The sequence below is a fragment of the Arvicola amphibius genome, chromosome 1 (genome assembly GCF_903992535.2).
Source record: "Arvicola amphibius chromosome 1, mArvAmp1.2, whole genome shotgun sequence".
NCBI lineage: Eukaryota > Metazoa > Chordata > Mammalia > Rodentia > Cricetidae > Arvicola > Arvicola amphibius.
Window position 1 is genome coordinate 115,301,672 of NC_052047.1, and position 144,179 is coordinate 115,445,850.

The 144,179-nt window shown below is 40.2% G+C and overlaps 1 protein-coding gene across 2 annotated transcripts; it reads right to left on the reverse strand.

Moving 5' to 3' along the window:
* Positions 1–47,592: 47,592 nt before the first annotated feature.
* On the reverse strand, positions 47,593–97,542 carry Far1 (fatty acyl-CoA reductase 1). Of its 2 annotated transcripts, XM_038310479.1 has the most exons (13): positions 97,439–97,542; positions 83,947–83,997; positions 75,166–75,359; positions 74,373–74,548; positions 69,262–69,441; positions 66,898–67,075; positions 65,931–65,975; positions 65,692–65,810; positions 65,024–65,091; positions 63,274–63,445; positions 55,009–55,138; positions 52,247–52,374; positions 47,593–50,368 (listed from the first exon to the last, which is right to left on the reverse strand). In XM_038310479.1, exons 3-13 carry the CDS (start codon positions 75,352–75,354, stop codon positions 50,206–50,208), a joined length of 1,548 nt encoding a protein of 515 aa, XP_038166407.1. In that variant the 5' UTR covers positions 75,355–75,359; positions 83,947–83,997; positions 97,439–97,542; the 3' UTR covers positions 47,593–50,205. The 2 variants fall into 2 exon arrangements, with proteins under 2 accessions (XP_038166407.1, XP_038166416.1); XM_038310488.1 differs by lacking the exon at positions 83,947–83,997 and having other exon boundaries at positions 97,439–97,541.
* Between the last annotated feature and the right edge of the window lie 46,637 nt (positions 97,543–144,179).

Genomic DNA, 144,179 nt, shown 5'->3' on the forward strand with positions numbered 1-144,179 from the left:
CACCTGATCCTCATGCCTCAGCCTCCCAAGTACTAAGATGCTAAGCAATGCCAGCAAGCTCACACATTTTGTTGTTTCTAAGATATGTAATCATTTTTATAAAAACATAAAAGTGCTTTTATTTTTTCAAGAAGGAAACACAGCCTTTTAAAGAAGAATGGAAAATGAAAATCAGGGAACTGTCCATGTGGAACATGTGGAACATGTCAGGGAATGCAGTGGAACATACAAGAGCAAATCTTTATATGTTGCTTTATTTATGTTGCTTTATTCCGATCGGGATTCACTCTTTGTGGCAGAGAGCAACTCAGATGCCACTTTATTAGAATCATTCACAAAACAAGTTACATACTAGTCATCTGAAGAACCAAGTTCACATCTACAAGTTTTTAGAATAATACTGATAAATACTGAAAATGTTATTTGCTATGGTGGAACCCATGGATTCACGTAAAAAATTTCAAACCATTAAAAAGTAGTTTACAGCTGAGCGGCTATGGTACATGCTTTAATCCCAACAATTGGAGGTAGAGACAGGCAGAATTCTGTGAATTTGAGGGCAGCCTGGACTACAGAATGAGTTCCAGGACAGCCAAGACTGTAACACAGAGAAACCCTGTCTTGAAAAAACAAAACCAACAAAACAAAATGTAGTTTATGCTTACTACTGTATAATTTTACATTTTACATAAGCCAAACCTCTAAGAGTCAAGTTTCTCTCTTGGCCACTTGGCAAAAAGTTGGTCATTTCTATGACCTACTCCTAGTAGAAACTTCGGTGTGATTCCTGGCTAGCAACAACCACTGGGCTGTTCCTAACGTGCTTTACAATCTCTATGAAAGCACATTGATATTGTCATAAAAATGTCACCTTTCACCCTTCATGTGTTTGTGTCAGTGATTCAAAATGGCTGCTAGTTTTAGGTCAAGGACAGAACTTAAGTCCAAGACTCCATACATCAACCTACAAATGCCTCTCACATTAACTTCTAAGCTATGGAATTTACAAGTTAACTAACCAGTGAAATTTAAAACAGGGAGCGAGTGGAGACTTAAAGATTATCTTTTCAGGGATACACAGTGTTATGGTTTTGGTCCCTGGTCCCTTTAAGAGACAAGCCACACCCACTCCCTCCCCCTTCCGCTGAGGCAGGCTGATCTTCAGCTTCCTGCCTGAGCTTGCTCTCTTTTCCATCTTCCTCTCAGAGAGGCAGCTTCGCTTCTCCCTCTCTCCCCACTTCTCTTCTCCGCTCCCCCGTCCCTCTCCTCCTCTCTCTCTGTCTCTCTCTGTCTCTGTCTCTGTTTCTGTCTCCCCCATCCCCCGCGCGCCTTCACCCTTCCCCCTTTATAACCCCCTGAATAAATATTCAGCCTCACTCTGTAAGTCATGTCTATCCATGTCTCTGTCTCCTGCCCGCCCGCCATGTGTCTCTCTGCCTGGGACCAGCCACCTCTCTGGGACCAGCAGCTGTCTCTTCCTTGGGATTCGATGCTCGCAGAGTCCACCGCCTGCCTACAGCTGCCGCCTGGAACTCCATAGCATGTTTTTAGAACAACACACAGTACTATCTGGAATGGTTTGAAGAGTTCTGATCATATATTTAAGCTCTTTGTATTTGCCATAAGCCCTCTTACATAGTCTTTAAATTATCTGAGATGAAAGAAGGTAATCAAATATATAAGAAATTGGAACCGGTGGGCATAAAGAATAATGAGTAATATTTTGTTTCTCGGAACCAAGTACTATGTAGATTTCTTTGGGCAAATCCATATCAAATTCTGTTTAATTGCCTTCATTTTCTGCTAATCTCAACTCTAAGACATGAGTATCTCGGACCAAAAAAAAACCATTATAGGTTTCTTCTGTTTTAACCTTCTGATGTATATATAGCTAAAGACTTAATTTCCCACTATTTAAAAACTATTTTACATTTACTTGTGTGTGTGTGTGTGTGTGTGTGTGTGTGCGTGCGTGTGCGTGCGTGCGTGCACAGTTTTACCACAGTGTAAGTGTGGCTGTCAGAGGAGAACCTGCAGAAGTTGGTTCTCTCATGTTACCATGGGAGTGGTAAGGATTTAACTCAGGGTTGTTACTCACTGAGCCTTTTCATTGGCTAAGTTATACACTGTTAATTTTAAGGGTCATATGTAATATCAATATTACAGAAGCTTTATTAGATTTGCTGTAAGAGCATAGTTGGATTTAAAGACAGCTCCTCTGAGCAACAGTGAGCCATTTGAGATGAAGAACGGCTTGTTGTGCTAAGTCTCCTTGATCCGAACTGTCACTGGAAGCCATGTGGATGTTTGCGAGCCGTGCTGTCGTCAGCTGCTCCCGACAGAGAAGCTTCTTTGGCAGTGTTAGCCATGACTTTGAAGACTCATAACTGAGAATGAGAGATATTAAAAACTGCCAGCCTTCCGTCCCCCAAGAAGAAACAGTCCAGACATGAAGCTTTTGAAGAGAGTCCTGAAAATTTATGATAACGCTGCTTTAGTGTGGCTCTTCACAGTTGATAGCTTCTGGCAGGGGGTGGGGGTGGGGAAGGACTCAGTGTTCTTTAAGAAGCTGGGAATTTGACTGTACTCCAATGAGTACGCAGGCAACATAGATTAGACATAGACATATGTCTTCCTTCCTTCCTTCCTTCCTTCCTTCCTTCCTTCCTTCCTTCCTTCCTTCCTTCCTTTCCTTTTTAGAGGGGTATGGAAACTGGGAGGGTGGACTTGGGAGAAATGAGAAGCGAACGTGATCAGGGTGCATTGTATGAAATCCCTAAATAATTAATAAAAATATGCTGGGGAATAAAAGGGAAATACACTTTTTGAAAGTTTGATGACTGAAATCTGGGAGGAAATTCTAAAATCCCAAGAATAAGATAAAATTGAAAGCATGACTTATCAGAACTTTTGCTATAGTGTAGGACGCAACCATGATAAGGTTAATAGGAACAGACCATCCAAAGGAAGTTCTTAATGTTCCAGCCATTATCACCTGCCAGTGTAGGACCCAGCCATGATAAGCTTATAACAGAGGCCTGAGTCTTAGTAGTTTACCCTGAGGCAATACCTGGTTTCAGGAAGGACCATAAACTGAGATTACCCAGGCACCACCCAGGAACAGACCATCCAAAGGAAATATTGACCATTCCAACCATTGTAACCTGCCAGCGCACATTCACCAGGACACCTCTAGACAAATGTCAGCCAATCAGGAGTCCAGATCCTTAGAAATCCCTCACCCCCACCTTTACTACTATAAAAACCCAACTCTAACTGAGCTTGGGCTCTCTGATCACTACAATACGTTGGACATACGGAAAGACCGAGTTTGCAAACTTGTGTAGAATAAAGGATCTTTGCTTTTACATATGGGACTCAGTCTCCTTGTTGGTTTTGGGGGGACTTTGCAGATCTGGGCATTGAAAGACCCTCAAATTTAAGGGCAATGAGATCCCCCAAACTCAATAATCCAGGTCAACAGATGCAGTCAGCAAGAGGTGTCTTTATTGATCACACAGGTGCCTGCGGGTACACCTGCAGCTTTTCGCCAGCTGAGCACCCCGAACAAACTCTTCACTCAGATTTTATAGGTTTTCCTTTTTACAGGTTACATGGGGGGCATAGTAACAGTAATTCTATTGGTGGGGGCTTAGGTCATCTTGGGGACAGTCCCGTTTGTCTGTTCCCAGGTTTCTCACAAAGCATACTTCATCAATTTGACAGTTTTGACAGTTGTGATAAGGTACCCTAGGGGCCTCAGTATGGTCAGCTGGCCTCTTGACCAGATGTAACCCATAAAATATCCTGCTGTGGTGCCAGTTGTCCATAACGGAGACAGTGTCTGACCCAAAGGTCACATATTTCTGTCTCCTAAAGGTTAGCTCAGTTCACATCTGTCGTTTGTCAGGACTGGCCAGGACACCTTTCTCAATTTGTAGGGGGAAGCTCTGGTCTTGTAAATAAAACAGCCAGTTGTAAAATGGCCTAAGCTTCCCAAACATCTGAGAAAACAGTTCTCTGTGAATAAATGATCCTTGATCTGCTGGGAAAGCTGCTGATGGTCTGTTCTCATTCTCCTAGACTATATATATATATATATATATATATATATATATATATATATATATATATATATATATTCATTTTTGGAATCTACATATTTATTTTATTATTCCTGGAATATGAAGCACAACAGGGCTGGTTTAAAGGATGGTTTCACAGATCTCCTTGGTTAACCATTTTAATCTCCACAATTATGGGACCCCTTGTAATTTTGCTTTTGATCCTGACCTTTGGACCTTCTATTCTTAATAGGCTAGTTCAGTTCATGAAAGACAGACTATCTGTGATACAGACCATGGTTCTGTCCCAGCATTACCAGATGCTTAATCAAGCAGATTCCAAGACCAACCCAGCCAGGGGGCAAGAACAGTGGATATAAAGATTTAATCCATATTAAAACAAAAAAGGGAGGAATGAAGGGTCCAAGAATAAGAAAATAAATATGTAGATTCCCAAGATAATGTTGAGCACCAAAGACACTCCACTTGGAGCTTGTTTTCTTCTTGGCAAAACTGGCCTTTGGGCAAAGAAATGCACATGCCTCATCCTCTGACAAGATACATAGTATCCAGAAATGGATGAGCAGGACTGTGAAATCTTGCCAAGACAGGGGAAGACGGTTTTGAAATTTTTCTTGCTATTGAAAATGGTCTGTCAGTTATTCTAGGCCTTAGCCAAAGTTGGTTGCTTCAACGTTGCAAATGACACTTTGGGTGGTTGCCCAGGTATCCAGTTGTCTCTGTCATTTGTTGCACATTTTGGAAGTTGCTTGATTGCACTGCTCCCTAACCCTAACCCTAACCCTAACCCTAACCCTAACCCTAACCCGCTTACTCAAGTAATATTATTTCCCTTCTTGGATCTTTGATGGGATTGAAGACTAGATAGTTGTATTTACTTTCCTCTTATGACTTGGCTAAGTTATTTATTGCACAAGACTTTAGTTAGGATAGGATACTTGTTCTTATTGTATATAATTTTGTTTTAGGCTTAGAACTCTCTTTTTTAAACAAAATGGGGAGGTTCTGTAGGAAGGCTTGCAGCTTGTGGTTCCCCGTCTACCAGGGTGTGGCCTCCTATACTATATATGCGGATGCAGAGCCTGCGTCTGCTCCTTCTTCCTCCTTTTTCCCAGGCTGCTCATTTGGATTGTTGGATTGCTGGATTCAATCTCTGTCCACCATTTAAGCAGAGAATTCTGATTTGTGAGTTTACCCCTAAATAACTATCTAATTCTCAATTCTGAGCTAGTGTGGGATTTCTTTTAAGTGTCCAGTCATCAGGCTGAGACTTCTCTGTCAGGGTTGCCATGGCACAGACCATGACTTTAACTCTAGCAACAGTATCAACTGGACTTCAGTCTCTTGAAGGTTTGGTTTACGCTGAAAGATTCATTTCTGAAGTTGTTCTCTAATACCTGAGAACTGCATGCTGGCTTTTGGTGGGAGGTCTTATGAGAGCCAAAGCTACATTTTAAGTTTTAATGACTATGCCTTAGAGATCCATGAAACAAAAATGCTTCTGATCTGCAAGGCCCTTGCTGAAGGACATGCTGGAGGCCATTGTTTGTGTGAAATAACAAGCCACGTGTCTTCACTTCTCCAAACAAGTTTGTTTGCTTTATCACATGTAGATGGGAGGTACGTGGCTGGGTGAAAATTGGGTGTGGTGGGGAGGCAGAGGGTATGCAGGCAGGAAGTACATCAGGATATATATCAGGATAAATGCTTGTTCCTGATTGTACCCGATGGGAAATACAGCGCTCCTGTTGGGTTGGTTGCCATCTTTTTTTTTTCCCTCGAGACAGGGTTTAGCTGCAGGAGTTGCCTTTCTAAATCTCTGTAATATTTGACTCGTGGCCATTTTCTGAGAACCCTGGGATGGACCTGGCCAGTATTTAATTAAAACTTGCTTCAAGTTTGGCTTAAAATTGTGGTAGTAATCTTACTCTCATCCCATGGGGTTAACACTCTGCTGTCTGGCTATGGTAACACTATAATGGATTAAGTAAAGCGCGGCAGATCCCCAAGTGGCTGCAGCGGGCAGCAGGTACCGAGAGCAGCCAGTCCCAGGCAGGAATGACACAGTTCCCTGAGTGACTGCAGGGGTCCATGAATCCCAGGCAAGCCACATGGTGGGTGAGAGGCCTTGATGGGGCAGCCAGTCCTATGAGAGAGGATGGATGAGATGGGCATGCCATGAGACCACGCCACAGGTCTCTAAGGCATCTGGTCCCAGGCAGGGAGCCACATGGCTGGTGAGAGACAGACGGAGAGGTACACCATGCAGCGTGAGTCTGGATATTTATTTAGTAGGTTATGGAGGGGAAAGGAGAGAAGGGGAAAAGAGGAGAGAGAGGGGGGGAGGGGAGAGAAGGGGGAAAGGGGAGAGTCAGGAGAAGGGAGAGACAGAAGCTGCCTCTTTGAGAGAGAGAGAGATGGAAAAGAAGGGACTCAGGCTGGAAGCTGAAGAACAGCTTGCCTCAGCAGACTGGGGAGGAAGCAGTCATGGCTTGTCTCTTAAAGGGACAGAGCAGACCATTACAGGCACATGTCCACACTACTCTAAATACTGAGTAGTTTATCTAAGTATACCTCAGTATAAATTAAGCCCATGGGTTTGAGACCAGCTTTGGGAAACATGACAAGAGTCTATCTCAAAAATCAACTAACAAAATCTTAACAAAAGTTGCATTGTAAAAGTGTAATGTTAGGAGTCTGGAGAGATGGATCAGTGGTTAAGAGCACTGAGTACTCTTCCAAAACACCTGGTTCAGTTCCCCACACCCACATGACAGCTTACAACTATCTGTAACTCTAGTTCCAAGATCCAACATCCTCACACAGATATACATGCAGGGAAAAGACCAATGCACATATAACATAAAATGGGGGAAAAAAACCAGGTGGTAGTGGTGCACATCTGTAATCCCAGTACTAGAGAGGCAGAGGTAGGTGGATCTCTGTGAGTTCAAGGCCAGTCTGGTCTACAAAGCAAGCTCCAGGACAGCAGAGCTGTTACACAGAGAAACCCTCCCCCACCCACCCCCCAAAAATATAATGTTAGAATCCAGCCTCCCACACAATATCAGCAGTGGCCTCCTTCACAGACACGCTCAGGCATCCACTGAGACGCTACCTGTGAAACCCCTAGCTAGCAGACATCTGGCCACAAGTTCTCATCTGGGAAGTGAGTCAGTATCCAAGTGACTGGTGCTGTCACTCGTCCCGTTCCACCCACATCCCTGCCTCCATCCTGAGAACCGAGAGCCTGGCGACACCCTCACTGTGAAGCCTTCAGTACCCTCTGGAAGCTGTAAGAGAAACTCCCCTACTTCTGCCACGTGAACTTTCCTTTCTGCAGAGACCCTGCCATGCTGTCCTCAGATGCCAGCGTGTGAACTCTGCTCAGTGTCCCATCTCATTGTCCCCTCGGATCCTATTCTCCAAAACCTAACACCCACTCCGTTAGCTGTCGCTGTCTGTTTCCCCCTTCCTGTTCTCTGAGACATAGTCTACCACTAATCTATTTCTTATATCTGTGGTTTTCCTGTTGTGGACAAATGGGATTACACAATTTATAGTCATTTTCAATTATCTCTTCCATTTAGCACATTTTCAAAATTAGAGGAACTATTAGTACCTCATATTGTTTTATTGCAAAATAATATTTCATTATATGAATATACTACATTTTATCCATTATCCATGCACTGAACGTGGAGTTGTTTCCAGTTTCACTGTTAATTAAATGCAAGAATGTGTACAAACACCTAGATTTGGGGTGAGAGGTAGGGAGGCAGGAAGAGCAGCAGCCTTCAAGGGAAGAGTAAGAATGTTCAGAATGTCAAGTATCCGAAGAAGTCATAAAAAGGGGAAAAGAAAAAGTTAATTTTTTTTTTTTGAGTTAGAACTAAAAAAAGCAGGCCGGTTGCACAATCTGCACACAATTGAAGGAGGGACTTCTGAGAATATAAGTCCGTTATCTCATTAGGGGCTGGTTATTTTTTTCACATCTTTGTGTGTTTCCAGATAAGTCTGCTTTTCCTGAGTGTGGTCTTCTGGCTAGGTGATTGACAGGCCCAGTTGGATTAACTCTTAAAGAAGGAGACAGAAGCCTGGATTGTCTGAGGCAGCTTAGATGTCACATCTCCTCACAGGGACCTGAGGAAAAACTCAGGATTTTTTGAGTTTTTGATCAGGAAGAAGTAACTTTCTCTGAGTGGGCCTCACCAACACCCTGGAAGCTCTGCCTTTCCGTGTGGTATTTTAGACTTTAAGGAGGGACCAAGCTGATTCTTCTCTCTTTAACTTTACCAGGGAAACAGGAAGTAGAGTCCAAAACTGATTATGAAGAAGGGGTTTGGTTACATTTTGAGTCATTAATCTCATTTCTAGAATTTAAAGTATTTTTATTTAGTGTGTGTGTGTGTCTCTGCATGTGTCTGTGTGTGTGTGCCCATTGAATGGTACACATGTGGAGGTCAGAGAACAATTTGAGAGAGCCGGTTTTCTTCTTCTACCATGTAGGTCTTGGGAAGTAAACTCAGATCACGAGGTTTGGCAGTAAAAGCCCTTACTAAGCCATCTCACAGGCCCCATAAAATTTTTTTCAAAGGATTGGCAAAGAACAAACTGGCTTATGTATATCATAGCATATCATCATCATCATCATCATCATCATCATCATTATTTGGTTTTTCGAGACAGGGTTTCTCTGTGTATCTTTGACGGTCCTGGAACTCACTTTGTAGATCAGGCTGGCCTCAAACTCACAGAGATAAGCCTGCCTCTGCCTCCCAAGCACTGGGATTAAAGGCATGTACCACCACCTGGAATATTATTATTAATATGCAGTATTATTTATAACAACATCGAAATTTATATTAATAGAACATTGGGTAATTAATAATAAGATACTAGGGACCATTAAGAGCAAACAAGGAGGATTCTTTACCTACCAATATCAAGGGAAGCCTACATACACTGTTAAATGATAAAATAAGGCACAGAACATGCTATAAATTTCGTGCGTGGAGACAGGCTAACTAAGAATGTACATGAATAGTTTCTTAAATGCTCTAAAAGATACAAGGATAAGTCAGGATTTCAAAAAAGAAAAAAAAAACCCTAAAGGTTAGTTACTAAGGATAGGGAAGAAGGGGGTGGAAACAATAAGAACAGAATCCAAAATTCTCTAAATATATATGTTCTTACAATGGCAGCATGGTTATGTAAGACAATTCCTGTATTTTTAAGAGTTGCACAATAAAGTACACAGGCATAAATTGCCAAGAGGTCTAAATTTATTTTTAATCATTAGGGATAGCCTGAAGTACACAGGATAAGTTGATGTAAGCATGACAGAATCTTGATAATTATTATATATATGCAAGACATGTGTTGGGTTTAGTATACTATTCTCTCTACTTTTTACATATGTTGAATGTGTTTAATACTACATTGAAAATAAGCCATCTGTGAGATGGCTTTTTAAATGCTAATTTAAAGCCTTTTGACAAGCTATATCCTTATGAAGTTCAAGTTCTATATTCAAACTGAAGGAAACATTTTAGCAAAAAGTCAAGATGGTGGTGAACACGAGGAGTAGTGATAAGTCTGTAAAAGAGCCAGCTCAGATGTGCAAAAGGAAGGGAAGGAAGGGCAGCTTCAGCTGGAGCAGTTGACAACCCTGAGCGGGGATGTGTAGAAACGGAAAACAAGCTCCAAACCTAGAAAAATCTGGAGAAATTTTCAATAAGGAATGCCAAGACCGCCTTGATGCTCTCAGAGAGAAGAGACAAGTAGCCCGTTATCAAGATTGTGGCACGAGGATATAAGTAGCTCCATCTTAATATTTTTTTTAAATGAGAAGAAAGCTGGATTAGGGATACATAGCTATAGTCTAGCACTTGGGAGGTCAGAGCAGGGAGACTGAGTTGAAGACCCGCCTAGACTACCTACAAAGCCCCTGTTTCAAACACACATACACAAAGAAGCTCAAATGACTCAGTTTACCCAAACCCTGTCTTATAGCCTGGCTATTCCAGCTTCTGTTAGCATGCCTTATGTATCAGCTTTGTGAGGCTGCCATAATAAGTTCCGGAAACTGGGTAACATAAAGTCTTAGCACAGCCTGATGGCTGAAAGTAAGAGATCCAGGTGTCTGGAAGGCCACAGTCCTTTGGAAGGCCAGTGGGAAGGATACCTCCTTTATGTTCCTAAAGTTATTGACATCACACCCATCTCTGCCTCTAGTGTCTGTCTTTTTCTCTTCCTTCTCTCTCCCTCTCTTCCCTCCCCCATCTTGTGTTTTGTGACAGAGTCCTTCTATATAGCCCTGGTTATTCTGGAACTCACTATGTTGACCAGGCTGGGCCTCCCACCCACAGACATCCATCAGCCTCTGCCTCTGAGTCCTGGGGTTAAAGGTGTGTACCAAGCCCTTTTGCCTCTTCTCAAAGTTACCAGTCTTATTAACTTGACTTCATTTTTATGACTTTCTTTCTTTCTTTCTTTCTTTCTTTCTTTCTTTCTTTCTTTCTTTCTTTCTTTCTTTAATAATGTTCACAGTTCCTTAGATTAGAGATTCTTCAGGTCTTCCGGAGAAAAGTTTGACGCATTGTACTTTCTAATAAGACTTGTTGATTCGAAGGGTGCAGTAAAGATGTGACTGAAATGGCTGTCCCATGGGGGGAAGGTTTTTACTGTGAATACGGCCGTCCTACTGGGGGATGGACTTTTATTGTGAATAAAGGAGAGGAAATATCCAGAGGCATCTGAAAGAGAGAAGAAGCAGCAGACTGGTCAGGGCTAGGGAAGTGGGGATAGCAGAGAATAGTGGGAGGTGTGGGGAGGAAACCCCTGATCTGGAACAGGCCTGGGAGGGTCCAGGATGGTGTATGATGGGACTGAAGGAGCCTGGAGGCTAATGTGGACTTTGATATGCTGGTAGGTACCACAAATATAGGTCAATTGAAGAACTATATGTCCCTTTTTATTTAAAGATGTATTTATTTATTATGGATAATACACTGTTCTGTCTGCATGTAAGCCTGCAGGCCAGTAGAGGGCACCAGATCTCACTACAGATGGCTGGGTATTGAACTCAGGACCTCTGGAAGAACAGCCGGTGCTCTCAACCACTAAGCCATCTCTCCAGCTCTATGTCCCTTCTTCCAGAGGCAAGGGAAATGGTTCCTTTTGAAGGACATAAACCTTTTTCACAAGTTCCTGTCAACCTTTTTTTTCTAAACACCCCAAATCCTTCTCTAGTCCGGCTTGAACTGAGCCCAAACTGCCATTTCTGTCCGGAAGGGTCTGTCTGACATCTAACGCTTCCCACCCCTGACCCTTGAAGCCCTCATCACTCAGTCTTTTCAGCTATTCTAATATTTTTGCTGAATCTGATTTGGTTTTGGGATAGGGTCTTACAATGTAACCCACGTCAATTTAGCCTAATTTTCTCTTTAATTTCCTGTCCCTTTCTGGAGCCCCAGATAAAGCTTACATCCTCATATTTTTGGCATTTTTCAAATTTACAGATTTCACAGAGAAAAGGGGGCACTCTAGCATCTCCAGAAGAATAAACCAGAAAGCTGTTTAAATCCAATCAAACCGTAGTTCTCCCTACATAAACATAAATTCTACAAAAGAGTACGGTCAAAGCACATATCAAGTTTATGGACCTGAGCAAAAGACAATGAGCTGTGTCATGAAAAATCTTTGCTTTCAGGATGAGTATTTCAGAAAACAGAGAAAATATGTGGCAAACCCCTTCTAGTAGTTCTGCCACAATCAAGTAAGTTCTTCAAGCAAGAAAAGGACAAGCTAGCTTTTATTTCTAAAACTATTTTACTTTTTGGTGTTTGTCTTCTATGCTAGGAGTCATACTCAGGGTCTTACATAGGCTAGATAATTATTTGTCTCTGAGCTGTATCAGAGATCGGCTTAAAACATGAAAATCATACATATTTTACTTCTATCCATAAAAGTTAATAAAAACATCTCTGAGATTAAAGTATTATTGAGTAAATAAATGAGTATATAAATACTAACTTGATGCTTATTGAATATTACATGCAAACCACTGAACCAATTAATGAGGATATGTCTGATTAATAAAATGATATATATGTCTGATTAATAGAATGATATATATGTCTGATCAATAGAATGATATAAATGCCCTTTGCCTTCTTAGAATAGAAGCCTACCAATGAAGGTAGGTGATCAATACATGAATGCTAGCGAAATGGAGATGTAGTTCAATTGGTAGAGGGCCTAACATATATGAGGCCCTGGGTTTGACCCCCAGCCCTACACAGAAGAATGGCAGTGTAATCCCGGCACATGGGAAATAAAGGCAGAAAGATCGGGAGATTCAAAACCAGATGGCTGGAGAAGTGACTCAGTAGTTAGGAGCCCTTGGCTGCTTTTCCAGAAGACAAAGGTTCAACTCCAAGCACCCACATAGAGGCTCAAAGGGTCTGTAACACCAGTCCCAGGGGGATCTGACATTGTCTTCAGGCTTCACTGGACACCAAGCATGCAAGTGGTACACAGCCATACATGCAAACACAATACCTATACACATAAAATGAACACTTTTTAAAAAAGAGGTTCAAAATTATTCTTGGTTACCTAGTGAGATTGAAGCTAACCAGGGTTACTTGAAATTATGTCTCAAAAATAAACAACACTTTTTTTGGTACCTCCTGGGCAGTTGGCTCTGCCGAGATGATGCTGTATATTTCCTTCTCAGGCCCTGGCTGTCAGAAACTCATTGAAGTGAATGGGGAATGTGAGCTTTGTACTTTCTATGAGGAGTACACGGCCACAGAAGTAGCTGACGCTTCTCTGTGCTAGAGTGGAAAGGCTATGTGGTTCACATCAGTGGTGGGAATGACTAACAGGGTTTTCCCATGAAACAAACCATCCTGACCCACTGCACAGAGCACCTAATGTTGAGTAAGGGGAATTCTTATACACCAAGGAAAACTAGAGAGAAGAAGCACAAGTCTCTTCAGATGTCAACCTGAGTGATCGCAACAAAAGAAGAAGAAGAAGAAGAAGAAGAAGAAGAAGAAGAAGAAGAAGAAGAAGAAGAAGAAGAAGAAGAAGAAGAAGAAGGAAAGAAGAAAGGCTATTCCTGGGCTGATGGACACTGCTGTGCCTTGGCAGTTGGAGCCCCAAAGAACTAGAAGAATCCAAAACCTTTAGTCTCCCTAAAGAAGATGATGGCTGCCATTCAAAAGCCCTGAAACAAGGAACGTAAGAAGCCAAAGACCAGAGTGCCCAAGATTCTATGTGTCCTGCAAAAGCAACACTGACATACTGGTCTGAAGAAACGGTGCACTGGGAAAAATGAGGAGGTTGCAGAATATGCTAAACTTTTAGCCAAGGGAGTGAAGGAAGCCAAAGAAAAGCACCAGGAACAGATTGCAAGAGATGTAGGCTGTCCTCGCTGAGAGCTTCTACTTCTGAGTCCAGCCAAAAATAAGTCTTTAAGAGCAACAAATAAAGGATCTTGAAAAAATATACTTCATTATAAATTGTGCTGTATACCCTAAAGGAATTAGATTTGGAGTTACGACAGGAACAAAGGCTGAGAAAACAATGGCGCTGTGCTCTCTACATAAGGCATCAAGGAGATTCCTCCTGACGACGCGCCATTTAAGCCAACAGTGAGCACTGGAGTGGAATCAGAAGAGTAAGCAGGTGTGAATGCCCCCCCCCCTTCAGTGTGTAGAAAGCAGAAGGAAGACCAACAGGGATGAAGTTTAATGAGAGGAAAAGTTGGCCTAACCCATGTTTGCCACTGTGAAGGTTTCAAACTTTTTTTGTTTAGATTTTGTCCCCTATCCTACCCTATTTCAGTCATGTGCCTTTTCCTGAAGGAATCAATAAATCATGGTCACTAGATTCTCTGTCCATGGCTGTGTTTCTAGGGAACACATAGAAGAGTGATGGATGCTAGTAGCATTCTTCACAGCCTGTTACCATGTCTTACTTTGAGCATCCTAGGTGAATTAGTTTGTTTTAGCTGCTTGGATTTGAGCTTCTGTGGTTGCATCTTAAGAGTCTAGATATCCATGTAAATGTTTGTTGAATGAATGTATTGCACAGAGAGTAAAATGGAAATGTGGGTGAGGATGGAACGAATTCTAGCTACTGTTGAGAAGAAATGAAAATTTATAGACATTTGCACCTATAATGTAAATAATAAATAGGAAGGTGAGTAGCAGGGATGGATGTCTTAGACCAAAGACCTTTTGGAGGACCAACACGCAAAAGCACATGGTACTTGAGAAAGCTTGAGTTGTCTTAAAAATGGCAGTGAGGGACTGAAAAACAATGCTGATATTGTTGAAGCAGCAAGTCTAAGCAACGATGTGGGAGAGAATCCGAAGCAAGCATGGTGTGCGCTGCTGAGGTTTTGGGGTTAATGCTGACAGGGAGCTTCTTTAGGAAGGTCAAGAGGTACAGATGGTTTGAATATGTTTGGGATTCAGTGGCACAGAAATTGCAGTCGGTGTAACTAAGCCACGGCTATCAGATGTGGTCAGATGATCTGAGTAAAGATCTGCTGAGACGCGGGGTTCTGAGGAATGTTCTTCTCCCACATGGAGCTCAGTGGACACAGGTCAGCATCCTTTGTACCATTTTATCCTGATCAGCTTTTCCTCAATTATGCAGGATCTGGCCTGTGCAGGAGAAACCAAGTTTGTTCCAAACTATCAGCAAAGCAGTATTACCTAGTACCATTCATTTGATCACTCATAACATTCCGCAAATGTGTAGTACAAAACAACATTTGTACAATCAGACATGTTTGCATGACTTATTACATGCAGTGTTTATAACCGTCTGACAAGGTTAAACTGATCAACGTCACTGACCTTTAACCCATGTCTTTTTCTTTTTTTTCTTTAAGTTCATGTCTTTTTATTTAGAATATGTTTTTATTATTTTTAATTGTGTGTGTGCATGCTTGTATGGTGTGTGTGTAGGCATGTGGTGTGTGTGTATATGTGTGCATGTGTATATTGGTGTGTGTGTGAGTATATTGCATGTGTGTTTGTGTGTGTGTATGTTGTGTGTGTGTACATGCGGTATATATGTGTGCATGTGTGTTCATGTACCTGTATGTTTGTGTGTCTATGCATGTGTGGTGTGTATGTGTGTGTGTGTGGTGTGTGAGTATGTGTGCATGTGTGTGTATATGTGTACATGTTTGCTGTACTGCAGAAGTCAGAGTCTGATCCCCTGGAGCCACTGTTAGAAATGGCTGTCAGCTGCCTGTTGGAAATCAAATTTAGGTCTTCTGCAAGGGTAGTATGCATCCTTAACCACTGGGCCAACTTTCTGCCCCCTAATGTATGGGGATAGCCTTATGCGACCCTTGTGGACAGTTAGTAAAGATTTGCTGTGATGAGCTTGGATGGCAGCATTTGTTCTTGGCTCCTCAGATTTACAACCTGATGTTTCCTCCCCCACCACCTAGGCAGCCAGGTTTCCCTCGACAATAAACTCTCTTCTTCAACTGTGTTTCTTGCTGAGGAATCTGCCTCCTGTCTTAGTGATGCTGCCATTTGGATGTCCAAACTTAAGGTGTCTAATTACCATTCTCAAGCGTTTCTTTAGCCCACACATTCTCTAGCCCTCTCCCATTCTTCCTCTTCCACCAAATGGAGCCAACAGTCAGTGAGTTATTCAAGCCAGAGACTTGAATGTTAACCTGTTAATTTCACTTCCAAAAAATACATGCACTGTTTGCTTGTCTGCTTATGTTCACTGATGTCTGCCCAGACTGCTACATCCTTCTTTGATTTGGGGGTAATAGTTCCTAACTGAACTTCCTGCTTCTACTTCACCTATTCTACATACACCAGCCTGAGTGAGCTGTATGAACTATAAACCAAGCCACTACACTCTTTAGTTTAACATCCTTTGATGGCTGCTCATTGTACTTCGGCTAAATCTCTACAAATTCTGGGGGCTAGCTCTTGCTTATCTGTCTCTTCTCTCAGGACGCTCAGGTCATATCAACTTTCTGTCAGATCTAAGGGTAGATATGCCCAGTCTTTTCTGCTTCAGGCACTTTGATTTTGTGCTTAGAATGCTCTTGATGGGGATTAGTTTTCATTCTTCATATCTTGATTAAATTTTACCGTTTCAAAAAAGCCATTTAAAATAGCTGTTGCTGGACTGGAGAGGTGGCTCAGCCCTTAGAGGCTAGGCTCACAACTAAAGTAAAGTAACTGTTGCTGATCACTTAATAATGGGGTGTTTTTCTTCTCTTTTAATAAATTATTTACTGAGGGGGGTGTCTATCCTTTTGACATTTCAACATGACATTGCCATCCACAAGTGTGTTGGACATGCATTCATAATTATCTTGGGATGTATGTGGCCCATGGACTGCAGGTTCATCTTGCCTACTTGCAATTGCGTGTGTATGTCTGTGTGCATGTGAAATTCTATGCCTGTTGTACAAGAAAGTGAACTTTATGAAGCAATACATTGTTTAGTCTTGATTATGTCAAAACTATAGGTGCACATTAAGCACACTCTTTATAAACAATTGTTAAACAATAACTGATTGATGGTTAAAAATATGACTCAGTGGTTAATAAAATGTACTGCTCTTGCAAAGGTCCTGATTCCCAGCACCCATGTCAGGTGGCTTACAACCTTCTGTAACCCTAGCTCTAGGAAATCGATCGCCTCTCCCTCCACAGTCATCTTTACACACCTGCGCGCGCACGCGCACTCACTCACACACACCCACACACACACACACACAATTTAAAAAATAAATCTATACAGTTTTTAAAAAATAAATAATTGAATAATCTACCATCTAACTAAGGTTGTAGAACCCAGTTTTCATCCTTCTTCTCATTACCTGGGAACACTGCCCCTCCCCAAGGTCAAACAGAACACGTAGCAGCAGTATGAGAGCTGTACCTCAAGAATCAGCCTGTCAGTCTCCCGAAGAAATGTATCTCATTCCTCTTTAGTGTTCGAGAGCGTCGTCTAACCTGTTTGAGCCTCATTTTCCACATCCGAGGAAACAAGAACCACGTTGCTTCCCCGATACCTGGAACATATAAATGCCAAAACGCATGATTATTTAATTAATAAAATCACAGCAACACCTCGAGCTTTTTGAAATGTCAAAACAATGCACACATATGTATATTTTTCATATAGCATGTGCTTGCTAAGGTTCACCTGGTACAACTTGAAGCTGGTCAAAAGAAGTGTGTTTATTCAGAGCCACAGTGAAGAAGGACAGAGTGGAGGACTCTTGGTTTCAATACTTGCTCCGGTGCTGTTAATAGTCAAGACAAATACAATGCTGGCGTAAAACAGACTTTCAATCAGCAGAAGATGACTGAGAAGCACACCCCACCATGCATGGTCTTTGGAAGACACCAAGGCAGTTCAGTGGAGAATGGATGTTATTTCTAGTCGATGATGTTGGAACAGCTGGATACCCACATTCAAAAGATAAAGTGGAGGAGATGCATGGTGGTGCACATGCATGATCAGGCACTATCAGCTGACTTGGGTCTTTGGAACCCTGAGTAGAGGTTGTGAGGGAATGGAGAAAGGAGACACGTGTCCAGAAAAGCTGGGGTCTTGTGGGAGTGTGCACTCTGTTGAGCCACACCTATGATGACCACCAGCAACCCAGAACCTCAGCACGCATAGCTGTAGCATAGGGGGAAGAGTTAGCTAGTTTTCATAGGCGGTCTCTGTAGCTGAACAGACTCAGCCTGTGAACACCTGGGAGAGGAAGACGCTGCAGTTACTAATCTTCGCATACACTGGTCACTCACATTGGCATTTGGACTGGCATTCTTGTGTCTGTCTGGATAAGGCCTTGCCACTCCTGTAGAACAACACACGTTCACTCCAGCCTTCACTCACTCAGGGCTTCCTCTGCTTCCAGCAGGCATGAGAACTTCAAGTTTGAGGCCCACCTGAGCTACACAGCAAGACTTTGTTTGAAAAAACTAAAACATGCGGTTTGGGGCAATTACGTTGTTGGCTGCAGAAAGGTGGGAGTCTGCTTGGTACTTTGCTGTTTCTCGTGTTTTGGAAAGCTGCCCGGGTTGACGTTTGCCATCGCACCAACAAATGATTGGTGATGGTGCACCCTTTTTGATGATTGCCATGGGGTGGGACTCACAGACGGTGGAGAGGTGGCTGGGCGCCACAGTGTGTCAACGAAGATATCAACTGTGTAGACCTGTGGCTGCCTTTATGGCTGAAGTTCAAGACATGTGAGTTGTTCTACACTGTGCTTGAACACACGATACACAATGCTCCTTGCCTGTGATGGGTCAAGGTGCCTAAGGGACCATGGCCTTCACCAGTCACAAATAATGTCATTGGCAAGTGCCCTTTCTGGTTGGCATTGAAGCTTTGCTCAAATTCAGCAGTCTCTCTCTCTCTCTCTCTCTCTCTCTCTCTCTCTCTCTCTCTCTCTCACACACACACACACACACACACACAATTTTATGTGCATTGATATCAGATCCCCTGGAACTGGAGTTACAGACAGTTGTGAGATGCCACGTGGGTGCTGAGAATTGAATCCAGGCCTTCTGACTGAAACAAAAGAATATGCTCATGGCAGAAAAATAAAAATGAAATGGAATTCGTCCTGTGGAAACCAATCCAGGTAATGCAAAGTATCAAATGTGAAAGGTTGGAAGTCGAAATCTAGAACAGAACACAGATGAAAACCTTCATTATCCCAAAGTAAAACAAAATTGCAGAAGAGAAAACAACCTGCTAAAAGCTGGCAAAAGCTGGGTGGTGGTGGCGCACGCCTGTAATCCCAGTACTCGGGAGGCAGAGGCAGGTGGATCTCTGTGAGTTCGAAGCTAGCCTGGTCTACAGAGCAAGTTCCAGGACAGGCTCCAAAGCTACAGAGAAACCCTGTCTCGAAAAACAAAAACAAAAGCTGACAAAAATATTTAGACAAATATTTTTGCGATGAGAACATGGAGCAAGAGATGCAGCTCAGCGGGAGAGTTAGGGATCCTACTCAGGCCATCAGGTTTGCAAGGACAGCACTTTACCTGCTGACCCGTCTCACTGGCATTATTCTTTTTGTTTGTTTGTTTGTTTGTTTTTCGAGACAGGGTTTCCCTGTAGTTTCTAGAGCCTGTCCTGGAACTAGCTCTTGTAGACCAGGCTGGCCTCGAACTCAGAGATCCGCCTGCCTGTGTCTCCTGAGTGCTGGGATTAAAGGCGTGCACCGCCCGGCTTGGCATTATTCTTTTTAAGAATTTTTTATATTGATATAAGCCTGTTCTCTGTTTTCATGAGTCTGAGGGAGTGACTTAATTCAGGTTGTCAGCTTTGGCTGCAGGTGCTTTCTGCGCTGAGCCACTTCATTGACCCCTTATGCTAGTTTTTGACTTGGCTATTCATAATGGACCTTTGTCAAACTGTGTAAATGGATGTTTTGTGCCACTTCTGTAGTGAACTTAGAAAAAAACTAATTTATAAACATTCAGATAAAAGAATTTATTTAATATAATAGAGCTGGGTTTTGCACTCAGTAAGTGCTCAGTAAAACCAGCTGTTGTGCTAGGTGTGATGGGACATACCTAGTGCTGGAAGACTGAGTACAAGGCCAGCTTGAACTACATCGGAAAGCCTGCTTCAAATGAATAAGCCCCATTAGCAGCAAAATCACTAACTAAAAAGCCGAATTTCTACTTTAAACAACATACAAATTCAACTCAAGGAGGGGAGATATAGCTCAGTGGTAGATGTAAGGCTGGCACACACAAGGCTTTGTTCTTTCCCCCCAGGGATGCCAAGAATAATGCAAAAAGGATTTTAAAACCTAAACAGATATGTAGAAGCTCCTAGAAGAAACAGTGATGACATACTCTCTACTGTACAATGTTAGTAGTTAAAGGACTGTATACATTTTTAGAACTTTCAGAACAAGTTACAGTTCATAGGCGTTAAGAACATCTCTTTAAGGCTGGCTTTTATGAGCATCACCCAAAATCTCATGTGGGGTGAAGGAGTTGAGGTGTATATGTGGGTGATCCTACGAACAGAAGAGTTTGGGAGTTCACCAGTATTGGATCCTATATCTTCAGTCCCCTGCACTGTAATTTGTAGCTGATTATCTCAGAAATGAAAGCACCAAATGCACTCTCATTTACTTAGATTTTTTTTCTCATTTCTGGTGTTTTTAGGATCTTCCTAGGAACAAGGTAATTACATTTTTACTTTCTCAAGTTTATTCTCTGCTTAGCTTATCCACTTTATCATTGATAGTAAACTATGAATCTTCAGGTGCCTGACAGGGTGTTATTTAGCTTTTAAATCTCTAGTATGAGAGTGTTACTAAATTGCCTTCTGTTTTTTGTTTGTTTTGCTTTCTTTAACAGTCTAAAGAATTAGTTTCAGACAGTGCGTAGATACAAGTGAAAAATGCTTTCAGACTTGTGACTCGCATCATCTCTTTTGCTTTGTGTCATAAGAGAATGAAGGCTTGAGCTCAGAAATGTTCTGGTTGGTGTGGTGAAGGACACCTTGCCCATGTCCTTTGGAAAAGACAAGGGAGCTTCCTGGTGTGGCTTGTTAGTGATTCAGGCAATGCTGCCATCAAGTGGACCAAAGAGAATGCTCTGGAAGAGGCGACAAATAAAAGGTCCATTCAAATGTCCCTGACCTTTTGTGTTTAACACAGTGACTTGATTGCGTTAATAAAGAATATGTTCGGGTTGGATGCAGTTCAGCAAGTGCTCTCAAGGGTCTGTCATTTTCTAAAGGCTACAACAATACTTAAGAACAGGTATTTGAGGCCTGGAGAGATGGCTCAGATGTTAAGAGCATTGCCTGCTCTTCCAAAGGTCCTGAGTTCAATTCCCAGCAACCACATAGTGGCTCACAACCATCTGTAATGAGGTCTGGTGCCCTCTTCTGGCCTGCAGTCATACACACAGACAGAATATTGTATAAATAATAAATAAATAAATATATTTTTAAAAAAGAGCAGGTATTTGAGAACAGGTCTCTCTAGAATAAAAATGGAAATGCTAGATAAATGTGAGATTTGCAGAGGCTTTTATGCAAAGTATTTAGCTTGATTTTTAGGTAGGTATTTTTTATAATCTTTAAGATAAGGAAGCACAGACCCAGAAATGTACAAATTTTCCCAAGCTGCTTTGTGAAAAGTGTGTTTAATCAAATCTTAAAGGCAGAAACAAAGTTGAGAATCATACTGTTCACTATAAATGCATGAAGTAATTATAATACAAAAGGAAGTCAAGTGGCTGGGCAGTGGTGGTTAGTGCATGCCTTTAATCCCAGCTCTTGGGAGGCAGAGGCAAGGGAATCTCTCTGAGTTTGAGGCCAGTCTGGTCTACAGAATGAGTTCTAGAACAGTCAGGTCTACACAGAGAAACCTAGTCAAAAAAAAAAAAAAACAAAAACAAAAACAAAAAAAGAAAAAACCAAGCCAAAAACAAACGAGAAAACCAAACCAAACCAAAAAACCACTATTCATCATCATCACCAAAAAATTCAGGAGAGCAATGGAGCACACCCAACTATGATAGGAAGTATGAGAAGACTCTCCCAGGTATAGTGAGTTGACTCTTAAAAGGGCTAGGTTGCTCTGTCACTGTAGGACAGTAAGGACACTGAAGACATCTTCTTATGTGACACCAAAGATAACTGGTAGACCCAGTTTCCTACGTCAGACACCCTGTGGCTTTGCTTTTCCATTAATTACCTGTAGTCAGAGCACTCGTTCTCTCTCCTCTTTGGGAGCAATAAAGAAATATCAGTGATTTTTTTATTATTTCTGTGGGACAATTATTTTGTCATATATGTAATGATCTGTCCTATCTCTTTAAGAGACAAGTCACGCCCACTCCCTCTCCCTGCCCCATCCTCTGAGGCAGGCAGATCTTCCTTCCTGCTTGCAGCCTGAGTCTCTTCCTTTTCTATCTCTCTCTCGAAGAGGCAGCTTCTGCCTCTCCCCACTTCTCCCCCCCCCCCCCCACCTCTCTGCTCTTTTTCCCTTCTCCCTTTACCCTCCATAACCCACTAAATAAATATCCAACCTCACTCTGCATGGCGTGCTTATCCATATTTCTGTCTCTGCTGTGTGGCTCCCTGCTTGGGACCAGCTGCCTTCAGGGAGACCTGTAGTGTGATCTCATGGTCTGTCTCTCCTCGTGAGACTGGCTGCCTCATCGATGTCTCTTACCCGCCACATGGCTCCCTGCTTGGGACTTGTGGCCCACTGCAGCTACTTGGTAACCTGCAGCATTAAACCTGCAGTGGCATGATCTCGTGCACCATCCCTGCCTGGGACCTGCTGCCCCTTGTGGCCCGCTGCCCGCTGCTGCCCTTCAGGGACCTGTGCCATTTTATTTTTACCACTATAATTACACAGGATTTGTGGACCATCCAACATAGGTACTAGGAAACAAACTTGGTCTTCTGCAAGAACAATAGGTGCTCTTGACCAGTGTCTTAGTCGTTGTTCTATTGCTGTGAAGAAACACCATGACCGAAGCATCTCTTATGAAAGAAAGCATTTAGCTGGGGACTTGCTTACAGTTTCAGAGCTTTAGTCCATTATCTTATGGTGGGAGCATGGCAGGAACTCACGGTGCTGGAATAGTAACTGAGAATTTGCCTTTCTGATTTGCAGTCAAAGAGAATAACGGTGGGCCTAGTGTGGGCTTTTGAAACCTCAAAGCATTAAAATGTTTGGGCCCATGGGGTAGAATTCTTATTCAAGCCATCATAACCACTAAGCTGCCTTTCCAGTCCCACAATCCAAGACATTCTTGATCCTGAATGGTTTATCATTCAGCCCCTGTTGTAATATAAAATGTTACATTTCTTTTTCCACTTCAAAATCTTATTTGAAAAAGGAAAATCATTTTCATATTAAAATTTTAACTTTTTTTCTTCTGTTTGATGTTAGAGACTACAGTATCACTAGAAACATATTCAGAACTTGTTTTATAACGTACCTTTTTGTGCATATAGTAATATAATATCTAATATCAAACACACCAAATCAGTGTGTTCCTTTACAAATATATTTCAGTCCTAGATGAAATGTAGGAGGGTTTTGTTTTATTTATTTATTTATTTATTTTCGTTTACTGCAGCAAACAACATGTACATATTATTTCTTTGAAATTTTCTTTTTGTCATTTTTTGTTTTTTCGAGTCAGGATCTTGCTGTGTAGCCTGATTGCCCTGGCACTCATTGCCTAGACCAGAAGACTGGCCTCAAACTTGTGTGCAACCCTCCTACCTCAGCCTCTCCAGTAATGGGATTTCATATGTTACCATAGCTGGCCTATGTGTTGTTTCTGTAGATTATTTTCAGAAGTAAGTTTTGATATCATGGTAAGTGTGAGTACTTTGTCTTATCTATAAGTTATAAATAATTGTTTATTTCTAACCAACTCACTCAAACAAATTAAACCAACTTTGGATCAGTAGTGTCAACTAGTTTCTATAATTCTTTTTATCTTGTAACAGTTAATTTATATAAGGACAAATTAATACAGTGAAAATTTTATAATAATACTTAAGATGGACAAAGATCATTCAGATCATTCATGCTGTTTATTTTGTAGAAAGGATAACTAGATTTTTCTTTGGAACTTCCTGTAAATTCTTTGGTGGTCATTGAATTAATTAAAAAAAATCTTTCTTTCTTCCTTCCTTCCTTCCTTCCTTCCTTCCTTCCTTCCTTTCTTTCTTTCTTTCTGAGACAGGATTTCTCTGTAGCTTTGGAGCCGGTCCTGGAACTAGCTCTTGTAGACCATGCTGACCTCAAATTCTCAGAGATCCGCCTGCCTCTGCCTCCCGAGTGCTGGGATTAAAGCTGTGTACCACCACTGCCTGGCTTAATAAAACACTTTTACCACTAAACAAGTATTATTCTTATATCATAATGAAACTAGCAACTCAAGTACATGGCATAAAGTGCGTATACAAGACATCTTATTTTGTGACTTTACCCCTTCTTGCTGTAACAGTGGCATTGGATATCATGCATTTCTAATCATAGTATTTATTAGGCAATGTATATAACTACAAAAGAAACCAATCTGCAAAATGTCATAAGCAACTGTAAATTCAGTTGTAGGCACTATGGATTTTGTTGAAATCTTTAAACTAACAGATGCTGTGAATTTATTTTTACATTGTTAGATTTATGTGTATGGTTCTTGGGTATTGAACCCAGGACTGGTGTATACTAGACACATACTCTACCATGGAGGTATACATCTATGCTTGTTGAATATGCTTTTTAAAATATTGTTTTGAGACAAGGCCTCAGGTAGCCCAGGCTGGCCTCAAACCCACTAGATATTCAAGAATGATCAGATCTTCCTGATATTTGGTCAAAAGTGAGATCTCAGCCCTCTAACACTCCTATATCCAAGGACTCTGGGATGATTGATTGAAAATGTCACCCTAGCCCCTTGACACCCTTATATCCAAGAACTCTGGGTGCTTGGGTTGGAAGCATCACCCCAGCCCCTGGCAGTCATCCTTGGGTCGCCAATGGAGCACCAGTGGAGCAGAATGCTCCATTTCAAGCCCCCTCCTCCTGGGAGTTTCCTTGGTCCAGACTCTACCTCTGGGAAGTCCACCAAGCGCTGACCCCTCCCCAGGGAGAGTCAGGACTACTCCCACAGGCTATTTAGGCTTGTGCTGGAAAAAGGAACACATGGTCGTGGGTTTTGCATGGTCTCTCCCTCTCTGTCTTCCCCCTGCCATACTCCCGACCACCTGGGAGTGCTGCATTTATTAAACATGGGCATCTTTGACTCAGTCTAATCTGGTCTAATTGAAATTATTTACATTGGCAGAGAGGCTCCTCTTAAGGATTATTTCTAACCTGCCTCTACCTCCCAGGTCATGGGCCTAATGCCACCAGACTAGGCTTGTTTATGTGTGTGAGAGAGGCGGGCATGGTGTGCATGTGGAAGTCATAGGAAACCTTTTGGGGGGTCAATTCTCTCCTTCTACTGTGGCATCTGGGGATCAAAGCCAAGTTCTCAGGCTCGAGCACTCTTACCCACTGAGCCACCTCACAGGCCTTGCTAAATATTTTTAAAGAGGTTTTTGTTTCATTGCTTGTGTCTTTATAGGGGGTGGTAGCTGAAAAGATGTTTAGTTATGAATTTGTATAAAATTTACCTGGTTACAAAGCCAAAACAAAACAACAAGAAACAACGCAGTTTACAGAAGACAGAAAAAGATCTCCAGGGTCAGGAGATCAAGAAGTAAGGCAATGTAACAGGAGTCAAAATTAAAGTATAGAAAGAAGAGAATACTGTAGCCCAGGCAACACTAAGTTTGATTGTGGAATTTATTATAAGAGGAGAATTGGAGGACGGCTCAGTGGCTCACTAGATGACGTGGAAGCATTTAGGTTGAGAAGCATGAGTGGTAGGTCTTTAGATGTCTGGGAGAATTCAACAACGAATCCATCTGGGCCTGAATTCCTTTTAATAGGGAGTTTTTTTTTTTAATTACAGCGTCAATCTCATTGTTTGTTAAAGATATGCTTAATTATCTTGTATGCACATAGAAAGTCATCCATTTCTTTTAGATTTCCCAGTTTATTAGAACACTAATCTTTGTGCCCCAAAGATTTTGTGAATTCCTTGGTATTCACTACCATGTCTCCTTTTCAGCTCCAGTTCCACTCATTTGGGGTCTCTCTTTTTCTTAATTTGACCAAGCCTCTGCCATTCTTGCTAATCTTTTCAAAGAACCAACTCTTTGTTTCTTTGATTCTATGCATTGTTTGTGGGTTTTAATTTCCATTTTGTTAACTTCTGCCCTGTCCTCAATAATTCCTTTCCATCAACTGGTTTTGGATTTGACTTGTTTTTCTAAGGCCCCATCTTAACATCAGTAAGTTAGCTAATCAAGAGCACCCTGACTTTTTAAACACAGGCACCTTTGGCTCTATACTTTCCTCGTAGGACGGTTTTCCTGGTGCCCCATAGGTTTTAGAATGTTGCACTTTCATTTTCATTTAATTCTATGGGTGTTTTTTTTTTTATCCTTGCTGACTTCTGTAAAGTTTTTTTCTGTCCCAATAAGCCTCTCCACCAACACAATCCAAATCAAACCAAATTAGAAAAATCCCAGGTTTAATGGATGCCAGTGCTCCCAGGTGACCCTAGGGGTGGGGGTGGAGGGTAAACGGGACACACAGAGTCTGTGGGAGGGAGGAAGAACTGGAAAGACCATGGACAGGGGAAAGGAAGACCAGAAGACCACATGTTCATTCTCTGGTGGTGGTGGGGTTTAAATAGCCCGTGGGAGTGGTCTTGACCCTCCTTGGGGAGGGGTCACCGTTTGGTGAGCTTTTTCAGAGGTGGAGTCTGGACTTCAGCCACTCCCAGGGAGGGGTTAGGAATGGAATGGAAAGTTCCACTTAAACATTTTAGAATGGATGCCAGGGCCTGGGGTGAAGCCTCCAACCAAACAACTTCTTCAGTGATCCGTTCATCATTCAGTGGTATGTTATTCAATTCTGTGGCTTATCTGCTGTTGATTTCTACAATTGGCTTTGGCTGTTAAAGGAGGAAGGGATGGGAGCAGAGTTTGTCTAGCATCTCACCTAGTTGCTGATATCAGTCCCAGCTCTCTTTGTTTTTACTTCCCAGGCTTCCAGTTGCCTGTCACAATCCTGGGTGACCTTTTGTAAGGTCACAGGTGCTGAAGCAGTCAAGGGACAGTCTTTCAAGAGTTGGTCTTGAATTCTGGTCCCACCTCAACTTTGTGAGGTTGGTGCCGTGATATATTGTTTATGTTTTCTACAAATAAAGCTTGCCTGAAGATCAGAGTGCAGAGTTAAGTCACTAGAGCCCAGGGAGTGGTGGCATACACCTTTAATCCCAGCACTGGGGGGAGGGGGATGAGGCAGAGGGATCTCTGTGAGTTCAAGGCCACACTGGGTTACTGAAGATTGAATCTGTCTAAATGAGAAACAGAGCCAGATCAGGCAACAGCCCTCCAGCCCTGGCTCAAACAAATTATTGTTAATAGCCCTTTGAATAAGCCAATCCTAATAGTTGAAGAACAACCCCCGAGTTCCCCCTTGTTTCTATGGCTTTTTACTTTAAAAGTAGCCTGTACCAGCTATTCAGGGTCTTTTGGCTTCTTGAATGCTGAAGGACCCTGTCGTGATAGAATTAATTAAATCCTCTTGCTTTTACATCAGCTGTGATGTGAGAGTGGTCTCTTGGGGGCAACTCCTCCTGGTAGTTCAGGGTCCAACATGGGTTTTTATTGTTAATACCAATTAGAATTTGTGCTATAGGTTGGATCTCAAATACTGATCCTATTTTCATGAGTCAGTTTGCCAAAGTTGGCCTCAACTTTCCTGTTGCCCTGTGAACCACTTAGACTGTGAGTCTATTTTCCCCTAGGGCCTGGCTCTGAGCAGCCTTTGCCTTATTGAAGACTGTGCAGTTCCAAGTCAAAGTTTCTCCCCATAGCCTAGAGGCATTCTCCTGGCCAAGGTCCAGTGTATAGTCTAATGGCACTCTCGTGAGTGTGACTCATGGGAGTCTGTGTTCACTCACTCAGCAGGGATCTTTTAAAAACTTCATCTTGCTTCTCCTCCAGTCTCATCGACCAGTGTGCCTTTTTGAGCCACTTCCAGGAAACTCATTCTTTGCTAGAGCGTGCTAGAATAAGCTCTCAGGCTCTCCAGAGTGTTTGAGAGGGTACAGTCTATTATGGAAGACAAGGTATGTTGGAGTTCATGGAGGTGGGAGTGAGCAACTGGGTCTCCTCACAATCACCTTTCATTCTGTCTCTTTGTTCCATTCTTGCTGAGTCTGATTGAACAATATCACAAGTGATTTCACCTATATCACTGCGGCCTCTTCATTGGCTCTTGCATTACCTTCTTAAAATACTGCTCTTTTGCAAGCAATGAAATAGATACATTAAAAAGTCAAATTCCCTACATGGCACAGAGGTCCTCTGCAACCCAATTCTACCTCTGTGTCCCAGGTTCAACCTTGATGACTTCCATCATGTACCTGGTGCATTGTCATTGTGATTTCCCCTTTCTCTCATCATTTTGATCTTATGTGCTTTATGTGTTTGTATCAGCTGCGGTAAGTAGTGAAGTGGCAGGAACAAGAGACCCTTCCTCAAAAACAAAAAATGTAGAAGGCTGGTGTGAAGCTTATCTTTGACATGATCTAAAATCACCTGGTGTGTTAGGTACTTTTTTGTTGCTGTGATGAAATATTACATGCAGAACTGATGGAGGAGGGTCATCTGTCTATGTGTTACTTTCATTGGTTAATAAAGAAACTGCCTTGGCCCTTTGATAGGACAGAAAATTAGGTAGGCGGAGTAAACAGAACAGGATGCTGGGTAGAAGACAGTGAGGCAGTCGCAATGACTCTCCTCTCCAAGACAGACGCAGGTTAAGATCTTTCCTGGTAAGCCACCACCTCGTGGTGCTACACACATTAATAGAAATGGGTTAAGCAAGATGTGAGAGTTAGCCAGTAAGAGGCTGGAACTAATGGGCCAAGCAGTGTTTAAAAGAATACAATTTGTGTGTTGTTATTTTGGGGCATAAGCTAGTCAGGCAGCTGGGAGCCAGGCGGGACGAAAAGCAGGCCCGCCCGCAGCTCCTTCAACACAGAACTGACTATAGAAGAATAAGTTTATTTTGGCTCATGGTTGTTATGGTAAAAACAGTGCTTTCTTCCGCATTCCTCAAGGGACCTGTGGGCCATGAGGGGCAGCAAGTCCCAGGCAGGGAGCTGTGTGGTGGGTGAGAGACAGAGACAGATAGGCACAAGATATGCAGACTGAGGGAGGGAGTGAAGGGGGAGGGGAGAAGGGGGAAGAAGGGAGAGGAGAGGCAGAAGTTGCCTCTTCGGGAGTGAGACAGAAAAGGAAGAACTGGCAGGCTGGAAGTGAAGAAGAAGAAGCAGAAGGAAGATCCGCTTGCCTCAGCAGACGGGGTGGGGGGAGTGGGCAGGGCTTGTCTCTTAAAGGGACGGGACAGAACATTACAATGGTTCCAGAGGGATAACCCATAACGGCAGAGAAGTTATGACAGCAGGTGGCTGGGACAGGAAACTGTCTGATCACATCAACACCACACACACAGGAAGCTGAGAACAATCAGGAAATGAGGCATGGCTATAAATCCTTAAAGCCTGCCCCCAGTTATATACATCCTCCAGTAAGTTTCTACCTCCTAAATAGTCTATAACCTTGCAAACATCACTACATACTGGGGACCAATTTCAAACACATGCGCCTATCAGTGACATTTCTCATTCAAATGAGTTTGTGAAAGAGTCTCAGCGAGTGTTTAGATCAGGTTGACCTATGGGTACGTTGTCTTGATTGCCTTACTGATGTGAAAGCAGGCAACATCACTCCTTATTGGGAGGACCTGGGCTATATAAGGGTAGAGAATTCTGGCTGAGTAGCTGAGTACTGAGTATGCACACATCATTTATCTCTGCTCTTGAATGTGGTGGGACTAGATGCTTCACGTTCCTGCCTTGACTTTCCTATAATGATGGACTGTAACCTGAAATTGTGAGCTAACAAAATAAACCTTACATTTACTTTTTGTCTGGGTATTCTATCACAGCAACAGAAACGAAACTAGGATGCCTGGCCAGATCCGTGGATAAACGCACCTTTATTGGATAAGCCCAATGCCCTGAGTTCAGTTCTTAGAACTCCCATAAGGTAGAAGGAAAGAACCAGCTCCACAAAGTTGTCCTCTGACCTCTGCACATGTGCCATGGCCCATGTGTGCCCACTCAGTATCCATGAACACACATATAACACACACAAAAATAACAAATAAGCATTCAATATATATAAAAGAAACAAAGAATATGGAAAGCAAGAACTGACTCCTCTAAGTTGTCCTCTGACCTTCACAACTCTCTGAGGCATGTGCGCACCACATGCAAAGTATATTAAAAATTTAATAAACTTGGTGCTTGATTTTGGCTGAGCTCATCCTTTTGAAATAGTGTCTTGTGAACTAGTGTTACAGTTTCTCAATTCAAGGGGATCCTGAGAGATGTCCCTGGCAAAAAACACTTGTGGAGCATTAGTATACAGTATGTAACACTCATTTATGCTGTGGAGTAATTGTTAAATGATATGAAGATGTGTTGCATTCTTTCATGTTCTATTTGTTTAGCTCTGTAAAGCTGTGTTGCTTTGCCTGCATAAAATACAAGATTGGTCTAATAAAGAGTTGAATGGTCAAGAGCTAAGCAGAAGAGAGTAACACACAGGGCTGGCACAAAAAAAGAATAAGTAAAATAAATATAGAAAAAAGAGGAGATAAGAACATCAGGGGCCAGCCACCCAGCCACACAGCCAGCCATGGGAAAGAAAGAAAGAAAGAAAGAAAGAAAGAAAGAAAGAAAGAGAGAGAGAGAGAGAGAGAGAGAGATAGAGAGAGAGAGAGAGAGATAGAGAGAAAGAAAGAGAAAGAAGGGTAGAATAAAGGAAGGAAGGAAGGAAAGAAGGAAGAAAGGAAGGGAGGAAGGAAGAAAGGAAAGAAGGAAGGCAGGCAGGCAGGCAAAAAGCCCAGAGGCAAAATGTAGTTAAAGAGACACGGAATAATTAAGTTAGAAAAACTGGCTAGAAACAATCCAAGCTAAGGCCAGGTATTCATAAGTAAAAATAAAGTCTCCATTTGGGAGCTGGGTGATGGGCCCCCAAAGAGCAAAAACAAAGAAACTAAAACTCCAAAAACCAAAAAACCAACTAAAGTTGATCTCATTGTTTTCCTTTTAAAAAAAATATGGTTACCAGGAAAAGTATATAAACTTTTCCTAAACAGCACTGTTATCAATTATATGGGCCCATGGCTTTAGGGCTTACCTGAGCTAAAACCCCAAGGTAGGACAAGTCCAGTTCAAGGGTCTGCTCCATGGTATGTGTGGATCCCACAGTCCTCTGCCTGGCACCTTCTAAACACGAGATAGTGTAGGAAGAAGGAAGGAGTGGGAGAATAAGAGGAGATTTGCTGTAGTAGTGGTTGTAGTAGGTGATGCTGTGGATTTTCTCAGCTCTCTTAAGCCCCGTGTGAATTAAAGCCGTTGCTCTTCCGTTGACCTCACAGGTTGGAATGTGGTTTGAGTGAAGCAAAATCTCCTTAAACTGCAAAATTACCACATAAATAGTGGTTGTCACGGTACTATACTCATGACGACAGCTCTCATATTTTGGCATGCAATGCTGTAACTGGTTAGCATAGCTGGCCTGGGCCCCACAGCCATTTTTATTGCATCAAAACTTAACACTGGGTCTGACACTAGGTGGCAGTAAAAGCCACACTCCTTTCTGCCTTGGTCCCAGCTGTACAGCTGGCCCTGAACTGGAAAATGTGCAGTGTCCCTGAGGGATGCACCCCTTCACTCCCTTGGGATAAGAGCCTTTTCCATCTCAGGTTTGCTGCTAGGCACTATGAAGAACACAGAAAGCTTCTAAGACACAGAACAGCTCTTCAGGAGCATTAGTGTGTTAAGAGACAATTATGGAGGCCACTGCTTGGAACTGAACTCTTGCACCAGGCCCCAATGGAACAGTGTAGCGCCTGCACTACCGGAAACAGGGCTGGAGACTTAAAACACACACACACACACACACAGAGAGAGAGAGAGAGGAGAGGAAGAGAGAGAGAGAGAGGAGAGAGAGAGAGAGAGAGAGAGAGAGAGAGAGAGAGAGAGAGAGAGAGAGAGAGAGACGAGGACACAGGTCATCCTTGATATAAGAATGCCAAGAATGCCCACTTTATTGTGCTGGGGGCAGCTTATTAGAGATCCTTACCTGATAGCCACGCCCCAGCTCTTGAGATCTTTCAACTGCAGGCCTCATCAGAACCCACTTCCCTGCCATCAAGGTCTTGTGCTCAGAGCAGCTGAGCACAGAGGTTTTGCTCAGTTCACTCCAGCAGGCAAAGGGTCTGAGGCAGGCAAAGAAAGTCAAGGGGCCAGGGGTCTGCAGCCCCCAACAGACCATTAAGGAGGCCACTGCTTGGAACTGAACTCTTGCACCAGGCCCCAACCAAACCAAATGATGTCATTGGAGCTAAATACCACATAAACAGAAAATGTAAGTAAATCAACCCTAAAACAGACTAGCTTCCTGGAAACAGACTCCAGTCTCCCTAAGCTAATAAAAGGAAGTCCATTCTGCTCTAACCCTTCCCCCAAATGATGTAACATCATATTAGCCCACCAGTTTATTTTCCCCTTCTCTTTCCCTGTCTCCATCTTGCAAAGCCCACTTTGCAAAACCTTGTCCAGCGACAGCTTTTGTTTCATTTTGTAGAACTGAGGCAGCCCTGATTCACCATCCTTGAAGAAAAGCCATGCAAATTTATGATAAAATTTGTTGTAATTTTGTCTTTTGATGAGTCTAAGAAAGGAGACTGACACTCAAAAAAATCTGTGTTGGAGAGAGGGGTGGAAGCTGTGGGTGTCCTGAGAGGCCTACAGGGGAAACGGGAAGAGCTTCCTGTGGCGTTTGACATGTGACATCTGAGCTGGGTTCTCATGAATGATGTCTTCTCTTGGTGGAGAAAGCAGGGGACGTTCCAGAAGAGGATGAGCGAGTGCAAAGAACACCTGGGTCACCAGTGAAAAGGGGGGGGGGGGGGCGTTTGGGGAGTGAAGACGAGGGGTGGGCGTGGTAAGACAGGGCTACATGGTGAAGATGCGTCCTGCCTGGGACAGCGGCATCTCAGCTGAGCAGCTAATTGTACAGAGAGGGAAGCGTGGATAACAGTGGGAAGGTGCCATAGCCAATCCTGGTAGTCAGCTCCAAACACAAGCCACCTGACTTGTGAGGGACTTACCTTGGTAAGTGTGGGCAGCGCCGTCTAGTGGTCACAGTGACAGGAAACTTTGCTTCTGTCTGGCCTGCCTTCACTCCTCGGGCAAGTTCACCTATCCTATGGGTGCAGCATTGTTTTGCTGATATTAGAAACTGCTTTGGGTGTCAGACATAAAATTAAACCAGCCCTCTTGGTGAATCCTCTAGGGTTTCAGCACCAGACTGGGATCCTTGGGACATCCAGCCTCATAGACCAAATGAATACAGGATTCCCAGCCTCCCCAGTGTGAGATGGCCATTGTTGGATTACCAGGACTATATCATGTAATCCGATCTAATACATTCCCCTTTAATACATGTTTATTCCACCCATTGTCCTCCTTTAGAGAGCCCTGACAGATGCAGGAGAGCTAAGACAAGCTGGGAAGAAAGCCATGAGACTGTGGAATTTGGGCGCTCATGCAGGTTACTCAGGCCTCTGGATTCCTTCTCATCTGCTGAGAAACCCCAAGGCAATTTCTGGAGCGTTCTGGAAAGAAGTTGTGGATATACTTGTACAGTGCCCAGCTCTACTTTCTGGGCTCTCGCAGACAGGTTCCTAGATTCTCCATATCCCTGAGCCTGGCCCTAGAACAATGTCACTCTCCCTTTTAAGCCTCCAAACCAAAGTGGATGCAGATAGAAAATTAAATATGGACTCAGTTGGATTTACTACAAAACTCACATCATCATTTCAGAGAGCAGACTCTTGTTCTGTAGGCAGAGCCTGTTCCTGGTCGCTCAGACCTGAAATAATCACCAAAACTATATTATTTGTAATACTGTTTGGCCAATAGCTTAAGCATCTTTTTAGCTATCTCTTAAATCTTAAATTAACCCATTTTTATTAATCTGTGTATTGCCATGTGGCTGTGGCTTACCAAGCTAAGTTCCAGCATCTGTCTCCTCTATGGCTACATGGCTTCTCACTGACTCAGCCTACTCTCTCTCTACATCTCTGTTTAGATTTCCCACCTGACTTTTCTCTGTTAAGCCATTGGCCAAAAGCAGCTTTACTCATTAACCAATAAAAGCAGCACATATACAGATTTTCCACACCATTTCCCCTTTTCTGTTTAAATAAAAAGGAAAGTTTTAACTTTAACATAGTAAAATTACATATAACAGGTATCAAGAAAGAATTACAGGTACAATATATATGTATATATATTTTTATTTTTATTATAACTAAGGAAAACTATAATTATAATATCTATTTTTTAACTCCATCAAAGACCCTAGAAGGATATAATATTACCTAAGTTAACAGGAAGTGCATTGCAAGCAACTTCCAAAACTCTAGAATTGACAGAGAAATCTCGCTACCTGGACAGTCACCCAAAGTTTGTTTTGTAACACTGGGGTACCCATTTTTAGCCTACAGGCCCACAGTATCCAGCAGACTTATCCATGGAGCAGGAAATTTTAAAGACAGTTCTACCTATATTGGCAGTTTGCCAATAACTTTCTTCTATGTTCTAAAGAAAGTCTGGCAGACTCTTTCATGAAGCAGGAACCCTGAAAGACTGTCTCAACTTTAGGCAAGTTCAGTGTGTGTGTGCGTGTGTGTGTGTGTGTGTGTGTGTGTGCACGCGCGCGCGCATGTGTGTGTGAGGGTCCTGTATGTCCAGTTCATACAGCATAACATTAAGCAGTCCAAGCAAGAACAGTTTCTTGCCCAAAAGGCTAACAAACTCCATAAGGAACCTCTTTGATACCCATCATTTTCTTGAAGTAGATTAGTGCTGCCAGGAGTAGATGTGTCTCATTGTCATGAAAAGTCGTAAGTTTTTAAAACATTTTAAGTGCCATATTTTGAAGGTCTCTGAAAGATTTGAAGAATACCTATCTAACTGAAATATATCTTTATATCTAGAAAGCCTAACTAACATGACTCAAGCTTGACTATTATAACTAATTTATCTATTAACCTGTATTTTTAAATTATGCATTATATTTTTAAATGAGCTGCACAAACATACCTTTATCAAGAGCAGAAATATATATATATATAAAACAAAATTGACCTAAAATTTGTATCAACAGACCAAGATCCATACCAACGCAAAGTATTTACATCTATAGCCAATCACCCTTTAAATGTAAATAAACTCGTCTCTTAACACTCAGTAAAGAGGGCGCTGCTGAATTGTCTAAATACCTACTCTGAACCTATGCCAGGATCTTTATTCCAGTGGGGACCTAAGAGCCTTCTGTCCCAGGCTTACCTGTTAATTATTATGAAAGCTGGCATTTATTAACTTTGAGTCAGACAGTGCCCTGGGTCTTTACATACATGACCATATTCTATCCTCAAGACAATTTGTCTTCATAGGGAAGATGGGTTCTGAGAAGTGAGTTGCCTAAGGAACCTAAGCGGTGAAGCCGGGCCTTGACCGCAGAGTCGTCTGATTGTAAAGACCTTTATTCTTTCTTAGCCTGTCTTTGGCAGGGTGTGCTATGGTTTTGACTAAGAGTGCCTCTAGCCCCGACTGTTGAAAGGGCTCATCTGTCAGCCTCTGGTGCTGCCAGAAGACAGGAGACTTTTAAGAAGCAGAGCCTAATTAGGACCTTAGTGATGTGTCCTTGAAGGAGATATTGGGACCGTACCCATTTTCCTTCTCTGCCACTGTGAGGTGAGGAGTTTCCTCTGTCACACGTTCTCTATACTATACTGTGCTGCACTGGCCCCAAGTCAACAGAACCAACCCACCTCAGACTGAATTCTCTACGAGCCAAAGAAACATTCCTTCTTGTGATTTACCTCCAGCATTTGTTCTGACTGGCACGTGGGGAAATCTTGGTCTTCTGAAGATAAGGAAAAACTCAAGCCCAGGTAACCACTAGACAATAGAGAAAGGCATTCTAATCCACTGGGGCTGCAGCCTACTGTTCTCCCAGCCCTCCATTCAGAATGAATGGAAGTAGATAGAGAACAGAGAGTTAATAGAATGTTACCTTCCAGGAAAAAAAAACAAATTGGCCTCTGCTACTTCACTGTTCTAGGCTGACATCTCGGCTACAGAGAAGTGAACAGGTACGGAGGCCTTTTCAAGGGAGGAATGGCTCTGCCCATGGAGGCAGCACCTAGGCACTGTGCTCCCTTGGCAGCTCCTCTCCCATTACGTACTGCAAAGGTGCAGCTCACAGCCACCTAGGCACAAGGCAAATTCACCAGTGCTTGTTTTTCTTAGCAGTTTCCTGGATGAGATCCGGGTCGCACAGTATCTGAGGGCTATCATCCTGCGTGAAGAACTGAGAGAGACCAAAAGCTGTGGGACTGTTCCACACAGGGAACATGCTGTGCTCACCCCCTCCATCACCTGGATTCCAGGCAAGGCATCTTTTCATCCATGATCCCTTTATCTACAGTATGAAGATATTGTCACAGCCATGCGGCCAAGCTAATGAAGAATCCCAGTCTCCAGACCTTGGGAGTAGGTTGTGAACAGTCAAAATGAAACCCAGTTTCCCCGGGATTCATCAGCTTGTTGCGCTCATGCAGTCCCATTCATGAAATCCCTCAGTGCCTTTTAATTCCCTGTACGGTGTCCCTCAAATACATAGTTACCAGGGAACGTGTAATCATAATTATGAACAACCCCGCAATTTTAACCCACACTTGGCCCTCACTCTCCGTGCCACTTTGGTTTTGCCTGGTCAATGTCCTCTGTTCTCTCAGCTGCACGGCGACCCACACATATCCAAAAATGACAAGTGAGACTATTAACAGGCTCTAGAGTGCTCCAGACAAAACCATTCTGCTTTGGTGAGTGCAAGTCCTATTTCCAACTTCCTTTCTAGTGCCAATGTGCAGGTAAGAATCGGAAACTGTATATTCCATGAGACTGCTGGGTTCTGGGGACACTTCCCAGGCCTCTAGTCCTCAGGCTGTTGCAGGGAGACTGTGTTCCATGCTGAGAAAAATAGTGGTCTATCCTCTCATCTGCTCTGGACTCAGTCACCTGCAGACCCCAAAGCAAAGTATCTCAAGCCCAGTTTCACAACACCTGAGATTTGCTTGTCCAGGATGAACACCTATAATGTTGTATTCTCCTATCTTCTTTTTCTCACACTCCCAAACTCACACGACTTCCCACAGAAACACCTAGATGCGTATCAGCTCCTGTAATGAAACCTAAGAGGGTACCCAGTCCACCATTGGATGCAGTCTGGCCTCAGCTAGACACTCCCAAGAGTTTGCATAAGAACTACAACGCAGTGATGACCAAAGCCATCACAGCTGCACATGAATCTGATGATATGTTTGGAGAGAGAGAGCTGAAGTGAGCATAAGCAACGAAAAGGGAAGGGAAGACACAAGGAGAACATTCCAGTGTGAAGGAGCAGGATGACCACAGGTGCAGAGACATCAGCTCAGCGTGGCTGGAGTAGAAATGCAGAGTGGGAGAGGGACTGCAGAGGTCAGGGATGAAGGTGGTTTTATAGAGTGTTATGAAGTCAGATAATAAACTATGCTAAGCCAATTAGCAGTGGGGAAGGAGGATGTTGTTAATGATGGTGCCTAAACTGGAAAGACGATCAGCTGGGTGCTTTAGAAAGGTCTCCAGTCAGAATGAATTTGGGACTTGCCAAAGAGGAGGAAGTAGAGTTACTAGGGATGTGGTTTCAGCGGCTGGGTGAAAGGGCATAAGGACCACAGCTAAGTATGGTGGTGAAGTGGGAGGAGGAAAGGCAGGAAGATGGAGACAATTTTGTGAGTGGAAGCTGTGGGGATGCCTTCCAGGGATGCCTCCACACTTTTACTTCTGGCTTGAGTAAGTGTAGTGAGGCCAATATACCAACTATATCAGAAGGGAGAATAGAAAAGTGATAAACCCTTCTTTGAAAGTGTTTAAGGTTCATGTTTGTAGGGTGACAGGCAAGCCTACAGAAGCATGGAGCCCAGGCTCAGGGGGAGGTGTCCCACCCAAGGATACAGACTCTGGATCATGAGAAAGGAGTGGGGGCTTGTGTGTGAGGTGTTGCCAGAATCCATGAAATCAGTGTGGAGAGGAGAACTCTGCATTCACCAACTCGAAAAGAGCGGTCAAATGTCAAATCTAACTAAAGAAACGGGGACAAATCATTATTTACCTGTGTTAGGAGATACTAATGGAGGGGAGGAACAAAGGACGGTGTGCGGAGAGCAAGGGCTGCTTAGGAGATTTAAGTATAGCAGCTAAAATAATCAGACTTGTGATTCAGAAACCTTACTCCAGCAGCTGGGTAGTGTATATTGTGATGGAACCAAAAGACTAGAGGCATGGAGACCAGCTAGGAAGAACTTATAATCTGGGCAAAAGAAGTATGGGCCTTCTCTAGCAGAGGTGAATATGGATGTTTACTTGGTGTGGGAGGTCCTTCTGTATATGTGGCTTTTATTGGTTAATGAATAAAGAACTTGCCTTGGCCTGTTGATAGGACAGAGTAGAACAAGGCGGAGAAAACTATACTGAATGCTGGGAGAAAGAAGGCGGAATCAAGAGAAGCCATGTAGCCCTGCAGGAGACAGATGCTGGAACTTTATCTGGTAAGCCATAGTCTCATGGAGGTACACAGATTAATGGAGATGAGTTAATTTAATATATGAGTTAGCCAGAAATATGCTAGAGTCATTGGCCAAGCCGTGTTTTAAATAGTATAGTTTCTGTGTGATTATTTCGGATCTGAGCTGCAGGGCAGCCAGGAAACAAACAAGCAGGCTACTACAACACTTACCTATTCCCAGTGTTAGGTAAACCTAGTAGCCAATATGTAGTCACAGATGTAAAATTTAGCATAAGGAAATGGGTCCTTCAAGGCTGATTCTCATTTCTAGCTTACCTGGATGGTCTTTATGGATGGGACTCAGCAGAATTCTGGGGGAAGGGATGTGTAGTTGTCAGAAAGAACACCCACTTTGGGTAGCTTTGATCAGTCTATTCCAGAGTTGAAATGCTCCTACAGGATCAATGAAGGACTTTTTTATAAATGAAAGCCTAGGTCTTTTAGACTTGATAGGAAGAGAACAAAGAGTTTATCAGCCAGTAATTCACTTTCTGAGTGATGGTGTCTGATCAACCAATGTACTCCTAAAACCTCTCTCTGGTGATATATTTGAAAGAGTAGGATCAAGTCCCATGTAACCATGGGGCCCAATGCTGGCTGCTAACAAGTATTAGCAAACTGGAAAGAGATGAAATCCTTTTGAGGACTAGTAAGCTTTATCCCACATCTGGGGCTTGACTCCTTACCAGTGGAAGGTACCAGCACCATTTATCTAAGTTGGTGAACTTATATAAATACACACACACACACACACACACACACACACACACACACACACACGCACGCACGCACGCAAGCACGCGCACACACACGAGGACTTAGGCTAGCCAGCTGTCTACAAGAGTGTAAACTGCATTATGACAGTCAACAAGAAATGGTGAAACACTGTTGGCTGACAAGTGGAAGACCCGCAGGCCAAGGACTGGAAGCTGTTATTAGAACCCGAAGAAATACACCACAGAGTTGGCAGAGTGGTCCAACAGCCCGGGCATTCTGCAGTCAGCCAGCCAGGTAGCCAGTCAAGTCAGAACCCAGAAAAAGGACTCTCTCCTCTGGTTTTCTACTCTACATACTCTACATGGTGCTCACTGGCTGAATCCAACTGAAGCTAAAGGCAGAATCCAAATGGATCTTACAAAGGTCAGTTCACTGTGGCAAGTTCAGCTTGAAAGAGGAGGGTGCAGAGAGAGAAGGAAGGGAGATGGGTGGGGAACTGCTAAGGGACTACAGAATCCCTGTTAGAAACTACTGAAATTAGAAAGTTCTGGCTAAGAAAAAATAAATTCGGGCTGTGGATGGAAATGGCTCAGTCAGTGAAGTGCTTTCATTGCAAATCCTAAGTATGACCCTGGACATGGAAACAGGAAGATACCTAACTTATTTGGTCGGTGAGAGAAAACTAAGGCAGACAACACTTGAGAAATAACAGCTGATGGTTTCCTCTTGCACTTGTGATCACATATTTGCACACACACGCATGCACACATGCATGCACATATGCACACAGATATCTAGATTTATTATTATATATTATTCTTACCTCTGATTGAACTTGAATTTTATACTATTCTTACCTCTGATCAAGACACTTATACACTGTTTACATTTTGAGGTCATTGTCAATGACCTCAAAATAATATATAATTCAAGCTCAATCAGAGATTCAAGGTCATTGAGATCAGAGTTCAGGGTATGGGGCACACACCTTTAATCCCAACATTTGGGAGGCAGAAGCAGATGAATCTCTGTGAGTTCAAGGTGTGGAGGGACACACCTTTAGTCCAAGAACTTGGTAGGCAGACGAATGAATCTCTGTGAGTTCAAGGACAGCTTGGCCTACAGAGTGAGTTCCAGGACAAAGATACACAGAGAAACCCTGTCTCCAAAAAGCCAAAAATTAAAAGAAATAGAGTTTAAAATAAAGCCATGTAAAGATAAAAAATATACAGAGAATTTAGATACTGTATGTTATTGTGTTGCCTTTAAGTTGTTTGATGACTGAGGAAGGAGCAAAAGCTGCTAAAAGACATTTGCTAAAATGCTGCTGGATTAATCTAATATATATATATATATATATATATATATTGAAAATGCTTTGACTTTAAAATTTAAGTCAAAAGATGTTACTCTGGAGATGTTTTGCTTTTGTTTCCACAGGAAATGAGGGACTGTGGATTCATTCTGCTTTAAGAAAAATCAGGTTTGACCAAGGAAGACCCCTTGAGAAATCTCCCAAAGGAGGAATGGGCCAGATGTCTGAGTTCTCCATTCAGAACAGTTCAAAGATGGCTGCCTGAGATGATCAAGCCTCACAGATACTCCAGTCAGGACTTGATCATAAGACTAAATTTTCTTTAGGTCCCCATAAGATTACCAGCGCCCCCAACCAGCAGTAAGTAGCCTGGAAAACTATGCCCACATTCCCAGAAAAATGGATTTTGGATGTTTGCCTTTGTTTAGAATGTTGGTTACAAGTTGTTATGGATAATGGTCAGTAGAAAAGCTAAACAAAACAGAGTTGGTTTAGAGTTCTCATTTTGAAAAAAAGGGGGTAAGTGCCGTGTCCAATGGTCTGTACTCTGTCACTTGTATTTTAAATAAATGCTGATTGGCCAGTAGCTAGGCAGGAAGTAGAGGTGGGACAATGAGCAGGAGAATTTGGGGAGAGGAAAGTTCAGTCTATAGACATCATCCAGACAGAGAGGAAGCCAGACACAGAGCAAGCAAGATATGACTGCTTCACTGAAAAAGGTACCAAGCCACGTGGCTAACACAGAAAGAATTATGGGCTAATATAAAGAGTTAATAAGAAGACTGAAATACTAGGCCAATCAGTTTATAATTAATGTAGACCTCTGTGTGTTTCTTTGGGATTGAATGGCTGCAGAACTGAGTGGGATAGAAACCTTGGTCAACAATTGTTAATTATTGGCTTAAACTGAAATGGAAAAAGTAATTTAGCCTTAAAAAAACCTGGTAGGGTTGGAGTGATGGCTCAGCCAGCAGTCAGGAACAAAGGCTGCTCTTCCAGAGGTCTTGGATTTAATCCCCAGCATCTACATAGTAGTTCAAAATAATCTGTAACTTCAGTTTCAGGGGAACCCATACCTTCTTCTGGCCTCCTCAAGGCACCAGGCAAGCACTGTGGTGCATACACACACACGCAGGCAAAAATACACCTAAAATAGTATTTAAAAAATGCAACTTACTATGGAAAACTGTCCATTCATTAAGTGAAAATGCTGTGTGTGGGGAGAGCAAAGAGTAGCCAGACCCAAATGCAGAGCAAGAATGTGATCTAACAGCTTTGAAATGTGTACCCTACAATTTGCAGGTATAAACGAGCATTTCTGATTCTGAGGAAGAAATCTAGTTCAAACTAGAAAGGTTTTTCTCTTCGCCCTCTTTCAAAATGCAACATTTTCTATCTTAAATTTGTCTTGGTGAGGTGACTTCCCCTCCTTTTCGGCTTGTTTGGAGTTAGCTTCTGGAGTTTGATGTTCTTGCTAATTACATGGCATAGGTTGCCTGAGCCTTCAGCATAGACAATCAGGCTGATGCCGTGTGAAGTTGTTACAAGAGTCAAGTTTTGTACAATTAGCAAAAAATTTCCACATTTTAAGCGTCTGTCTTTCAAATGCAGGCAAGAAAGGGGAAACACTCCTGAAACACAAATGAAGCCCAGATCACCAGCTAAAATCTCTCAGGCCCTTAGGAAAGGGAAGACCAACTTGTTTGCCAAACAATTGACTGGCTACACATCACTGAAACAGGAACACAGGGTGTGCTGTCTCAAGGAGTGGCTAATAGAATCCACGGGGACAGCTGGTTCTGAAATGGGTGAGGCCAATGGAAATGCTGTGTTGGGTGGGGTTGTTCTGAAGGAACTCTCCCAGGCAAGGGCTGTTAGTTGCAGAAAAGTCAGCAAGCAAGGGTGCTCAATGAACTGCTATGAACACTAGGAGGAGAAAAGAAAACTGAATTTTAATAGTTTTACTGAAAATGTATATTCCTTAGAGGTAAGGAATGTGCAAGAAAACACTAGAAATGGGAAAAGTCACAGTGTACAGTAGAAAATGCAAATTAGGATACACAAATTCAGTAAATTTTGTGTGATTCTGAGGGAAGTTACTGAACTTTATATTCTAAACAGACGTCTGACACAAGAAACTCACTTTTCTTAAGGGGTTGTTGTGAGACCTTTATGAGGCTGTATTAACACATTTCAATGTTAAGCAGGATTTCTGGATACAAGTAGTGGTGTTTCCTTATGAAACTAACTTATTTGTTCTATGAGGACCTAGAATGTGGTGGTCTGTAGACTAATGAGAACATGGATTTAAACAAGGAACTTGTAGAGAGGGTCTCTGAAATTCAAGGTAAGAGGAAATTGCTAACATAGTATGAGTTCAAATAATCCTACAACTATGAGAAGAGAAAACCGAGGAGCAACGTTGAGTGGACAGTTTTACTGTACAGTGGTGATGGAGGACTCTCATTGGTTAATAAAGAAACTGCCTTGGCTTTTTGATAGGGCAGGATTTAGATAGGTGGAGTAGACAGAACAGAATGCTGGCAAAGAGGGAAGTTAGTCAGATGCCTCAAGCAATCGCCATGCCTCTCCTCTCTGAGATGGACGCAGGTTAAGATTTCTCCTGGTAAGCCACTCCTTGTAGTGCTACACACATTACTAAATATGGGTTAAAGCAAGATGTGAGAATTAGATAGTAAGAGGCTGAAACAAATGGGCCAGGCAGTGTTTAAATGAATACAGTTTGTGTGTTGTTATTTCGGGTGTAAAGCTAGCCATGTGGGATCCAGGCGGGATGAAAAGCAGGCCTGCTCGCCCATCACTACACAGTGGCCCAGGCCCAGTGATGCATTCATCATATGCGAGGGCAGGTCAGTGCAAGCACAGACCACTCTACTGTGCTGTCAGATGCTGTGTACCTTCCCAATTACCTTGGCGTTATTGAGCTAAAAATCAAAGGAGTCCTTAATCTATTATACTACTAAATTTCTTTGGCTCATCAATGACAAATAAAAAGACAAAACAAAAAGCCCACTTAATACTGTTATAATCTAAGAATTTAAAAATAGTTTTTAAATTAGTGAATAACAAATAGCCTATCAATGTTTACTGGATGAAGCTTGTCAACTGTTGTTGTTTGTCACTTGACACAACCTGAAATCAGCTAAGTGGAAACACCTGGATCAAGGAATTAATCGCCTAGACAAATTGGCCTGTAGGGAAATGTCCCGACTGTTCATTGATGTAGGAGAGCCCAGTCCACTGAGGGAAGCACCATTCCCTGGACAGGTGGTCTTGGGCTATATAAGAAAGCTAACTATGAATAGGCTTATGAGTCAACCAACAAGCAGTGCTCCTTCATGGTTTCTGCTTCAAAATCCTGCCATGACTTGCCTCAGTGATGGCTTAATACCTGAAAATATAAGCCAAATAAATCTTTCCTCCCCCTAACTCACTTTTCATCAAGAGTGTTTTATCACAGCAAAACAGCTGCAGGGTTTCTAACTCAGGCCATTTGTGTCATTAACATGTCTCGATTAAAAACAAAGGTTATTGGTGTGAACTTGTAATATCCTCTCAGACTTCTTTGCAAAGTCTCGTACATAAGACACTTAGACTGGCCGGGCGGTGGTGGCGCACGCCTTTAATCCCAGCACTCGGGAGGCAGAGGCAGGCGGATCTCTGTGAGTTCGAGGCCAGCCTGGTCTACAAGAGCTAGTTCCAGGACAGGCTCTACAAAAAAAAAAAAAAAAAAAAAAAAAAAAAAAAAAAAGACACTTAGACTGCTAAAAGGACATCTTACTTAATTATTCACTGGTTAAAAGGCAAGTCTGCCTGCTGAGAGAACTTACAGGTGGAGCAGAGGAAACACGAACAGCTATTTTCCATATAATGGGGCATGTTAAAAATTTTTTTCCTGTTTTTCTTAGAGGGCAAGACAAAAAGAATCCTTATTTCAGATTTCCTCAGCTAAGATTAGAATTATCAATACTTTCAACTGGCTGTGTCCTGCTATGGTGGTGAGACGCTACCATGGCACGGGGCTCTAGAGCACAGCTTTAAAGACCAGAAATTCCTTCTTAACTCTCATTTTAACCTTGACTGATTTTTTTCTTCATGCTTTGCCTTCAACTGTAATTTAAAACAGAAACTTTGTTTTGGTTTAAAAACGACTCATGCTCATGGCAGAACAAAGAAAATATGAAAGAGGAACAAAAGCTACGCTACCCATCTCCCCACATAGCAGTAGCATCTAGTATTTGGGCCTCCTCATTCAGTTCAGGCCATTTTAGACCTTTATGTATGTTCATTTCTTATCATCTTGATTTTTCTTGACCTCTTGAAATCCCAGTGGGTTAACCTAGAACGCTGTACCTCAACAGGACTGACTAGAACAATTCTATCCAGCTTTTGCAGACATCAGCATTACACGGGGGCGGGGGTGCTTCTTAAAAAGAGATTGCTGAACTCCAGGGCTCCTGACTCAAAATGTACTTCTGTGTTCCAGTAAGATGTCCATGCTACCTGGAGACTACATTGTGAGAAACCAGAGAAAACTGAGATCAAGGTTTGCTTCAACAGGTGTGGTTTATACTCTCAAAAAAACCAGCGACACCACATCGATTCTTTCTCTCTTGAATACTTTCATTTATTTAAATCTATATTTTTGGATATGTGTGATCCAGGAAAACCTTGTGGTGTTTAGAGTTTCTGATAGGCATTTCACAACAGTGAGTTCTGAGCATGCAAAGGCCCTCCATTTCCCCTCCCTCCCCAGCTTTAACTTTCCCTGACTACCTTGCCATTTTTTAGCACCAAAAAAAAAAGTAAAATAAAATAAATATCCTTGTGGTTCACATTACTTTTCCACACACAACTCCTTCCAAAGGCCTGGAAACCTCTCTCCACCACTCTCCTTCTTCTGGGTGTTCAAATCATAACCCAAACACCTTATGATGAGATTTTTCTTAAAGCAGTGAGTGCTCCCTCCTCTCAGCTGTATTTTGTCCTTATCTGCGGTACACATTAACCTGCTTTTATCAAATCAAAAAACTCTTAAGGAATGATAGTGTGTCACATTCAGGACTGGATTACTTTGAAGCTTATCATTGGTGATAAAGACATATAAAACAGTACCTAAGCATACTAGGCATTCAGTATTTGTTGAATAACAGTTTTAGGAAGGAAAAATGAACATGAGTACAACCCGACAAGGAACTTTCTCTGAACAGTGAATTAATTTAAAATACAAAATCTCCAGATATGCACGAGTCCTTTATACAAGGTGTACAATGTTTGCATATTGGCCTGTACACATAAAAGTACTTCTAGATTACTTATACTTAATAGGATCCAAAAGTTATGTAAACAGTCATGCAGCACAGAACACCTCAAACGGTAGGCCACATGTTTAAGAGTATATATTATATGCCCTAAGTATAGAATAGATTAATCATCTAGATTTAAAAACATATAGGTTTACATAACAAATCACCTGAGAAACACACTCAAGCAATTAAGGGCACAAGACCAAAGCTATACCATATCGTTTATGGAAGAGATGTTTGTAAATAATTTAAAATTATTTTCAAGCTATGGTGGGTTGAATACAGAGACATGGTTATGGAGGGCCAGCTATAGTTATACTGAACAAAACTGTGGGCTTCAGAGCTAGAATGAGTTCAAGTCCTGACTCTGACACTGATAGTATTATATGTCATATGCCTCAGTTACCCAAATAAAACAGGGACAACGGAGACGTCTTTAACAGAGGGCTTGTTATAAGGCATAAATAGAGCATCATATGGAAATGCTTAGCGTATGCCTAACAAACACTAAGTACTCAAAAAATGTCAGCTAGAGTCTTTACAATGTCCAGCATGAAGGCTGGATTTGCTCTCATGAAACCAAGGACCAAGTTGAAATACAGGAAGCTGAGAAAGATATAACATAAAGCAAATTGAGTATTAAGTATCAAACTAAACACTGACAAATTAAAATACATGATCTCCCTGGATGACTATATCAAATAAAACTGTCCTCATTTATCTGCTTACATGCATGTTTCCTTTTTTAAAAGGTTTATTCATATAAAATTATATTACTATGTCAAATCCATTAGCATATTTATCTTATGATAAATATATTGATTATATTGATAATATTTCAATAGAATGCTTATATAATGATTTTGGAGAAATCTTCACAGATGTTAAAATACATGGTTAAAATACATGGTTTTCAGCCCAGCGCAAGCACACACAGAATGAGAGCTTTCTTCCTTGGAGCTCAAGCCAACAGGAAAAATATTAAACTTGTATACCACTTGGAGCTTTTCTAAGTAAATGAATTTTGAACTTATCAACTTGTAAAAGGAGCACATCAAACAATGTTGCTCAAATTTTCTTTATTAAGAAAATATTTCATATACATTTAAACAGACTGTGAAACCCATTTCCATGGTAAGTTACACAGCATATACCCTTTTCTCTAAGCTTCTCATGCAAAGGTAGAATTTTTTTTTCAAAGCAGAACAAGTCAGTGCAAATGGTTTCAAGACAGAGCTGGAAGCTGGCCTAGAAAGCCATGCTTACAAAACCATTTACACTCAACCCTACCCTGATGCATTCTCATCCTCCCCCATGGGGTTCACTCAATCTCTGTGAAAATGAGTAATCCTTTTAATAAAGTAGATCAATTACTGGTGAAGAATCTATAAACATGATGTGATTTGCCCTAGAAATGTGCTGGTGGTCTCTTGGTTCTGTTTATATTAAAAACAAAAAAATCTGTTTCATTATTAACTGCTGTATAAAAATATTTTTAACTAAGTGTTTATCATGCCTATATGCTTCCTCTAAAGTATTGTGTGAATAACTCAGACATAAATAAAAAGATGCTGAGAATCAATGAGGACACCTAAGGATGAAATGGTCAGAACTATTTAGTCACGGCAACTCATAGATGATTTCCATAGTGTAAAAATACAATAGATGCTAGAATAGAAATATAGGGTTCATTTATTACTTTTTGGTTTACAAACAAAGGCACCCAATGCTTCTATTTACTTCTTATAAAAGATTATCAGTTTACACTTAAAACAACAAACAAAACACAAAACAAAAATTTTCAATCAGTTCCTATAGACAAACACAAAGGAGAGAGGGGAGAGTCCCCTCCCGCTTCCAAGCTTCATCAGGCAGACTGGAGGAACGCTTATTCTATGTCACCCTTAAGTCCAACAACATACCACCTGCTCATGCTTATCTGCACTAAGCTTTAAGATACATTAGCGTTGCCAAGGCAATTAAGTGGTTACAATGACATTACAGTGTACAAATATGTATGCCAGAGTTCAGAGAAGGAAAATAACGAAAACCCCCAAATGGTTTAGAATACGGTTTTGTCAAATGAGTTGAATGAAATAAATTTATTTTACAGGTTTTCCTATTGAATAATCTCTATGGAAAATAAAATCAACTAAAAATACTGTCTAGCAAATTATAAACAAACAAAATACATTTACAAATCCTTTAAATATGACTTGACTCCAAAGCATACTTGGTGAGGACTGACAATCTTTCCATACTAATTTCAAAATTGTAAATTCCAGAATGAGTGTCATTTATTCATTACCTTTCTTTTGAGAACAGGATTCTAAATACACAAAATTAATTTGTAACATCAGCATAGCCCTAGTCAGCACTGCTTTAAATTAGATGACAAGAGCAATAAACAGAAGACACATGTTGATTCACTTTACAGACCTGCTCACATTGCACCTGATTCTTTTCTGAGACCCGAAGACAATTCACCAGATTCTAGGTATATTTGGCAGATGTACAAAAATCATACAAAGGTTAGTGTGTTGTCATTACATCATGGAAATGTGTTTGGAGACATGGAGTATCCAATGTATATTATGTGGGCCACCTTATAGGCATCATTTATTCCATTTTCACACACTATCCTGGTCTCTCATACCTTACACAAGGCATGGTCCTAGACCAGAGACTTCAGTATCATTCCAAAGAATACATATTTACATACTTCTTTTAAAATTATGTTTATAAGTTTTACTACACAAAGTCTGGCTTCAACACAGAAGCATTTTTTTCCTTTTCAAGACTATACACCTGCATGGAAAAAGTTGGTTTCCTTACATTTTGCTTTTCCACAATAGCAAAATAAACTTCTTCTACACTGCATTTCAACTGACAAAAAATTAAAATGTAAAGTTACATTTCATTTCTTGTACTGTGAACTGACCCCTTTAAGCACTTTCAAGATATACTGCTGATGATTTAAATGTAGTATAACTTAATCAGCTTAATTATAACAGTGTTGTGCTGAACAAGTCATTAAAGAAAATATGATAAAATAGTAACAAACTAGTAAGTTTTAAAGGGAATTGTAATGCATCAATAAATATACATCAATTTTCTTGCTATTACTTGTTTCTATAACGCATGTCTTTCTAAAGCTAAAACAACATGCAAAGAAATGATGACTTGATACTCATTCAAAAGTTTGCTACTTTACATGGTAAAATCCTTTATTTAATTTTATACACATACTTATGCATTATTTATTTTTAAGGAATTCAGCTTTCAAGGTCAAAATTAGTATGTGTTGGTAAACACATGAGGACATTTTCTTAATGTTAAAAGCTGCAACTACATTCCTTCAGAACAATGCACGTTCAAGACGGGGTGAATTCTGCGAGAAAATTTGTAAGGAGGAGAGAACACATGTGACAAATCCTTCCCCAATCCCATCTCCAATCAAGTCTCAAGAAATCCTCTTCAAAATGAGAACATATCTCACTAGAGTTACATTTGATCAAAAAGTAGACTAGAAAAAAGTTTTCCCATTCTTTTGATACTAACACGGGTTACTGTGCATGGTTGCTTCAAATGCACAGAGCATGTATTGATCTGGATTCTCAAATTCACTTAGATCCATTAGTGTCTTTAGAATAATATTTGGCCTTCTGATCCTAAGAGCAACTGATTACTTGCAGGAAAATGATATGCAACACACATTTAATCAGAAAGAAAGTTAGAACGAGTCTTTATATATGCTACCACCTATAATTTATAGGAAGCAAAAATACATGGCTGTGGTCTTAACAAAACTAAAACCCACCTCTCATCTAATTAAAAAAAGAATCTAACATTGAAGAATCAAATCAAATACTTAACTAATTTAGCTAGGCCTCCTCTCAGCACACTTCCCATTGCACTTAATATTAGGACTGCATGTTAAGGCATGTTTTAATTAGTATGTTCCAGAACTGCACAGTTATACTGGTCAATGTTCCCATAGTCCCACTTCTTTCCTCTTCCTACCCTCTGCATTCCAAAGACCAAAACGTTAAGTCATAGTTTGAATGGGTATTGCAGATCTGAGCTGGCATACCACAGTGTGTTCACTAGATTTTCAGCATAAACATTAAAATGTTACATAAAATGGACCATAATTTACTCCACGCTCAAACTTAAGATGGTTTAATGTCTTAACAAAAGGTGAGATGACTTAGGTACATTTTACATTTTGTGCATTTAGATCACCATATGCATAGATGTTCTAATGCTAAATTCTTGGTCTTCAGTATCTCATAGTGCTGGATGCTCGGAAGTATGACAGAAATTTGTAACACAGACTAACCACAAAGTACCAGATGTTTCTTGCCATTTGCGATCTTGCAATAAAAATGCGCCAGATAAGAATCACAAGGATAGTATTGAAACCATAACGGATATTCCGCAACCTGAAAAGCAAATCAAAAGACACACTAAATATTTTCTAGAGTAAATTATTTTTGGATAGCAGCTAATTAATAGTTATAATTTTAATCAAAGTTCTAAGCAATCTTTGAACTTTCAACATTTGAAAGCTAAACTAAAAGTTAGCACAATTCAAACATGCCTTCCTGCCCGAATAGCGCAACCTAACAGCATACTAATGCCTTACTCTAGCAACAGGGAGTACAGCAAAGTCTTTTCATGTCAGTGTACCTGGACTAAAGACTTAGTAAACAACAATTAAACTGAGCAATGGCTTTGTACCCATTCCTGTGATAGGCTCAACAAACTGCAGGTTAAGTCAAGCATGGTGGCATCATAACTGGGTATCCTAGCACTTGCGAGGCTGAATCTGAGCAGGATGATCCTAAGTTTGAGATCAGACTGGGCTACAGAATGAGGTCCTGTCAGAAATAAAGAAAGGGGTGGGAGAAACCTGGATGGGGAGAGGGAGAGAGGGAGGGAGGGACGGAGTGAGGGAGGGAGGGAAGGAGGGAGGAGGGGGGAGGAAAGGAAGCCAAGACAGCAAACAAAACTGGAAGTAAAACAGATACATGTCTGAGTTTCTAGAGTTTCTAGCTAACAGTTCCAAAACTCAAAAGCCAACTGTTAAGTCCTCATCTAAGAATAAGATAGCATTAGGTCCATAGAGAACCTTTCTACTCTCAAAGATCAGCAAGCATGTTCCTTTGTTCATGTTTCTCAACATTTTTGATGTTGAGAAACATGGTTGCATGAAGAAATTTAACCCTTCAGGCAGGTACTATAATAAATTCCAATAACTTAATCATGCAGCCCAAGACATGACTGTAGTACAGCAATGAGGTGTAGAAGTAGTGACAGCAGCTTTAAATAAGTAGTCAAAACATCTACATTCTAATTTCCTTACAGTTAGTAAAATATGATCTTGCAAACCTGTTTCCTCATCAATAAAATCAGCATTTTGCAAAATTCATAGTGCTATGACCTTGGCATGTGAACAGTAGGAGTCTTAGAAATCTCTCTCTCTCTCTCTCTCTCTCTCTCTCTCTCTCTCTGTCTCTCTCTCTCTGTCTCTCTGTCTCTCTCTGTCTCTGTCTCTGTCTCTCTCTCTCTCTCTCTCTCTCTCTCTCACACACACACACACACACAAAATACACACACATAATAATGAGATGACCCTTAGTAATACTTAAATCTCTGAATGATGGGACTATAGCTGATTTTGACTCCTGTTTTCTGAATTTATTATGTTTTAAAACAGCATGCACTACCTCTACTAAAAGAGTAAGAACACCATTACTCTGTGCTGTAACTTTAAAAAATAAAAAACTATATATAAGTTAACTTTTGGTTCAAACAATATTCTTATTTTCTGCTAGTACTTTTACTTTTTCAATAGAAATTTAAGGAAAGTAAATAGTGATTTTCAAAATTAAAATTTATTCAAAGTTCATACTCAGGAATACACACAAATAAAGATAGTAAGTTTTATAATCTTTATGTATTTATATGTATGGATACTTTGCCTGCATGTATGTCTGAGTACCACATGTATGCCTAGTGCCTATGGAAGCCAGAAGGTGGTGTGGGTAGGATCCTCCGGAACTGGAGTAATAGTTGTGATCCACCATGCAAGCTGGGAATCAAACGCTGGGACCCTGGAAAAGCAGCTGGTGCTCTTAACCACTAACCCACCTCTCCAGACCTTTAATAATCTTAAATACCACATAGTTACAAACCCAAAGTTAAGCACTATTTTTAAATATAATACATCATTTTTATTCAGAATACTCTTACACCAAAGCAAACTGGAATATTTTATAAGAAAAAGAAAATGTGCAACAAGCCCATGACAAACTTACTTGTTGAGATGCTTTCTAGCTGCAGGGAGGCCAGACATCTCTTCGTTCAACACATACTTTTTAGTCCCCATGCAGTAGTTCTCTATGTACTCTGCCCAGTGCAGCTGCCTCACGTCGATATTAAAGGTCTACAGAAGGAAGAGTTACTGCTGTGAGAGTCTTTGTGATTTGTCAAGAATTCACTTATCTGAAACACAACCTCAAATGAGACGACTATAAACACTTCACTATAGTGTGACCTTTTCTACCGTCAACATACTTCTGTGCTCTTCACTACTTCACAAAGAAATTCACATATATTCAAGTTCCTTTTCATCTTAACCTCTTCTGTATATTTTCTACAGCAAAGAGATTAATTTTTCTAGAGAACATTTCTGACATCAAGAATAACCAAGCAGAGCATGACAGCACACACTACTATGCCAGCACACAGTAGGCAAGTGGGTCACCAGTTTGAAACCAGTCTTTGTGGGTGGGATTTGAATGAAAATGGCCCCCATAGGCTCATATATTTCAATGCTTAATCACCAAGAAATGGAATTCTTTGAAAGGATCAGGAAGTGTGGCCTTGTTGAATGAAGAGTGTCACTGGGGGAGCCTTTGAGGTTTCAAAAGCCCATACCAAACCTAGCCCCTGTGCCCAAGAATCAGGAGGTATTCATCAGAGCCTGTCTGCATGCCACTATGCTCCCAGCATGATGACAATGGAAGCCCTCTGAGACTAAGCAAGATCCCAATTAAATGCTTTCTTTTGTAAGAGTTGCCCTGGTCATGGTGTCAAGCAGTACTTCTTCACAGCAACGGAACAGTGACTAAGACACTGTGCTTACACAGTGAGACCCTGTCTCAAACAACTACCACCACACACAATAAAGAAACAATAAAAAGTAAAAGCTAGCCATCAATGTTGGCTTAGGATTTTAGTAACAGTTACTTTGTTATCTGATGAAAAGCGTTGATAAACCTAGAAAAGAAGACTTTATAGAAATGCTACTCTGTGGCAAAATAAGAGGGCTATTAACTGTTCAGTACTCTAGAGCAAACAGGCAGTCAAGTATTTTTGTGAAATATCAAGATTATTCACCATAAACCATCACCCCAAAACAACAAGTTCTAGAAGGGAAAATATTACAAATAAATTACTACAATAAAAAGATAGCACCAAAACACTAACAAAGAAGGAGATTTGACTTCATCTAGGAGCTGTTATGAGGCATGGTGTGTGTGTGTAGAAAAGGCAAATTTCAGCAGACATCTCGAGGAATGTGAATTACAGGAAAACAACAGCATGGAAGTGAGGTAGCCTGAGTCAGACTGGGCTCCATCAGCAGAACCACATATTGTCTGTCATTTAAATGTGAGCTTGTAGAGAAAGGGTTTAGAGCAATTATGAAGAAATGTCTAAGATTAAGTTGAATTTTGTAAAAATAAAAGTATAAAAACTCAACTGGAATAATTTCAACACTCCTGACTGGCTGTTGGAGAATTTAAATAAATAATTTACATTTTAGTTAAAATAACAAATGGATTAGAAACCTAAGGGCACCATGGTCTACCACAAAACCATTTTGTGAGAGGATAAGACCAGAGAGAAATAGTAGCATTGGAAGAAACAGTGCTTAAGGATTTTCCCAAATTGCAGAAAGACATCCATCTACAGATATAAAAAGCCCAAACAAAGTTTTAGAAAACCAAACATGTGAAAAATCTGGAAAAGAGCAAGGAGAAACAAATAATTGACATTTCAACTGTAACAAAATAGAATATAAAATAATCTTTAATGTGCTGAAATAGTGTTTTAAAAAAAAGCTACTTAGGGTGAATAAAGACTGACAATCAAAATCTGAAAGTTTCACTACGATCAGTCTCCTAATTACGCCATACTCTGGTATCCTAGACAACACACCAGACAGAAAGATGATAATAAAGAGAAGCTCTAAAAATGAATACAGATGCAACAACTGTCTCCTAACTGTGGGGCTTGAACTGGAGAAGTAGAGTAATATGTAAGCACACGGCTGGTGAGCTGGAGATATAGTCAGGGCCGTCTGTGCTAAGGTTCTCACCACCAAAAGGACGGGACTGAGAATAAGGCCCTAGGTTTAACCCCTAGCACTGGTGTACTTCTAACAGGAGGTAATGGGATGTGTTAAGACAGATATATACACTAAAATATATGAATCGATGGGCAGTAGTGGTCCAGGCCTTTAATCTAGCACTCAGGAGGCAGAGGCAGGAGGATCTCTGTGAGTTTGTGGCCAGCCTGGTCTACATAGTAAGTTCCAGGCCAGCCAGAGGTACATGAGACAAATCAAACAAAATCTGAGGTAACTTCAGAAGGAATACAGTTCAATTTTCAAATAAGCAGAGTAGAATGACAAAGAGCATACAATACAAAAAAGCAGTTAGAGCCCCCACCACCATCACCACCAAAACAAAAAAAAAAAAAAAACAAAAAACAAAAAAAAAAAGATCAGAGAAAACAAGATACCCTGAACGTAAGACCCATAAAGATGTTAAAGTTCTCTCTGAACTCAACCTGTGGGAAGAAAGGATTAACAACTCAATTGTACTTTAGAAAGCCTTTGATATTCCTAAATACTTTATCAATTCTAAGACAAAGCAAATTGTATCTCTCTATAAATAATTAAAATACTGAAAAAATATAATTAGATTGACTTATGTACTGGTTGTGCGAAATGCCTAGATTTCAGGCTGTTTTTTGGTTACATATTTTTTAACCTAAAACAGAAAATACTTGCCTTTTTATCTTCAGGGTTTAATTGGTTCATTAACATATTGACATTATCAGTATTCCAAACCCAAGAGTTACTTGTGAAATACTCAAGAAACACCATGGCTTTGTGAAGACGGGTGATTGTTTTCATCATCCTGTATTTCAAGAAAAACCAAGAGGTTCATATATAGACTGGGTAAAAAAAATCCCATTATCACCACAGTCCCAACCACTTACTCCCAACTATAATTCAGTAAGTGTACCAAAATAGCAGAGAATCAGAATATTTCTGCATCTTGGGAGCCTAAATTATAAATCCAAAATGAAAAAAACAAATTGGAAGTAGCAGCAAAGGAAATTTAATATCACCGGTACAAAATTCTGCTGACACAGAATTAATTCTCAAAGTATATGCAATACTAAAGTTTAAATTCAAATTTTCTATGTATCACATAAGGCAAAAAGATTCAGTTTAGACTCCCTCTGCATTTTTAGCTACACCTGTCCTTAATAAGAATCCTTAACACAGTTTCTACAACTATGTTATAATCCCAGCACTTCAGCATCACTGAAGCAGATAAACAGAAATATTCCTCTGCCATTTAGTCTCCTCTATTAGAAAAATACAAGAACTTTCTCTTCAACAGTGATTGGCACCACTCCTGATTATCTGGATGTGCTGTGAAATCAATGACGAATGCCAAGGACTTTCTGAAATACTCAATTGCGCAGGCCTCACCCATGTCTTTCCTCAGAGAAACAAAACAGTATAATAATTCTTTGTTTCCTTTTAAAGGGCAAGGAACCTTAATCTTATCAGACAATATATTTATTATCACTTGTATAAGTCATTGATATCAAAGTACTAATCCAAGCAGTAATTAAGAAAGAGCTTTCTGAATCAATTACACACACACATACACACACACACACACACAAAAAAAAACCCAGGAAAATGGTTCATCTAGAAATAAAAAAATTCCATTTACATTCCCACAAAAAGGATTAGCTAAAAGTATATGAAATTTAGAAAGACCTCAAATTAAGAGCTTTACAAATGGAGGACATGGCAGAAAAATCAGACTATAAGAAATGATAAAGAAAAACAGTACCATTAGCCAAGAAACTATGATAACATTTAATACATTTAGAAAGAAACCTTGAATAAAATACTTGAAGGAAATAAAGCAATATGAATAATGTAAAGAAAAAGTACTTCATTTACTAAGGAATTCTAAAATAAATTCTTCATTAAACATGTAAAGAATTATCAAACATCCAAAGCTATATCTAGATAAAGATTTTAAAACATATAGCTAAAACTTAGGGAACTTTCCTTTAATGAACAAGATTTTTTTAAAAGAATTTTTTCTTTAAAGATATAACAAATCTAGAACAATCAACACAGTATCACAGGCAGTATAATATACATTAATTTCATCCCAAACATGCATAGTTCACACCATTTTCCAATGAGTATTTTACTAAAACATTTTCTTCCTGACTCCTTAACTGTCCATTCTTGCCTAATCTCATGTGTGGATTCACTCAAGTGACAATAGCTGCCCTAAAATCAACCCTTGATTCAGTCATCCAAAGAACATTTCTTCTTTAAAAGTAAACAAACAAACAAAAAACCGAGAGGGGCCAGGCATGGTAGCTCAAGCATGCTTGTAATCCCACAGTTGGGAGGGTGAGGCCGGAAAATTGCCATGAATGTGGTGCTACACTAGTTTATAACTCAACCCTGTCTCAAAACAAAACAAAAACAAACAAAAAACCCACGAAACAGAGGGAAGATGTTAGAAGAGTTGAAAATTCATACACATGAGAAATTTGCAGACTATTATCATCAAGATATTGGTAACTATACCATCGCTCTGGTTCAACATGTCATAGTGAATGCTGGGACTATACTGTCTGGTACCTGTTGAGGATGTACTTATTCTTTACTATGACAACTTCTAAAACAGAATTAATAAATATAATTAATCACAATTTACAGTACGGCCAAATCTTAATTATCATCTAATCTAGGATTTCTCAACCTTAGCTATCTATCACAAATCAAAGTATTTATGTACTAAGATACTTGGCAGTACCCATGGCCTCAGCATACTGGGGCTGAGGTAAAGCACACCATTCCCCACTGTGATGACCAACTCCAAATATTGTCAAATGTCTCCTGGTGAGAATCACGTAGATGAAAAATGTCAGGTTCAGGTAAGTTAAACAGAACAACAAACATGAAGTAACTTAAAAATATGCTATTTGCAACAATGACATAATGCTAAATGTAGAATAACTAATGATGATTCTATATGTACCCTGGTTTCCCCTTTAACCAAGAATCCACATATTAAGAAATGGAACATAATTATCTCAAAATATACAATGAGTCAGATTTTATCTAGCTGACACTCAAAATCATGTAAATGAGTAAACTGGATTCCATGAACTGAACATTAGTTTAATGTAGAATGAGGTTATATTAGGGTCTATAGAAGGTGTAACATAGTGTTCAATTATTCTTGACTAGGCAAATATCTAAAGAACAAACTATGAGACTTAAGTTAATATGTACATCACCTAAGTAAACTTTTATATCCCTTGTTGCTTTATTTACTTATTTACTTAATTGTTTTTCTGAGACAGGGTTTCAATCATTCTATGCTGGCCTATGTAACTATGTAGCCCAGGCTGACCTCAAACTAGTGAAAATCCTCCTATTTCACAGCTTCCTGAGTACTCAAATTATAGTCTGCAGCACCATACCCCACTCCTTGCTGCTTTTATATTATACACTTACAGAGGTCTCAGATTATTCCTGCTTTGATAGATCCTACAAAGTAAATTACACTGTTACCTACACTAACTTCTTATCACAAGGGGAAGACATCAAAATGAGGTGTTGACTTCAGAAGTAAGAATGGTGCTAAGAATAGTCTGTCTTGCTCTTTGCATACTCACCCTTAAAGACTTCAGTCACCTTAAATCCTGTCTAATGACCCCTGAGGCTGTCATGCTACAAGGAATCTCAAACCAGACCATGTGCAGACAACACATGAAGAGTCTAATTCTAAAGGAAGAGGGAAAGCTGCCTAGCTACTCTGCACCCTTCCTCTCCCTCAATGACTCACTCTAGTGTATATGTCCTGGTTCCTGTCTGATCACAGCTTAAAGACTTACTGGTGTGGGACAATTCTGTATTCTGTCAATTACGTTTTAAATAAATGCTGATTGGCCAAAAGCCAGGCAGGAAGTATAGGTGGGAAAACCAGACAGGAAGTAGAGGTGGGGCAATGAGAACAGGAGTATTCTGGGAAGAAGGAAGCTCTTCCCCAGTCCTGCCGAGATCACAGAAAAAGCAGAATGTGACCTACCCTGCTGAAAAAAGTACCAAGCCATGTGGCTAACATAGATAAGAATAATGGGCTAATATAAGTTACCAGAGTTAATAAGAAGCCTGAGCTAATGGGCCAATCAGTTTATATCTAATGCACACTCTCTGTGTTATTCCTTTGGGTTATGTTGGCTGTGGGAACTGGGCAGGACAAAGATACACAGAAACCCCAACAAGCCTGGCTCTCATGTTACAGACTTACTTCAACCACAGCCACTCATCCAAACCTCTCCAGAATTCCTTATTCACAGAAGTCGTGACACTAAACAAAATAACTTGCTTTGAGATACTTTGGTTACATGATGATTTGTCATGCAATAGAGTAAGACATCTCAGTACTGGGAAGGACTGACAATAATACAAAGCTGAGGTTTGTGGCATTTTAGAATTAGGTGGTAGACTCTGTTGTGACCTTTGAGATCATTTACTGAAATCTGAAAGGACCATGGAAAGAAAATTAGAGGTTGAAGCTCAGTAACATGAAGATAACAAAAACCAAACCTATCTTCCTAAAATTTAATCTAGTCAAGATTTCTGGAATGAAGACAAGCTGATCTTAGAAAGTAAAGTGTCTGAATAAAATATGGAGAAAATGTAAAAGGCTAGTCAGGAATGCATTAAAAAACAATTTTCTTATGGCACTGCATGCCTGTCATTCATGCTCGCAAGTGCTAGCATGCAAGTCCTGAGCCATAGGCTCATAATGGCAGAACAGTGCCAGGTAGAGGAAGCACAGCTGAGCTGCAATTTCCTCCAGAAAGTATTTGGCATAGTTTACTGCACAGAAAAACTGCTGCATACAGCAAGCTGGGAGAAGCACATGGGAAAGCTGAGAATTTTCAAGATTCTTGCACTGAAAGCTGAGTGGGCCACTCCACTGATGCTAGCTACCCTTGCAATCACCAGCTAACCAGTTTACTAAGAATGTATTAAAAGGAAGACAGTAGGCAATCCATTAGGAGGGTAAGAAGCAGCAACAGACTAGACAGGACAGTGGGAGACAGATGCTAACCTATTGTTAGGCTATTACTAAGTCTGTGAATAGTAACGAATCAAATGTTCAGAAAGTGGTATTTTTAAATCTAGAATTCAGAAATTCTAGGTTGTATCACATCAATTATTTAAAAACAAAAGGGAAAAAGATTGTTTCTGAATATAAATCAAATCCAGGGTAGAGATATAACATTCTTTAAGATTTTAGAGTGCCCTTACGCAAACATAGAATTTTTTAAACAGAAAGACCAAACAAAAATCTCTCCAGATTGTAAAGACAGATACCACATTCTCTACTATTTGGATGGCAGGTTGTAAGAAGCAAAGATTTATTATCTATAGGTAATGTTCCACAGCAACCTAATGAGACCTAAGAAGGGCTTGTCTCAAAGAGATTTGTGATAGATTCTGATCTATCTGATTAGAAAAGACACAATGGAAACTCCTAATTTTTAGCTACATGAATATATATATGTACACACACACATATATGGATAATATACCAACGAAAATGTTTCTGTAACAAAAGTAAGTAAGCAAGAGCCCACACACCAAATCCATTCTATTACTGAACAATCATGTTCATTATTTATAAACATGTCTATGACTTTCCTTTCTTTTAACAGCAGAGCAGACTGGTAGTAACAGAAACAATTGCTTACACGGCCTAAATGTATACAAGATGACCCTTTAAAGAAAAGTTTCCTGATCCCTGACCTGGATTCTAACTTTTTATGGGCAGGAAGCAGAAAGAGTAGGCTGTTCAAACTTGCATGGGTCATTTTTTTATGGGAAAAAATGGAGAATTTTCAGAATGTAGAAATGAGTCTAGCTGTCAACATATACCTGGACTGCAACTGGAAACTTATGGGACAGTGTTTGCTGCATGCCTCCCATTTCCTCTTTTTGACAACACTGTCTGAAGCCATTATCTTATGTTTCTCTCAACATACAGAGTACACGGCAGCTGCTAATTTGCTTTGTCATAGGTTTTCATAAGACATGGAATCTGCAATGTCATTTCTAAACTATCTTATCTGTAACTGGATCAGATTTAAATGGCAAAACATCCAGCTGATATCATAGGGATTTGTGGAGGAAAGAATTAGCTGCACTGTTCAAGGTAGAAGAATGTGAATTCTCTTAGCCAAAAGGTTAACTGTTACAGGCTGTACTTTCCAAAAATAGCTGAAAGCCATTCTGCTCACTTGCTCATTTCCGGGGTCTGACTGCTCTCCAGAGCACCCCTTTTCCTTACATCTAGGAGGGTTTGTGACTTGCTTGTGAATAAAAGCAAATCAGGCATGGTGGCATTTGCCTATGGTCCTGGCTTTCAATCTGAGGCTGGCCTGGGCTACATGAAATCCTATTTCAAAGAACAAACAAGGCTGAAGTGATAATGGAGGATTTCTAGCTTCCACTTGACTTAAAGTCTAACACTTTAGCTACCATGCAAAAAGGTTAATTCTTAGAGGCAACCATTAGGCCTTGAAAAGATCCTACAAAGTATAATGCTGATGAGACAGAGGCAGTAATACCCGGCTCCTGGCTAACCCAGCTCCACAACCCCTGACCAGACTGCAGTTCTTTCAGCCCCATCTGATCACATGACAAGTCTTAAACTAAAACCACAGAAACCGATTTCTCTGCAAATTCCTGATCCCACGAGAAAAACACAAGATAATGAAATAATGACTATTTTAACCACTAAATCTGAGATGACTTGCTATAACGCAGAATCTTCTTTGTATTGCTTAGTAACTATGGATTTTTCCTTTTATTATAATTATTTTTAAGTTTATTGAGCTCCCAGCTATGATTGCCTTCACCAGACCTATACAAGATAAAGCCAGTCAACATTCTAACAGGGACAGGGTAGAATCTCATATGTTCCCACCCCTAGCTGAGAAGCTGCTGATAGCTGACAGCAGTCAGTGGAGGGGCAGTCAGTTTTCTTCACACATGCGACCCTCGGTAGGTCCAACATGCTTCAGTGTATCATCCCATACCCATGTAATATGTAGGTAGCATAAATTGGACTCAGTGGGTCATTTTAAAAAGAATATAGCTGGGTGGTGGTGGCACAAGCCTTTAATCCCAGCACTCGGGAGGTAGAGGCAGGCGGATCTCTGTGAGTTTGAGGCCAGCCTGGTCTACAAGAGCTAGTTCCAGGATAGGCAGGCTCCAAAAGCTACAGAGAAACCCTGTCTCAAAAAAAAGAGAAAGAAATAAATAATAATAAAGTCAGGAGGAGTAGGGTGGGTACAGAAAGTTGGGGTTGAATATGGTCAAAATATATTGACTTGTATGAAATTCTCAAAGAATTAATAAAAATTCTTTTAATTAATGGGAATTAGCCCATTCTCTTTGTAAGGCAAAATGTTGTATTAAATCTCTTTTACTTTTTGGAACTAGTTTTGTCTTTTCTGCCCTAATTTATAGCAACTTTAGTAATATAAGTATACATTACCATCAATCATTCATTTCACCTGATTTTTAGCCATGAAAAATGCCAACATAAGCAAAACTATTTGCAAATCATTCTAGGAAAGTTGAAATGTTTGTTCAGCAAGTCGATCTATTCAACACTGACCCTTAGTTCAATGGTGAATATATAAACATTCTGAACTATTCAATCTACCAAAATTCCCTATAGGCAACTCAGATCCTGAGATACTATAACTGGCAAATACCTCACTTTTATTTTTTTCAGCAGCTAATAGAAGTCCTGGAATCATCATCTTCTTTGTACATAAATACTTAAATCCTGAATTTGCTAATTAAAGGTGCCAATGTAGTTAAAAAATATACATTTTGTAGTATATTTCACTATGTGGTAAAGACAGTAAGTAGGAGAACTTTAATTGTGGGGTTTCAATGAAAAAAGGAAAGGAGAAAGAAAAGATATTACAACTATAAGAAAAGAGCAAGTTTACTGTTTGTCAACTTTTTAAAACTAGAACATTAGTCAAAAACTGTAATTACCATATTATAAGCTGAATAGGTAGCTAAGACATTTCAAGTAATTTTCTAGAATCATCCTATATTTTTCATATGAAACTAAACCATCAACTTTAAAGCAAAATATCTGACCCTGAATCCCTTGTAGAAAATTCAGCACTAGGTTCTTAAGGGAGAGTGAGGGACTCAATTTCAGCTTATAATAACAATGACAATCCTGACGTAGGACATTTCCTGCTATAATGGGATTTTGGAGAATCAGTGACCCCATAAGATGAGATCCATTCTTGGTATCCGAACATCTCCAATTTCTAGGAAATGTCCTGGCATCTTGATTGTGATTGTGTTTAATCAGGTTAGTAATTCTAAAGGTAAGCTCATGCTAGCGACATGATGTCTCTCCAGCAAGCTTCCACCACCTTACCAATACATAGTGTATTACTGCTATTCTTCTTACCACGGTTTCTGACCTGTCAACCTGAGTGCAAGATCGAGCAATAATGCAGGCACTGTATGTCTGACACCCTTCCAATAATGGAGTATTAGGTTGTTGGTATAGAACTTAATATTAGGGTGCCTGAGTACTTGGTTTAAAGGATTCATCCTGAAGAAATGATTTATATAATCTCCTGTAGGAAAAATAAGCGTTAAAGCATTTTGAATATTATTTTTTATTCAGAAAGAACCTAAAGTTAGACCTAGACTTCAACATATGACAGTAATTTATCACCCAAAATTTAGAACAAATAGAGTGACTTACAGCACTACCTTTGCTTTTCTGACAGTGTCTTACATTCAAGAGTCTTCTCATTCACAGAAGGCCATTAAGCCTTATCATAAGCATGAACAGATAAAGAATTAATAGCATTTCAGTGTTAAGCACGGTTGTTTAACAGTCAGAGGAACAGATAAGACAGAGCTAGTCACCATTACCTTGGGCTTCTTCCAGTCATCCTGAGGTAGATATCGTACAGGAATGCTGGGGCCTTATGGCTCACAGCAATCCAGTACTGATATAAAAGGTGATTGGAGGTTAGATTTACATTGGGCCGTCTGAAGGCCTGTTCGAGAGGATTCCTCTTGAAAGTGGAAATTACATGGTATTCTGAGGAAGAAAAGTTGTGTAACAGCTTTGATAACAACCATGTAATGAAGTTTTGAAAAAAAAAATCATGTTTTCACAATGCAAAATATTTTACCAAAGATTCAGAGTTCATTCATTTAAAAAACAAGCTTTTCTATTCTCCATAGCTAAGAGAAATGGGCATTAGACTGCTGATTCCAAGGGGTTTAAAAACGGCCAGTATTTTAATTAAAAGAATAAATTTTTACTAAAATTCACCCTGAAAATCCTGTTAATGTTTTACCTAGGCCAATTTATAATGTCACTCTCTATATTTCACCTCTCACGATAGCTTCTTTCTTTCTGTTCCTCTTTCCAGATTCTTATTACTGTACTTACTTAAAAAAGAAAAGGAAAATCATCATCCTTTGCTTATGAATGATTTACTCAAATTAACACACATCATACAAGCTTAAAACAACCCCAAAATAACCTCTGCTGTAGTTTACTTAGGTTATTCAACATCAACACAATCAAACTTGGTATCTTCTATGTTAATATTTTAATGGAAATGTATAATATGGAATTTGAGTTTTCACAAAACTGTACAACACAACAAAGTGTATAAAAACCTCACTTACTTAAGATGCTTCAATATCCCTGAAGGACCATGACTTAAAATATTGTGAAATCACTAGAGTTTTTTCTTACATACTCCAAACAGTCAATCCTTAAATTTAAATACAAATGACACAGAAAAACCCTAGTACAAATATCAAGTAAGATTGCTCTAAGGTAGCTAGGTGTGGTGGTGCATGACTGCAATGTCAGCTCCTGTGAGGTTGAGGGAGGACGACAGAAAGCTGGATGCCAGCCAGAACTATATTGCAAATTCCGGGACAGTTTGAGCTACATAGTGAGATTTTTATCTCAAAAAACGAAACAAAACAAAACAAAACAAAACAAAACAAAAAAAAAACAAAGCAAAGCAGAAATAAGGGCTAGGAATGAAGTGGTAGACTGCTTGACTTTGTGGATGGGTGAGGAAAGGGGTAGACTGATCCCCAGAACCAATTTACTTTAAAAACAAAATTATTTAGAATAGCAAAAATTCAATTGGAAATAAAAGATTTTAAAAAGAAAGTCATAAATATTTATATCTGACTTAATTTAAATGTTCTACTTGTTACAGATCTTTTACTTTGGTAGAATGTAGTCTGGCAAAAAGTATCCTACTTCCTAACTCCTTCACTTAAAACTCTGGGGACCAACTAATACACCTACTCTTATAGGTGTAAATATTACCTACAGACTGACAACATAAGACCTGAGTGTACTCATTTGTTAGAAAAAAGAACTACCCCCAAGCCACAGGTAGTCTATGAGAGTGTTGCAGATGACAAGAGAACAGCCAGGGTCTCACTAGGTGAATGGAGACATATGCCAGGCTATTCTTATATTGTGAAACATTAAAGGTATCCGCAAGGCAGGATTGGTAGTTATTCTCAAACAGTAACTAACATAAGAATAACTTTGTAACTCAGTGGCCCCAATGCCTCATTTAAAAAAGTCAGTGAATGCTTTATGTTCTAACATTCAGAAACACAGATAAAATCATACCAACTTCCCCCCAGTGGAAAGGATTAGTGCTGCCTGTTGTGCAATTATACACCATGATGTTTCTTGGTCTGCAAAGACAAAGATAAAAGCAAAGAAACATAAGAGAAGTCAAAAGTATCTTAAGTCTTATGTACTATCAAAACAGGAAGACATGATGATGCTGGGTACCTATTCTATATTATACAAAAAGCACTCTAAGGGATTATTTCTTAAATGTTTAGGCTTTAGTTACAAATACTATTATTACCATAAAAGGATGCTCAGAGATTATTACAGCTGCTCTAGTGTGCCATGGTTGACATACAAAAAACATCTCTTGTTTATACTATTTTAGTTTGGCTTAATCATCATTCAGGACCCCCCCATCTACCCACCCATCCATCACATACACACACACACACACACACGCACACACACGCACACACACACACACACACACACACACACACACACACACTTTTTTTAGTTCCTAACAAACCTGTAAAATCTGTGAATTCATTAATTCACACGTTACTGCTTCCACTGCTCAGCAACTAGAACAGACAGTGGTATTTCCTATATCCTAATAGGACACTTTACTAACATGGCACAATCAGGACTAAGGGATTAAGCTCCTTTTCCCTCTCAGTTACCACACAGTTAATAAGCAATATCGTTGCCTCATATACCTATTAACTCCAGAATACCAGGCTGCAGCAAGGCTTGTGTTGACCACTACATCTACAGGAACAAGATCTGCAAGGGCATTGTTGGAGGCACGCATTGTTCGAAGAATTCCTTTCCCTGCCTTTTTTGAAGTTAAAAACAACACATTCAGATACATAGCCAAAACACATATACATAGACATAAGTATAAAGATATAGGAAATTTTTTTTATCAAAGAAGTAAGTCAAAAAGTTTATTTACCGCAATGAAGAGACCACTTGGTCCATTAAAGTTATCAATCCATCCCTAATGTCAAAAATTGAAGGAAAAAAAAGAGGTTAAAACTACTATCAAAGTAGATTTATTATTTGAAAGTGCTAACTCCAAACACACTTTGCCGTTTTCTCCCAAAGCCTAAGAAAGATCTACATTCCATGAAGAATAGTGGTCTTAGTACCCAAAAATGTCCCAAGAGTTTCCTCTAGTGTAATAAATGACTAAATCAAAGTATTTTTAAATTATTACCTACCTCTGCTAAATCTCTGCAAAGGGGAAAAAATACTGTACTTTTCATAGCTTTTCCTAAATTAAGCCTGTACACCTTTGATTTTATACTATTTATTAACACAGTATCTTAAGAGAAAATAATACATGTTCCTTAAACTTAGTAAGTAAATCAGAAGAAAACAGAATAATTATCAAAACAACAAAAGATAGGCTATCACTTACTGCTATTTATACAGACCTTGGGCTTTTTTTTTTCCCCCCGAATCAGCTTACTTTCTGGCGTTTGTTTCTGCCTTCTCTTATTCTAAGGATTTAAAAGTATCCTAACACCCTTTTTTTCCTGCTTAGTAGTAGCAAGCTACCAAAGAAATCTCTTATGCTTTTCTTAGCTTTGTAATCTACACATAGAAAGATATACTTCACATACTTCCTTTTGGCAATGAAAACAGATGAAATTGTGGTCTCCTTTACTGAAGACACAATGTCAGAACTTTTGATTTGATTTTCGGCTAGAAATTAAAACTGTTACTCTACATTCCATACACTCAGAAGCACCTTAGAGATAAAGGCGTGAGTAATATATCTCTTTCTATGCTCATCAGCTCTGTACAGTAGAGCACATTCAGCATATAACACAACTCTTAAATCATATGCCCACTCTTTATACAGTTAGAACTTAAAACTCTAAATCCCAATTACTTAACAACTTTAAAGAGCTTACTGGAAAAGGTTCTTTCCAACTGGCACCAACAATCGATGGCCTTACAATGGCAACATTTAGCTTTGCTCCTTCTTGTTGTACAACATATTCTGCCAATGCCTTGGTGTAGATGTATGTATTAGGTCTGTCGCCTATCAATTTTGGTGTGATATCATTTACTAGGCCATCATCCATCCATCTGGCAAGCAAAGAAATTAAAAATTCAAATATTTTATCATAGATTAAAAACCTACTTAATTGAACTTTGCACAAACCTATCTTTTGCCCTGATTTAAATAGTTGCACAATAACCCTTTTCTTTTCTTGTTTTTTTTTTTTTCTTTTTTTTAAAAATAGGGTTTTTCTGTGTAGTCCTGTATGTCCTGAAACTTGCTCCGTAGACCAGGCTCACCTTGAACTCAGAAATTCGCCTGCTTCTGCCTTCCAAGTGCTGGGATTAAAGGCATGTACCACACAATAACTTTTACTAACAGGGGAAAAAAGGTAGTGTCTTTAAATATGAAACATAGGTCTACTATCTCCAACTCCTATATCAAATAAGAAACAATACATCTTTCATAAATCATATTTAGATAGCAAACTTAACTGACCTGAACCAATTAAGGGTTTTAGAAATTATCATGCAGTTTAAACATTCAATATTTTGTGTGTCTTTGATCAGGGATGCTATCAAAAATGAAAATGAAGTAATTAAGTACTATTATATAGTACTTAAATCAGAGTTTCTTTACAAAGTCCAAATAAATTCCAAAATAGATCAGGTGTCTCAAAGTTTCATTAGAAAGTACATATATATGTATTACCATCAAATAGAGTAACAGGTTAAATATACACATTTGCTATTTACATATATTCACATTTAATATAAAATGTCTAATAATCTAAATATTTAAGATGAATCACTGGGATTATATATCCTCAAGAGAGATTAATAAATACTATGATTAATAATAAAAATATTAAAGCCTGTTATGAAAATTCAATTAACAACCTACAATTCAGTCATCTCTTAACTGACCTTAACATCTCTGAAGATCACCTGTAAAAAGGACCATGACCAAACAGGTGACGTCAATGATCTTTCCTTATTTTTCTCTAAGGTGCTATGTCCTTTATGTCTACTAAGCACTCAAGTAGATTATGTATATTGTTACAATCTGATGATAAAAATAACTTTTGAAAACTGTGTAGGATAGGTAGTTGACAGATGGGAAAATAAGCTCCCTGCACCACCTAAAAACATACAAACAAACAAATAAAAAAGCCAAAGAAAGACTCGGGATACTAAACATTACTTGTACTGAGTTTACACAGCAAGTTCACAAATCATTTACTAGACTAGACAGATTCCTTTGAAAGCCAGGAAAGGAGAAAAAAGATTTAGGTTACAAGCTCTTCTCATTTCTTGGCATGTATAAGCCAAGACTAAAAAGCCAAAAAGTGCTAAGCTTCATGAGCATCACTTCTCTCCAGAAGCACAACACTTTACTGATCTATGATGAGATGAGGGAGATATTAGGAACATCTATGAAACTGAGTCTCACAAGAAATGTCTCCGTCATCTATGGTACTGATTTTCTTACAATCCATTTCCATGAAAACCCTTTCTTAAAAGGTCACGAGTGCTTATTTCAGGGATGGTGGGAATCAAAAGTAAATGGAATTATCTGTGAGGAAAGATGGGACCAAGAAAAAACAAAAATTGTAAGAAAAAAGCCCATAGAGATACTGTTTGCAAACAAATATGTAAAGATGCAATGGCTGTTGGAATGCTTCCATAATTGTAGTCCAAAAAAAACTTCTTCATATGGTAAGAAAGTCAGACCGAAAAGCAACTGAAGGCTAGGTTGTGTTATATACATTTCACATAATCCTTTACATTTATCAAATACAAATATTGTTCATGTAAGAATTGCTGCTAGGAATCCCTGTCTTTAGAAAGATGGTAACACTAGGAGTATGAATTAAAGGACTAGAATTCCTCTGATTCTCTTAAAAAGGAAAATCTCTTTTTATGTATTGTACACTGCAGGAGAGGGAGTTCTTTAGAACCTTGGGGTTAGCAGCCATTGGTCTCTGGTCTCTATAGGAGCTAGAAATGACTACCTAAAAAACAAAGCTTCTAACACAGAGACAAATTATTCAGAGACCTTCCTCCAATCATTACCTGACCCAAAGGGAAAACTCTACAATGACCTCACCAACAGACAGAACCCTGTACTGGACAGAAAATAAGCAGTTGTTGAATACAGGAAGAGATAAATACATGCATGCACATGTGTGTAGATAGCACAGAGAGAGGGAAAAAAGATAAACTTGAACAAATCTTAAGACTAAAAGCAATGTGTATAAATTCAAACATACTCTAAAGAATCAATCAGCTTCTTGGGATCTACAGGGGGAGGATAAACTACTTCATCGATATGCTTTCGATTGCAGTAGGCGTATGCTGTTGACACATGCATGAACACTTCCAGATTCTTCATTTGCTGTGCGAGGAGAATAAGCTGTCGTGTAGCAATCACATTTAACTGAACAGCATCTCTGCAAAAGAAAGAGACAGTGAGAACTTAGAAATCTATGTGTTTTTTTTTTTCCTTTAATGTATTTAAAACCAAATCTGAATTTCAGTAGGTAAGTACAGACAAAGAAACATGTTTTTTGGTATTGCAATTTCTCTGTTAGCTCTGAGTCAGTATGTTTTATTTTAGTATGAAGAACATTTATTTTAATAACTATGCATAAATCCTCCAATAATAAAATAAACTCCAATATAGGATTTGAAAAAAAAAGTATACACTGTGATGTAAAACAGGATTATGAACAAAGCTATAGAATCAGGCTGGGCTCAGACCCGGGTATGGCCTCCTTGTCAGCTAAAATGCTAAGTTACACAAGCACTCAACCCTCAGCTTCCTCACCTATAAATGAAACAGTAATAAAATCTCCCACCAGAACTAGGAATGACTAAATGAAAAAAATAACTTGCAAGCATTATAAACATTTAGTATCTGCTATTCTTAACACCATCTCAAAACTGCCTGTGAGTATTAAGATAAGCAAATGGTGGAAAGTTTTTTTCTCTATACAACTTGATTTGTAGCATTTTTTTAATGGTCCATCACAAAGTCTATTGTACAACATAGTAACTGAACTAAAAAACAACATACCAGAATAATGAAAATCATACATTTTTAAAGCATTCTTAATACAAGAAGAGTTATGTGAGGTCATAAACATAATACTTTAGTCATTCCACATGCATTGTGCATGATAAACAAACGGAGTGAGTCCCAAACTAGTGACACATCCAATCTCAAACAAACAAACAAGTAAATGAATGAATGAATGAATAAATAAAAAGTAAAAATAGTGAAGAGCATCCAAGGAATCCTATCCTTAATTTGTCCTCTGGCTTCCACACACGTGTACACATACCTGCACATACACCAATAAACAGACTATAAAAGTAGGGGGATAGGGACAGGTTGAAATACTCAACACTACTGAGTGGTAAAACTGGCATAGAGTATTACAGTCTTATTACAACTACAAATTCATACAACTGACCTAAAAGAAACTAGGACAAAGTACCAGTAATTACAGAAAGTATGCATTTATTAATCTAGTAACCTAAATTTCAGAGCAAAAAGTCACCCAAAGCCTAATTTTTCAAACAAGAAATACAATTTTTATGGCAAGTGAAAATTACACATATTGTTATGTATCAATATTACAGAATCACGTAGTGACTAAAAGTATAACCATGAAAAACATTAGAAACATGTAAGTTATTTCTATGCTGAATTTATTAAATTAATATTAATAACTATGTAAAAAATGCATGCTTAAACATAGATCCAATGAGCATTGAGGGAGGCCTTTTTAAGGTAGGGTCATGTAGCCCAGGGCTGGTCTGCAACTCCAACTCCCTATGTTGTCTAGGATGAACCTGTTTTATGATCCGTCTACCTCCATCTCTTGAATGTTGGGATTACAAACATGTATCATTACATCAGGTGTGAAATGTTTTTTATAAAAATGAAAATGGCACTGAGCACTCTGCAAAATGCTCATATTGTCAGTGTTTAAGAAAAAATACGTCACAGATAGAATTCAGTCTATCTGACTGTACAGTGATACTTCGATAACTATCTGTTTAAAAAGAATGAGGACAAGGAGGATATTGTTTAAGAAGAGGTATACTGAGAATATTTTATTACAAGCTCCTGAGGACAGGACAAGAAGTTCTGGGTCACCAGAAACAAGGAGTAACTCATAAAAGGGAAAAGCTAAATAAATAAAGATCTCTTAAGACTTTATTTCTTTTAATTACATCTGAGATCCTATGGAGGAAAAAAATGTTTTTAATGAAACTAAGGTAGGGGTCTTATGATCTTCCCAAATCTCAACTAAGGAGAAAAAAACATCTGTTCAAATGGAAATCTAGCAAAAGACCTTTCACAGAGAGGATACTATCCACTAGAGCATTGAGAATGCATTATTTTCTTTCACATTTACAAGACAATGGGGATAGGGAGAGAGATGTTTTGAAAAAAGGACACAAAGGGTATTCTGTTGCACTGTCCTGAGGATAGTGACAGTTTCTAGGTCACTGAAGTGAGGAATAACTCAGGAGGCACACTTCTGTGCCTTGAGTCTCTCTACTCTATTTGTACCTGAGAGCCCAAACCTGAAGACACACTAGAACAACATAAGTTAATTTAGTATCTGCCAGGCTAGTTTTAACCTCAATAGAAACACTAGTTTTATTTTGCTGAACTTCAGCTTGAGTCCCTTACATTCTAGACCAGAAAGTAAGAAAAATGAAGTAAAGTTCTCATGTTTTGCTTTATGAAATAGTAAATCTTAAGACAGGCAGGATCAAGTACAATCAAGAAATCTACATTTTAAAATATGTTTCCAGTTATTATAGTTTTATTTTCTCTTTTTTTCTTTTCTTTGGAGGTGGAAAGAGGCAGATAATATTTTTATTAAAGGCAGCTTTCCGTACAGGAGCACGTATGAAAAGTTCACAGCAGAGACAGGGCCAGAGACAGAACTAGAAAAAAAGTTATCACCACAAAGTGCCCACACAAGCAACCAGGATTCACCACTAGCCCTTCCTTAAAGTCTAAGGACTGTACCATTCCTTTATCTTAACTTGTGCTTCCACTCCTTTTGGAAAACCAACTCCATACTTATCCCCTAGGGCCTCATCATCTAGAACTGCTCCATTTCTGAAATCCCATGCGTTTTCCCCAAACAATCTGTTTATTCCCTCTTTTCTGACTGTTTTTGACCTCATGATAGCCTCTGGCCTCTTGATATTCCTCTCTACACAACTGACACTGTCCCGCCTAGTGAATACAAGACCCTGTGACCAACTACTTATACAACTACTCCTCCTCTTCTCCTTTCTCACCTCTTTATTCCTGTCAATTTCTCCCCAGTTCAATATGTGAAAATCATGTCTGAAAACTAATGAACTTTGCCTCCTCAGCACTCAACAGATGTGTTCAGTACTATCTGCATTTAGGCCTGTATCAACATAAAACCTCAGGGCTTTATGAAAGGGTGCTATGAATTTGAGAGGCAGAAGGGATAATAGAGGAGGGTCTGGTGGGAGAACAAGAGGGAAATGATGTAAATACAGTACACATATATGAAATTTAAAAAAATTAATTATAAAAAGAAATTTTCTTGCTGAAGGTACAAATTTCTTTAAGATGGAACATATTGCTTTACATATATTTTCAATATTATTTGTCTTTATTTGAAGAATAATATATGTTCATGGTGGGAATAATAATATGCACATAAAATTTAAAACAATTACCATCAATATAGAAAAACATATATGCCTAACATACATAATGTATATCTATCTAATAAAGTGAGATTATACTACACTGATTATGATATTATTTTGTTACGTCTGGATTCTAAACACATGATAGTCACTGAGTGTCTTACCTGCTGGCTCACAAAAGAATTAAAAGAGAATGATAAAGAAATGGCTTACAGACGGATACTCTGTGGTTGAGAGGTAAAATAATCCATCAGAAAAAGTCTTCTGAGAAGTGCCAATTTAAAGATAAGCAAACTCAAATTCAAGAAGGTTAATAATTGTCCAAACTCTTCAGTTAATAAACAATGAGGTCAAGACTAGAACTAAAGTGTGTTACTCCAAATTTTTTTCCGTTTTCTCTATAGTGTTGCCTCAGCTGCCTCAGGAATAAAATGGATTTGCCTAGGACAAGCTGGGTAAAGTTATGACAGGAGGAACAAACGAGCACGTTTTGAAGTCGGTAAAGCACAACCCGGAACTCTGGAGACAGTGACGGCGTCTTCACAGCCAACACCGCCGTCACGCTCTCACACAACGCACTCATTCAATAGTCAACACTTCTGTGTTCGAAAAATATGAGGGTTATCGCCAGAGCTGAACTTTTTGAACATTTTAAAGAGAAGGGTTTCACAGAGAGTTCTGAAACCCAAAAACAAATGCTTTACCATTTAAACTAGTGTAAGACTATATAATAAAATTAACATAAAATTGTACTTTTAGACACACCATCAAAAATAATGGTGTTATGAATTAAATTCTATTATTTGAAATGTATATTCACTTATTTTTTTGAAAAGATTTATTTATTTTTAGTTCATGTGTATGGTTGTTTTGCCTGCATATACGTCTGTGTACCACATATGTGTCCAGTAGGAATGGACACCAGATGAGGACAGCCAATCCCTGTAATGAGCTACAGACGGCCGTAAGACATCATGTGGGTGTTGGAAATCAACCCAGGTCCTCTGGTAGAGCAGTCGATACTCTTAACCATTGAACCATCTTTCAAGCTCTTCAATTTTATTTTTAAAATACTGATCACTTAGAATGTTGGTTTTGTTTTGTTTTGTTTTTTACTAGAAGCAGGATGTATCCTGAAGTTCAAATTTGGTTTCAAATTAAAACTTAATTTCTGATGTTACCTAGTGTCTTAACAATGGCACCAAAGCAGAGTTTTTGAAATATAAACAAAGTGTCAAAAGTCACTTCTATCTTAGCATGCAAAACCTAAACTTAATTTTGATTATGATCTAGAATACATGTGAGGAGTGGAAGCAAACAGCTGCTGTGGTAGAGGAGCCCGACAACAATTCACAAGAAAGGTAACCAACACAGTTGAGTAACTCTTCCTGCTTCTTACCAAGTACACTCTGCTCTCTTCTAGTCCGTTACCTCTGTCCTATTTTATAAAGTCATGGCAAGGTTTTATAGTCAGCATATACTAGCTGTCTTTTATTTTCAAAATGATTATAAAAGAATTTTACTAACTTCAATAAAACACCGACAGTCACTATTAACATATGACACTTTCACAACAATTTTCAAAACAAGCTCATGAAAAAGTCGAATTAAAATTACATCTGTAACATATGTAATTCAAATGTTAATAAGTATCTGTACTTACCTTAAATTTTCATTGAATCTTACAGTAGCTGCACAGTGGAATATGATATTGGTGGATTCTATAATGACCTCCTTATCTTCTTCACTGAGAGCGAGTTTAGGTTGGGTGAGTTCACTGTTGATTGGTATAATTTTCTCTCTAAAATCTGGATTTTCATCTCTCAACCTGTCAAAAAGCTATCAAATAGAAATATATTTATTCTAGGATAGTGTTTTCCACTTCCCAAAATCTATTTTAAAGACTGTTTAATTTTATGTGTATGCATCTATACACCCGAGTGCAGTACCCACAGAGGCCAGAAGAGGATGTGGTATCCCTGGAGTTAGGAGTTACAGAAAGTTCTTGGAGGAAATGACACTGAATCAGAGACCTGAAGGATCAACAGAACATGTAGGCACACAGGGGAGTGATGGGGACAAAGTGAGAGAGAGAAGACCCTGAAATTTCAATGCAAAAGCGTGTTCTTGCACAGGATGAAAAAACATACATTTTAGAAAGAAACATCCACTGGATTTGGCTAGTGTGTGGTTTTGTTTGGTTGTTGCATACTTGAAATATCAATCATAACAGTAGTTGAGGCCTTATTAGAAAATTTGGTCTAGCATAAAAGAAAGCTGTTTTCTTCTCCTCACTCTAGTTCATTGCCATACTGCAGGAACTTAGCAATTTTTCCGCAGTTTTCTTTTTGGGGGTGGGGATACTGAAACAATATATATATATACACTATGCATCTAATTGAATGCTTCACGAATTTCATACACAAGCATATACCTTTGTCCCCTTCCACATTTACCTTGCCACTAAGGATTTCTTCCACACGCTCTTGCGGTGTCTGTCCAGCTTTCTGTCTCACCAAAACATAGACTGAATTCACCTTAGGACAAGATCTCAGCAACTTTTCCAGAAGCACCTTCCCTAAGAAACCAGTAGCTCCTGTGAGGAGGATATTCTTGCCTTCATAGTATTCTGGGATTGAAACCATTTTGTCTATGAGAGAAACATGACAACACAAACAGTTTAATGAATGTATGCTCAATCTTATTTTAAAACCTCTTAATTTCCACATTAGTATTTTAAAAGACTGGCAAAAATCAAAATTAAATATTGACAATTATAATACAGAGGAAGCAAGAATGGACTGCAGCTTCTCAAGACCTTGTTCTTTCCTGGATCACCTCAGAAAAATCACTCACCTTTTCAGGCCCCAGGTTTCTTTAGTATAGTTGTATTTAAAAGATCTCTAAAACATTACATTAAGAACGCAAATATTCATTAAACCTCTGTTAAACCTTAATACAACTGAATAATGGTTCTCTCTTCCCAAAGATTTAAATTCTGAATGGAGGTCAGCAGACTCAAAAACTTGAATAACACTGCCAGGTGTCACAGTCACCTGTCATCAGCCACCTAAATGGGAAGAGAAAACATCAAATCCTTTCTTCTACACACTCATGACAATAAGCAAAAAAGGGGGGGGGGATAAAGAAAAGAAAAGGAAAGAGAGAAAAAAGAGAAAGGGTGAAAAAATATACAAGAAAACTGGCAAGGGATGAATGATGTGAGTACAGGAAGATCTATGAAATATGTTACTACACGAGACTACACTATATTGAAATCTAAGCTCGATGCTACTTAGAAATCCATACACATAGCATGAAATATTAACACATGCCTGAAGACATGCAATGCAATCAGAGAAGAAAAAAGCTTCAATACTACTTAAGTCATTTAACTGGAAAGTCTAATAAATGTATGTGTTTATGTTCAAGGTTCTCATAATTTATAAGTGTTCTATAAAAATCTGAAGATGTAAGCCACCTTTCCTAGACAAGTATGACAACTAATCCTCAAAAGAGCTTTTCTTTACAGAAAATGGAGAACATCGCAGAAAACAACTGTACCCAATGCAGAGATCAAATTATAGGGAGCCCAGCCTACGAGGCACATTTACATCACAGCTCCTGCATGCATGGCTCAAGGAACATCACTGAAAGGGAATGAAAAGATTTTAAAAACCAGAATACCAGTAAGTAAGCCATGAAATAATCTCTTCTATAAATGGCTACAAAACAAGACCAAAATAATAAAAGTATCAATGGACAAGATAATATTAAAAGGAGAAAATTTAGAGATCTCACCCCTAGACAAAGAACTACAGGCAACTTCTTATTGATGGAAGAAGAATTAGCCTCTCTCCCTTATTGGTTGCCCAAAGCAGATTGCTCAGCCTTGAAGCCATATACACAAAAACAACAATGGACTCAACAGTTTACATTTATTTCTGCATACACATACATACATATATGAATGTATGTAACAAATACAATCAAAGAAAAAGAGGCTATCAAATTGTGAGTTGTGTGGCATGGGAGACACTTGAGAGGGGGTAGCTGGGAGAGGCTGGAGGGAAGAAATGGAGGGGAAAGCGGTGTCATTTCTATTTCAATTAAAGATATTTTTTTAAAAATCTAGTAACATGAATAAGCAAAAATGGGGGAGAGGAATAAAGCAGAATAATTTCTTAGAACAGATGAGAATGAACTGATAGAGAGACCATGACAGAAGAAGAAAAGTACTCTAAGGTCAGAGCTGTATTTAACATCTCACCACTGAAACCCAGGAGAAAACACCAAACTTGAGATCAAGAAGCTGGATTAGAATATGAGGTCATCGAGGTAATCAAAAACATGCACACAGAACAGCAGAATTACTCCTGACAGAATCATTTCCTGAATAAATATTGGCTCCAGCCTTAAAATTTATATATACTTGAAGCGAGCATCACAGCTGAGTGCTTAGGACACAACTAAAATAGGCTAAGTTTTAGGGTGCACCAAACATCCTTAAGAAGGTGGGGAAGCCGGGTGGTGGTGGTGCATGCCTTTAATCCCAGCACTCGGGAGGCAGAGGCAGGCGGATCTCTGAGTTCGAGGCCAGCCTGGTCTACAAGAGCTAGTTCCAGGACAGGCTCTAGAAACTACAGGGAAACCCTGTCTCGAAAAACAAAACAAAAAAAGAAGGTGGGGAAATCAGGGGATCTTCAGGAAGGGAACAAAAACAAAAACCCTTGAAGTATATTCCAGGAACCTCTCAACCAGTAATCCCATTTCAGGAAAAATTCTTGGGAAAAAGATATCTTCAAAATCAAAGTCAAAAGCAGCTACCAAAACAAACTGCCTAGTTCTTCACAATCCAACTACAAAGATAATGAAAACATCAAGAAAACATTGAGGTCTTATAAATACCCTTTAAGCCATTTATAAATATTCTTCAAACCATTTATAAGAATATTCAATCTACATAATCATGATCCTGAAAGTCAAAGGTAACTTAACAAAAATACCAACAAGATATTGGTCAAGGAGGCCTCCCAAACAATACAGGCTCTTTGCCACTCTTGTTGGTTACCCATCAGAACTACTTAATAAGATCCTATTGCTGAAGACAACATACATTGGTTGCAAGGTGTAAAGAATCAAGCTGGAACAGGTTGGAAGTTTCTCCCCTTCTAGGAAGCTTTCATTGTGCCTGAAGGTACTATGAAGTCTGCTGGAGGAGTAAAGGCATCAACAGTCTTACTTAGCCATGAACCCTACAATCTACAATCCCAACCTGCCAAGCAAGATATGCTTACCTATGCAATGGTGCACGGCTGTTATGGGAGTAACCAACTGTTCTCTTACTGTATCTGAGGCCTAATCCACAACAGAGAATTCATACCTGGTACTGTAACTTGATCTAAAACTCCATGGCCATAAAGGTCTTAGGCCCTAAAGGGGACACTTACTATTGTTATTTAGGTAATTTATATACTACAGCACCAAGCTATTCTCTAAATATCCTACATTTATATCCAGATAAATGCTATTCTAAGACTCAGAAAAACTCTTTGCAATGTACAGTAGTGTATGCAGAGACCAATGACTGCTCAAGGTACTAAGAGTAAGTGACAGCTAAGTGCTTAGGACATTTATACCACTCCTTCCAAGACCCAGGAAATTTGAAGGAAAAGGGACAATTAGAATTTAAGAAGTTGAAGACAGGCAGGATTGCTGAAATGTCTTCTAGGCATGCCACAGCCAATGTAGTCATCATGTCAAACAACTATGACTATCTGCAATAGGTCTTAAGAAGATGGGGCCTATCAACAGTCAATCATAGATCAAGGAGTCCATGAGACCCTATTCCTCCCTGCTGAATTACTAGCTATGAATGGATTCCAGAGGAAGGGGCAGTTTTGACTTCAGTTGTGTACCCCACTAAGAAACTCATCAAGTGCTGATGGATAGGGTCATAGTCACAGACAGACCCTGTTAAACTCTATAGATCTTTAAAAAAATGAAAGGGAATAGGGGTAGAAAGGAGATAAGGAATTACAGCAATCACACTGCCCTTTCTATACACACTGCCCTTTCTACATATGTGAAGCTATGAAAGAACAAATTCAGAAAAGGTTTAAAAATACTGCATCTACAAAATAATTACTACAAAAAAAAAAAACAAAGATCTTTGAAAATCAGTAATTCACATAAAGGTAGAAAACCAAGAAATAACCAACAAAGAATTAATTAGTGAAGGAGTTTAACAAGCTGTGAACAAACAGCTACCACACTGCACTCCTGAGAACGTCACAGGACTATCATTCCTTCCTGGAAAGAGTGAAGACTCCTAGCAACTACAAGTTTCTCCAAGTAACATTGTATTCTCTGACTCAAAAGTTTTGGGGAAAAAAAACAAATTAAAAGTCTAACAAAGTGCTGAGTATCAAGTACTACCACTGCTTTCAAGGAATTCACTGAGGTTTACTTGACAAAAGTGTTTCTTAATAGCTGTTTTTTTAAAAAAATATTTTCATTTAAAATTGTATTAAGATAAACTCACCACAAAGCTACTTAAGACATATTCTTAACTAATAAATCAAATCCAGACTCTGCCACTTAAGCTAAAGCTACTACTAATCTGAACCTGTTTTTATTTGTAGAAGAACATGCAGGTCTTATGGGCAAACAGAGCCTAAAGCGACCACAAATGAAGAATAGAGGATGCCAAAGATATCAACTTACATACAAAGTAAACTTCTTTTAACTATATTCACTAAACAGATATCCTAGTATTAATGGAAAGGTAATATGTTAATAGTTTTGGAAACTTGGTTAAGTGATTAAAATTAAGGTACCTCATTTTTAACTTTTTAAACTCTTAGGGTTTTCCAATAAGTAAGTACAAAAGCACAAAAATATACCACTTAAAAAACAAGCTGATTTTTTTATTGTCAAGAAAACAAATCCCCTTGCCCTGTGATAAATCTTTGAAAAAAAACTAAATTAAAAATTTAAATATGTTATGATGGCTAATTTCAACTTTCAAATTGATTGGATTGAAAAAAACAAAGGCATTAAGAAAGCACTCATCCAACTGAGACTGCAGGACATTTCCAGAGTTTTAAGCAAAGAAAAGAAGAATCACCTTGACTATGGATAGCACAATTCCATGGGCTAGGGTCAGGGATTGAGTAATACCTTCTGATATTATTTCCCATAAGTTTCCATCAAGGTTTGTTTCTTTCCTTTCTTCTTTGCTAAATTCACTAAGAACACATGTATGAACAGAATCAAATTTGAGCCAGTGTCTTTTAACTCAACTCCACAGTTACAGAAAGCATAAAAATTTTCTACGTGCCTTTCAGAGAGATAAACATATCAATCATGGAAATAACTGAGCACATAACACCAGAAGTTCGGAGGAAATGGAAACTCTGGAGTGGGTTATTTTAAAGTTCCTATTCAGTTCTTAAGTGAACTACTCAACTACAGCAGGAAAAACATATCCTTCATGTCAGGCCATCCTGCCATATACTGAGCACGTCGAACAGACAAGAACCTGCTTTATAAAGAGATGGATGTGAAATAAAGTTAATTCTGTATGAGTAATCCTTTAAAACTTCAAATTGTTCCACATACAAAGCTGACAGGCCAAAATGCAGCCGTGTAAAAACTGCTAATTGGTTCAGGTAATTTCACTTTACCAAGATCTCCCTGAGCACCAATTTCAAAGACAGCCAACCACAGAAAATACAAAGAAATTCACTGTCAAACTTAGAGCTGGAGTTGGAAAATCACCAATCAATTTTAATGAAAATACATCATACTTGGCCAAGAAGTAAGCATATACCTAACATCAGAATATTTATTTTCCTGTCCCACCAAACATGACTTACTTAAAGACTTTACGTAGTCAAACTCAGTCCCTGGAATACTAGTAACAAAAACCCCAGGACAGTGGAGGAAAACAGATCAAGGTACAAGAAGCTCTGAGATCTTGCTCAAGTGTAATAAGTTCAAACACATTTTTACATGTAATCAAGTAAACCCCTTGTGGATCAATAAATTTTGAAAATGAGTTGACTTAAATGCCTTTGAAAAACAGCAAGTTATGACTATGAATAAACTGCACAGCCACAGCTTCTTGGCTGTACCCTGTCCCAAGTTTCTCCATTTAGGTACCAATGTAAATGTGAATAACCCAGTATATTATTAATACAAATAAAAAACTACCACCATATTATCGGGAGAAGCAGGCACATTAAACTTACCAAGACATACTAGAGCAAGAAAAACAATTTCTCTGTGCAAAGTAAATAATCAGCAAATGTTGGAGAGAAATGAATGAAGCAAAAACAAGAGACACAGACTGCAGCATGGCACACCAAGTCATCACTTTCTCAAGGTCTAAGCATGCTGCCCTCCAGCCTCTGCCCAGATCACCGGGCAACAAACTCCTGACTGTCCTTGTACTCAGCTCAGCACACTCCTCTGGTCATTAACAATGCCCCAATTGACACTATTCACCTTTGTATCAATTGGTTCCTGGGTCGAATACTGGCCTCCTGAATTTAATCTACACTTGTTTGGCTCCTTTATATTCTTCAACCTTTTACAACAGTCTGTAAACTGAATATTATTTGAATTGTAATGTGCAATTTTAATATTGTACTAGTAATCAACATCAAACTATAACAAATAGTTTAACAACTCCAAGAGTTGAAATTTCAAATGAAACCAGGAATACTGGTGAAGTTAAGCTGATAAAATTTACATGACTTGCAAACTTCACATTCAACACACTTCTTACTGTGAAAAGACAACAAGCCACTGTTTGTGTTACTGCCATAGCTCATTCACCAGCAACTAGCATGGTCAGCAGGACTCTGTTCGTCAAAGACTGAATCCAGTGAATACAAATTACTGGCAAAATAAATGAAAATATTTGAAAAATTTCAAGCAAATTAAGTCACTGGGTGATACAGGCAAAACTAGTACTCACTACATACTTTTGAACTAATAAGCAAGTTTTTAAGTAAGCATTAAATTTATAGTGTAATCGTTAAGCCTCAGAAAAGATATCACTAAAGACTATTTATTGGTAGAATAATGCAATCTGTGCATGTATATATGCTCACTTCTTTGTCTGGGGAAAGAAATTAATGATTTTTAGCAGAACCAGACCTTTATCAAGTATCTGAAAGTTCGAAGAAACAAACCACTTACTGGCTGACAATAATTCACAAGCCCTCAAATATTCTTAAGAGCTCTGGTCCTACTCTCAGCTACTCTAATAGATAGAATGCATACATGTAGGTCCTTCAACCCACACTATTCTGAAACTTTTAAACACAGAAAGGGAGATAAACCATAATAGTACTTGTATAGTAAAACTGGGTGTGACTTTGGAAAGCTTCCTGGCAGTGTTAAGGAACACATAAACATATGCTGGCACGAAGACTTGAACAATAAATATTATATTTATGAAATTATTCAGTCTCAGGCATTTCATTATAGCAATGTAACATGGACTAAGCAGCTATAGAGAATAAACAAAATGGCAGGACTACGTTGTAATAAAACTTTTTAAAAATCCTTAAAACTGGCTCCTCTGTGCATTCAATATACAAACACATTAGTCAAAGCTCACTAGTAGAGACAGTTGAGTAAACAAATGGACAAAGAAGAAAATATTTCTATTCTCATTGGTATTTTCTCACTCTCTCATTCCGTCCCTCCCTCCCTCTCTGGAGAGAAACCAGAAAGTCACCACTTACAGGCCATGGTTTGCCAAGCTCTGTCCTAAACAATAATTTCTAGTATTTCACAAGCATTAAGAAAAATGAAGCATGAGTGAGAAAGGCACCAGAGTTCAAAACTGCAGTCCAGGAATGCTCTACTAACACAGGAAGAACACCGTTAACAAGGTCAGTGACTAGAGTTGCACAGCATTAAGCCAGGCACGGCTCTGCCCACACTTATTTCACACTTCCAGTCTCTAGAACCTTGACAAATTTCCAACGAAATAAAGAGCAAACTCTGTGAAAACTTGGTAACCATCACCGTAAGAAACTGATAAAAGGTCAAACATCATAGTGACTACAACTAAGGCCCCGAGCAAAAGGCCTTCCAAAGATGATGCTTAAGCTTCATGTCATGATAAATATGCACTCTTCCCAATACACAGGAAGACAGCTACAGTTACAAAACAATACTTTAAATACTTACAGTTGGAGTAGCTTTTCAAATGAGCACAGTAAAGAACAGCAGAAAAAAAGTTTTACATAGCAAAGTTGAAAGATCAAAAGAAAGTAAATGTTAGAAACATGGAATATATTATTGAGGAATATATTATTGGCATCTGTATGTCACCTAATCTCAGTACACAGCCGCAGATTCAGAAAAAGTTAAGTTCTGGTTTTATATCACTATTTAACAAAGTAATTTATAACAACCACTAATTCTCTCACAATTTTTTCAGCTCAGGAATTTAGAAAAGGTTCCTCAAAGCAACTGCAGGTAAACAGCCCAGGTTCTTGAACATAAGAGTATCATCACTGCCTTTCCCAAAAAGGTAGCGCGGTTCATTTACAGCACAGTAACCTCAGGTTAGATTGCTCTCAAAGCTGTTGATCTCCTCACAACCAGGATTATACTATCTAGGCAGAAGCTCTCTCACTCTTTCTGACAGTCTTGAAGTCACCAGAGTATAACTCTCTATTGACAAGTGACTTGAAGACAGTCCAAATTCAAAACATAAGCACTACCTCAGGATGTAGTCTAATGGTTTTTGAATGCTGGAATTGTGCTTCCAAGTTGTCACTGTGGCTTGGGATCCCCTCATCCAACTTGGCTAAGGTTTTTTTTTTTTTGTAGTTCAATGTATAAGAAAAGAGATGAAGAGCAAGTGTCACACTCCCTGTAGTACCACCTTCACCACACACTACCTTTAATACTACAGCTTAGGAGATGCAGGTATAGCTAGGTTAGCAGGTGAGTGAGTACTTGCGTAGAATGCACAGTCTACATTGAGTACAGCATAGCCACAAACTCGTCTTTCCCAGGGACATGACAGCCACTATAAACTAAGTCAAGCACTCACAAAGCAAACTAAGTGTGGTACCCACAAACCAAAATAATCCTAGGCTCAATGCAAAAAGAACAGAATCTGTCCAAGAGGAGTTTATCTGGAAATTCTTGTGGCCTCTGTTAGAAAGATAGGGGCTCCCACCTCTCAATCGGGCCAATAATACCTTGCCTTCGTTGTTCAAGGAGTCTCTGGGTCCCTTCCTCAGCCACCAAATCTGTCAAAGGACAAAATTAGAACAATCTGTTTTTGCTTTTCAGTGATGGAGATTAGCCCCAGTGCCTTGCAACATACAGTTTAACAGACCATAATTGACTTTATTTTCTATTCTATAATCAAATAGCATTTCATTCCATAAGACAAACAAGAATTCCAAGGAATTTGGAACTTACTAGATTTTGTTGTTTATTCTTTTCTCCCTCTCTCCCTCTCCCCTTATCACTGAAAAGCCCTGCTATGTAAACCAGGCAGGCTTTGCATTCAAGATTCTCCTGCCTCCATCTCCTAAATGCTAAGATTATAGTGTACACCATCATGTCTGGCTTAAAAGGTTGGTTTTATATGCCAAAACAAATAGATAAAAAGGCCAAAGAAAGAAAAAACAAAACAAAAGGTAGGCCACATTACAGTCAACCTAAAGTCACTTTCCTTGTGAAGTATCAGGTTTAGAACACAAAAATAACTGGTTAATATCAGATTTTTGAAGGTTATCTTTTTTAGATTAAGAAAGAGGGAACTTTATTATCATACCAAATGAAACTAACCTGTATGGGAGGTTTCACTGTTGTTGCTATAATCCTAATATCCCAGGAAGTCAAAAATCAACTGAGAGTTTCAGCTTGGTGATACACAACTTTTACACGAATGACTCCATCTTTATTTATTCAGGGTATATTAGGGACTAGCATAGGAACCTTACTACAGTGACTTCCTGTAGTTTTATTTACCAAATAATTGGTGTATTGTAGCGGCCAGAGTTCAACCTCAGGTGTCATTCCTAAGGAACCATCCACTTTGCTTTATGAGACAGCATCACATTAGCCTGGAACTCAATGAGTAGGCTAGGCTGTGTACTCAATGAGTCCCAAGGATAAGCCCATCTCCACCTCCCTAGTGCTGGGATAAAAAGTGCATGAAACTTGGCTTTTTATGGGTTCTGGAAATCAAACTCAGGTTCTCCTAATTAAGTGGTAAGTACTTCACCAACTGAGCCATCTCCCTCCCTGGGTCCCTGCAGTGATATTTTGTTTGTAATCTAACAAGTAAAATTGCCTAAGAGTGCAGAGCTATGCCACTAGTTAGCAATAGAGGCCTGGCAGTGGTGGCACACACCTTTAATCCCAGCATTCGGGAGACAGAGACAAAGGGATCTCTTTGAGTTCAAGGCCATGAATCTGTCTAAAACAGAAACAGAGCCCATGCAAAGGTGATCCCAGCATTTGGGATCACACGTCTTTAATCCCAGCACAAGAGAGGTGGAGACACCAGTGATATGGCTGGGTGGAAAGAGAATATAAGGTGGGAGGAGACGGGAGCTCAGATGCAGTCTGGGGATGCAGTCTGAGGATTCAGTCTGAGATGTAGTCTGAGGTTTCATAGAGACAGCATTCAGTCTGAAGACTCATAGAGACAGAATCTCACCCTTTCAGTCCAAGCATTGGTAGAGGTCAGAACTCTCCAGTAGCTGGCTGTTTTACTTCTCTGATCCTTCAGCTTTCACCCCTAATAACTGACTCCAAGTATTTATTATTAAGACCAATTAGAATTTGTGCTACAGGTCCCCTTTACCATATATTATTTTGCTAGCAAAACTTTTTAAAGTGTGGTCCCATGGGCCTCATATTTTCAAACTTCTATAGTCACACACACACACACCCCCCAAGTAATCCAACTTATTGAATAATGGCATTTCCCATTTCAATTAACAGGGAACTTTAACTAGATTGCCATATTTGGAGTTGATAACCTTTTAGCCAAAACAAGACAATTCACTTCAATGAGACTATAAAGGAGCCTTTACATACGACTTTCAGAGTCTCATTTGAAGGCACATTGAAAGACAAAGGTCTAGCTAGTAACTACAAAAAAGTAACAAACTTACTAATGACAAAATTGTATATTTATTATATACAACATGTTTTGAAACACATGTACACTGTGAATGTAATTTATACATAGTCTTTTCACTAACAAAGTATAAATTCCTGTGAAAGGAAGCTATACACAACAAACAATCAAAAAGCAAACTCAAATGTACAAACTATGTTCACACAGCAAAGAACAGTGAGTTCTTTTCTCAAAAATTAAAGCTTATCAGGCAGTTTTCCACAGACAAAAGAACAGCTCTAGCATCTTGGATAACATTTTTTTCAATAAAAGATGCTAGTGTCCAACTCTGTTGTAAGCATCCATTGAAGTAGATATAATAGCCACTCTGTTTGCCTACACAGCACTGATATAGCAATATCTGTATTCTACACCCCTAATATCTAAGGTACTTGGTAGTAAGGAATCTCAATGGTCCATTAGATTAGTTCTTGGGCTACTACATGACCATTTTGTACACCAATGTCCTTCTATAAGCACAGCACTTTCACAAGAACTAAAATGCTTCTAGGATCTTACTATCCGGAAAATTTTTAGATGCTGAGACCCTGTATCAATAATAAAAGAATTAATTTATACTACACCAGAGAGTAAGTATCAATTTTATGGCACTAAAATAATATGCTTACAAAAATTGCAAATTTTTCAATATTATCCATTTTCTTTTGCTCCTATTTGTAAATTTAAGGCCTACACTGGTAATTGTTACAAAACCTACAGAAAAAGGCTGTGTTCCTGGCTATACAGTATGGTTAAAAAAAAATAGGAAGTAAGTAAGTAGAAAGAAATCTCCAAATATAAAATGCAAACAAGTCCTAATAATGAGTTTAGTCACCGAATGAGTGGGAAAGTGGGGATCATTTTTACCACTTGGAAAAACATACTCAATTCCATTTCAGGGAGAGAATCCTTCGAAGAAACTTGCCCATTAAGTCAGTCACATGTAATTTTATTTTAGATAAACTATTTTATAGACAAATGACTGGGCTGTATTTATTCCTTACCTTAATAAAAATGTTTCCATATTAAGAATTTTTTATCTTAATATTTTTAGTCTACGAGAAATAAAAGCGTTTGATACACAAGGTATACTAATAAAGGTATACTAATACTTTGTGTTACCAAAGATGAAGCTTTCCAACCTTGCCAAGTCTACAAAAAAATAAAATATTCTCTTTTGCTTAAAAAGTCATGAAGATTGTATACTGTCCACAACTTATTTCATGATTAATATTTTTAAAATACTGAGCTTAAATTGATTTTTAAAAAAATGTACACTTTAACCCTAAACATTACATGCAGACTACATGACCCCAAACTGAGTCAAATTAATAATCATGTATCTTGTACAATCTAACTAAAGTATACCAAATTCTATTCACAAAGTTAAAATTTCAAAACATGGTGACAAAATTGTATTCTGCAAATACATTCATAACTGCAAACAGCTATGACTCATTATGATTATCACATCGAAAGACTTGTATGTAACCTTAAAGCAGGAAACTGCTCTCACTCCCTGCCTCAGAGGTATACTATACTTTTCTTACATTACTTTCTTCAGAAGGCTTCTGAATCTGTGGTTAAGGTTAAACCTAAAAACAAGGAAGTTTTGTTGGGAAATGGGTTTCAGAAACTGCAAACCGTATCCAATCAGATTAGTGAAAGCACATTAGCATTACAAAGGCTATGAGACGTCCAGAAGTAAAGATACTAAGTGAACTTCAAACCAGGCCCTTTACAAATTTCCCAGTCCACCCAGGGAAACAATGCTCACTAAAAGCTTGTGATCACCAGATCAGCCATCTAAGTAATACTTCTCTCTTTAAAAATGGGACAAGTCTCTGCATACAAATCACTTAAGAAAGAAAACACAATTGTCCTTTGATCCATAAGGCTACATATGAATAAATGCTAAACGAACATTATCAAAATATATGACAGACTTATATCTGTATTCAAGAACTAAGTCTGGTTACTGCAACTAGCAATGTTACCACATTTGATTCTCAGAGGTTATTATAACAGTAATTTTCAAGAAATACTATTGCTAGTTAAATCATGCCGTCTTTACCTACTCATGGGTTTTGATTGTCAAGCTTGTTTTTTTAATTGAAAAGAAAATCACCAATAGTTTAGGTTCGCTACCAATTTAGTTGTAGGTATTTTTAAACTCCTACAATTTCATCGTTGATTTCTAACTAATCAAGACTTCCATTTTTATAATTCAATTAGGAGCTACCCATATTCCTAATGAAAATCTCCCCCAAAATACACTTGTATCCTGGTAATGGCTATTATTCCACTAGAAAGTTCACATTTAAAAGCTTCAGAGGCACTGTTATGAATTCTTTCAGATTACAGGAAAGTGAATCCTCACATGGTCAGGGATTTCTCTGGCCACAGCAAGCAAAAGTGGTAAAGAATTCAGAATCAGGGCCAGCTGTGTAACATCTGCACTCAGATGCCAATGATCCTTCTGATCTTTAGTTCTGAGTGAGAAGGAATACTTTCATGGATGTCTTTAAAGGACTAAATCCTGTAATCTCTTCTCAAAAGTCAGTATCTTTTAAGACATATCATGCAACTAAAAGCTATCAGGCTTTGGGTATATACCCAAAGGATGCTCAATCGTACCACAAGGATATATGCTCAACTATGTTCATAGCAGCATTATTTGTAACAGCCAGAACCTGGAAACAACCTAAAAGCCCCTCGACCAAAGAATGGATAAGGAAAATGTGGTACATTTACACAACAGAGCACTACACAGCGGTAAAATTAATGACATCTTGAAATCTGCAGGCAAATGGATGGAGCTAGAAAACATCATATTGAGTGAGGTAACACAGACCCAAAAAGACAAATATATGTACTCACTCATAAGTGGTTTTTAGACATAAAGCAAAGAAAACCAGCCTGAAAATCACAACCCCAGAGAACCCAGACTACACTGAGGACCCTAAGAGAGGCATACATGGATCTAATCTACATGGGAAGTAGAAAAGGACAAGATCTCTGAGTAAACTGGGAGTATGGGGACCATAGAAGAGGGTTGAAGGAGAGGGGAGAGAAAGAGAGGGGAGTAGAGAAAAATTTATAGTTCAATAAAATCAATAATTTAAAAAAAGCTATCAGGCAAGGACTGGCCAAGAACTGTGAAAAAGTCACAAGGGTAATAATGTCTAGTGACTTTCTGAATTTCCAGTATGTTTTCAGCTGTCAAACTGAATTCAGGTACCTGGCAGCCTACTTTAAATAAGCCTTGGAACCGTTACAATACTAAAAATGCAGCAGAAAAAAATTGAGAATACAAAAACGCAGAGATTTTTGTGGTCAAATTATTAGTCATAGAGCTAAAACATACTGTTCTATATATACTGAGACCCATAATGAAAAGACAGTCAAAATTTTTAGAACTGTGTGTGTATGAATGTGGGTGCACGCATGTCGTGGCCCATGTGTTGTGGTCAGGGGATAACCTTCTAGAGTCACTTCCCTCACAAAGCTACTGTTCCTGAAAGACCTGCCTGTGTCTGCCGCTGACTGCATTAGAAGTTCTGATATTACAGATGTGCATTATCCCATGAGTTCCAGGGATCAAACTCCGGTCACATCCTGCACAACAAACATTTTTACTAAGCCATCTTCCTGGCGTTAGTCAAAATTTTAAAAAGCACAAAAGATTTAACAAGAATCAGAGTAATCAATTGCTACACTACAGGGACTACAACAACCGTGCTTGGGCAAGTTAATTAACATCTCTGGTTTCTTGTTCAATTCACTGAAAATCCAGATTGCTTATCATCATCTAGCTCACAAAGTCTATTTCTAACTACTATTCATTAGAATACACTGTTTCCTAGTCTTATATTTGCTATTTAGGGAATTATTAACTTTAAAAGGTCACCAAGGTTATCACTTTAAACTCATTCACCTACTATTTACCATCTTCAGTCTATCAAATGCCCCACTATCAGCTAATTTACCTGCTTCCTCTCTGAGAATTGTGCTTATGCTAATAACCAAATATTATTATGACCTATATTTTAAATGCAATCCACAGTTTTATAAAAACTGTTTGCATGTTTCTAAGAAACCTATAAAAAAAACCACTCTTCAAACTAAGGGGATGATGAGCGATTATGGGCCTCAGGGTTTCACTGACAATCAATCCATCGGCCGCAAAGCCCATATTACTTGTAGGGCTATGTCAACCCACATGTGAGTTTCAAAATAACAGGTTTTCCTTTTCCTCTTCAGACCTTATTATTTAAGTCAAGGTAATCTAAAGAACTTTCTGGTGCTGCAAGAAAAATAAAAGGTATTTATGCATTCTACTGTGTCCACCTTCTGTTCATTCAAGCAGATGCAGCCCTACATGATGCACATAAAACACTAAAGTACAGTCTACATAAAACCAATCTCAAAAAAACCCAACTAAACAAAAACCTGGCTATGAGCGGGGTGGTGGTGGTGCACACCTTTAATCCAAGCACTCAGTAGGTAGCAGCAGGAGGATCTCTGAATGTTTGAGGTAGTCTGGTCTATAGAGCAAGTTCCAGGACAGCCAGGGCTATACAGAGAAACCTGCCTTGAAAACAAACAAACAAACAAAAAGCCCACCTGGCTATAGTTTAATTTCTCCCCCAAGAATTCAGTGGGTCGACTTTTTAAGCAAGTATTTTCATGATAAACTTTATAATTTTGTAATCCCTATTAAATCACTTACTTGTAAAGGTAAACACGACATAAAATAGAACAGAGTTGAGTTTTCACAGTATCTTTCTGCCTACACATTAAAGAATGAATTATTAGCTAGAACTACAGTTCAGGGGTAAAACACCAAGTATGAACAAAGCTCTGGATTCAATCTCTAACACTGCACAAAGGGGCAGTCGATATTAAGCCAGGATCCACAGACCTCAAAGGGTTTTGTTACTAAGCTCTGAGAGCCATGCTGGGGTCCACTGAGCTACAGCTACAGCCTAGCCTCTGAAAGTTTTAAGAAAGCACTAAAGTTATACAAAAAGCTAAATGAAGGTTTTCTTCTAAGGAGACAAGACAAATCTTTATGAAGATGTTCAGGTTTATAAAACTTAAGAACTTCTGCATTCTAGGAAATAATATTTTTAGAATAGTTCACAAGATGACATGATATAAATTTCCCCAGTTCAAAGATATCTCATGATTCTCTAAGTCCACATTTCTAAGAATTCCATGAACTACAGAAATGGCACACACCCACACTTTAGCCAAAGTACATCGATTATTACATGTTGGCATACAATATTTATAAGATACCGGCACTTTTTAATGGGAATGTGCCAAATAATCCACCAGGGACAAATATACATTCATAAAACATTGTGCCTTAATTTCTAGTACAACAAATGGCTTTTTCCAAGAACTGATGCAAGATCCTCATTATGCCCATGATACCTTGTATGGGTCTAAAAGATAAAGACATACTGATTAAGATACAATTGAAACCAACGTTAGATTTTTCTATCTATATGCATAAATTTGTGCAAGTTCCTTCACCATACCACCTACTAGTTCTTCTCTTTCCACATATCTAAATTCTACTTCATTTCAAAAGAGTTCAACTCACTACCTGTTTAAAGTACACAGCCCACCACTGCTACATTGTTTCCAGTGCACATATTCAGTCTCCCTCCTAACAGTCTACCTGCCCCATGGCACCTTACTGTGTCTGATTTCTATTGCACAATACCATAGAAAACAGAAGTTTCAAAAAATACTTCAGATGAAAAACATTTCTATTCCACTTTGATTAACATTAGGCTGTGTGGCAGTTTAGTTCTTTAATTTGCTTTGAAGTTGTGGGGAAGTATATGGAGGTACAAGCTAGGAAGCAATATGGCCCAGAAGTACATAACTTTTAAAGCTGGTGGATAAGTAAGAGAAGGCTTCTTAAAGACAGGCCCATGAGATTTTCTTTTGTACATTTGTTAAGAACAGAGCAGATCTAGTTTGGCTAAACACTTAATGGTTAGGCAAAAGTAACTTCAGCCTTATTTTTCAAGACAGGGTCACACTGTATAGCTCTGGCTGTCCTGGAACTCACGATGTAGAACAGGCTGGCCTCAAATCACAGAGATCTGCCTAGGCGCCTTTGCCTCCCAAGTTCTGGGATCCAGCTAACTTCAACATTTTTATTGTTGTTATTTATGGTCTGGGAACTGAACTCTGGGCATTGCAGGCAATGCTAAGTACTTTTTCTGCCACTAAGCTACAATGCTGGCAGGTTTTCAACAGCTTTAACATACATGCATACATATTACTAATATGTTTTTATTAGCTCAGATAAGAGGCAACATCCATCCATTGCTTTATGAACAATTTAATGAGTATATGCTCTGTAAGAGAGCCTATCTCAGTAAATGTAAGATAGCAAAAAGAATATAATTAAGAACACAACCATATCCTTAGGAATCCATGACAAAATGACAGAAGGGAAGAAAGGGAGATCAAAAAGGGAAAACGAGGTAAAAAGCAACCGTAGTTTTTAAGGTTCTACTCCCTGTCACCAGAAACAGATGAGGAAACTAAACTCAGAGACGGGAAGTGACTTGTCTACAGTTAAACATGAAATCGCTAACAATGACAAAATTAAAACTCAAACCTGCTAATTTCAATTTTCTGCATTATGACACATTCTGAATCATATTAACTAAATAAAATGAGCAATAATTTAAAGGAAAGTAAATAAATGATAAATAAGGAAAGGCTAGGAAGAAAATGCAAATTCTAAAACCATTACACATTAAAAACTACATGCATCTAATTCATCCACCATACTTCCTCAATTCTCAGGGATATTTGGCTTTAAGATACAGTATCCACTCCTAACATTTTAGAGATATACTATCAAATATATTGTCTTTTCAAAAATACTGAAATACTGAAACATGCATCTCTAAAACAGGAAAATGTAATCTAACAGACCCTGTAAGAAACAAACTCACTACTATTTATTTAGAGGTAGGTTCACAGGGCACAAACATCTACAGCAGGAATTTAGTATGGTGGCATTTATCTTTAGTCTCAGCACTCAGGAAGCAAGACTATCACTGTGCGTCAAGACCAATCTGGTCTAGCTAGAGAATTCCAAGACAACCAGGTCTTGGAATTAGATCCTATCTCAAAGAAAGTGGAGGAGGGGACTGAGACCTATTTTCTAATGTATCAAGTAGCTATTAAATATTGGAGGCTATATGACACTTTTTTCAATTAGAGATATTAATATATAAATAAGTCCTTATCTGTCTGAATTTCAGAAACAAATCATAGGTTTGGGGATTTTTTTTTGTTTGTTTTTCTCAGATAAGATCATGCTATGCAATCCAGGCTGGCCTCAAATTCAAGAATCCTCCTGCCTCTGCCTCCCAAGTGCTGCAATTACAGACACATGACAGTATGCCCCACCAAAGTAAGGACTATGTCCTAATTCTGTCACTTAGCTGTCTAACTTAAGTTCTCTGAGACTCAGTCTCCTTATTTATAAAATGCAGCACATACATAAAAAAAGTAGTCGTGATCATTTAATTAAGGAACATAATACAGTGTCTAGGTGAAAGAGAAATCACATTACACTTAGTCCACAATTTCTACAGTCCGAATGGAAGTTAATGCTCCCTCTTCATTTATGAGATTGGACTCAATCTGCACTGACCCTTGGGGAAATCCTCCTAGTTTGTTTGGGAATAACTACTTGATAAACAAAGAGCTATTTTCTTAATATGTTTTCTTTGAATTGGGAATACAAGAGTGAAGTGTGTGTGTGCGTGTGTGTGCATGTGAGTGTTATACATGTGTGTGCTTCTGCATATGGAAGCCAGAGGTTGACATGAGATATTTTCCTCAATTGCTTCTCGTATATTTTTGAGACAAGTCTCTGATTTGACTAGATTAGTAAACCAGCACTGTCTCCCCTCCCCAGTGCTAAGATTACAGGCATGTTATGTCAGTTCTTCTGTGGGTGCTGGAAATCCAAACTAAGATCTTCATGCTTACACAGCAAACACTTTACCGAGTGAGCCATCTCCCAAGTGCCAACAGTGAATTTTTAACTGCTTAAGAAGATGAATTAAATATAAATGTAGCATTTTTACACTGTTTACTGAAGTGAAACTTTTAAGTCTGTATCAAACCCACCAAAGAGAGGGACAAGGGAACTATGTGTGGGAAGGAAGGATTTAAGAAACAGTTAACACGACCCTTCTATGAGTGGTTCATTGTTTTGTTTTTAGAAAGAGCTTAGGTGAGTTTATTGAGAGAAGGGAAAGGGTTAGAAGAAAGGAGGGGCGGGGCAGAGACCTGCTTGCCTCTTCCAGAAGTGGAAGAAGTTCTTTTCTTAAACTCTAAGAAAATAAATGTTCAGGAAAGTCAGGACCCTATCTCTACCACTCAAGGTGCTTTAATAACCTAGTCCTATGGCTTTAGTAAATGCCATCTTTTAGGACATTCCATTTCAATTCACAACAAATCAGTCATTTTCTGTAGAACGAATAATAAAACCCAGAGACGATATTGGGGTTCGACCTGAAGATCAGGAAAGCAAAGTAGCCAAGCCACTAGAGAGCTCTTACCTCTATGAAATTTTCAGACTGAAAAAGAGCGAGTTCCTGTCTCATCCCACCTTATATTCCTCTCTAGTGCTGGGATTAAAGGCATGCATCTCCACTGCCCAGCATCTATGGCTAACTAGTGTGGCTGTTGGGATTAAAGGTGTGTGCCACCGCTGCCTGGCCTGTATGGCTGACTAGTGTGACTGCTTTGCCCTGATCTTCAGGCAAGCTTTATTTATTAAAACACAAATAATATACCACTATAATTTCCAACATGAGAACAGGTCTTCCAAAATAGCTCACATGGAACAGATATCAAATAAGATCATCTCTGCTTTCACTCCAAGCTTAGACCTACATATTCCCTATTGCCCTGTTTCTATTAAATGGTTGTTATCCCTTAATGATAAATATAATACTCATTTTTATTTGGAAAAAGTACAAGCATTTTTAAGACACTCAGTACATTTAAGTCAAAGAATAAAGCATTATAAGGGGTTCTGCTATAATTTTTCCCCAGAAAGTGATGACAGCTGTAACTACACTAAATATTTAAATTAAGTACCCGCCACTAAGCATGACTGTTGGCCCAAATCACAATTCAATTCAGCAATCTTGAGATCACATTCACATTTCTTTTTTCCTTATTTTCTTTGGTTTCTTTTTAGTCATTGTTCTTCTGAGTCTTCTTTCTAAAAAGTCAACTCTAGGCGTCTCTAAACAGCTAAACAGCATAGTCCTCAGTATCTACAAAATCTCTCCGAGCAATCTTTTTCCTTCTTTATTGACTTCTTTTATAACAAGTTTCTTCTATAAGAGGCTCAGATCTGACCTTTGGCTGATAAGTTAAGAATCTCCAGCATTTACCAGTGCCTGGCATCAAGCAAATGCTCAACAATGTTTACTAACTGATTCTGTCAATCCTGACTTGCCATGTAATAGCTGGTGTGACTTGTGATAGGCAAGATAAATCTGTCTGAACCTCCCCCTCACCTACAATCCAAAGATGATACTTGGAAAGCTCAACAGTTTCTGGCACCAAGTAGCAACTAATAAATTTGGCTATTTCTAGCTATCAAAAAAATATTTTGGGGCACTGTACATTACTGCTCATCTTCAGTCCAACTATTCTGTTTCCTTTCAAACCATCATATAGAACCACTACTTATCAACCAAGCTTTAAGAGGAGGCTTAGCTGATGACTGCATACCTAATCCTTCATTTAGATTTATCTGTAATTTGCCTTAGAAACCATTTTCATTTGTGTGGTTCTTTTGGTCCACAGTTGCTTACACTTCATCCAAACTACTGGATTGTAATCACCCTTGTGTCTAATAACCATAAACCAACTTGTGCAAATGATCAAAATTCACCTTTCTCAAGAAACTTGCCCTGCTTAACCTGACTTGAACTGCTTCTCTGCTTACAGGTAACTGCACACTTGGGCACTAGGTTCCAATAAGGATAAAACATGACTACAGTGAGTGTGTTACCCACAAACACCTTCTGCGTCCTGAAGAATGATCCAGTAGCTAAAATTCTATACTAGTCTGGTCAACAAGGAAACATCTATAACTCCTCTCTTGAATTCTGCCCTTGACATGATAACTCCTCGAAGGCCTTTTTCCTGCCCTCTAGTAGAAATTATCCCTCCCACTTAAATCCACTGGAAATGTGGTCCCTTCTTCTCTGCCTCCTAACTCTGCCTGCACCATACAAACAAGAGCCATAAAAGCTTCAAAGAAGAAGGCAGTAACAATAACTCACATATACTAATGTCTTTCTCAAATGAAAAGAATTTATTATTTAACTACAAAACTTCTCAAAATTGAAAGTAACTACCCAACAAACATAATACAAGTTCCACTACATTAAAGATTGCTCATTCAAGACTGCACACTATATTTATGCATTAATCCTCATTTTTGTTTCTATAAGAGACCTTGCACCATTTTATGTGATATTACACATACCCAACAAGATAACTGAATCATCAAATGTTGCTCTTAAAATTTTCCTTTTTCATATAAAGAATTAAACAATGCCCCAATCAAAAATAATACTTAATACCCATTATTCTGAGATAGGTAAGTTTGTGTGAGCTGTGACAAAACACTCGGATCATCAGGGGGACAGGACAAAGATCAGACTCGGTAGCAAAACTGTGTTCCGCCCTTCCTAAGTACTGCGTGGAAGGGCAGTCATGTTAAGGCACTCGCTCCCTCAACTCAGTTCTGACTCCACTATTCACAAAAGATCCCCACCCTTGAGCAAGCACACAGAAAGCCACCTTGACTGCACCCTGTGTACTTTCCAAGAAGCCAAATAACACCTTCTATCCAAACATCCTCCATTCATCCCTACCCTAAAATCTCTCACCCCTCGGCCACCTTCCGGTTTCTGTGTGCCTTTTTACACTCCACATGCCCAGTCCCCATTGGTCCAGAGACCTTAACCTTCAAACCCCAAACCAGATCTCCATCTCTCAGCCGATTTCCCCTCCACCCCATCGATGCCTACTTTTCAGGGGCCAATCCCACTCCGGACCAGGGGCCTCTCACTGGACTCCCTCTCCCGAGCATCACTTTCTTCCTCCTCAACCCGGAATCTCTCAATCCCAGGCCGCCACCCTCCTCCGTTAACTCCGCGCCCCACCGTGGCCGCCTCTGCGCGGCCTCACCCCCGCAGGCGGCGCCCCCGCCTCCCGGGGCTGCAGGCCAGGGCCCTCTCCGCTCCCTCGCCGCGGCCCCGGCTGTCGGGAGGGCGGCGGCCCGGCCACGCCGCGCAGGGACCGTCCCGGCAGAGGCGGCGCCCCCGCCTCCAGGCGGCCGCAGCGGGGCGGGGGCGGGGCGGCTCGCAGGCCCCACCTCAGCGCAGCCCGGCCGGGGACGCCCGCAAAACGGCGGCCGGGCTCGGAGGGGCCGCGGCCGAGCCTGCGACTGAGCCCGTGCTTCTCACCTCGATGCGGAAGCTCGGGCCTCGCTCTCCCCTCAGCGATGGCTACGCCACCGTCGCGCTCTCCTCACTCGCTTTTCACCGCCCCCGACCGGCCGCCGAAGAGCGGACAGACAGCGGCGCGCCCATTGGCTGCGGCCGCTCTGGCGTCAGCGGGTCCCGACCGCGCCTCGGGGTCTGATTGGCTGGCGCGGCGCCTCTTTTCCAAGTCTGCTCCTGATTGGCTCTCGCGCACACCCTTCCCGGGAGAACCGCTCACCTTCCACTCTTCTTCAGCTTCCCACCCCCAAGCCAGGTTCCCCCCCCCCTCCCGGGGCCTGACGGCCATTGGGGGAACGGAGAGAGGCCGGTGGGTGGGCGGCTGGGCCGTGTGGTGGGGGGGAAAGCGCAGCCAATGGGAGCTCGCCGCACATCCCGGCTCAGCAGCGCCGCCCCCGGCCACCCGCGATCCGGAGGGTCGCGCCCTATGCCACGCCCGACTACCCTGGCAGGGGAGCCCGGCCCGCGCGAAAGGTGCGGGGTCGGCAGCGGGCGCGAGAGCCCGCCCAGCAGCCCTTGCGGCGTGCTTGGGTTCTGCCACCGTGGACCCTGGCGCGCCCCAGGTGGCTCTTGCTACCCATGCCATAGCTGGGTGTGAGGATCCTGCCAGAGAACTGCCAGCCTGGCTCCTTAGAATGCGGAGCCTTCGCTGTGTAGACCTCCGGAAGGGCCCATAGGGAGGATAGGGGAGGATAGGGAGGATAGGAGCCGGGGTCTCATCCACTCCACGAGACCGTCCGCCTAGTCGGTATCTCTTCCAAACAATCCCGTGCAAGATGTAGGGACAGTGAAAGAAGTTTCAGTACTATGGCCTTGGAGGGTGGGGCGTGCGCGGAGGGCTAGGGTGCCAGGGAACTTGATGTGCTAGCTGGGAACCTGATTTTTCTCGATCCAGTGGTGGTTACCCCGGTGTGTGAAGATTTCGTGGGGCTGTGCGCTTCACGTACAGTTTTTGAAATAACAAGATTCTGGTAATCACTTCCTACTTCAAACACTACAAACCTGGGCTAGAGCGAAGGCTTTAGTGGTTTAAAAGCAAGTACTGATCTTCCAATAAAAGCGAGTTCAGTTCCCAGTACCCTACACGGAGCAGTTCGCAACCACCTGCCAGTAGTACCAGTCTCTTTGAGCACCTGCACTCACGTGCACATACCCACATACAGACACTCACACATACACGTAATTTAAAACGATAAAAAAATAATAGGTGAAAACTACAAACAACTGGGGTATGAGGGTTTCTCCTTTTCTAAACGAAATATTTTTATTTGACAATTTCATGTTTGTCTGGGGCATTTTTACAGACACAACCCTATTACCCTCTCTTCTGTGAAACCCATATCCCCAACAAGCCTTCTCCTACTCTGATGTCTTCTTTTTAACTCACTGAGTATAATTATGGTTGCTTTCATGAGTGTGTTGGGAGGTGTGGGGGGTGGTGTTTACCAGAACATAGGCAACATACTATTATTGGACTCGATTGGGTTCTCCAAGCCAGGTTGCGCCACTTGTCCTCAAGCCAAACAAGACGCTTTAATAATGTAGAACAAAAGAAGGAGGCGTGTTCAACGTTACCACATTGGGAAGAGAGACAAAGGGACCCAGTGAACCGCCGGTCAGTCGTCAGTGTCCTGAAATGAGGTTCAAGTTTAGAGAGACAGTGTCCTGGTCAATGTGTGATCTCAACCGCCATTGGCCCATCATTATCTGGACTTCAGTCTCATCCTGTAACTTGGTCTGATACATTGTTAAAATTCTGTGAAATGTCTTTCTAGAAGACTTGTTCCCATTCTGACTGGCCTCTTTTTTTTTTTTTTTTCCCTCTCCAGCGTCAGATTTCTAGGGAAATTCCTAATTCTATTGGGTCCATTGTTTCAACAGTCTGAGAAACACAAGTGTCTCTTTAGAATAGCTTCGGTTTTTCAAAGTCTATAAAAGTTCCCCATTTTTTGTTTTAAAATCTCAGTCTTGAGGTGGAATGTGTCTGAAACGATTATAATAAAATTCAAGGAGAGCGCCAGGTTAGAGCGCATCTAGTGCCAGATAGCTGGGCACAAGAAGTGTTTTTCATAACCCCTTTGTTTTGAAACATAACCCCTTACTTTTGAAAGGACTGGCACAGGTAACTCTGTCTTGTTGGTTTGAGACAGGGTTGGAGTCATAAAGCCCACCCTGGTCTCAAACTTAAAATCCCATTTCAGCTTCCCACGTGTTAGGATTGCAGGTACCTACTCCATACCCAGTATGACTTTCTTTTAGTTCCGACAACTTATCTCTGAGCAATGTTCTCTGAAGGCATCACCGATTAACCATCTGGTGGTCTGTTCTCCATTGTCCCAGGATGCTAGGAGAACCTTCATCCTGGTTGGTATGATCTGATCCCTCCTAGGGGGAAGAGGGGAGGAAGGAACAGATGTCAAGGAGTTAGCGCCTAAAGAACCTTAGGCTCAAGCTGGGGTAGGAGTAGATTTCAGATCAGACATACCTGAAGTCCATTCTGCTTCTCCTGCGAATAACACACTAGTTAGAGCTTTCAGGGTAGACTGGATGGTGCCAGGTGATTTCCTTTGGAGGGTTTGGGGCTTGTTTTATTGCCCATCCCTGTTGGTGGCATGAAAGTACTCACCATGCTGCACACAGCCAGAGGCTTCACCCCACAAATCTTGTTCAGATGCTTTTGTCAGAAGCTGTACCTCTGTGGAATGCTAGCAGACAGCTGGGTCACAAAGCTTTATAAATAAAGAACTATTTAACAGAAAATAGTTAACTATAAGGTTTTATAAAAACACAACAACAGTACATCTGTTTCAGAAATTGCATACAGACTTACAAATATCTAATACTTTACAATCTTAAAAAAAGACTTGCATATCTTAAGAAGAACCCCATAGAGCCAGCAGCAGTTAGTATCATGGCACAGAGACATAAGGAAGCTACATCTAAAGCAAAATTTGACTCTCGTTTAACAGAATAAGTCTATAGCCTTGGCAATGAAAATTTTAAGTCTCTTATGAAATTAGGAAACAGGATTAGTTATTACAAACAGATCATATATAATTATATCTCATATACACAATAGCAAAATATATTTATTTTGTCAAAGCAAACAAGTATATGTGTAGATTTTAATTAGCAAGAATGCCCAGGTACCATCTTTTCAAATGTCGTTTTAAGACTATAAGACACTAAGAGGTCAGCATTAGCCCATTCTTGTACTGAGACCTTTTTACAGGGAGTGGGAAGGGGTCTCCTCCTAAGGCCTATTGTTACTCATTTTAAACAGATGTAATTTGGTTTTAGGAGTCAATAGCTGGGGACGGAAAGAAAAACTGTTACCCAGGTCCCATACAGCATGTAAAGAGTCTATCATTTCTAGCAGTTGTCCATTGTTTTAAAAGAAACACAGTTAGGTACAACTGAATAGATCTCCTTAAATGTATGTATCCTTGGCCTTGTTTTTTAAAAATATAATTTTATTGATTCTTTCGGGAATTTCTTATCATGTCCCCGGATCCCACTCATTTCCCAGTCTTTCCGTGTCTGCCCTCCACCCTTATAACCCTTCCACAGGAAATGATAATACAAAAATTAAAAATTTAAAATTAGAAAAATCTTGCCAACCCTTCCTCTATCCACCGCAGCATTGCCTCACACCTGTCACAGCTGTCTTCAGCCCCGGTGTCATGTGTGTGCCACCTCTCTCCTCCTCCTTTCCCTCCTGCGTATCACATACGTTCTCCCACACAGTTTTACTCGCAAGCTTTCATTGCAGCAAGTCCTCAGTCTAGTCCAAGGCCTCTGGCTTCTTCTTCTTCAATACTGAACCCTCTCTGAGCCTGCTCTGTGCTCTCCTACTGCTGCCCCACTCAGGGAGATCCTATGACTCTGAAAGCATGAAAGCACTCGTGGTGCTGCACCCTGGCAGAAACTCCAAGCAGTCCAGGAAATAAATGAACTTGAATTCCATGGCTTCTATTCTCCATGAATTCACAGTCTAGTGCAGTTGTTTCGAAAGATCACAGATCACTGAGCAGCTAATAGCAGCTTACCTTCAGTCTACTATCTTAGATGCAGTCCTGCAGACACATTAAGCAAGCGCCCTGCCAATGAGCCACATCCCCAGCAGTCCCAGGTACTTGAGAGGCCAAGGGAGGAGGAGCACTCAAGCTTAAGAATTCAGTTAGAAGGTAGCCAGAGAGACAGAGCAAAAGCCTGTCTGTATGCTGTGTGTGCGTGTGCGTGCACACACAGACACACAGACACACAGACACACACACACACACACACACACACACAGAGAGAGAGAGAGAGAGACCCTTTGTACTGAATAATAAATCTGAAAGTACATCAGAGTAAGCTAAAGGTTATAATAGTCATGTTTATTCATTTAGTAATATGTTTAATTTTGATAAATGCCTTTATTTAAACAACTTATCACTAAACTGGGCATATAAAGTTCAATGTGGCAGTCTCTCTCACAGAGCATGGCTGTAAAGAGACAATTCCAATGTTAAGCAGACTGAAAGAGTACACGGAGGTTAACCCAACACAGGGCAGTTGGAAGTATCTTCTCAAAAGCTACGGAGCTGAGTGAGTCACTGCTCAGGCTTGGCAGTCTACTGTATGTATGCATTCAGGCACCATTTCTAGAAAATACATTCTTCACAAAATTTTTAACACAAAAATACCTTTAAGGGATATCTGTACATAATTACAAAAGTTCATACTTAATTCTGAGGAAGACAACGGCATTATTTAAGTAATCGCTTAATGATTGCATTATGATTTAGCAATAGTTTTGAATGCTAGAGAAAGGACTCATTGGTTAGGAGCACCTGTTGCTCTTTACAGAGGACCTGGATTCTGTTGGCAGCATCAACATGGTGGCTCACAGATGTCTGTAACTCCATGTCTAAGGACACACTCTTATGGCCTCCTCAGACACCAGGCATGTGTGTGCTGCACAAACATACTGCCAAGCAAACACTCATAAATAAATCTTGACAACAATTTTGGTTCAGATGTATGTGTATCTAACCCATGTGCCCATGGCAGAGACCTTCCCACGATGAGCAAAGAGCTTTCTGGAAAAGGATTTAAAATATTCAGACTCGACCAGAAGACACATCTGGGAGAACCTTCACCTGGCGATGGATGGAGATAGAGACAGAGCCCCACATTGGTGCACCGGACTGAGCTCCCAAGGTCCTGATGAGGAGCAGAAGGAGGGAGAACATGAGAAAGAAAGTCAGGACCGTGAGGGAACCTCCATCTGGCGATGGATGGAGATAGAGACAGAGCCACACATTGGTGCACCGGACTGAGCTCCCAAGGCCCAAATGAGGAGCAGAAGGAGGGAGAACACGAGCAAAGAAGTCTGGACTGCGAGGGGTACTCCCATCCACTGAAATGGTGGGGCTGATCTATTTGGAGCTTACCAAGGCCAGCTGGACTGGGACTGAAAAAGCATGGGATAAAACTGGACTCCCTGAACATGGCAGACAATGAGGGCTGCTGAGAAGCCAAGGACAATGACATTGGATTTGGATCCTACTATGCATACTGGTTTTGGGAGGGCCTAGCCTGTTTAGATGCTCACCTTCCTGGACCTGGATGGAGCGGGGAGGAACTTGGACTTCCCACAGGGCAGGGAACCCTTACTGCTCTTTGAACAGGAGAGGGAGGGGGAGTGGAGGGTGGAAGGGGGTTAATGGGAGGCGGGGAGGAGGCAGAAATTTTTAATAAAAATTAAAAAATAAATAAATAAATAAAACATTACAAGGAAAAAATATTCAGACTCAAGAATGGTGCAGTGCCATGGCTGGGATATGTTGTATAATCAGAACCCCCTATAATGCACCATCATTCTGAATTCAAATAAATCTGTTAGTTATAGAAATTGAGCGGTTACTAGCTTTCACAAGACACAAAGGAGAATTTTGCTCTAGAAAATGTATGAAAACTGTGATAGTTTGGACCTGGGTTGTCCCTCAAAGGCTCATATTTGAAAAATTTGACCCTCAATTTGGTATCTTTGAAAAGCAGTACAAAACTAGAAGGTGGGACCTTGTGGGGGGAGTGTCTCAGGTCATCAGAAGTGTGTTTTCAGTGGGACTGGGGCACTGCCTCCTTTGCCAATCTTTTCTGCTTCCCATCTATCATGAGGAGTTGCTTAAGCATGCTCCCTGACGTGATATACTGTCTTGACACAGGCAGAAGGAATGTGTCTAAATGTAGCGTGGACAACCCCCTCCCCCCCAGACATTATGCCAATGCAAACATTCCCTCCCTTTAAGCTGCTTATCTCGAGTGTTTGTTGCTTTCATGGAAATCTAGTTAAAAATGAACACCAAAATATATAATTGCGCTGGGAGATGGCTCAGTTGGCAAAGTGCCTATGGCACAATTATAAGGATCTGCGTTCAGAGTCCAAGCTTACACATAAGAAGCCAGGCATGGCAGAGGGTATCTGTAGTCCTGAGGGAGGGTAGTGTGAAGACAGGTGGATCAGGAGAGTTCATTGACTGGCCAAGCCTAGCCTAATCAATGAGCTCCAGATTTAATGAGAGTATATCTCAAAAAGGCAGGTGGATGGACAATCGAAGAAGACACCTGCCGTTGACCCCTTGCCTCCACATACACATGCACCTTCACACCGTGCAGACACCACACACATACACACATGCACCTTCACACCGTGCAGGCACCACACACATACACATGCACCTTCACAACGTGCAGACACCACACAATACACATGCACCTTCACAACGTGCAGACACCACATAATACACATGCACCTTCACACCGTGCAGACACCACACACATACACATGCACCTTCACAACGTGCAGACACCACACAATACACATGCACCTTCACAACGTGCAGACACCACATAATACACATGCACCTTCACACCGTGCAGACACCACACACATGCACATGCACCTTCACATTGTGCAGACACCATACACATACACATATGCACCTTCACACCGCGCAGACACCACACACATACACACATGCACCTTCACATCGTGCAGACACCACACACGTACACATGCACCTTCACACCGTGCAGACACCACATACATACACATGCACTTTCACACCGTGTAGGCACCACACACATACCAAAAACCATTCAGTTCTGGGACATAACTTAGCAGCCAAAGCAGCTACCAATCAAATAAGAGGACTAGAGTTTGGATCCCCAAAACCCACATAAATGCTGGGTACACTTGGCAGTTCACTTGTAATTGTGACCTCAGACTCTGGAGCAGGGATTCCAAGAGCAAGCTGGCTAGCTAGACTAGCCCAATCAGTGAGCTCTGGGTTTAGTTGAAATACCCCACCTGAAAGAATAATGTGGAAGAGGGTTGTCTTCTATCTATCTGATGATTTCATTGGATAATTAATAAAGAAACTGCCTGGCCCATCTGATAGACTGGCCCTTAGGTGGGTGGAGTAGACAGAACAGGAAGAAGGAAGTGAGGTAGATGGCTCAGTCAGATGTCACGCCTCTCCTAAGTTAGACAGACCACCGTGCCTCTCCTCAGAGAGAAGCCAGACGCAATGAAGCTCCAGCTCAAGATGGATGTACGCTAGAAACTTCCCGGTAAGGCACCACTTTGTGGTGCTACACAGATTATTAGAAATGGGTTAAAGCAAGATGTGAGTAAGAGGCTGAAAATAATGGGCCAGGCAGTATTTAAAAGAATACAGTTTCCATGTAATTATTTCAGGTAAAGCTAACCAAGAGGGAGCCGGGCGGGACAAAAAGCAGGCCTGCCCGCCGAGCTCCACACTACAGAATGGTGCCCAACGTGGATAACCGAATCCGCAGAAAGCTTGAGAAAGTTTGGGAAAGAATAGAGTAAAGCTCTATTTTTCGGGTCTGGCAAGCAAGCACTCTCATCTAAGAGAGACTTCCTGACTCAGCTTCAGCTGCAAAACATTGCAGCTCTTTTAAGAGGTTCGGCTATGAAACACTTAAATGCTGTTGATGAAAATTAACTGCATGCTTTTCAGTTTTCAGCCGTAGCAGGAAAAAAGCTGTGTCGTTTTAAAATGCCAGCTTTCTGGGCCGTTCTGCCAGGGCAAACTCTGACTCTTTCAAGCAGGCGGTCCTGACTATGGAGCTTTTGAGTGTTGTTTAACACTGTTGTAGCTTGCTTGCTGTCAGGGACCTTGAACCACCACAGAGTTGTGGTGATAAACATGGCTACAGCTGGTACCTCTGCCATGAGGCTGGAAAGCTAGGGAATGGGCTGGATCTAGCCGCCAAAGTCACGGCTTTAGTCCTACTGATATTGTTTGGTAAAGACTCATGTAGTCAGAAAGAGAGATATACAGTAAAAGAAAAATTCAAAGTCGAAGAAAATGTCTAAGTGGTTTACACTGTGTTAAAAATATATGCAGGCTAAAGGTTAAAGTTCTTAAAAGTAAAAAAAAAAGAAAAAGAAAAAAAAGGAAGTAGTTTGTTGTGGTGGTACACACCTTTAATCCCAACACTTGGGAGGCAGAGGTGGATTGACCTCTGTGACTTCAAGGTGTGGCAGAAGACACCTTTAATCCCAATGCCTGGGTGGCAGAGACAGACAGATCTCTGTGAGTTCAAGGTGTGGTAGCATACACCTTTAATCCCATCACTGGGGAGGCAGAAGCAGAAGGATCTCGGAGTTCAAGGACAGCCTGGTCTACAGAGTTATTCCAGTACAAAGATATACAGAGAACCTGTCTCAAAAAGTAAAAGTAAAAATAAACGAAATAGAGGTTAAAGTAAAGCCACATAAAGATGGAAAATACACAGAGAATCTTGATACTGTATACTATTATTCTCGCTTTGAATTGTTTGAATGGTGAGGAAGAAGCAACAGCTGCTAAAAGATATTTGTTTACACATGCTGCTGAACTAATCCAAGATAGATATTTTGAAAATACCTTGACTTCAGAATTTGGATCTAAGGATATGATACTTTGGAAAAGAGATTCTTCTTTTGTTTTCACAGAGGATGAGATACTGTGGATTGCTTCTATCCCAATATGGTATGATAGACCACGCCCTCCTGAAAGGTTGCTGTGAACAACTTCAGAAAATTACTTCACCCAACTGATGACTGAGATGAACCTGGCACACAGGTTACACCATGAAAGATCTGATTAACAGCGTCCCCATTCAGCAGGAAGCAGTTTGGAGAGAAATAACTACGTCCATGTTCCCAAATATTGTTTATAAGTGTTCTTTTACATTTAACGGGGGATATGATATAGATATGAATAATTTCCATTGGTATAGATTTTGCTTAATTGATAGAGATTTAAGGTCAATTTTGTTATATGTATATGTTATATGTATTTTTGATACTGATTAAGGTATTGTGATTGTGTAGTTCATTTTAAAAATGTAATGTATAATTAAGAAATATAGGTTGTTAATGGATAATCATTGATAATAGTAAAGCTTATAGTCATGTTAGTTAGATTTTCTAGATATATAGAGATATATTTCAGTTAGATAGGCATTCCTAATATCTTTCAAAGACTACAGAATATTCCACTAAATGTTTTAATAACTTAAGGCTTTTCATGACAATGAGACACGTCTGCTCCTGGCAGCACCAATCTACTTCAAGAGGAAGATGGGCATCGAAGAGGCTCCTTATTGAGTTTGATAGCCATTTGGGCAAGAAACTGCTCTTGCCTGGACTATTGCATAAACTGGACACAGAGAACCCTCAGAGAGAGGACTGCTGAACTTGCCTAGAGGTGAGATGATCTCTTTGGGTTCCTGATTCATGAAAGAGTCTGCGAGACATTCTGCAGGACACAGCAGATAGTGACTGAACTGTCTTTGAAATTTCCTGCTTCATGGAAAACTCTGCTGGATACTGTGGGCCTATAGGCCGAAGATAGATGCCCCAACAATACAAAAGAACTTTGGGTGACTGTCCAGGCAGCAAGATGTCTCTATCATTTCTAGAGTTATATGGAAATTGCATATTTCTTATTTACTTAGGTAATATTGTGTTCTTCTGGAGTCTTTGATGGAGCTGAAGAATAGATAGATAGTTATAGTTGTTTTCCTTTGTTATGATAAAAGATAAAGTAGATATAAATATTGTAACTGTAATTTTTGCATGATAACTGTTTTGTTATATGTAATTTTACTATGTTAAAGTGAAAGCTTTTCTTTTTTGTTTAAACAGAAAAAGGGGAAATGATGTAGGTGTGTCTTCTATCTATCTGATGATTTCATTGGATAATTAATAAAGAAACTGCCTGGCCCATCTGATAGACTGGCCCTTAGGTGGGTGGAGTAGACAGAACAGGAAGAAGGAAGTGAGGTAGATGGCTCAGTCAGATGTCACGCCTCTCCTAAGTTAGACAGACCACCGTGCCTCTCCTCAGAGAGAAGCCAGACGCAATGAAGCTCCAGCTCAAGATGGATGTACGCTAGAAACTTCCCAGTAAGGCACCACTTTGTGGTGCTACACAGATTATTAGAAATGGGTTAAAGCAAGATGTGAGTGCTGAAAATAATGGGCCAGGCAGTATTTAAAAGAATACAGTTTCCATGTAATTATTTCAGGTAAAGCTAACCAAGAGGGAGCCGGGCGGGACAAAAAGCAGGCCTGCCCGCCGAGCTCCACACTACAGCTGTGCAAGTGTGAAAACTGGAGTTTGATCCCCCGAAACCTTGTTTGGGGAATTTGTTGTTTGTTTATTTGATTTTTAAGAGAAAAAAGCCAGGCAGGCGTGACAGCAACCTGTTATCTCAGCACTGGGAAGGCAGAAGAAAAGAATCACTAGAGCAAGCTAGGTAGCTGCTTTAGCCAGAATCCAAGAACTCTAGCTAGCAAAGACAACTTTCCTCAATAAATAAAATGGAGAGCAATCAAGGAAGATGCCTCTTCCACCACACACATACACACCAGTGTGTGCCACAGACAAGATCCTGTGTACCAAATACACACATACATAAAAGAGGGCAAAAAGAAAGAGAGGAAGAGAGAAAGAAAGACAGATAGAAAGAGAAAGAAAAGAGAGAGAAACAGAGAAAGGAAGAAAAGGAAGGAAGGAAGGAAGGAAGAAAGGAAGGAAGAAATGAAAGAAAGGAAGGAAGGAAGGAAGGAAGGAAGGAAGGAAGGAAGGAAGGAAGGAAGGAAGAAGAGAAAGCAAGCAAAATCAAACAATTTTATACAAATACTATCCCTGACCTGAGAAAGTACTTATGGCATGTGTCATTTTCCAGCTCATGATATATTTCCTGTCAATGTCTTATGAAACATAGTTCTAGTGAGGTCTTTACCCTGTTCTCCCTAGCAGCTAAAACTTTCCTGTGAGTTTCTTAGAAGCTGAGACTCAGTGAAACAAATAACCTGCCCCAAACTGCACAACTGTTAGCTGGCAGAAATGGGGTTGGCATTCAAGTTTATTGACAAATAGCATAAATTACATTACTATGCTCCATATGCCTTTTCCGTGACAAGATTAAACCAGTGTGTGTGTGTGTGTGTGTGTGTGTGTGTGTGTGTGTGTTCATTACATTCATATGCATGTCCCTCGTAAAAGTCTTGAGATTCGTAAGTATTTCTATCCTGCCTTAGCTGCAGCATCCATGACAACTTGAAGACAGCTGTTATGCGTTAGGGGAAACTGTTTGACAAAACTGAAGTTGCAGTAGTTGTCATTACAGAACCTAAAATGCACCAGAGCTCTTCACTCAGTTCCAGGCAACTTTACTAAAGGTGAACTAAATTCTATTTATGGCAGTTATTCCCTGCAGCTCATTTACTGAGTCTTTCCTTATCCAGTACCCAATCATGACACCCAGAATTGGTCAGCTTTAGTGTGTGTGTGTGTGTGTGTGTGTGTGTGAGCGTGTGTACGTGTGCGCATGTATGCATGTGCGTGTGTGCACGTGTGTCTGATGATCAAACCCAGGACCTTGCAGTGTGCTAGGCAAATACTCTTCTACTCAATTACATCCCCTTGAAAAGTATTTAAAGGCTGGTAGTGAAAACATGAACAACGAAGACACTCTGTCAGTTTTCTAACGTTCTCTCTGGCCTACCAACTGCCAGTTCGAGCAAGTATACACAGATCCCCTCGGTTTCATTTCCTCATTTCCCACGATCTGCCTTGGGTGTTTCTGAGACTTGTAAAAGATGTTTGGTTTTCATCTGAAGGCTTAGTCTAAGTGGAGACATCGTGGAACTGCTGGGTTCCTGGTTCTTTAAAACCCTCTTTGTGTTCTGATCATTGACTGGTTCTCAGCTGATCTCCTCTAACTCCCAGCTCCTTAACTGTGAGTCATGACCCTGTGCACACAAATAACACAGCTGCTGTCTTAAAGGGAGTAAGAAATGGTAATACTGGAGGCATTTTGAGTGACCTTGGGCTAGAAACACAGATTTAGATAAACCCAGATTTTAGGTTCCAATATGGAAGCAGTTTCGTGAAGTTTTATAGTTTTGCGGAAGAAAGTCGTCAGTCAGGGCAAATTTAAAACACTTTGGTGATTACACCAGAGGGACAAGTACAGTAGGATGGGGATGCTTTTCAGTAGGCCCAGGATGCTATCTGATGACGTCCTTAGCTTTGGGGTTGGTGCTAAGATCACAGACGCCCAAGGTGTTTGTCTATTAGGCACAGGATGTCGGTTCTGACACAGAGGCGGGCAAGGAATGGCTGCTGGCAGATGGGAAGACTAAAACTAGCTCTAGGTAAGGTGCAGTTAGCCCCTGGGCCTCCCCGCTCTAATCTCTCCACAGTTAGAAGCAACTGGACCCAGCAGATGTGGCTTCTTTCCAGGAGTTCTCATTCATCCCCATATGGAAGAGTCACATAACTGAATGTGGGGGTCACAGAAACTCAGGCAGCAGTAAAACATTTCTGAACGTGAAACAACCAAAAATTAATTCCAAATCAAAGTCATGGACCAAGGTTTCTGGGTGTGCTCACCTGTGCTATATCTCATGACTTCACTGAAGCCTTGCCTTGAACACACACACATATACCACACACACACATACACACCACACATATACACATATACACACACCACACATGTATACACACATGCATACAAACACACCATACATATATACACACACACATACACACACCACACATGTATACACACATGCATACAAACACACCATACATATATACACACACACATACACCACACATGTATACACACATGCATACAAACACAGCATACCTATATACACATATGTACACACACACACACACACAACCCACAAGGCCAGTGAACTCTGCCTGAAACACCAGTTCAGATTCAAGACTGTTGTGTATTATGAATTGACTAAACACACAGAGCTTTCTGATCATATAGCAACTTTACTCGTTTAACTGTGTAGGATTAAAGTCCTGAAATGTTCACAACGTGGTTCTTTACCTTGTATTAAATTAATATATTTTTGTGTTTTGTTAAAATGTTTGATTTAATTTTTTTTTTTGCTTAAGTTGTTTGAATTTCATGGAGAACCATTAAATGAATTTTGGTTTGGGATTAGGGTAGGATTTCCAACAATTCCAGGGATGACCCTAACCAACAGCTGCTGTCTTGTGCAAAATATTTCTGTATAATGGTGTTCTCCGCATTGACAGTCACACAGATGTCAGTCAACCCTGTACAATGTTAAAGATCCTCTGCATGCTGCAGTATCAAATGGTCAAGCTTTAATTCCTCATGTAAAAAGAAACCAATGTGTCCGTCTCGTTAGTGTCATTAGAACAGAAATTTGCTTTTGTCTGTAACAAATGGTATAATTATGTATATACACCACAGATTGTTTCCAAAAATTTATCACTTATTATCAACAGTTTGATTTATATACTTGTTTTATATACCTATGTTCTCAGGGTTGTATAAAAAATTTCTTAGGTAAAAAGCAGTCACAAGTTTGAGAAAGCTCAATTGTTGATAAAGGTTACCTAGCTCATAGGCATTGAGAAAGAAAAAGAAAACAAAAGTACTTTGTTGTTACTGCTGCTTTTCATGAACTGGTTTTTGAGACAGGGTCTCACTGTGTAGCCCAAGCTAGAATCTAAACTTGAAATCCTCTTGCACCAGCATCTCAAGTGCTGAGATGAACAAGCATGTGTTGCCACACCTGCCTAAGCACAGTGCTTGTACTGTTTCTTTAGATAGCATCTGTTCTCAATTTTCCAATCATCGTTATGAAATGAAGTCATCTTGTTGGCCAGTCTCTTTGCACATCTGGTCACCCGAGCCTTGTCTTGTGTGTGTGACTATCACGGTTTGGATCTCATCTTGGCGCAGCAGCAATGGAACAGCAGTACCCTGAGACCTGGGAAATGTTTTCTTTTTCTTCTTTTCTTTCCTTTCCTTTCCTTTTCTTTTCTTTTCTTTTCTTTTCTTTTCTTTTCTTTTCTTTTCTTTTCTTTTCTTTTCTTTTCTTTCTTTCTTGGGGACTTACTACCTTTATATCTGAGCCAGAATGGAACTACCCCAGATGCCCAAAGATGAGAACCACCAGTCTGCCATCTTGACTCTAAAACCTGCGTCAAAGGGCACCGCAGGTTCTGACCTGCCCGCTTCCTTTCTTTGCATAGTGTTCCTTCTGAAAGCAGCCTGAGTGGCTATGGTTTTGCAGGCACACCTTGAGCCTGTGAGGTAAGGCTTTCTCTCAGGCACATTTGCAAATAAAGGCCCTAAGCTGGAGAAACTTCAAGCAGCCAACCACACCTATGTGCTAAAAAAAAAAAGTGTCTACAAAGGTATGGCTGTTGTTCAAGGAAATGAAACACATTTGTCTCGTTTGCAATCTCTTATTGTCCTGAGTATAGTTTCTCTGTACCACAGCATACAGAAACTGGCAGTGGTTGGCATGAGAAAGTGGAGCACACTGACTATGGGCTCTGATTTGAATACTTGACTCCTGGTGTAGAATCATGACTCTCTTCTTATGACTTGTGTGATCTGGAGCAAGCAAGTAAACTCAGCCTCAGTTTCTTGAAACTAAAACGGAAAATAATTTAATGTCCCTCCTCGTAAGGGTGTTGTGAAACTTAGAATCTTTTACCACTGACAAGCAATTTCTAGCACCTGGAAGACTAAGGTGTTTGTTAAATTATGGGGGGGGGGGAGGTTAAAATCCAGGTATCTTCTGTTTTCCGTAGTATGTCAGGTAACTAAGAGGTGATATTTTTTAAGCCCCACAACAAGAATGTACCCACCCTGCATTACTAATTGCATTTACTGACAAGGGCACAAAATATAGAGGAATTTAACCCAGTCCCCCTACGACCACATAACTGAGTCATGAACTCTGCCCACTTGTGTCCAACTCTAAAACATTTATCTGTCGACCACATAGCCTTGGCCCCGCAGGCACCTTCTCCTTCTGGAGTCCTGAAGACGGCTCTCAAGGTCCACATTTAGTTACAGCCGACCTGGTTCAGAGTTGGCCTTAAAGTTACTGTGCCTGTTCTTTACTTCATTTCACAAGTAAATAATTTGGTAGTAGGAGACTCTAAATGACTTGCTCTAAACTCCCTAATTACCTAACAGCTAGTTAGTGACCACTGGATATCAGCCAACCATACGCTGATATGGAAAGGGATAAATATTTATATTCTTTACCACAGTGATCACTTTATTCCCATAGTGATCAATCAACTTTAGCTGCTTTATCTGTATCCTGATAGTCATCTAACAAGCACGCAGCATTTGTTGCAATGCCAGCCCATGGGAATACAAAAGTGATCAAGATATGATTTCTCCTGAAACTCACACTAGCTGTCAAATATGGGAATTACTAAGTACATAATTAAGGCTGGTCCAGACTGGGTTTGTGCTTTAATACAGAGAAAAAAGTCTTAAGAAGAATTTAAAGTAAGTTGTATTAATTTCATATTCGATTCATATAATATTAAGTAAAAATGTTGTTAGATCATTTTCACCCTCTTTAAATGTAGCTATTAAAAAAATTCAAATTATGAATAGCTTGCATTGTATTTCTATCAAACAGCTTGGTCAATTGCAGGAGACAAACACAGTAAAATGCAAGTACCAAAAGAAGAGTCAATAGGAAACCCAATGGGAGCATGCAGGAGGAGGGTGTAAGGGACTCAAGGAAGGAAGGGAAGGGAGGGATTAGCTAAGGGTGAGTAAGCACACTGTCAGAGATGTGTTTTCTGGGCAGAAGCTGAACATGTAGAATGTTACATAAAATGGAAGGAGTATCCAGAAAGTCAAAAGATGATGAATAGCCTGATTCCCTCCAGGCTGAGACAGAGGAAAGGAATGTTTGATGAGAAGAAGGATTAAGAGATGAATTTGAAAAAATCAGTTGAAACAAAACTAGGAAAAACCAAGTGGTCACATACTGTTGATATGTTTTAAATAAATGGAATGTCCTCAATGCCAGAAAAATAACTTTAGTGACCATATGGGAGGTGGGCCGAAAGAAAAGAGAAGGCTGTGGAGTGGGGTATGGGAAGCAAAGGTAGAGCTCTAGATAGCCACAAGTGGTTTGGCAGCAGTGGAAGTGGGAATGCCGGGAGGCCAGGGATATTAAAGACAAGAGATGGAGAACTGATAAGACCTGGTTAAATATGTAAGAGAAGGGAAAAAAGAGGTGGGATTAAGAGGGACATTAAGTTGTATTTCTGTTAGGTGATATGACATTCAGCAAATATTGACCGAAGGCCTTACTTCTATTATGTGCCATGGGCAGGTGTTAGCATATTACAGCTTAGTGGCACCTCAGAGAAGGCGTCTTACCTTCGTGTGGTTACAACATCTACGAGGGTTCAGGAAAATAAGTGGTTAGATGCATACTTAATTATTGGTCAATTAGTGAAACTTTTATAGCTTATCCTCCAGGAGCCAAGGGGTCAAAGTTTTGTAGTATGGTAAGTTACTGGGGTTTCTCATCTAATAAAGTAACGAAGGAGGTGGTTCGTGGGGGGAGAAGACACCAGTAAAGACAGGTCATACGAGGTTTCAGAAAGACTGTGATGAAACGGGAACTCTTTCAAAAACTGCCTGCAGAGTAGCATATTGCACTTCACAAAGTAACTCATTGTGTTTTGCGGAGCAATTTGGCAGTCTGCAGTAAAGCTTAAGACCTGCATTGCACAGGACTCAGCTATTGGATTGCTATATCTCTGAACCCTGCTAAGTAAAGAGTCTAATATTCCAGGTCATGTGTGAGAAGAAAGCTATGAAAGTTTCTGATTGTATATATTTTTTTATAAAAACATTCATTTTTAAGTGGAAATGAAATTGAGCTTTAATTGACACCAGTTCTACAAAATACCTGAAAAATTAATTTTACAATAAAAGGTGACCTAGGACATAGCTTGGTGGTGAAGCTCTTGAACACATGCCTGCCACAGGGACGTGCCGAAGTCAAAGGACAGCTTTTAGGGGTTGCTTCTAGTCTACTGGGGGTTCCAAGGACCAGACTCAGGTTGTCAGGATTGCATGCACAGGATTCTATCAACAGAATCAAGCCTTGTAACTCATAGACCTTTGGCAGGTACTCATGATTGAATCTATAGGAATACTGGGACTGTAGCTCCATGATAGAAAGTGTGCCAAGCAAACAGAAGCCCTGGGTTCAATACACAGGAAAAGGATGGGCAGTGACCTTACAGTAAAGAAAGAAGAGAGATGCCTAAATTATAGCACTGGTCATGCCATTCAATATATATATCTCAAATAAATACTGCCAATTCCCAGATTTAAACAATCAGGCTTATCTTCTCCTTGAACTTTGCCTACTAGATATCTTCACTTTGGAATATATTGAAAAGATGGAATGGCTAAGAAGCTCGTAGATAACTTACAAATAAAATTACATTTTATTTACAAATAAAAACATGGATGAAATCCAGGCATAGTAGGTTGTGCCTTCAATCCCAGCACTCAGAGGAGGGAGAGGCAGGCAGATCTCTGTGAGTTCAAGGCCAGCCTGGTCTATACATTGAGACCAAAAACAGCAACCGTGAATCAAGAGAAAGCAGTGCATGCATTTTTTAGGATTACCAAGGTAAGTGGCAGAATTACAGCTCGAGGGATGAGAAACATGTCTTTCCTCATTGCCAATGCCTTGCAGTCCCTCCCTAACGATAACAGTGTGATTCACCTGTCAAGCCACTAGCGTTAGTGCAAAAGAAAACAGGATGGGCATGGAGTGGTGGAGTGGGGCCGGAAGCTGAACCACCAGACATGAAATGAGTGAGCCGACGCATGGAAGAGAAAGTGCTACCGGAACAATAAGCTAACAGCTAGCTAGGAATTGTCACATTTGGGTCAGAAATCTTGGAGTGAGTTTGCCTTCCTCACCTCCCTTTTCATACAGGAAATCTGGGCTAGCCACCTCTTTATTCATTCTTTCTTCTTCTTCTCTTTTATTGCTGTTATATTTCGTGGGGACAAAGTTTTATGTGTCACAGTTTGGCCTCAAACTCACCATGTTGATGTAGCTGACTGTGAACTCTTGAACCTCTGTAATTTCTCTCGGGTACAAGGATTACAGGCATGTAATATAACACCCAGTTTGTGGGAGTGTCTGGGATACAACTAAGATCTCAGGCAAGATAAGAAAGGACTGAACCAAATAAGCGGCATCCCCAGCTTTAGCCTTTCTCTGGACCACAGTGGTAACACAGAAGTTAGGAGACATGAAGTGGGCGTGATAGAGGGCACTGTGGAATAACACTGTCATATCAGCGGTGTGGTCCTTGGCTTTCCTCTCTGGCTTTCTTTTATACACACACACACACACACACACACACACACACACATTTACTTGACTGTGTTGAGTGTTTGCCTACATACACACACACACACACACACACACACACACACACACACACACACACACACACATATATATATATATATATATATATATATATGCACACCATGTGCATGCCTGGTGCCGGCAGAAGCCAGAAGGCATCAGATGACCTGGAACTGGAGTTATAGATATCTATGAGCCACCACATAGGTAGGAAGCAAGCCAAGCTCTTCTTCGAGAGCATCAGTGTTGTTAACTACTGAGCTATCTCTCTGGCACCTCTGGCTTAGTTTCTCTCTCACCTCCCTGTTGACAGAGGTTTCTGTCCTGCCCAGTCCATGGCCATTCAGTCCCAAAGAAACACACAGAAGCCTACATTAATTATAAACTGGTTGTCCTATTAGCTCGGGCTTCTTATTAAATAATTCTTACATCTTAAATTAGTCTATAATTCTTGTCTGTGTTAGCCACGTGGCTTGGTACCTTTTATCAGCGAGGCATTCTCAGCTTGCTTCCTCTTGGTCTGGGTGATGAGCCTTTCCTCTCTTCAGAATTCTCCTGTTCTGGTCACCCCGCCTATACTTTCTGCTTGGCTACTGGCCAATCAGCATTTTATTAAACCAATACAAGTGACAAACTTTTACAGGGTACAAACCATTGTCTCACAGCGCCTCCCCTATATTGAGTGCATCCAGAAATAGACCAAAATGGATAAAGGAACTGAGTTGAGACCCTGACAGAAAGAGCCACTTCTAGAGAGCATTGAAAGAAGGAAAAACTGGTTATGTACAATATAAAAGGACATAATTCTTTTCCAGTCCCAGAAGAGAAATGAAAAAAGAAAAACAGATCTTCCTCAGTCTAAGTGTGTCCTTACTAATCAACCTTCTGTGACTTGGGCAGTCCACCTGTTTAAAGTGAAAGTGTTTACTTACTATAGAAACCACCGGAAGGGTGTGAAGAGGGAAGAGGATGCATTCATCAGCCTTTGCTCTTATTCTGGCTGTAAACATTGTAGCTGTCAGCAGAGGACTTGTGCTTTGTATGGCAAAGTTCCCAGTGACAATTGTTAACTACAAAAAGAAGTTGACAACCAGGTCAGAGTCCTGTTGACCAGAGGAACTTGAAGCTCAATACAAAATCAAAATAAAAATTAAGTTAGAAAAGGAAAGGCCCTAAGAGTTGAAAGACAAACACAGAATATATACTGCTTGTTTCACATAGGAAAAGAAAAGTAGCAATTCCTGTTTCAAGGGGCTTTAAACTACCACCTGATAAGGGAAAGGTCAGGAAATCAAATGGATGTTTAAGAACAATTAGTCACACAGAATGGAGACTTCTGTTGACATGCTGAAGAACTGGTAAGGCTCATATCTGGAGTCAGGGTTATGCTTTATTTACTTATGACTTTGAGACTATGCCATGGGTTTTATCTAATAACATCAAAGGGAAAAGAAATGTCCTTTAAAAAAATTGTAGAAAGGGCTGGAGAGATGGCTCAGAGGTTAAGAGCACTGGCTGCTCCTCCAGAGGTCCTGGGTTCAATTCCCAGCAACCACATGGTGGCTTACAACCATCTGTAATAAGATCTGGTGCCCAGTTCTGGCCTGCAGGGATACGTGCAGGCAGGACACTGTATACATAATTAATAAATTAAAAAATGTAGAAATAGTCAAGTCATTAAAAACAGCAATCAGGGTGCCAAGGTATCAGCAGTCAGCTGTATTGTCTCCAGCAAACATGGTGTTGCTGGAGTCTTTGTGGGAGAGCTAGTGGCTAAGAGGACCAAAGACCAGAGCAACAGTGGGAAGGAAAAGGATGGAAGGATTGGGGACTAGGGGGTGTAGGTTTGATTTTGAGCTTTGGACTAGGATGCAGGTCTCATTTTGAGCCTTGGACTAGATGGTTGACTTTGGCCCCTAGGATAAACCACTTCTCAGTGGAAGATGCATAGCTCACATTTTTGACGTTGGTACAGTTGGTTCTAATGCTAGTTGATCTGATTGACAACCAGAGAGTATCACTTCTAAGAGAGAGTGCTTGTGTCCCCTCTTTCGAAGACTTCCTCATCCTAGTATGATACCCATAGAGCTGAATTTCATAGGTTCCTGAATAGCTGGGAATTCTCTGAAAGGAAAATTAGAATACAGGCATTTTCAGTCATCTAATTGTGAGGCTTGGGGAAGTACCCATGACCCATAGAAAAAGAATTTTCTTGTGTGACACTGCCCAAAATTGCTTTTCTGAACATGCTTAAAATTTTAAATTACTTTTGGAATAAGTTTATATAAACTACAGATTCTCAAAAGTAAACCAGGGAGCCACCATATACATTTTGCCCAGTTTCCTTTAAGCCACACACATTGTGAATGACGGACAGTTGTCAAAACTAATAAACTGGGGCTAGGCAGACAAGTCAGCTGAGGCCTTAGGTTTGATCACCAGAACCCATGTAAAGAATGCCATATGTCACATGCTTATAATCCCAGGGCTGGTGAGGTGGAAACAGGCAAATCTCAGTGGTTCCCTGCCTAGCCAGCTTAGCCTACGTAGAAAGCTCCACATCTCTGCAATACTCAATACTGCAAATCTCGTTCTCACAAAACAGGTGGATGACACCTGAGGAACAATACCTGGGCTCATACTCTGGCCTCCATATGCACTGTGCACACCTGTGCGCCCACACATGTGCACAGGGCTGCACACACACAAACCATAAGAAATTAATATTAGTATACTACAACCTACTGTGGACTCTACCAAGATTTTGTCGGCTTTCCCTTCTTCTGCTCAAGAAGTCAGCCCACAATTCCATGTATGTTTAAGTCTCCATGTTTTCGTAATCACCTCAAATCTTCGATAGTTTCTCAGGTTTTATGATTCTGTTAGTTTGGAGTATATTAGTCAGTGCTATAGACTGTCCTTTAGTTCGATTTTCTTTGGGATTCGGCTTGTAACTATACTGTTGTGATGAGTCTTGTGGATATCACAGAGGCTAGGTACACTCTGCTAGAGGAGTGACTGTGTCCATCACTTCTGTTGGAGGGTGACTTGCTCATGTGACTTGACATGTGGTATCCTATCCTTCAATGTTAAATGGGGCTCACTCTGTACACAGATCCGTCTATAGCATCTAGTATCTCCTTGACCTTTCCAGGTCTGACTCAGACCCTTGTGACTCTCATGAGAAAAGGTGAAAATCAGACTTCTCCTTATAAAAAATATACACACATAATTTTCATCCAAAATGTTGCATATATTTGGGAAAGATCTTATGACTCCTCTAGTCTCACCTGGAGAGAAGAAAACAGTGTTATTCCCTTTAGCAGTCCATTGGCTCTAAATTAAGGAACATGCCCTAAATATTAGTAAAATAAGTTGATGAACATATTTAAAAGTCTGTCCATAACTATTATTATAATTATTATAATATCCATAATTATTATAATAATTCCATTATTATAATTTCCCTGTTATAAATGTTCACTGTGACAATGTGCCAACTTGAACGGGTGGTGGTGTCCTTTTGTGATTAATATTTAAGTCAGTAGACTCTTAAAGAAGCAAGTTGCCCTTCGGAATGTCTAAGGACTCTTGCCCATTTGACTGTAGACCTAAAGAGATGGTTTCTAAAGTACTTTTCTTCAAGAGTACCATTTAGATAGCCTGCTCACAATTAGCCTACAGCCTTAAGTTTACAAGGCAGCTCCTACCTGACTTTCCAATCAGACAGTATACATTAAAGACTTCAGACTTGCTAGCCCCCACAATGATGTAGGCCACTTCATTAAAATAGGAATACACACATCGAGGGGCTGGAGAGATGGCTCAGAGGTTAAGAGCATTACCTGCTCTTCCAAAGGTCCTGAGTTCAATTCCCAGCAACCACATGGTGGCTCACAACCATCTGTAATGGGGTCTGGTGCCCTCTTCTGGCCTGCAGGCATATACACAGACAGAATATTGTATACACAATAAATAAATAAATATTAAAAAACCATATCTTCTCTTTAATTTTTTTTAAAAAAAGGATACACACATCGATCTGTTGGTTTTGTTTCCTTCAGTGAACTTTGACTCATACATATATCCAAAAGTAACACATGTGTAACAATTCCCTAAAAATGTCAGATTGCCCAGACTGGAGAGACGACTCAGCAGTTAAGAACACTGACTGCTCTGGCAGAGGATAGGGGTTGATTCTTAGCACTGATATGGCAGCTCACAACAGCCCGTAACTCCAGTTCTAGGGGATATGATACCATCTTCTGGTCTCCATGGGCACCAGTCATGCACATAATACACAGACAAACATAGACAATAAAAAAGCCATGCACAAAATAAATGAATCTTTTTTTAAAGTTTGGTTCCTATCTCAGTATAAAACAATGGCAATAACTCTTACATTAGAGCCTATCTTAGTAATTTCATACTTTTGTTATCAAAATACACAAGATGGGGTAATTTATAAATAATGTAACTTTATTCCTCACTGTTCTATGAACTAGGAAGCCTGAGATCAAGATAGTATTGTATTTGGTTAACCCATTTGGCATCTTGTTGCTGCGTCCTCACATGGTACACATAGTAGAGGACCAAAAGGACTTGCTTAGTCACCACGCCTGTTCTGAAATGCTGATGCCCTCTACACACTGGTGGGGAAGCTCTTCCAGGCTCATCACTTCCTAATGTCTCACCTTTTAAGGTTGCCATGGAGAGTAAGTTCCAGTGTGAGTTTTGGAATGGAAACAGGTGTCGAATCACAGCGACACCCAGCTAGGACCCAAACCTTCTGTTTGGGTCCAGGTCTCATTCCTTATGCCCTTATGTTACTCAAGTTGTATGCATCTCTCAGTGTTAATCTGTGTCTGGATATTCTATTTCTGCTGTCACAAATTAACAGGAGCTTACTGACCTAAAACAATATACATTTCTTATTTTATGGTGCTAGAGGCCAAGTCTAAAAAGGCATCGGTAGGGCCGCATTGCCTCTGGAGCTCCGAGAAACAATCCCATTAGATGCCAGTAAACGCCTTAGCTACTGACAAGTTTAATGACCAAAGGCATTGCCAGATGTTGTAAAATTCCCCTGTGAGGCAAAGCCGCTCTCAGTTGACATTCCTGTCATCAAGGGTTCATGATAGTCCAGTTTTTCAGCGACTTATGATCCAATTCCAGAGAAAGGGGAAACCTGGGTGTGCACTGTAAAAAGGAGTGTTTTGAAGATACTCCCTCTTTCAAAAGTGGGCTGCAAAAGGGCAAAGTCCTCCTACTCTCTTCCTTGCTGCTGGGGATGCTGGCCTACGGACTTGTCTTCCTTTTGAATGGTAAAGCTTGCTTTATTGGCAGCAGTTGGACCAAGTCAATGCTATCGACCCCCAAGGAAGAGCTCAGTTATTTCTCAGATTACTGTTTCACTAAGAGCCACGTGAAGTGGGAACAAGTAATCACCGAGAGAAGTCAGTGCTGCTTCTTGGGCAGAAAGCCATGGCCAAGTGCTACATGGAATATGCCGTGCCATTAAACTAAGAACCTTGGAGCTGGGATACAGAGGGCATTGACTCCTAGGTGTACTGGAATCCCATTACCCTCAAAAGAGATTCTCTTTCTTTGAAATCTTCTACTCAAAATACCTGCATGAAGCAGGGCATATGGTCCTCTGGTCAGATGGATGAAGGGCCACCAGATGCTGTAGCAGCTTGGCTCAGTTGTTCTGGTCTCAAAGTCTTCCATCTAAAGAATGAAAGAGTAGAACAATGAGAAGAGCCAGAGGACTGACTGGGGTGGTTTGAAAGGAAATGGCCCCCAAAGGGAGTGACACTATTAGGATGTGATCTTGTTGAAGTAACTATGTCCTTGTTGGAGGCAGCATGTCACTGTGGGGGTGAGCTCTGAGGTCTCCTATGTTCAAGGTACTCCCAGTGCCACAGTTCTGATCAAGATGTAGCCAGCACTGTGTCTGCCTGCACACCACCATGCTCCCTGCCATGAAAATGGATTGAACCTCTGAAACTGTAAGCCAGTCACCCAAATTAAATGTTTTCCTAATAAGAATTGCCACTGTCGTGGTATCTTCAAAGCAATAGAAACCCTAACTGAGTGTAGCTAGAATTTTCCTCAGTCTTGCCTGATACCGCTGGACTGGTTTCTCTCCTGCCCGTCAGTCTCCACAGCCGCTTATGAAATAATCACTTAGAGGCTAATATTAAATATAATTGCTTGGCTAATGGCTCAAGCTATTACTGGCTAGCTCTCTCTTCTAAATTGGCCCATTTCTACGTCTGTCTGTGTATCGCCACGTGGCTGTGGCATTATCTCTGTTCTGACATCAGGCTGCTGCTGGTATTCTTGTGTGGCAGGTTCACATCCCTCTTGATCCCACCCTTCTTGTCCTGTGTATCTGTTTGGATTTCCTGCCTAGCATATTCTGTCTTGCCATAGGCCAAAGCAGCTTTAATTATCAACCAATGGAAACAACATATATTCATAGCATACAGGGCATCCCACCTCAACAAAGACGAGGATCAAAGACATGATAGAGATATTAAAAGTTTATTTTAAGTATTAAATGTTTTCCCCCATACCATCCCCAAGTGATTGGTACAACTTTAGACAACTATAGAGTGTTTAAAATAAACCCACTCAAGTCTATAAAATGTTATGCATAATCAATATTGAAGAACAGAAGAAAATGCACATGGATGCTTTTTGGCATAAGGAAAATTGGGTTATAGTGATTTAACAAATCAAGATCTCAAATACCAGAAAAAAAAGTAGGAGATGGGAAAAGGGAAAAAGTAGAATTGAAGAAACAGTTGGAGGACGAAAATAACTCTGTCTTTTTTTTTTCTTAAGAGTGTTTCTTCAAAGAAACCCTCAGCTGGGATAACTCTGTCTTATAATAAACTGAATCAAGAACAAAATGACACAACTGAGGGGCGTTTCCTCCCTCCCATCCTCCCTCTCTCCCTCCCAACCTCCCTCCCTCCCTCCCTCCCTCCCTCCCTCCCTCCCTCCCTCCCTCCCTCCCATCTTCCCATTCTCCCTCCCTCCCTCCCTCCCATCCTCCCTCCCTCCCTCCCTCCCTCCCTCCCTCCCTCCCTCACTCCCTCCCTCACATCTTCCCATCCTCCCTTCCTCCCTTCCTCCTTCCCTTCTTTCTTCCTTCCTTTCTCCCTTCTGTGATTGCTTTCTGTCTTTTTATCTTTTCTTCCTTCTTTTTGCTTTTTTTTTGGTTTGATCATTTGAGACATTGTCTTACGCTTCAGCACAGGCTAGCCTAGAATACCCTATGTAGCCCAGGATGGCCTCAAATTCATAGTTATTCTTTACTCATCTCAGCCTTCTGAATGCAGGAGGTTACTTACAGGCTTGAACAGAACCAGGGTGCGGTGACTTGACTCAGAATGTCCCCCATGGTATGAGACATTTGAATGCTTGGTTCCCAGGTGGTAATACTGTTTGGGGAGTCTTAAAGTGTGGCCTTAGTGAAGGAAGTACACCCGTGGAGGTGGTCTTTGAGAGTTTAAGTTTGGCACCATCCCCACTTTGCTGTCTACTTTGTGTTTAAGGTTCAGGATGTGAGCACTCAGCTTGCTACTCCAGCCACCATGCCTGCTGCTATGCCTGCCAATTCCCCACCATGATGGATTTTTATGCCTCTGAAATCATAAGCCCAAATAAACACCTCCTTCTATAAGTTGCCTTGGCCCTGGTGTTTCATTACAGCAATAGAAATGTAGCTAATACACAGGGTTTTGTGCATGCTAGGCAAGCAGTCTACCAATTGAACTACATTCCCAGCCTTGAAATAAGGTTTGCAACATAAACAAAAGCCTGGTTAATCACTACAGTGACCAGAAAAGAATATAGAGTTAAAGCAATTAGAAGTTAGTCACCACAGAGGACGAACATAAAATATAAGATTAACTTTTGCCTTGAATGAACAAACCTAAAAAAATAAGAGAAAAAATGCATTAAAAGGAGTTAGAACTGAAAATTAAGGAGTCAGTCTTAATCTAGAAAAAAGGTGATTGAATGGAGATGAGACGAAACTAAGGGAAAGGGAAATTTTAAGGAAGAAAGAATATTCTTCAGGCACACACACACACACACACACACACACACACACACACACAGAGAGAGAGAGAGAGAGAGAGAGAGAGAGAGAGAGAGAGAGAGAGATTAAGAAGAGATGGTAGATGGTAGCTATGGCAGAATATTTCTGTTATCCCAGAACCTGGGATGCTGTTGAAAGAGGATTGCCATGATTTCAAGGACAGCCTGGGATACAGAATGAGACTCTGCACCTCCACCCACCCACACACTCACAAGCCACAAAAGTAGTAGGAAATTGAATTATCCACTTCTTCCTAGCAATATTTAATAATAAAAAACAAATCAAAACAAACACAGAGCATTATTTAGGCTAAAAAATGTGATACAAGCCAATCACATCTAAAGGAAGCATATTCACACCCCTAAGCATTCAGTAAGTCAAGAGTCACAATAACCAAACTCTTAGAACAGAATAGCTTTGAATAATATCCAAAAGGTTTAAGTGAAGACAAAGTGAGATTTAAAATTAATGATAAACAACAATACGTTTAAATATAGAATCAAACAGCTGTGATACAGAGATCTCAAAAAATGTCTACCAAATATTTTTGTGATAATGATGAGTGATCATATTTTGACTATTTTCCTTTTAAAATGTTTTGTTTCCTCAATGATTTTCTAAGAATGTGCCATACTTCCATAGTTGCAGACATAATTATTATGGTAAGAATTGTGATATCGCTTAATAAGTTATCACTAAGTAGTAAATTTTATCTGGTGTAGGATTTGATTTGAGAGAAGGAGAATGTAAGTGTGTGTGTGTGTGTGTGTGTGTGTGTGTGTGTGGTGTGGTGTATTTGTGCACACACTTGTGTATCTGAGAAGTGGCTACAGTTTGTCAGTCTTCATCTACTTCTTTTACCTTTGCTTTGAGATGGAGTCTCTCACTGAACATAAAGCTCACTGTTTTCAGTGAGGTTAGAAAGTCCCAGCAGTCCTCTTGTCTCTACCCTAACATTTGTTCTTCTGGGGGTCACAGATGTACACAGGCAAACTCTACTTTTTCTCTAGGTCCTAGGCATCTGAACTCAGGTCTTATAATTACATAGCAAGCACCTTTACCCACAAACCATCCCCTAGCCTCTTTGTTTGATCTGTGTCTCTTAAATAGTGCCCTTTTCATGAGAACTTATCTCTATGTATGTATCTCTATGTATGGGGGAGGCTGTTTCTTCATTTCCTGGCCACCCAGACTCCTGGAATAATCACACAGAAGTCTGAATTAATTTCAATGCTGTTTGGCCAATAGCTTAAGCATATTTCTGGCTTACTCTTATATCTTAAATCAACCCATTTCTATTAGTCTGTGTATCACCACATGATTGTGGCTTACTGGGTAAAGTTTTGGCATGTCTGTCCATGCTGGAGGCTACATGGCTTTGCTGTGACTCTGCTTACTGTCTTTCTATATTTTTTTTCAGCCTGACTCTATTCTTTTAAGCCATTAGCCAAAATCAGCTTCTTTATTAACCAATGGCAATAAAATATATTCATAGCATACAGAAGGGAATCCCATATAACCTCCTCTTTTCTGTCTAAATAAAAAGGAAGGTTTTAATTTTAACAAAGCAAGATTACATACAATAAAACAGTTATCAAGCAAGAATTACAGTTACAATATTTATATCTACTTTATCTTTTATCATAACTAAAGAAAATTATAACTATAAATTCTTCAACTCCATCAAAGACTCTAGCAAGATATAATATAACCTAAGTAAACATGAAGTACATTGTAAGCAACTTCCAACACTAGAATTGACAGAGACATCTCACTACTTAGACAGTCTGCTTGTTCATTTCCAGGCTGTGTGAAATAACAAAAAATAATTTTATAATTTTGTGGTTGGGGGTCACCACAACATGAGCAACTGTACTAAAGGGTCTGATTTAGGAAGGTTGAGAAACACTGTTCTAGACTAATGCTCTCCACAAGTGTTGCCACAGGAATCCTCACTTCAGATTTAACTGTATGTTGTTGACATCTAATGCAAACCCAACAGTTCATAGAAGAACAATATTCTGTGGGCAGATAGGATTTTTTACATAAATGCAAGGTTTGTTTAACATAACAGAATGAAGCAATGAAAAATGAAATAAATCATTGATATAGGAAAGTTAAGAAATTATGTTCATCTCAGTATTTCTGATAAAAGCACTCAACAAAGTAGGAATTTAAGGACACTCCTTGAATTTAATAAAGGGCACCTATAAGAAATCTACAATGAATATTATACTTAATGAAAGACTTGAAGATATCCCTTCACTTTCCAAACAAAGATAAATAGATGGCTTCTGCAACTTATACACAGCATTACCCTAGAAAGTATAATCCAGACAAATAAACAAGACAAAATATAAGTGAAAAATGGATTAACAGGAAGAAATAAAACTAACTCTGTTTTAAAAACACCAAAACTGAAAAATCAGTTTGCCAAGGTTGCTAGATACTAGCTAAATATACAAATACCAATTACATTTCTAAGCCGGGCGGTGGTGGCACACGCCTTTAATCCCAGCACTCGGGAGGCAGAGGCAGGCAGATCTCTGTGAGTTCGAGACCAGCCTGGTCTACAAGAGCTAGCTCCAGGACAGGCCCTAAAGCTGCAGAGAAACCCTGTCTCCAAAAACCAAAAAAAAAAAATTACATTTCTATATGCCAGTAACAGATGGTCTGAAAATAGAATGATGAAAATGTGTTTGTAATAACACCCAGAGTAAAATAGGTAGAAAAAACTTTATTGGAAAACTTAAATGGAGAGACCTCCATGGCCCTGTGGCGCTGCAACTCTCTAACCTTCCCCAAGTTCAGCAGGCTCAGGCCATCTCTGCCCTGTGTACAGTTGCCTGATGAAGGAGTGAATGGAGCAAAAGGAGGGTAGCAACAAGCAACACTTCCTTGTGTTATGGAGGCTCTCCAGAGAGGCTTGGAAGCCATAATTCAACAGTCTAAAGACAACTACACACCTATATAACATAACAAAAAAGGTTGGAAATCATTCACAGAATGGAAGAGTGGAGCCTGGTAAGTGAAATGAGTGTCGGGAAGTGGTTGTGGAAGTCCTAATTCTGCAGATGTATCATGACTTCAAGGAACTCTGAATAATACTAAGAGGATCATTATAAGGAAGAAGAAGAGAAAAAACATTTGCTCTACAAATCTAAAATCTGGACCAAAAATACTAAAATTCAGAAAATGCACACATGGAATTTTATTTTCTTCCCTGTTAGCAATATCACATGAGAGAGAGAGAGAGAGAGAGAGAGAGAGAGAGAGAGAGAGAGAGAGAGGTGTGAAAATCTCAAAGACCTCAACATAAATCCAGTTACACTGAAACCGATAAAAAAGAAAGTGGGAAGTAGCCTTGAACACATTGGCAGAGGAGACTAGTTCCTAACACAACACCAGTATCATAGACACTGAGATTGATAATTAGTAAGTGGGATCTCCTAAAACTGAAAAGCTTCTGTAAGGCAATGGACACTATCAATAAGACAAAATGGCAGCCTACAGAATGGGAAAATATCTTCACCAACCCCAACATCTGACAGAGGACTGATAACCAAAATATAAGGAGCTCAAGAAACAAGACATCAAAATACCAAATAATCTCATTTAAAAATGGGGTACAGATTTAAACAGTATTCTCAACAGAAAAACCTTGAATGACCAAAATACACTTAAAGAAGTGTTCAACATCCTTATCTACCACAGAAATGCAAATCAACATGTCTCTGAGATACCATCTTACACCTGTCAGAATGGCCAAGATCAAAAATGCTTATGACAGTCTATATTAGACAGGATGTGGAATAAGGGGAACATTTCTCCACTGCTGGTAGGAGTGCAAACTTGTTCAGCCACTTTGGAAATCAGTATGACAGTTTCTCAGAAAATTGGGAATCGATTTACCTCAAGACCTGGTATGGGAGAATGGTCTGTATTCTGTCAATTATATTTTAAATAAAAGCTTTTTGGCCAGTAGCCAGGAAAGAAGTATAGGTGGGACAACCAGATAGGAAGTAGAGACAGGTCAATGAGAACAGGAGAATTCTGGGAAGGAGGAAGCCCATTCCTCTGCAGTCCTGACCCAATCACAGAAGAAGCAAGATGTGACTGCCCCACTGAATAAGGTACTGAGCCACATGGCTAACACAGATAAGAATAATGGGCTAATAATGGGCTAATAATGGGCTATATAAGTTATAAGAGTTAATAAGAAGCCTGAGCTAATGGGCCAATCAGTTTATAACTAATATAGACACCTGTGTGATTTCTTTGGGACTTAATGATTGTGGGAACCAGGCAGGACAGAAACCCTAACAACAAAGACCCAGTGATACCATTTGTGGGCATATACCCTAAGGATGGTCAAACATACTCCAAGGACACTTGCTCAACTATGTTCATAACAACATTATTTGTAATAGCCAGATGTGGAAACAACATGGATACCCCTCAGCTGAAGAATATATATAAAAAAATGGTATACCTACTCAATGGAGTATTACTCAGCAGAAAAAAACAATGACATGAAATCTGCAGACAAGTGGATGAAACTAGAAAAAATCATCCTAAATGAGGTAATCCAGACCCAGACAGACAAACATGGTATGTATTTACTCATAAGTGAAGAGCAGATATAAAGCAAAAAATAACCAGGCTACAATCCTCAGTCTCAGAAATGCTAGGTAACAAGGAGGACCCTAAGAAGGACACATGGATCTCTCTGGAAAGAGGAAGTAGATGTGATGTCCTTGGTAAACTGGGGGTGGAGGGAGTAGAGGGGAAGGGATGGGGGATGGGAACATGAGGGATCAGGATGGTCAAGTTGTAGTCAGAACAGAGCAGGAGAGTTGTAGGGAAGATATCTTGATAGAGAGGTCATTGTGGCATTAGGAGGAAATTGGGTGCCATGGAGGCTCCTGGGAAGCCACAAGGATGACCCCAGCTAAGACTCCTAGCAATAGTGGAGAAGATCCTGAACTGGCCTTCATCCTATAATTAATTGGTGGCTGTCCTAGTTGTCATCATAGAGCCTTCACTCAGTACCTGATGGAAGCAGATGCAGAGATCCACAGCCAGGCACTGGCTTGACCTCCTGGAGTCCCTTTAAAGAGACAGTGGCGGGGTTGTTTGAACAAGTGGGAGGGTCAAGATCATGATGGGGAAACCCACAGAGACAACTGACCTGAGCTTTTGGGAGCTCACAGACTCTGGACAGACAGCTAGGGAGCTGGCATGGGACTGACCTAGGCCTTCTGCATCTGGGTGACAATTGTGTAGCTTGGTCTTCTGTGGGGTCCCTAGCAGTGGGACTAGGACCTGTTCCTGATGCATGAGCTGGCTCTTTGGAACCTATTCTTTATGGTGGGATGCCTTGCTCAGCCTTGATGTAGGGGAGAAGAACTTGGTCCTGCCTCATCTTGATATGTCACTCTATGCCACCTGTAAATAAAATTTTATGTACATAAATTTTAACAGAGGGTTTTTCCCTCCAACCATCTTAACTCCATTTTCTTCTTGATGAAATGATTTCTTTCTGGAAAGCGCGATTGAATAAAAGATGAACATTAAAAGTTTTCATTCTTATGTGATTATACAGATTTATGGGTTTGATATGAACTTTGTATATATGAGTGCATTGTATAATGACCATATCAGAGTAGCTTGCATGTTCATTCATATTGTACCCAGCTGCAAACCCTCTTGTTGTAGCATGTTATGTCCTTCTCAGTGTCTGATAACTTATATTCTACCTGCATCTTCCATGATACTGATTCTTTGTATTCTACATATAAGGTATGTCACACCATACATGCATTGATTTGTGTAACTTATTTAGAAAGTATTATGTCCTCTAATTCTATTCATTGTATGTATGTGTGTGTTTTAATCTTTTTACTTTTTTGACTCCAGGACCCTAATTTAAGTAAAATTATCAATTTATTTCAAATAACCTCCCCTGTACTCACAGAGAAGTAAGCACAGTGAAGAACTCACATGCCATTGATCACCTGCCCAAACAGTAGCTGGACATGAGTCTAGTGCCTCCTTTCAGTATAATGAATTATGCTTGAGGTAGCGTGGTATCACATGTTATCAGTGTGTAATTTAAATGTTTAAAAGTTACATATAGCTGAAGAGGGGGAAAAAACTTCAATGGATCCAGGCTTAATGTGCACACCTTTAATCCCAGCATTTGGAGGCAAAGGCAGAGGGTCTCTGTGAGTTTGAGGCCAGCCTGATCACATAGTGAGTTTCAGGACAGTCAGACCACATACTAAGACCCTGTCTTGAAAAACAACAAACAAAACAAAGAAAAAACAAAAACTGTTTGTCACAACCTCTCAGATGAAGATGACAGTTGTTCTGCTCAGAGCACACTGCCCTACAACAATAGTGGTGGTTGTACAAGTTTATAAATATACTCACAGCCGCCTTTTTAAAGGGTGAACTTTATGGTATGTGAGTTACATCTGAGGGTTTATATAATATCTATCCCCTGTTGAGCTGGTCCTCTGAGCCACATCAAGCTAAAATATTAACTGAGAAAGTAAAGGCTACATTATGAGCCCTTCCCTTTCCACATGTGTTGCTAGGTCCTAACAGCTCTCTTGGTGGACGGGGTAAAAATCACAGCATCGGCGACATAGGCACAGGAAGTCAGATGAAAGGCAAACAACAGACTAATTTATTCAGCAATGGGGTGAGCCTTATACACCCTCCTCCCAGCACCCAGGCTGCATTCCAGTCTGTTTACATTGCCTGGTCACTCCTCATTGGCTAGGCACAATCAGGATCTCTGACAGCACCTGTCGCTAGGACCTCAGACAGACTCCAGGTTGGCTCATCTCTTGGCCTTGTAGGCCTTATCTTCCTACACACTTGGAAAATGCTCTAAGAAAAAGCTAACATAAAAGATGAGTGTCCAATAAATCCACGTGTGGTGGCACAAGTCTGTAGTACAGCACTTGGAAGGCTGAGGCAGTAGGAGTTCTAGGACAGCTTGGTACCGCTAAGACTAGATTGTAGGAGCCAGCCATAATAAGCTAAATATGAATAGATCGCCAAAAGGAAGTTCTTTACTTCCAACCATTTATCACCTGCCTGTGTAGGACTCAGCCATCAATAAATTTAATAGAGGTCTGAGTCTCAGTAGTTTACCCTGAAGCAATACCTGGTTGCAGTAGGGACAATAAACTAAGATTACCTGAGCACCACCCAAGAACAGACCATCCAAAGGAAATGCCTAGTGTTCCAACCACTGTAAATAGGATCATCTGCCAGAACACACTCACCAGGACACCCCTAGACAACTGTCAGCCAATCAGGGGTCCTAATCCTCAGAAACCCCTCAACCCCCACCTTTACTACTATAAAACCCAACTCTAACAGAGCTCGGGGCTCTCTGTTTATTCCAATATGTTGGACATGCGGAGAGACCGAGTTTGCAAACTTACATAAACTAAAGGCTCTTTGTTTTTACATATGGGACTCTGTCTCCTGGTTGGCTTTTGGGGGATTTCACAGATTTGGACATAACATTTGGGGCTCATCCTGGATTCTCCAAGTCCACTGGGACTACCACCTGTAGAGCCTTTAACCAGCTGGTAAGATTTCTGTGTTTTGTTCCATATCTCCTGTCTTTCTGTGAGTGGGCCCAGGAACCAAAAGAGCCTGTAGACGATCTAGGTGGATGTGCAAAACGATCTCAGGCAAGGAGCCTGAAGGAGATATTCCCAGGGCCCTTCTGCAGAGGGTGGTTCCCTCCAGTGAGACACACAGGTAGCAGTTTCAGTTCTATAGAGAGATAACGTGGAAGTGGTCTCATTTCCATAGAGGGGAGGGTTACACCCACAAAACAGCTTAAGCTATTGTCTTTGGTTTGGTTTGGTGCCATTGTCCTGTTCAATGTCCTATGTGTCTGTGTGTTGTTATGTTTTTGTCCTGACTTAGACTGACTCTGATGAAATGGGACAGACTCAAATCACGACTTCTTTGACTTTGATATTGGGATCACTTACAGGACTGGACTTTAGAGATAGGGCCATAAGCATAGGGGTGTATTTTCCTAAAAGGGGTAAGACAAATAACCTCTACCTGCTGCCTTAAACATTTCATGAAAAGGAGTCAGCCTTGGCCCCAAGCAAGAGGCTGCAGTGCAGCATACTTGTATGGATGGGTGGCTGGGCTGTGCAGCCTTGTTGTAATGTCAACCACAGTTGTCAGCCACAGTTGAAGAGGACGGATGTGCCCCAATAGGATTTCAAACACTGAACAGAGAGTCTGGGCTTAATTGCTATGGCTTGGAGAGGTTAATAATCTTTTTCTCCTGCTGCCCAGTGAGGCCTGGATGCCAAGACTGGCAGGTGGGTGCCAGGATTGAGACACGGAGGCTTTTTTTCAGGTGAAAGAACAGCAACCTTTATTTTGCCCCTAGCTAAAGCCTTTTATACCTCTACTGCTTCTGTAGAAAACCACTGACCAGAAAGAATACAAACATCCTTGTCAGTTACAGACCACAAGGAAGTTCTGCTGTTGGTCAGGGGGAGCGAGGGCAGCTAGATCACAACAACTCCCCCATTTTATTTTATAAAATAAACGGTGCCTGTCTTGTTACTTTGTGTGGAATACCTTGTCTGTCGTGGGGAATAGCCCTCTAACATTCCCTTTCTTAGGTGGCATCCTGCCCCCAATTATTGCCCGTTTTTGGCTACCCAGACACATAGCCCTAAACCAAGTATCCCCAGGACTGACAGCGCCAACAAGCCAGACCTGCACTGCAACCATCTAGCATGCACAAAATGGGTGGTAAAATTAACAAAAGCAGCATTCCAAATCCCTCTCATATGATGGCTGAGTTCCATAACGGTAGCAGAAGCAAGCAATACAGTGCCAGGAGTAACGCACATAATATAATAAAAGCTAGAACATGTTAGCCATTGAAAAGTCCAAAGATAGTCCACTTGCTCCTGATCCAGAGCCATTTGTTGGTTCAAGGTCAATATGCCCAATTGAATATGTCCATTAAGATAATTTCGAATGTCCAAAGCATTGCTGACTCTTTCAGCCAGCTGGTTGACAGTCTCAGCTGTCTGCACAGTCTGGGAGAGAGCAATTCCCACATCAGTATCTTGCAGTGGCAGAGATAGCAATAACAGCTCTCTTCTGCCAATCTTCTATGATCCAGCACTTGTTGCCATATTTGCTGATACTCCTGACACAGCCATGGTGTTCCCCAGGGCACCGACTGGGCCAGGGCAACATGCCTTTCACCACATTCACCTATCAAAGCTCTGCTTCAGCTGCCTTCTGACCCCAGACGCACTCTCTCTGGGTCCAAACTGCTGCATGGAGCCAAACAGAGCTCAGGGAAGTAGGCTTGCTGCTCCTGCTCTGAAACCATTGAAGGGGCCCCACTTTAACAATCTTTTAGGGAATTTGGGCATTGTCAACCTGTCTGGCGACTTCCTGCTGAGCAGGGGTGCTGCATTCTTGGGGGTATTTTACATCAACATTTCAGGGGTTCTCAGTGAATCAAACCACATAAATTTGCAATGAATCCATAGGTTCTCATCCTCTGTGGATACAAAAGCAGAACCTCATTTCCAAAGCATCCTTAGGCCCATATTTTAAAGTCAAAATACATTTCTTAGCAGTTCCCAGAATCAAATGTCTTTCTCCAGTCCAGAACACAAAAGGCAACACAATCAACATAATAACATACATCTGTACATATTCTATCTTTTTAGACCCTCAATTCACCCTCCTGCCTCCTCTTTATTACTTCCCTACTGTCTAGTCTTTCTGAGGGCATCCCTCAGAACGTCTCTGAGGATGAAGAAACACATACTCCATTTAATCTGATTTGGAACATTTAAACCCCCTCCCATAATAAACCAGGGGCTAACTTGAGCTATTGTTTATACAAAATCTTTGGCTGTCTTCTTTGTTACTTCCGTGCCTTGTTGCTTTAAGAGTTTCAGTTACTTTTTGAGGCTTTCAATTCACCCTCCCACCTCTTTATACTTGCTAATCTTTTGGAGGATGTCCCTCAGAGTATCTCTGGGGATGAAAAAAACACATTACCTTCCCCAATATGCTCCTCAATTTAGCCAGCAGACAGAGCGACCCCGTTCATGAATCCCTACTTTCCAGATCTTGGTGGGACCTCCACTTGCTGCCCAGAGCGGCCTGCATGCCAAGACTGGCAGGTGAGTGCCAGGATCGAGACACGGAGGCTTCTTTTCAGGTGGAAGAACAGCAACTTTTATTTTGTCCCGAGCTAAAGCCTTTTATACCTCTACTGCTTCTGTGGAAAACCACGGACCAGAAAGAACACAAATATCCTTGTCAATTACAGACCACAAGGAAGTTTTGCTGTTGGTCATGGGGAGTAAGGGCAGCTAGATCACAACATCCTCCCATGCTGCATAACACTCTGCCCCCTCCCATGTTGGTGGATGAGTTCCCTCAGTCTGCCCTAGGGGCTGTGTGCCTCAACTTCTGGTCAAACCTGACCAAGGTTTGACTCCACAGGTCAAGGACTCTGGCTATAGGTGTTGCCGCAATGGCCATGATAGGACACTATAGCCAGACTTCCCTCCACCAGAGCTGCTTTGATCATTCAGATCCAGTGTGTTATAAATATCTGTCATCATTTAGAGGGGCTGGTTACAGATTATTATTGATTAGTGTATGGAAAAAAAACTACTGTTGGTCTCAAATGTTTTATGCTGGAACAGGATTTTATGTGATGTAAATTTAAAGGTTTTTTTGTTATAGTATATGCATGTTTCTGTTCTTGTTTAAAATGTTGTAGTCATACAATATATCATATACCACTGAGGGAAACCACAAAAAAAGACTTTGGTGAGAGTTTTTATGTTGTTTGAAAAATGAGAGAGATTTTGACATGTTGTCTGGAAAGCGAGGGAGAAAGCAGGAGACTAAGAAAAGAGAGAGAAAAAATGAATTAAAGGTATATAAAAAGTTATAAAAGGTCAAAAGGGGATATAAACTATGTTTGCTGTGGTTCCTCATACATGCAAATACTGAATATGCTTGTTTTGTTAAAAAGTTTGTCTATGTAAGTTTTCTTACAAGCATGGATCTGAGACAGAAATGGTCTGGCTACTTTTGCTGTCTCTGCCACCCATCACTGCTGTGGCCACATTAATGGGCCTGACTTCAGAACTTATTCGTGAGCTCTGGTTACTAAATTTGGGTTAGCAGAAATTCAGATGACTTTTTGGTATAGATAATGTTAAAAATGCTATATTCTGTTTTTATTGAAAAGCTGGCTCTAGAATTCGATTATGGCTCTTCTTTTGTTAGACCCATGTATTATTCACTTAAAATCTATGCATGGGTAATTTTAAAGAAACCATAGGCATGATTCTATTTTAAATTTTGGATTGCCATTTTACTAGAGTTAAAAAAATGGATGCCACATGATTTTACCACCATCTTCATTAAAGGTGACCACGTGGAGTGAGCCAAACAAATCTCCAAGATATAGTTTGGATTGGGATAGATTTTTGCATGATGACCCATGTCCCTTTCTAAAAACAAGGTTATATATATAAAGTATTAAAGCTGTATCTCAATATTTTTATTCTCAAACATACCTTGCTCTGACAGCTAGACTTTGTTAATTTAAGAGTCACCCATGTGATAATGGTTATAAAGACATAAAGGGATCATTGGAAACAGCCGAGGTTTACAAATGTATGGCAGGACTAGAGTCCCAAAGAATGTGCAGTTACAACAATGGACCTTAATAGTTTTAGAAATGCCAGTGCCAGGTGATAGTCACCAGAAGTACCAGCTACAGTGAAATAGAGCAGACAGAGATCTAAAAGACAGGCTATGTATATGCTGTCGAGGATGGGACCAAAGAAGTACTTTATTTTTGATATTCTTGATATTGCAGAAAGACATTTAAGAGATTTTAATTTTTTAGAAAAAATTTAAAATAAATTTATAAGGCTGTGAGTCACCTGTGCTATAAAAATGTTTTATATTATGTTTTATATTGTTAATATTTAAACTTAAAATAAAAGGCTAAAAATTAGGGACAGGGCCATATGCACCAAAAGCTAACCAGAAATGGAAATGTTCATTTCTTGTGATGCAGAAGACAATGACCTAAGCAGTTTGACAGAGGGCTTGGAACAGCACCCAAGCCTATGAATCGCAATCTTTTGGGGGTTGTATAGGGGTAGTCTGGGACCACCTGCATGTCAGATATTTGAATTGAGATTCACAATATATGCAAAACAGCAGTTGTAAAATACCAATGGGTAAATTTTGTAATGGGAGATCACTATAACATAAAAAAACTATATTAAAAGGTTAACTAATTAAAATATTAACTAATGGTTTAAAATATATTTCCTTGTTCAAGGTCTATTCAGGCTTAAAAATGTATGGTTAGCCTCCTTATCTTTGCTAACTTTGTTGGATTTAAGCTATTTGGATAAACTGAGTCATAACTTTTTGTATCGATACTAACAGATTTGGACCTCCTCTTCTGGGGAAAGAGTGTTGTTCCTATGTCAATCACTCTGGGGTAATTAGAGATTCAATGACCTTGTTAATGATAAAAACAGAACGCTCACACGAAAGCTGGATGGTATGAAAACTTGTTCAGCTGGTCTCCTTGGCTAACCACATTACTTTCAGCACTAACAGGCCCCTAATGATCTTGCTTCTTCTTATCAACAGACTTGATGGCTTTTGTTTGAGAACAGGTCAATTCTGTTTGACTGATGGTATTGAGGTCCCTTGAGTCCCTGGGCAGACAACACCCATGATTGGGTCCTATCATCTGTACTTGTGAAGAGAAAAATGTAGAGTCTTTCCCAGGGCAACTTGGTACACACCTACCAAGATGGGTTCTATAGATCAGCAATAAAGTAGACCTGAGTCTCAGTTTGCCCTAGGGCAATGCTAGCTCTTAGACTCCTTCCTGTTCCCATTTTACCCTGGGACCTGTTCCTTGTCTTTGCAGGAGACAGCATTAACAGCTAAATATAAACTTGTTCAGTGTTTACCCTCGAAGTGACTAATTCAGTTTCTTTATTAGCTTTAATTCAAAATCATTACAGAGTGTGGAGTTCTAGTCTTGTAAAAGCTGCTAACTCATTATAGACTGTTAGGAAATACAAGTTAGTCTGGCATCTTCAAAGTACTAATACAATTAGTTACAGGGATAAGCCTTATTTAGTTCCTGTATATGTTTTTCAAAGTCAAACTTAAAATAAATAATGAGAAACAAAGTTTGTCTAATCAGACATACCTAGGCTGCCCTCATACTTCAGAGATCTGCTGAATATGGCATTAAAATAATGATTAAAAAGTTTATTATATTAGACAGAGACTCCGAGATCCTAGTAGTAACCCAAGGTCTCCAGAGAAGATTATGAGACACCATGATGTCTCCACCTGAATTACGATGATGCTGACCACTGGGCGAGATGGCCCAGTGCAACACCTTCTGCCAGGACCTGGTCCAGACTGTGGGCAAACAGCAGGACCTTGGAGAATTGATTGCACCACTTTTGCCCAGACAAAATAAGGCCAGTCTTTTCCATGTCCCTCTTCCACAGGGAAAAAAAATTACCTTATGGGCCTGGCTGAGACAGTAAGACTGCTGTTCTGGATATTTCTGCCTGCAATGCTATGGAGACCTGGGTATGACTAACTGTATATGGACTCTGGTCCCTGTCATTTTTAATAGATTCGGAAACTACTTGGTCTGTACTCAGATATACTTTATTTATCCTTCTGGAATCTCTGGTAGTATTGATGGCTAGGGCAGTTATAACATCAGCTTAGCAGCAAAAGGTATCCAGATCTTTCCACAAAGCTATAGCCAGCTTGTTAGTTCATTTAAAAATGCTTTAAAGTCTGAGGATATAAAAGTTTATATGCTTTGAGGGTCTAAAAATGACTTAAGATGTAAATACAAGTTCAGATATAAAAAATGTTTTTAATTTCTTCCCCCGTCTATCGGAGTTCTAATAAGCTGATAGAGCAAAGACTACTTACTGTGTGGGTCACAAGCTCAAGATTTTAGATTTATTCTGGTTGCCATTTAAATGTGAACTTAAAGGTGTTTCTTATCAGGCCAAAGACATCTCTGTCCAAACCATACATGGTTCTCTGGACAGCAGAAAAATATACATGCCTCTAACCAAAATCTGTACTTTTTGCTAGGACTCAAAGGTATGAGTCTATTCCTTCTGTTTACAGACATCTGTTATCTTCTCTTTTTCTACAATTTGGGTTTTTCTTTAAGTAAATAAATTTAAACTTCTGTTCTTAGTTTAAACTTATCTCAATAGGCTTCCACTTGGCTGGCAGACACATCTAAGCATTAGTTGCTGACTACAACCTGTTCTGAATGGTGGCGAGCCCTGGACTTCCTGAAAGCTGATGTGGACCAGTCAAGCTGCTAGGAACACTCCCTGTTGCTTCAATGGAGTCTTGTGAATGCCCCATTGTCTGAATTCCCTTCCTGCCTTTGGCTAGCCTTTTAATCTACTTGGACTTTGATAACAACGCCCCAAGGTCAGCTTGAAGTAGTTGTGGAAAGGAACCTGTCGTCCCATGCTCTCTGCCCAAAATAGGTTGAAAGACTGAGACAAGGGGGAATTCCCTGGCATGGGGGACAAGATAACTACCTATAGTACCTGTTAATAAACTAGAAAAATAGGTCCAGAGATGTCAATTAATGGATTTATTAATTTAAGTAGTTTTATACCTCCTTAAAACCAGGGGCAAGCAAGACCCAAGATTGGGTTCTGCCATCGGTGCTTGTGAAGGGGGAAATGTAGGAGCCAGCAATGATAAGCTAAATATGAATAGATCACCAAAAGGAAGTTCTTTACTTCCAACCATTATCATCTGCCTGTGTAGGACTCAGTCATCGATAAATTTAATAGAGGCCTGAGTCTCAGTAGTTTACCCTGAAGCAATACCTGGTTGTAGGAAGGACCACAAACTAAAATTATCTGAGCACCATCCAAGAACAGAACATCCAAAGAAAATGCCTAGTGTTCCAACCACTGTAGATAGGATCACCTGCCAGAACACACTCACCAGGATACCCCTAGACAAATGTCAGCCAATCAGGGGTCTTAAACCTCAGAAACTCCTCACCCCTACTATAAAAACCCAACTCTAACTGAGCTCGGGGCTCTCTGTTTATTCCAATACGTTGGACATACAGAGAGACCAAATTTGCAAACTCGCATAAAAATAAAGGCTCTTTGCTTTCACTTACAGGACTTGGTCTCCTTGTTGGTTTTGCGGGGGGCTTCATGGATTTGGGCATAACAGATTAGACAGGATTATGCTATGCTTGGTGAGTTCTTAGTTTAGCTTCCTGAAAGTAAACTTCCCCACTTCTTAGCACCCAGTTCACGAATATTCAAAAGCAACTCTAGAGGCCAGAGAAATGTCTCGGCAGTTAAAAGTATGTACTAAGATCTTGGAGAGATGGTGTAGTGTTTAAGAACACTGGCTGCTTTTCTAGTGTGATGGAGGAGTGTCTATGTGTTACTTTCATTGATTAATAAAAAAACTGCCTTGGCCCTTTAAGAGAACAGAAAATTAGGTAGGTGGAGTAGACAGAACAGAATTATGGGAGAAAGGAAGCAGAATTGGGGAGACGCTTCAGGCAGTCGCCATATGCAGTTGCCATGCCTCTCCTCTCCGAGATGGATGCAGGTTAAGATCTCTCCTGGTAAGCGACCATCCTCTTGGTGCTACACAGATTACTAAATATGGGTTAAAGCAAGATGTGAGAATTAGATAATAAGAGGCTGAAATAAATGGGCCAGGCAGTGTTTAAAAGAATACAGTTTCTGTGTAATTATTTTGGGTAAAGCTAGCCAGGTGGTGGGACACAGCCCACCGCTCCTTCTACACTAGTGGACCTGGGTTCAATTCCCAGTACCCACAGTGTGACTTACAACAGGCTGTAACTCCAGTTCCAGGATAACTGATACTCTCTTCTGGTCTCCTTGGATACCAGACATGCAGACATAGCACCTAGACACATAAAAGTACATTAGTGGCTTTTTTGTTGTTGGTGGTGGTGATGGTGGTGGGGTTTGGGGAGTACATATTGCCCTTACAGATTTGAAAAGCACTCCCAGTATCCATCCCAGGCGGTTCACAGCAGCCTGCAACGCTTTCTCCATGACATCTGATTCCCTCTTTTGTACTCTGTAGACACCGCACTCATAGCTTCACGTATCCGCGCATAGAGGCGATCACATATGCACAAGCATGCACACACATGCACACACACACACAGACACACACACACAATTTATAAAAATAAAATAAATCTCTTTTTTTTTTAAACAAGCAGCTCTAAAATCCGCAGTGGCACAAACTCAAGAACCATCTATCTGTGCATTGCTCTGCGTCTCATTTTCCATTATCAATTTACTTCCTCCATCTTTGTTCTGAGCATCAGGCTTTCAGTTACTGACTTTAACAAACACAGGGAAAACACTCTTGCCTGTCCTTTGGTTTTGATAATGAAACAGATACAAAAACAGATCAATAGGAGAAAAGTATACACATCTTTTCGTACTTTAAATATACATACAGAAGTTTTCATCAAAAAAAAAATGAAGATTCCAAGAAGCAGAGTTACTGACTGGCCTGAAATGCAGGCAAAGACATGAGCACATAAGCAGATTAGTGCTTTCCCAGGACTAGGGTTAGATGGGAGCGTGTAGAGTGGATGCTTAATAGATATATTCCTTATTTGGGTGGTGAAAATATTCTGGAGAAGCATAATGCGAAACCACTAAAATCCATGAGTTGTATACTTTAAAATAGCTAAGAATGACTTTTGTGCAATGTGAATTTTATTTCAAAAATAAAATCAAATCTGGACATCATAGTGAATACCTATAGGAAGATGGAAAGTATAGGGCCAGCCTAAGATAATTGATACATGCGCGCGCGCGCGTGCACACACACACACACACACACAGGTTACAAATTGATTGCATCAATATATAAAATTTATTTCCAGAAAAAAGATCATTTACAAGAGTGATATAAACAAATAACTCACAAAGGCCTATAAATAGCCCACAAAGATGTGAAAAGAGACTGAACCTCCCAACTGATCAGAAAAGTACAAAGTACATTAATGAAATAACTAACTCAGATTTGCAAAAGCGAACGAGCTTAAAAATAAGAATGGGGGCTGGAGCAATTGCTTGGTGGCTAAGGGAATGTATGCTCTTCCAGAAGACATGAATTAAATTCCAGCACCTGTATTAGGCAGCTCACAACCACCTGAATTCCAGGAGATACAAAGCCCCTTTCTAGTCTCCATGGGCACTGTATGCAAGTGCGTGTTTATCAGTATGAATATGTATAAATGCAGAGAAAACATTTTAAAGGTCAAAATTGAGTAATTGGTGGTTGCGTGTAGTGGAAGGGAATGTCTCAGTTAGGGTTTCTATTGCTGTGAAGAGATGCTATGACCGTGGAGACTGTTATAAAGGAAAAATTTAATAGGGAGGCTTACATTTTCAGAGGTTTAGTCTATATCATGGTGGGACATGTGGTGTGCAGGAAGATATGGTGCTGGAGCTGAGAGTCCTACATCTAGATACAAAGGCAAGAGAAAGTCAACTGAATCACTGGGCATGGCTTGAGCAAAAGAGATCTCTAGCCCACCCCCACTAACACACTACTCCAACTAAGTCAATAGTGCCATTCCCTATGAGCATATGGGGGCCAATTACATCCAAACTAACACAGGGAAACAGTATCAGGGAATAACTAGCATGAAGGTTCTGGGCTGAGTTGGCCTTGGTTTAAGGTTAAACTTCACACCAAAATAAGTAAGTAATCTTGGGGAAATTACTTCTCCATACTTCAGTGAAATGGACTGAGAATGGACTTTTATATGCAGAACTATTGAGCAATGAAAAAATAAAACAAATGTTAAAATTTTAAGACACCATTTAGCATGTATCAATCACTCAAAAAAAAAGGTTAGCTCTTTATTAATCTGTTAGTCTTTTTGTCTTCTTGGGCCAACTGGATCCTTTCTGGATCTAGATGAAAGAAATTTATTCCTCAGCTTTTATGGATGAAGACACCATTTAGACTTTCAATTCACTTGAAGAGGGACTGGGAAGATGGGTTAGTCAATGAAGTAATAGCTTCAGAAGGATGAGGACCTGAGTTCAATTCCCAGAACCCAAGTTAAAAAGCCAGGTGTTGTGGCTCATGGTTATAATCCCAGGATACAGAAGCAGGAGGATTCCTAGATCTTGCTGGCTAGCCAGCCTCACCAGACCAGGATGTTCCAGGCTGTTGTAGAATCGTCTGTACAACCCATCTACTGTGCCAATAAAGCAACCTTGCATCAAAGGATGTCGTCAACAATTGGCTGACCAGGATTAGCCATAAAGGTCTTGTAGGACTGAAGAGGGTGGCTAGGGAGGAGAAGGGACAAGTTCCGGGGAAATTCCAGGATCGGTGGTTTTGGAAAAATGTGGAGGGTGTCAGCCAGCCAATTGCTCTGCTTTCCTTGGGTTTTTCAGGTGTTTATCTCAATTTCTGACTCCTGAGTTTTTGTTATACTGGAACAAATTAGGTAATCATTACATCTGGCAGCCTCGCCAGGCCAATAAGAGATCCCATCTCAAAACACAAGTTGGATGGCTTTCTGAGGAATGACATCTGAGGTTGACCTCTAGCCTCTGAATATATGTGCATGCACACACATGTATACCCAAACACACACACACACACACACACACACACACACACACACACACACACACACACACCCCAGAGAAGAGAAAACATCCAGCTTCCTCACTCCACCAGAGGCAGTCTAACTTTTCAGGATCTGTAAATCTAGGTTTTCTTGGATACCTTGTCCAAGGTAAGTTGAAGTCTGAGTATAATATTTATATCAGCAGCAATCCTGAGCTAGTCTTAGAATGTCTCATCTAACATTACACTTCTCATAAAATGAAGATAATGACCTTGACCACAGTCAAACTTTATTAGATATAATTAAGCAAAGCATTAAACATATACTAGGTGTAATTACAGTGCTTTTTTTTTTATGTGAGCTCACATGATCATAAAAACAGTTCTGTAAGGAAACTGAGTGCAGTAGCTTGAATGTAATTGGCCCCTATAATCTCATAGGGAGTGGCACTACTAGGAGGTGTGGTTTTGTTGGAATAGGTATGGCCTTGTTGGAGGAATTGTGTCATTGTGAAAGCGGACTTTGAGGTTTCCTATTCTCAGAATACTACCCAGTGTCTCAGTCCACTTCCTGTGGTCTACAAAATGTAAGAAACTCAGTTTTTTCTCCAGCACCACATCTGCCTTCATGCCGCCATGTTCGCTGCCATGATGGTGACAGACTGCACCTGAAACTGTAAATGAGCCCCCAATTAAATGTCCTCCTTATAAGAGCTGCAGAGGTCATGGTGTCTCTTCACAGCAATAGAATCCTAACTAAGAGAGTGAATTAAAGAGAAGTTGACATTTAAAATGGTCATCAAAATGTCATTATAGATCCTACATCCAACAACTGATGGAAGCAGATGCAGAGAACCACAGAGGAGCATTGGGCTGTGTTCCCAAAGTCTAGTCCAAGAGAGGGAAGAGTGAGAATAGGAGCAGAGAGGTCAAGACCATGATGGGGACACTTACTGAAACAGCTTCCCTGAGCTAATGGAAGCCTTCCAACTCTAGCCTGA

Bases quoted from the DNA above. Each gene is read 5' to 3' on its own strand.
- Far1 (XM_038310479.1), bottom strand. From the start codon at position 75,354: ATGGTTTCAATCCCAGAATACTATGAAGGCAAGAATATCCTCCTCACA. The intron at 67,076-69,261 runs GTATGTTTGAAT...TTTGCTTGCCAG, and splicing joins AAGCTGATTGATTCTTTAGA to ATGGATGGATGATGGCCTAG. The intron at 65,811-65,930 runs GTAAATAAACTT...ACTTCAAAAAAG, and splicing joins CAAGTGGTCTCTTCATTGCG to GCAGGGAAAGGAATTCTTCG.